Source organism: Thamnophis elegans, chromosome 4, assembly GCF_009769535.1.
Source record: "Thamnophis elegans isolate rThaEle1 chromosome 4, rThaEle1.pri, whole genome shotgun sequence".
Lineage (NCBI taxonomy): Eukaryota > Metazoa > Chordata > Lepidosauria > Squamata > Colubridae > Thamnophis > Thamnophis elegans.
Window position 1 is genome coordinate 118959730 of NC_045544.1, and position 144179 is coordinate 119103908.

The 144179-nt window shown below is 40.5% G+C and overlaps 7 protein-coding genes across 11 annotated transcripts in view; 3 read left to right on the forward strand and 4 right to left on the reverse strand.

Moving 5' to 3' along the window:
- Nucleotides 1-2832, reverse strand: part of CHCHD2 (coiled-coil-helix-coiled-coil-helix domain containing 2) — a 9326-nt gene extending 6494 nt beyond the window's left edge. The window contains exon 1 of the mRNA XM_032216675.1: nucleotides 2613-2832. Within this exon, the coding sequence (XP_032072566.1) occupies nucleotides 2613-2662 (50 nt within the window). The 5' untranslated portion in view covers nucleotides 2663-2832. The remainder of the gene's footprint in view (nucleotides 1-2612) is intronic.
- Nucleotides 2833-5285: 2453 nt separating this feature from the next.
- NUPR2 (nuclear protein 2, transcriptional regulator) lies at nucleotides 5286-7703 on the reverse strand. Its single transcript, XM_032215553.1, has 2 exons — nucleotides 7160-7703; nucleotides 5286-5461 (listed from the first exon to the last, which is right to left on the reverse strand). Exons 1-2 carry the CDS (start codon nucleotides 7490-7492, stop codon nucleotides 5438-5440), a joined length of 357 nt encoding a protein of 118 aa, XP_032071444.1. The 5' UTR covers nucleotides 7493-7703; the 3' UTR covers nucleotides 5286-5437.
- Nucleotides 7704-11856: 4153 nt separating this feature from the next.
- Nucleotides 11857-30766, forward strand: VKORC1L1 (vitamin K epoxide reductase complex subunit 1 like 1). Its single transcript, XM_032215552.1, has 3 exons — nucleotides 11857-12266; nucleotides 22994-23103; nucleotides 25656-30766. Exons 1-3 carry the CDS (start codon nucleotides 12073-12075, stop codon nucleotides 25880-25882), a joined length of 531 nt encoding a protein of 176 aa, XP_032071443.1. The 5' UTR covers nucleotides 11857-12072; the 3' UTR covers nucleotides 25883-30766.
- Nucleotides 30767-35876: 5110 nt separating this feature from the next.
- On the reverse strand, nucleotides 35877-63059 carry GUSB (glucuronidase beta). Of its 2 annotated transcripts, XM_032216666.1 has the most exons (13): nucleotides 62812-63059; nucleotides 56369-56557; nucleotides 54037-54218; nucleotides 52177-52319; nucleotides 51867-52054; nucleotides 50432-50584; nucleotides 47336-47514; nucleotides 46225-46371; nucleotides 45288-45372; nucleotides 42400-42576; nucleotides 40942-41077; nucleotides 38534-38727; nucleotides 35877-36871 (listed from the first exon to the last, which is right to left on the reverse strand). In XM_032216666.1, exons 1-12 carry the CDS (start codon nucleotides 63010-63012, stop codon nucleotides 38570-38572), a joined length of 1938 nt encoding a protein of 645 aa, XP_032072557.1. In that variant the 5' UTR covers nucleotides 63013-63059; the 3' UTR covers nucleotides 35877-36871; nucleotides 38534-38569. The 2 variants fall into 2 exon arrangements, with proteins under 2 accessions (XP_032072557.1, XP_032072556.1); XM_032216665.1 differs by lacking the exon at nucleotides 35877-36871 and having other exon boundaries at nucleotides 37987-38727.
- Nucleotides 63060-66859: 3800 nt separating this feature from the next.
- ASL (argininosuccinate lyase) lies at nucleotides 66860-94632 on the reverse strand. The gene is made up of 17 exons (XM_032216830.1): nucleotides 94543-94632; nucleotides 94275-94337; nucleotides 82415-82609; nucleotides 80537-80620; nucleotides 79535-79591; nucleotides 78434-78531; nucleotides 76897-76974; nucleotides 76351-76428; nucleotides 74671-74723; nucleotides 73950-74012; nucleotides 72835-72949; nucleotides 71978-72062; nucleotides 70892-70951; nucleotides 69560-69643; nucleotides 68969-69049; nucleotides 68416-68522; nucleotides 66860-67094 (listed from the first exon to the last, which is right to left on the reverse strand). Exons 2-17 carry the CDS (start codon nucleotides 94284-94286, stop codon nucleotides 66950-66952), a joined length of 1395 nt encoding a protein of 464 aa, XP_032072721.1. The 5' UTR covers nucleotides 94287-94337; nucleotides 94543-94632; the 3' UTR covers nucleotides 66860-66949.
- An 11469-nt stretch (nucleotides 94633-106101) lies between these two features.
- CRCP (CGRP receptor component) lies at nucleotides 106102-132027 on the forward strand. The gene is made up of 6 exons (XM_032216410.1): nucleotides 106102-106197; nucleotides 110297-110333; nucleotides 112503-112601; nucleotides 114209-114303; nucleotides 122130-122187; nucleotides 128720-132027. The coding sequence occupies exons 1-6, from the start codon at nucleotides 106190-106192 to the stop codon at nucleotides 128861-128863; spliced, it is 441 nt and encodes a 146-aa protein (XP_032072301.1). The 5' UTR covers nucleotides 106102-106189; the 3' UTR covers nucleotides 128864-132027.
- Nucleotides 132028-144068: 12041 nt separating this feature from the next.
- Nucleotides 144069-144179, forward strand: part of TPST1 (tyrosylprotein sulfotransferase 1) — a 30952-nt gene continuing 30841 nt past the window's right edge. For all 4 annotated transcript variants that reach the window (XR_004255283.1, XR_004255281.1, XR_004255282.1 and 1 more), the window contains exon 1: nucleotides 144069-144179. This exon is cut by the window's right edge. The gene's annotated coding sequence lies outside the window, so the exon portion shown is untranslated.

Genomic DNA, 144179 nt, shown 5'->3' on the forward strand with positions numbered 1-144179 from the left:
CCTACCCCTGGAGTGGGGAGGATTTGGGGGATTTCATAGTATCCTTCCCCTGGAGTGGGGAGGATTTGGGGGATTTCATAGTATCCTACCCCTGGAGTGGGGAGGATTTGGGGGATTTCATAGTATCCTTCCCCTGGAGTGGGGAGGATTTGGGGGATTTCATAGTATCCTTCCCCTGGAGTGGGGAGGATTTGGGGGATTTCATAGTATCCTTCCCCTGGAGTGGGGAGGATTTGGGGGATTTCATAGTATCCTTCCCCTGGAGTGGGGAGGATTTGGGGGATTTCATAGTATACTAAGTCAGAAATAACATTGCTGGGTAGCCAGGAGTGTGTCTCAGTCACTTAAACCTCATACATAAATCATTGTACGAGGCGCTCGACGGCGCCTCTTACCTGCCGCGGGTCCCACCAAGACCGGCCAGAGGCACAGCAAGCTCCGGAACCAGAGCGGGAGCCTCCGCCGCATGGCTCAGCTCCGCCAGGGACGCATCCGGCAAGGGGAAAGCGGGGTCCCCTCTCGCGCAGCGGGTGGAGGGCGCGGGGCGGCGGCAGGGCTGGGCTGCCTCCGGGTCCTGCCTCCCGGAGCCCTGGGGCGGCCGCGGGAGTCCGTGGGCGGCGGGGCTCGCTCGGCTTCCAGCAGGGAGGAGAAGGGGGGCTTCCCGGAGCCGCGCGCTCGGCAAGCTCGCCGCTCAACTCAGCGCCAGCGCGCCTTCATCTCCGAGCGCCCAGCGGAAGGGCCAAGCCGCTCGCCTCGGAGCCGCTGGAGCTGGGACGCCGCCTCCGCCGCGGAATTTGCTCCAACTCAGCCGCTCCGGCCCATTGTCAGCCGGCTGGTCCCTGCCTTCCCTCCCCTCCTCTCTCTAGCTTAAAGAGACACCGACTTGCCTCGGCTGGAGGCCGGGCACGGGGAGGAGTTGGCGCCAGCCCGGGGAGGGGGCTGCGAGCGGGCGGGCGGGGGGACGGGAGGTAAAAGGCTGGATGGGTTTGGTTGCCAAACCGAGGCGGCTCGCTCGGGGCTCTTCCCTCTCTCCCCACGGGTGGGCAGCGGCCGGAGTTCCCACAAATGCCGCTCCCCGCATTTTTCTGGACGGGGTCTCGCAGAAAGGAATCCCCTCCTCCTCCAACAGGCAACAGCACTGCCGGATCCAGTTGTAGACTCGAGTATAAGCCGAGTCGGCTTTTTTCAGCCCAAAAAGTGGGCTGAAAAACTCGGCTTATACTCGAGTATATACGGTACTTTGAATAAACTTTGATCCAGTTACTATGATTTAACCTTTTTAGATACTTTTGGCCTAGATGATTGAGTCTTTATTTCCATATTCCAATTCCATTCTATACACATCCATGGTATTATCTTGCAGCCCACCTCTTCCTTTTAACTGTGCCTCGCATTTTTGTTTTTTGTTCATTTCACTCCTCTTGACCAACTATTCCTATTGCATACCATGGTACCCAATGAAATAAATTGACTCCACTTTCAGTCCTCAAACCTCAACTCACTAAATGTGAGTCAACCAACACCCCCCCCAAAAAAAGTTTGTTATGTGAGAGCACTGAAGTTCATGAAGAAGAGGCATGTTTGTTGCCTTGAACTACATGAGAGAGCCAATTTGATGTAGTGATGGCCATGCTTGGGTAGAAACCAGAAAGCTGCGAGTTCTAGGCCTCCCATAGACTTAAAAGCCGCCTGGCTGACTTTGGGCCAGTCTCTTTCAGCCCAGTCTACCTCTCAGGGTTGGGGAAAATATGAGACATCAGCATATACATTTTAGAAAGGAATTTAATAATAAACTATGTTTGCCACCTTAAATTATATAACAACAACAGTGATACCTATTGTCATCGGGGCACTTGGTACTATGCCCAAGAATTTTATAAAAGACATCAAGAAATTGTAGCTTCCTGCAATAACACCAGTGGAACTGCAAAAAACTGTGCTACTTGTATATCTTAAGAAGATTGTACATCTTAAGAAGGCATTTGGTTGAAACCTAGGACGCTGGTAGCAACCCATATCAACCATTAGCACAGCCAATGGTATTTGTGATACGTTTTTGAATGTTCAGTTGACTGAGTTTCATGTTTAATGAATAAATAATAATAATGGTTGATACCTAGGATGCTGGCAGCAACCCATATCAACCATTAGCACCAAGCAATAGTATTTGTGATATGTTTTTGAATGTTCAGTTGACGGAGTTTCATGTTTAATGAATAAAGCATAATAACAATCTAAAAAACTCTCCCTCGTGCAATCGGCACTTTCCTTTTTTAAATTCTGCCTGCCACGTTCTTTCCTCAGCCTCTCTGAGGAGCTCAACCTCCAAGGATGCTCCTCCCAGCCCTCTCAAAGCAGCCGCCTCATCTGCTTTACCTGACGAGCCGCCGCCGCCGCTCCGGGTCACGTGGCCCCTCAGCCGTGATAAGGCAAATGACAGCCTGCGTCTGCCCCTCCCCCTCTCAACGACTTTACAACGCATTCCCATCCGAAATCCACCCCCTTCCCTCGGGGGGTGGGGTGTCACCCCATTCCCTCGGCTGCCCTCCAGTCGTGTCCGGATTTTTCAAGCCCGGATTCGGTCCCCCTCGACTGCATGCTACCTCCTTTACCTGGCGGGTGGCGCCATCCGGGACGTTCGGCTTCGGCTTCCCCTCGGCATGATTGATTCGCGGACGAAAGCTCAACTTTACTTCCCCCGCAGCGGCTTCTCCTCCTGGTCGACGGCAGCTCCCTCCCTTTTCTCCTCACCGAGACGTCCTCCGCGTTTTGCGATGTTTCTTTTTCCACTTCCGCCCCAAATTACCACTTCCTCCAGGCCCAAGGTCACCGAAGCCGCTTCGACTCACAGGGCATGCGCGATGACGTCACCGGCCTCGCGGCGGAAGGGGTTCGAATTTGCGGGAAAGCGGTGTTTGGATCACGTGATCTGATGGGGCGCGGCCCCCGAGAGTGACGTCAAGGAAATCTGAATAGGAGGTCCAGGGCGCCTCTCCGTTTCTTTTAGGCTTAGACCGCGCAGAAGCCCTTTTAACAGTGTAACAGAATAACGGAAGGAACCTTGGAGGGGCTCTAAAGCAGGTATCTCCAATCTTGGCAACTTTTAAAACTTGTGGACTTCAACTCCCAGAATTCCTCAGCCAGCTTTGCTGTTGAAGTCCACAAGTCGTAAAATTGTCAAGGTTGGAGACCCCTGCTCTAGACTTCTTGCCCCCCCCTCTTCCTAGGTGTTCTTCAGATGCACCAGACTTCAGTGATAGATGCAATTTAGTATTTAACTTTTAGCATATTTGGAGAGCCTCAACAGAGAGAAGGCTGCAGATGTCAGGATGCTGCTGCAGACTTCCCCCACCCTCCTTGCTCGCCCAGTATTGTAGACGTACACTGGAATGAATACCATACTATATGTACAGGTAGTCCTTGACTAAAAAACCATTTATTTAGTGGCCATTCAAAATTACAACAGCACTGAAAAAATGTGACTTATGGCCATTTTTCACAGTTACAACCTTTGCAGCATTCCCATGGTCATGTGATGCTTGACAACTGGTTTATATTTATGATCATTGCTGTGTCCCAAGTTCATGTGATCACCTTTTGCGACTAGGAAGTTATCACCCAGCCCTCTCCCAGAAAAATGAAATATCCTAGGAAATATTGAAAAGGCAGAATATTTCCCTGGATGTGAAAAGGAAGAAGCATGTTTTAAACTTAAAGACAGAATAGCTCCCTGCAGCTTCCTGCCCCCCCCCCCTTGTCAATGGGCTATTAAGATGCCCAAGGCAATCCCTTTACATAATAAAGAGTGCTCCCCTTCAACTCCAGGGTGAAGGGATTAAGGCATGATTAGCCTTCACTCACTCACCACATGGCATCTGAAAACTCAACCAAACCTGGATTCAAAACACAGCCTAGAGTTGCCCCTGCACGGCCCCATGGGAGTGTGACAACCAATCAGAATACAAGATCAAGATCAAAGGCCAGAGAGGGCATAAAACCAGGGACCTTCAGCATCTCAGCCCTTCCTTCTCTTCTTCTCCACCAACACTGAAGCATGTGATCACCTTTTCTGTTCAGGACTCAAGCCATGTGGTCCTGTCCACCATTAAACCATCTTTCCAAGCAGTGTCTTCTCCAGTGTCTTTTTCCCCACTTGGAGCTGAACCCAGAAGGACATTTCTTTCAACACGACCTTACAACAAGCAAAGTTAATGGGGAAGCCACTTTCTCTTAACAACTACATTACTAACTTAGTAACTGCAGTGATTCACTTAACTGTGGTCATAAAATGGAGCAAAACTCACTTAAAAATGTCTTAGCAACAGAAATTTTGGGCTCAATTATGGTCATAACTTGAGGACTACTTGTAGTTTTGATTGCCTCTTCTTTCCCTTGTTGCCTGCCTGAGCTACCTGGAATTTTAGCCTTTATTATTAGCTTTTTACTAATTCTAAAGGAGGCATGGATGCCATGCTGAAATACTGTAGTACCACCTTTTTAATAAAGGTAATGTTCATATTTTAGCATGTCATCCATACGTCCTTTAGAAATTCAGGAAACCATGTTCTGCTTTTAGCCAAGACCATTTCAGGTACAAAAACTGCCCTTTTCAGCAAGGTTGAAAACAATAGGGAGTGTACTCTGGAGGTCCTTGAATATATTGCAAGTTTTAAGCAAATGTGGCTGGGAAAGGAGTGCTGTAATGTAACTCATACATTTGCCATTTGCAGAATGTTATCTAGAATCAATGTTTTCTATTGTTCAATTCTCACATGTAATTAATGTCTGATCACTTTCTGTTATATCACATCTACTGAATATGTTTCTGTACTCTATATAAAGACTTGAAACCACCCCTCTTTTTAAGGTGCCTGATTTTTCTCACATCTAATCAATATTTTTTATTAATTTGCTGCTTTCTGATGCATCACATTTACTGTCAAATGTATCATTTGACAACACTGCCTTTATAAACTTTTCATTTTGCCTGAAGTACTTGGGGTTCTTACTGAGAGAGGGGGAAGTAACTTTACAAAATTAGTCTCTCTCTCCTAAATTAAGGGACCAGATTCTTTTCAGTTCTAAACCAACTTGGATACCTACATTTTAAAGGCAACAATTCATCCAAGGTCCTTTTCATTCAATTTTTCACTCAGGTGTATCAAGAATGGCTCTTTTTTCTAGACCAGTGATTTTCAAAGTGTGATCTGGAGACACCAGAGTAATCTGTTATCTCACAGATAAAAGTGGGAAAATATGTAATAATGCAAAATGTGGAGCAGAAGTGCCCAGATTTGATGTTATTGAGAAGAAATGGTTTCTAAGTAACACAACAGGGAACTGAAGCGGATGGCGACTCTGAAACACAGCAGCATACCCTGAAGAGAGGTTCTTCAACTACAAAGCAGCTGCCGTCAGAGATTGTGGGAAAAGGTGCTCAGCAGGTGACCATTTCTGGAGTCTGGAAAAAACAGAAACAAAAGATGCCTTGAATATGCAGCCCAACCTTGCCCAGTTTTGGCAGCAATAGATCTGTGGAAGCAAAGTCCACTGCCTTGGTGAAAGAGCAGAGGTGGGTTCCTACCAGTTCGCACCTATTCAGTAGAACTGGTTCGTCAAATCTACCAAACCGGTTAGAAGAGGTTCCACTAGTGGACCCGGAAAGCAGGCCACACCCACAGAAGAGGTTGCAAAATTTTTTGAAACCCACCACTGTGAAAGAGACTTAAAAAATGTTTGTTGGAGGCATTTTACTCCTATACGTGAAAATTAGATGTATTCATTAGCAATATGCCTATTTACTTGGGAAAACATTCTAGTCTTGAATAAACAAGGAAAGAAGCTGGTTTTCCTATTTCAAAAGATTTTACAATATGAAAGACTCCTGAAAGCCAATTGTACCAGCAGTGTAGTTCACAAGGGATGTTTTGGACTCTATCCATTTTTTACTGGATGGTATCATAATGAGATGACCAAGAAAATGAAAACATCTCCAAAACAGTAATACTGATAGGAAGAGCTAAACAGTAGTAATGTATTTTGTAAAATACTGAAGAGCACATGCATTCATCAAGGAACAGCTTCCTAACTTCACCAGGAAACCACCTGCTAGAGAGTTAGGTCTGGTTGGAACTCATATGGAGAAGGAAAAATAGTCCATATCGGTATTTCTCAACTTAGCATCTTTGAGATGTATGGACTTTGGGTCCAAGAATTCCCCAACCAGCTATGGGGAAGGCTATGGAATACTGCTCTAATGATGGTTCCTTTAAGACTGAAATGGAATGTATAGTCACTCAAAGGAAAGGGAAAGCTTAACTAGACACCCAAAGTATATTTTGAAGAGAGAGATTGGAAGTACTGGGGAAGATGAGAACAACAGATGAGAAAATGTGACTTCAGCAGCAGATTGGTCAATGCCTGGAATGCACTACCCGACTCTGTTGTTACATCCTCAAACCCCCATAACTTTAACATTAAACTGTCTAGCGTGGACCTTTCCTAAGAGGTCTGTAAGGGGGCGTGTGTAAGTACACCAATGTGCCTACCATCCCTGTTCTATTGTCCCCATTTATTTGTACCCATTACCTGTGTTCATGTCCATGTTTATACCTATACCTATTATCTCATACACGTTTGACATGTAAATAAATAAAACAGGACTTCCGGCAGCATAGCTATTATTATAAATACAGTCGAAGGTCCCTTATTATTCCCCTAATCATTGCTCCATCACTGGAGGTTTTCCAAAAATAGACTTGACAACTATTTGTTTGGGATAATACAAGGCTCTTGCCTTGAGTGATTCTACAATTCTATTGCCTTTGAAATGGGAGGGGAGGGCAAAGAATATAAAGGGGGCAGGTATGGGAGGGGGGCAGCCTTATTCCCCCTGACTATCAGCCGTGCAGCCTGGAGTGGGGAGGTACTGTAACTCAGCCTTCCACCTTGGCAAGTTTAAGACTTGTGGACTTCAACTCCCAGAATTCCTCAGCCAGCAGCTGCCTGAGAAATTCTGGGAGTTGAAGTCCACAAGTCTTAAACTTGCCAAGGTTGGGAGACGACCTGCTGTAGCTTATCCCATCTAAAAGGCACCCAGATCGTGGAAGGCCCTGAGAGCGGGACGATGCTTGTTTGATCCGCCGGCAAAGCCCCGCACCTTCGCGTTCTTAGCCTCTGCGCGTTTTCTGGGTTGCAGCGGGGCAGATCTGGGTCCTCTCCCCGGGCGCTGCTGGAGGCGACGTTTAGCTAAGCTGGCGCGAATCTTGGCGGTGATCTTCCGTTCGTGGCCGGCCGGGACGCGCCAATTGGTGCGCTGTTCCCGGGAGCGGCGGCTGCGGCCCTTCCCGCCGGATCCGGGGCCCCGCGGGCCATCGCGCCACGCCCGCTCCCTTAGCCGCGCCACGCGCTCCTCCTCCCACTCGGAGTCCTCTGACCCAGAGGAGAGCGCCGCTACTACGGACGCCCTTGTGCCGCTCCGTCCGCTTCGCATGGCGGCGCCTGGGCTTCGCCTCCCGCCCCGAAATGTTGCCTCTCCCGCTTCTTGACGAGTCCTTAAGACGCGGCCGTGGCGGGTCCTTCCCACCTGCGTCACAGAGCCGGATCTTAATGCTGCACCTTTCTCCTGCTCTCGGAGTTGCCGTGGTGACGCAGTTCTGAGGTTAGAAACGGGGAGACCTGCAAATCTATCATCTACGAATACAGGTAGTCCTCGACTTAGGACCACAATTGACCCCAGAATTTCTGTTGCTAAGCGTGACAGTTGCTAAGGGATTTTAGCCTCTTGTTTTGCGACCTTTCCGCCATAGTTATAAAGTGAATCATTGCCGTTGATAGTTAACATGGTTGTTAAGTGAATCTGGCATCCCTGTTGACTTGTCAGAAGGTATAACACAAGGTGATCACATGACCCCAGGGCACTGCAACCATCATAAATATGAGTCAGTTGCCAAGCGTCTGAATTTTCATCACGGGGACCAGGGTGATACTGCAGTGATCATAACTACAAAAAATGGTCATAAATCACTTTTTTCCAGTACTGTTGTAGCTTTGAACAGTCATTAAATCAACTGCTGTGAATTGAGGACCACCTGTAGTGTTTCTCAACTTTAGCAACTTCTAAATATGGAATTCTGGGAATTGAAGTCCACACATCTTAAACTTGCCAAAGTTCTGAAACTTTGTTCCACAGTATAAAGAAAAGGGAAATACTTATGATTTGTGCTATTAATTTCAGTCTATGTTTAAAGTATTGCAGTTCAAAATTTCATTCTATATGAGAGTCATTAATTACAAATGAGAAAAGTGAATTTTTAATTTTTTTTAAAATGAAAACTTTCAGGTAAATATTGAAAAAAGTCAAACAAAACAAAATAGCCCTTGTTTCCCCCCCCACTTTTTTTAGAATCGTGCACATTAAAAATGTATAGTATAAAGACAAGGGAAAACAATACAGAGAAGCCCTTGGTGGATATTTCTTACCAGGCGCTCTGGAAATTATCAGCAGAATCATCTTTGCTGGGCACAAATAAGGCTCTGTTCAAGTTCTAGTCACAAATTTTATCTCCATGTTTCCTCATTATTAGTTGACAAGCTACCTCCTGCTTAAAACATAAAGAACAATGGTACAGCTACAAAATAAGAATACTCAAAACTGCAGTGAAACCCACTAGAAACTCACACCGTGGGCTGGGAGGTTGACAGCCCTGCACTATAATCTCTTTGTTTCTTTGAACTGAAGTGAAGTGAGACTTCATTTGAAAGAAAACCATAACAGCAAATTTTCTGGAAGCCATCAAAGCTTTTTCTAGAGACCAGCACTTGGTTTCTCAAAGTAATTAAGCACGTGTCTCTGCAGATGAGACTGCCACTGCTTTCCAGCAGCTTGTATTTGAAGGTAGGCTAACTCTGACCCAGAGATAACAGAGTCTTAAGCCATTAAGAGACCTGTCCTCCATGGATTTACCTTTGAAACTAGTCACCACTGTGCATCACAAATAACTATGAATTCCACAGCATAATTATGTATTCTGTTAAATACGTTCTTTTGTTCTCTGTTTAGTCAGCTGTATTTGGCAATTCTTGGCTCTAGTGTTTGACGAGAGGGAGCAAAACTACTTTCCTCATAGCATGCCTGATTTTATACTGGCAGAGCACAGGAGAGAATTCAACAGAGGGCAATCAACTGGCTTATATGGCTTCATGCTGGAATGCAGTAAAGTTTTTTATCTAATTGTGCTATGTCATGTACCTAAAAGTCTTTAGGTGAGTTCAAATCTTGGTATTACCGTAACCGTACCATGTTCAGTGTCTGGGAATTTCTCTGGAGGTTTTGCTACAATGCCTGACAGATTCCACTTCCAAAATGTGTCAAAAGTTATTTATATAGCTCCATTACTGTTAGTAGAAAATACTACCTGTGCCATGGATCAGCCACATATCCAACCATTTTCCTTTATTGAATTATAGAATTTAAGGGTTGCATCTTCAAAGACTCAAGGGATCTAAATATCTAGCCCAATGTTGCTCTCACTGCAGGAATTGTCTACTACAATATCCTTAACAGATGGCCACCAGCCTCTGTTTCAACACTTCCAGTATCCCCAAGGCACTCTGTACCATTGTTGATTTTTTTTCTGATGACTCACCAAAATCTATTTTATTATTTAAACCCTTGTTTCTTGTCCTACCAGAACAAGTTGGCTCCGCTTCTCCGCTCTTTCATCTTTCATAGTTATCATAGATAGGACTCAATGATTTTTTTTCTCCAGGCTAAATATATTCAACAACTCCTGACTGTTTCTCCCCCCCCCCTTTCTAGTCCCCTTATTATCTTGGTTACCTCTCCTCTGGTAATGATCTAATTCTGTGATGGCGAACCTATGGCACATGTGCCAGAGGTGGTACGCAGAGCCCTTTCTGTGGGCATGTGTGCCATCACTGGCTGGTCTTCACGGGCACTGGAGCGCCAGAAAATGGCCTGAAAACGGCCCCCAAAATACCCCCAAAATCAGACCATTTGCCAGGCTGTTTTCAGGGTGTTTTTGGCCCCAAAGTGGCCAGAAAACAGCAACAGAAATGGCCAAAAAAACCCAGGCATGTGCGCAACCCAGTTGGTCTTTGGGTTTCTGGCACATGCACATGCTTGCACGTTCCTGTTTGGGTGCTCGGTGCCAAAAAGTTTCACCATCACTGATTAATTCATCCATTACTTCCTAAAACAATGCTCTGAATTGGATCCAATATTGTACGTGCCATTTGACTGATACATAATAGAAAGGTATGACTTCTCCTGAATATTTGTGGGTGCAGCCCAGTGGTGGGTTTCAAATTTATTTTCAAACCTCTTCTGTAGGTGTGGCCTGCTTTGTGGGAGTGGCTTGCTGGCCATGTGACTGGGTAGGAGTGGCTTGCCAGCCATGTGACTGGGTGGGAGTGGCTTGCCAGCCATGTGACTGGGTGGGCATGGCCAACTTGTAAAATGTGGTGAAACTCACTTAACAACGCTCTTGCTTAGCAACCAAAATGTTGCCTCAGAAACTCTGGCATTTGAAGCACACACGTCTTAAAGCTGCCAAGTTATAAGACCTAAGCTTACACCACTAACCCTTTAGAAAAAAAAAACCCAGGGGTGTTCAAACTTGACAGCTTTAAGACTTGTGGACTTCATCTCCCAGAATTCCTCCTCTCATTCTTCATCTTGATGATGTGCGGACAGGTGGCAGGAGGGAGCTGCAACCAGTTCTAAATAGCATTGCAGATTTGTGGAACCTCTTCTATAGAAGAGGTTAGAACTGGCAGGAACCCACCCCTGGCGCAACCTAGGACTGCATTCACATCTTGGTAGTTGCATTGCTGGCTCATATTTAGTTTAAGAACCACAAGACATTTTTTGTGTGTATTATTACCGAACACAGTCTTCTCCTACACCCATATCATACTCAAATAGTCTGGTATCATCCTCAAACTTGACCAGCTGTCTGCTTATCTGCTTACCCCTTGTAGTAAACAGAAAGGCAAGCTCTCACCCCATTCATTGATGCCCAGCCATGTCTGAGTTTCAATTCGCATTGACTCATCTCAGACATGGAATTCCCATGTGCATGAGGGAGTTGTATATCCAGGTTACAAACAAAAGTTACAGTATCCAAATCCCTTTCTGCAAGACAGGATAGGTTATTTTTGAAAACAGTGCAAGAGAATTCTGAGAGACAATGAGTATGCTGCTCTTTATTTAATGGTATTTTATTTACATCCCACCTTTTATTTTTATAAATAACTTTTATAAAAAAATATCCTTCCACCTTCTGTTCTCCCTACAACAGTCCTGTGTGGTCACTTGGGCTGAGAGAGAGACTCAGTTTCCCAGTAGATTTTTCATACCAAAGGCAGGACTAGAACTCATAAGTCTCCTAGTTTCTAACCTGGTGCTTTAACTACAGGCTCTACAAACTATAAAATCGCACCCAAGTTCGGAAGCAGGGCTAGAATTGTGCACTGCTAGAGCGCTTCTGGGAAAGGGTGTTTGAAATATTCAGTTTTTAGCTACTGCAATGCATTTAATGGATGAATTCCGCTAGTTAGTTTATTAAATAAGCCATAGATGAACAGCTGAGCTATTGTGTCTTGCAAGCTATTCTAGATGCACGGTCACAAAATCCTTGGAAAATGTTCACGCAATAAATCTCAGCTTGTGAGAGCCAGAAACAAAACCAGACCACGAATGCAACACTTTGCACTCTTTGCAAATCTCGCGATGTCGTTATATTCTTAAGAGACAGGTGGGCGGGGTTGCCTCCCGCGCTCGCGAATGATTGGTCAGCTGGTTTCGCTTCTGTTACGACGAAAAGCGCCACGTTCTGCTCAGAGCAGGGGGAAAAAGAGGAGGAGAAACACCCATGGCCCGGCAAGCGGTCGACGCCAGGAGAAAGTGGGCGTGGTTTTCCTTACGGCGGCGAGCCAATAAACGAGTGGTGCGCGCGCTCCGCATTTCGGCGTGGTGTGGCGTGCCCTGCGCGCGCACAAGGGCGAGGAGTCTCCTGCCGGGTCCGCCTAAGCGAGGGCTGGGCTAAGATGGCGGCGCCCGTCCTGCTGCGAGTCTCGGTGCCGCGCTGGGAGCGGGTGGCCCGCTACATCGTGTGTCTGGCCGGGATTATTCTTTCGCTCTACGCCTACCACCTGGAGCGTGAGAAGGGCCGCGACCTCCAATATCAGGCACTCTGTGACCTCAGCGAGCGTGTCCGGTGCTCCTCTGCCATCTCCTCCAGGTCAAGCAAGCGGGAGAATACGGGTGGGGGTTGAGGCGGAAGCCGCCAGGAACTGTTTGGGATTTGCTCCGTTGGCGAGCCGTGATTGTGCGAAAGTTAGGAGAGCTGCTGAGTGTTTGTAGAGTTGCTCATCCTTTCTCCAAAACGATTCTGATTCAAATTCACTTGTCCTTCAAGTTTTGGAGGGGGTGTTTCTTCAGCCCTGAGACTTTGCCTAAAACCCCTCCGTGATCGAAAACTTATTTACTAATTCAAGAATCGCAGAAATAATTCATTCCCAATATTAATTTCTTTCTCTAAAGTCTCCCTTGTTAATAATGTTGGCCTGTGTTACAGAGCTGTTAATCACAGCCAAAGAGATGCAAAGAGTATTGATTGTTTTTCTGGACCAGTTTTCTTCAGATCAGAATGATGAATGTTGTTTTTAATTAACAAGAAAGGAAATAAAAGGGAGAAGGGAGACAAAAAGTAAGGAGATGAAAAAGCTTAGTATTACGAATAGAATAGAATTCTTTATTGGTCAAGTGTCTTTGGTGCATATGCTCTGTGTACATAAAAAGACAAGATATGTTCATCAAGAATCATAAGATACAACACTTAATGGTAGTCATAAGGTACAAATAAGCAACCAGGAAACAATATCAATATAAATTGTAAGGATAAAAGCAACAAGTTACAGTCATGCAGTCATAAGTGGGAGGAGATGGGTGATAGGAATGATGAGAAGACTAAGTAATGCAGCCTTATTGAATAGTTTGACAATGTTGGGGGAATTATTTAACAAGAGTGACAGAGCAAAATACTGTAACATACCAACTAGGTTTAGTTAAGCAGTGTTAATATTACTAGCATTACTACTACTACTAGTAGTAGTAGTTACTAATTTACTAACAAAAATTGATTTTAATGAGAAACCCATTATCAAACTCATTTGATAATGGCAGATCTGTGAAACTTATTGTAATTGCCAATCATTTCCTGTTTATATCTTGTGAGTGAATTTTTAGGGAGCTTCAACACTTTACAACTGAATTAAATGGAAAAGCTCCATGAAAGCTCAGAACATTGAATTAGGATCTTTCCATTATTTGTCTAGCCTGTTAAATGTTGTCTCCAGGGTAGGTTGCTAATCAGTGTTGATAAATTGATTAGTGTATGCTTAGTACCTGAATGTGCTTGTGGCTGTTGAATGGACTGAAGCAGAGAATTGAAAGAATGGGGTGAGGCTGCATTCACTGATGTGGGTGTGAACCTGAACTATTTTCACTTTGGCTGTATACTGTGTAGGCTTCAATAATCAAGAGCTTGTGATAATTTTTTATCTGATGTCTGCCGACCCTCCTGAATGAACTGAGTGGGTAGTTTGTAGAAATTAAGGAAAGGAAATATTTAGAAAAGTTAGATATCTGGAGGAAGACTAAATTCAACCATGCCTGTAGGTGTCTCTAAAGCATGAGTATGTTATTGCTTACTAGCAGAATTTCAGTAGAGTTTTGGTGTGGTAACATTTGGGGCCAAATGCTGAGTAGAGGTTTCTTATGGAACTAGTCCTGTTGCAAATAGTAAAAAAGATTCCTTTCATATGAAGTGCATTTGTGCAGAACATATCAAAGCATGTATTTTATTATGGCTAAATAGATGTTCCTGCTCCAAAAATGTTTATCACTTAACAATAAGTACTTTGTGTCTTAAGTGTTGAAAGAAGTTGAAGTTGGACATTTGCTGACAATCTTCAACATTGTTAGATATTGCTTGGTGAAGCTTTTAGGTTTACACTCAGCAATAAAAGAGGTTCTCAATTTTTATGCAGGTAAATTTTCCAAAGTTTGGTATTAAAAATAGGGGTCAAAATATTCTTGCATATCATTGAATTAACTTGTTAGAGCGTATCATTGGTAATTTCCCCCCAGAAGATTGACTTGCTGCTGTTTAGGTTGGATAATATTTTGCAAATAGAGAGATTTAGTTCTACTGTTTTGTGTGTTCAATACTACTGTGTACTTGCAATCATTTAATTTTTGCAGTATTCACACAACTATTTATTAATCCGGTAATGTTCACTTTTTCAGTCTACTTTAGCTTAGTGAGAACAGTTTGTAGATTCCAGATTTATAAAACTTGCAAGATTTCAAACAACGTTACATAAAAGTTCATATTTTTAGTTTTTTCAATTCAAAGCAATTGCCTCAACGTTACATTGTTTACATTTGTTGACTTAAAATTGGGAAAAATATTTTTGCCACTGCTTTAAGTGCTGGATATTGAGGTTGTTGTTTTTTAAAGTTCAGAACCAAAATGTATATGTACTGTGCAAAACGTAGATTAAACCCATTTTGGTAACAGAATCCTTGCTGTTTGATTTATCATCCTCCCCCCCCCAATGCTCCTCTGACAATATGATATCTTTTCAGTTGATATTATCTTTTCAGTTGCAGTTGGGTTCAGAGGTAAATTGCCTAATAAGATACACTGAGAGTCTTTGACCCCTATTCCCGGTTGGCCAATAAAGATTTCCCAATGAAACTGACCTATCTTCACTTTTCTCTTAGAAAATCTGTGCCTTGTTCTGGTTTGAGGGATAAGCATTGTTTGGATCTCACCTAATACACATCAGTTTTAATGAACAGACAGCTAGTGAGTGCAATCATAGTTATCTTGGTTGGAGAGTAGGATGTCAAATCTAAAGGGTCAGTTCAAAATCAGAATAACCTAAGGCTAGGGGCTAAGCCAGAAAAACTAAGTAACATAAAGGAATGTCAATCATATAAGATGACTACAAAATGTATAAGAACAGCACTAGTGAACCACTTTAGCTGGAGAACTATATTTTTCTATAGACCATGGATTAGTAATAAATCTGGGGAATGTTTAAAGTGGGTAAAATCAAGAAGAGCTCTTTGCTGTGTTTCATCTCCTTTTCTGCCACTGGATTTGCTTTCTTTGCATTGAAAAAAGGGAGCAGGGCAAGAATTTGTTTGCTCAATGTCAGAGATTTGATTATTTTCTAGTCCTGCATCCCTGCATAAGTCCAGAAATCCTGAAACAAATCTGTGGACCACTTGCAAGAGTTTCTAAGTGATGTGTGTAATTAAGTTTCATGGGAGTAAGAATACTTGGTTCTGAGTTCCCTTGAAACTTGTTGGGTGGCATGCAAAGACACTGCATTTTTAATAGAACTGCAGATATCTCATATGCATATAGAATAGGTCCTCGACTTATGGCCACAATTGAGCCCAAAATTTCAGTGTTTAAGTAAGTGAAACATTTGTTAAATGAGTTTTAACCCAGTTTATGATTTTTCTTGCCAAAGTTGTTAAGTGAATCACTGCAGTTGATAAGTTAGTAACTTGGTTGTTGAGTGAATCTGTTTTCCCTATTGACTTTGCTTGTCAGAAGATCACAAACGGGGTAATATGACTCATGCTGCAATGGTCATAAATATGAACCAGAGGCCAAGCATCTGAATTTTGAGCATATGATCATAGGGGTGGTGCATAGGTCATAACTGTGAAAAATGGTCATAAAACACTTTTTTCAGTGCTGTTGTAATTTCAAACAGTCACTAAATGAACTGTTGTAAGTCGAGGATTATCTGTAATTACTTTTCATGTTTGCTATGCCTTGAAAGAAAGTAATAATGCCAGCCTTGCAATTCCAGAATAGTTAGTAAAGCTGGCTTCATTTGTATTTTAAGTTAGCCATTTGTAGCTAAAAAATGTGAAGTATTGTACACACCCTCTTTTTGATTGCCTAGCTTCCTATAGGTGACAAGCTGAATATTTTTAGCTTCTTACTAAATTTGAGGTTGACTGACTTCTGACAACAGCAGCACTTGTAGAGTATCTCTTCTGGGTTGAATCTCCTGCATGTTATAGTTCTTGCTAGAGAGGGCATCTTCTACTAGTATCATATTTTCAGAAATTGAGTAACATCTGAACATTTTACAGTTATAGGACACTTGTGTGCAGGGAAAAAACATTTTCCAGTGGTTTTCAGTTTAGAATTAGGAAATGTCTGTAAAATTGTGAGGTGGTTGAAATAATGATGCAGGAAAGGTGTGGCATTTAGAAAGTGACAAAGGGGAGCTTGCCGAGATTGTGTCCATGGATTTGTTTTGTTTGATTTCTTGCTATGGATATATGACAAACAGATCAAACTGGATTTGAATTTTGAAAAGGTTTAAACTGAAACTGGTAGAGCCAGTATCAAATAACTGTAGCTAATTCGACTTAGGCAAGAAAACAAATTGCATCTTTTTGTATACAGTAATCTAAGAATAATGTAACAGAACCTTATGCACTTTTATTTAGATCTGTATTCATCAGTTTGCACAGTTCAAATAATGCTAGTTTCTGTGAAAAGTAATTGGACATAGAGCTTTGGCTAGATTTAAGCAAAAAAGGATTTGTCTATCTCTGTCTCAGTAAACAAGTATATGTACCGTATATCTGAAAGAAAATCTTGTGGGCTACTGCAATATCTTTAGGTGAGTAAAGGTCGGACAAAGGAAAGAACAACCCTTTCCCACTTGTTTCATTTGTCCAGCCTTGTTGATTTTTAGTCCACTTGCATGTGGATATTTGTTGTACTGTTTAGATATTACTAATGGTCCCACAGTTCAATTAAAAAAAGCTTCCCAGTATTTCGTACCATGATCAGAAATCCAAAAGTTGTTGCCTGCAGCTTATGATAGAAAAGGAACAATACAGAAGGGGGAAAAAGTCAGAAGAAAAAAATAAGTGTATCTCTTGGTTACTAGTTCCACATGTAGTAATGAAAGCATTGGGTATAATTACGTGGAAAGGCTGCTGCTGCTGCTTCCTTTCATAATTTCATGGCTGCTGATGGGAGTTGGCAGGATCTCTCAGTTAAATGTGTATTTGGGCATGATGAAGAATGCTTGAGTGTAATATCTCCCCCCTCTGACAGTATGAATAATCGTAATTTTGTTGGTGGTTATGCCATCACTCTAGGAACTGGGAGAGTGTGAGTTTTAGTCCTGCCTTGGGCACAAAACCAGTTGGATGACCTTGGGCCAGTCCCTTTCTCTCAATCATAGGAAGAAAACAATGGCAAGCCACTTCCAAAATTTTGCCAAGAAAATTTGCAGAGATTTTCCAGACAGTCTTCAGGAGTCAACACTGATTCAAAGACAAGAATAAAAAGTGAAAGAATCAGTGGACGAACTAATTCGTTGCTACAGAAAAATTGCATAGACTGACAGTGTGACAAAGTAGCAAAAATTCTTCATTGGAATATTGCCTGCAGGCAAGAACCGGTGGGGCCACAAAATAATAGAAAGTAATAGAAAATGATGACGCTAAAGTTCTCTGGGAGTTTACAATTGAAACAAGCACCTGCCACATAACACTTGAGACTTAGCAATTATCGGTAAGAAAAACCAAAAAATATGAATTGTGGATATGGCAAAAGAAAACAAAGATAGTACCAATAGTAATGGATTCCTTGGATCCCAAAACATCTGGAACACTATTTGAACACCATCGGTATTAACAAAATAACCACCAGTCAATTGCAAAAAGGAGGTTTACTTGGAACAGCTTACATCTTATGACAGTGCCTTTAATATTGTTAAACAATAATAGCTGCCTATCTAGGTCATTGGGAAGGACTCAGTAGGTAGTGGAGGATAAAAATGCCAAGTTTAGTCTAAACATCTGGCTGACTGTGTGACCAAGCGTACTAGTAATAATAACAATAGATGCATATTCATGTTGTTGTTAGTTGCAAAGTCTTGTCCGACCCATTGCAACACATGTACAACATTCCTCCAGGCCTTCCTATCCTCTACCATCCTCTGGAGTCCATTTAAGCTCATGCCTACTTCTTCGGTGACTCCATCCAGCCACCTCATTCTCTGTCATCCCCTTCTTCTTTTGCCCTCAATCTTTCCCAGCATCTTATCCATTGAGTCCTTCCTTTTCCTTTGGTGGCCAAAGTACTTGAGTTTCATCTTCAGGATCTGGCCTTCTAAAGAGCAGTCAGTGTTGATCTTCTCTGGGACTGACCAGTTGGATCACCTTGCAGTCCAGGGGACTTGCAGGAGTCTCCTCCAGCACCATGGTTCAAAGGCCACAATGCTTTGCGCTCAGCCTTCTTTATGGTCCAACTTTCGCAGCCATAAATTGCAACTGGGAAAATCATATTCATATTCAGATGGTCCTCCTCTGTTATCTGTTTGTTAGGTTATGGTGAGGCTGATGTTTATGTTATCTTCGTAACATTGACAAAATATATATTATTTGCATACCTATTACAAAGTTTCAAATATACGTTTTCTAATGAGTTGGGCCACAGTTTAGTTTGTTCAGCTACTTTGTGAATGTTCTAGTGGAACAGTTAGGAAATGTTGAACAGTGCAGTCCAAACACATTTGGTGGTTGCAGCACTGAAGTAGACTGTTCAAAAAAAAAAAAATCTAGGAAGCTCATTTGCTTTTTTCATCAGATAGTATTTTTTCTAATTCTGTACTCTCCTTGTTTCACTGCATGTCTGCTGCCTTTCTCCAAATTTTGGATATGCTTTTGCTCTCCATAAATTTACTGAGGAATCTAGAAATTCTCTTGTAATTCAACTCAGTTAAAAATAATATAAACATTTATTAAAATACATTCAAATGGAGAAAAATAATATTTTAACAGTGATTGGGATACATTCATGAAATAATTAATATTCCTGAATTTAATTGAAGTTATCCAGGCAGAAGTCTGGAAAAGCATTATTAATTGGCAGTGGCATGGAAGTCTGCATAAAAGAATTGGACTCAGATGATAATGTGAGTTTTTTGGACCAGAAGTTGACATTTCACTACAATTCTTCACTTCAACTCCAATTTTTTTTTACCACAGACATTAAAAGCTGTTGAGATCATTGCATATAACTCCTTTCACAATTCAATCACAGAGGCCTACTCAGAAATCAAACCACTTTAATTTTAATGTGGCTAAACCATTGAGAAAATTTCACTTAGATGTTAAACTAATCTATTATCAATACCATAAAATGTATGCTTTGACCTGAACAGAAGGTTTTGTAAAAAGACCCTATACTTACATGGCCCAAAGGCAATTAATTTGCTCTCTTGAATAGTACCCATGGATTTTCTTTGAGTAGGACTGATGAACAATCTCAAGATAGTTGGATTATATAAATTCGGCCACATCTAATTCCTTCTCTTTGGAGTGAGGTTCTCCCAAACATCTAGGGGCCTCAAACTGCTTGTGTTTCAGAAGGCCTTTGGCTAGGAAGCCCTTTCAAGGAATGGGTATGCTTTGTTATTGCATTTTTTGTCATCATTTTCCTTATTTTTACTGCTGTATTTTTTTCCTTTGTGAACTATGTAGTGTTTTTGGGAGTCGAGCAATGTACAAATGTAGAAAAGATGTAATACTGTATTTTCGGAGTATAGGACGCACCAAGGTTTTGAAGAGGCAAATTGAAAAAAAAGGTTTTTGCACTCTGCAGACCTCCCAAAAATGGCCCGTTTTTTGCAAAAATGTGCCTGTGTTTTTTTTTTTTTTAAAGGTATGAATAGATTTTAGGAGGCTTGTAGAATGCTCCTGGTGGGGGGACAAAAACGAGCAAAAAATGGCCAGTTTTTTGCCAAAAAAAATGCATGCATAGCTTTTAGGAGGCTTATAGAGTGCTCCTGGGGGCTGGGGGGGGGGGCAAAATTGAGCGAAAAACAGCCTGTTTTTCATTTATTTCTGTCCTTCCCAGCCCCCAGGAGCTCTCTGAAAGCCTCCATAATGCTATGCACGGCCATTTTGGTGAAGTGGGCAGGGTTTGGGGAGGCAAAAAATGCTGTATTCAGTGTATAAGACACACCCAGATTTTCAGCCTCTTTTTTGAGGGAAAAAGGTGCATCTTATACTCCGAAAAATACGGTATATGTCAAATAAATACACTATATAAGTATAGAACTTGCCTTATCATATATTTAATTTTGTTGCACAAGGTACAATAAAGTAAACTAAAACTAAAACTATTTGGCAACTGGATCTCTCCACCCAGTATTCTCTGTCCAACCTTCTGTAAATCCGCTGCTGAAGTTTTGTATTAAACTCCCATAATCATGATTTATTGAATCAGCCCCAGATGGCTAAGTTAAGCCAGCACGCTAAAACCATTACTAATGAATTTGTTAGCCACATTACTGAAACCAATTCTGCACAGCTAAACAGTGTCCCTATTCAATGTACCATCTATTCCTCCCATCTGCAATTGTTCTCCTTGGAGTTGCCAGGATCAAAGCGTGCCTCTTATACATAAAACATGTGTTACTTCACTAGCATCTTTTTAATTCCTAGGATGGGGTAGAAGAGAGCAGAGAATAGATGGGTGGCACAGTTATTTTGCAGTTCACGTTTTTAGTCAGGTGAAAGCTGTTTACCAACGAGCAATCTGACTTACATTTTATGGTTGGCAGTTGCTTACTAATGGTTGTCCCCAACTGTTCTAAAAAGTTGCACTAATTTAAAAATCAATTTTAACATTCTGTTCTCAAGCCGAAGATAGTGTGGGCCTAGCAAGATGTGGCATTGTGCATTGTTGTCTTGAGCAGTCAAACTCTTATGCCAACAGTCAAGGAAAACACAAAGTGTGACGAAGTTCAGAACTATGGGCTCTATTTTACACAGGTGTATGTATATATTGTACACCCAGTGCATGATTAATGCCAAGTTGCCAGTATTTGTGCATTTCTCAAAAAGGTTAATTGAATTGGGTCGCAAGCCCCATGTTTTAGGGTTCAGGTGGCTTAGACTCATTCACACAGTGTAGGCTATGAATGCAATAACTGAATTAACCAGTAATGCAAACTTCTTGGAGTAATATTTTAAAATTGGTGTGTTTAAATCAATTTGCCTTTCTTGTTTCCCCTTTTCATTGATTGAAAACTGTTAGGTAAGCTCCCCGTTGGGAGAGCGAGTACGTTCAGCGAAGCGTTGTGAGAATTGTGTTGGAGAACACACAAGCCAGCATACAGAGACACTGCAGACTCCGCAGTAGGGCTTAGTTAAAAACTACCAGTCTAACTGGTCGTCCTCCCCCCCAAAAAAAAAATCAGATATGTACTGCTTCTTAATCTAGAGGTGTGATGGCACATAGTTTTGGAAATATTTAACTGGTTTTTCTGGTCTCTGAACAAATAGTTTTTGTATACTGATTCTGAATGTTCAGTATTCAATTTAGTCCCTTAATATCATTTTTACTAAGAATAGAATTGTGTCTCCATGCTTTCTAGGGAAAATGTCTCCTTGCCTTGAAGCCTGACCCCCCTTTCATATGTCAAAGATCAAATCTGTGAAAGAGCTGTAAGGCTAAAATGACACTTTGCTCTAAACCATAATATGGTCTCTAGAGCCTCTTTCTATGTAGTTCCCCAAATTATTGAAAAACTCTATAAACAAAATCTCCAACTGTCTTAAAAGTGGGCAAATCTCTTCACATAAGGATCCCCAGGCTCCTAAAACACAGCATTTCTTAAGCCCTATTTCAGTTGAAATACTAAGAGTTAAATCCAATTCCTTCTTATAAAAGAAGGGACACAATTCTTTGCATAATTTGATATAATGTTATTGTATGATTAATATATATATCCTATTTAGGTGATTTATATTAATTTAGTATATTAATGCTTAGGATTCTTTATCTGTCAGTCATTGGATTTACACTTTTCTTTTAATTTGTATATTTTTCTGTATTTCTCTTTTTAAAAAATTGTGATAACATTTTTAAAATACCTGATTCCTTCTGCATTAAAAACAAGCACACCTACTTTCAACCCATATCTTCTTCCCCATCCATTTGGCTCTTGGTTTCAGAAATGTAGAAAAGTGCTTAGCCTATCTGGAAGTTAGTCATACATTCAACAGGATTCAGGCTGATATAAGCAGATGATTCATTTACTTCTGTATTCAGTTCTGCAGATTATTGCTTTTCACCTGTATTCTGATTTAAGCTTCCTGAGCTGGGGGAGGGAGGGGAGTGCCTGCTGAGTCACATATGGAGCCCCATTATGAGTCTGCATGGGTATAGGAAATGTTATGATGAAAAGAGAGAAGTACTCTACAACCAGGCATTTTAAAATTAATTTTATGGACCATTGTTCATTACTGAAAGTAAGTTTAGTGTAGTGGTTAAGGCACTCCGGCTGGAAACTGGGAGACTGTGAGTTCTAGTCCCACCTTAAACCCAAAGCCAACTGGGTGACAGTGATAGTTGCTATTTGAAGTGAAATTTGCCTAGATTTTTCCTCTCCTTTGCATTGGTGGTGATGGATTCACATTATTTAAAATGGATCTGCACTGCTAAAGATAGGGCTTAGTTGGATAATGGGTAGCATTTTGTTTGTGACGTATTAGGGCTCACGCATCACACTAGCACGACTGTCTTGTTTTAGATTAGCGTGTTTTAGCAGCTTTAATAACCATTTATTACAGTAGCTTTAATAAGTATAGTTTATTGTTTACTTGTATTATATATTGTTTGGTAAGCCACAGTTTGTAATCAAGATTTAGCATAATCTGAATGTTCAATAAATTAGAAGGGAATACCATCCATCCATCCATCCTATAATGCTATATATTTATTACCTGACTTGTTCATAGTGAAGGGGGGTACATAAGTGCATTGTGTGTATAGATTTGTATTTTTATTAAAGCAAGTGCTTACCACTTAAGACTTAATGGGCTGTTTTCTTTCAGATGGGGTCGAGGATTTGGCCTGCTAGGCTCCATTTTTGGAAAAGACAGTGCAATAAATCAACCAAACAGCGTTTTCGGTCTTGTATTCTATATACTGCAAATGTTGCTTGGTAAGTAGCAGACTATCATCTCTCACTCCCACCTACCTCTTCCTTATGTTTTGCTCCTCTAGGCAAAAAGGCAGGATATACATTTTTTTGTGGGTGATTATTTCAGTCTAGTAATCAAAATCTTGTACAATATGTATTGAGTCCTAACAATTGTAGCATGTGCTTCACTAATCTCCCATTTAATTCATGCCTGCCTGACAAATGTGATCTCTAAGTCACATTCACAGTCCTCTCAACAGTGCCTGCAGATCCTAAAGCAAAGCTGGAACAAGTTGTTAATTCCCAGGGATTTCAAAGCAGAGGTTTTTGGGGGAGGGTGGTGGTGGGGGAATAAACATTGGAGAAGTGGGGCTGATAATCAGTTTCCTCTTTACTTCCTTCCCTTATATATGTTAGCTAGAATTCCCTTCCCAATCTTCTCCATGGTGTGTCTACTCTAGATCCAGGCCAGATTTTTGCAAATAGCCACTGTTTTAGTTGCTCCTAGATGACAGCAAAGAAAAATTCCCTCTGAACAACCAGATTGGAAAATTCTAATAAAAATAAGCCCATCTCTTTCTCCCCAAACCTTAATAATTAGATTTTAAATGATTATGCACAGGTAAATCATGATGCATTATATCCAGTGCTGTTTTTGTGAGTGTGTTTGCAGGTGTGTGTAACAGTGTCTGCCCCTGTTCACCCCTGTCTGCCCTTGCCTCTAACATCCTCCCACTCCCTCTCTTCTACTCTCCCTACTGTCAAGACTTCAGGTTGTGGGCCCAGGATCCATTCTCTGTTTGCATGACATTGTTGCTGTGTAAAACAATATAGGGATGACTTGTGCATCTTTTTCTTCACCTGAGACACGGCACCTGTACCCACAGTGAGTGTGTATGAATTTCCTGAAGGAGTCCTAGAATCCTCTGCTTCAGCCTCTTCACCGGTTTTCTAGTTCTGTTATGAAGTAAATTTTGGATTTTCAAAGAGGGGCAGACATGTTTCGTAACTGAGCAGACGCTATGAAAATGCATATTTAATATAATGAAGAGAGTATTTCATAACTTGTATGAAAACTAGATTTCGTACTTTATGCTAAGCCATTGTTTGTTGACTAATTATCGTGGATTGCTCACATATCAACTCACTGTAGTATTTATATATACCACAGTGACTGGGTTCCCATACTGTATTACAGTAAAAGAACAATTATTATTATTTAATTTTCTTCATTTAAAACATTTTTATGCTGCCCACCTGCCCTATATGGTGACTCTGGACTGCTTACATATTTTATTTTATTTTAATTTATGGCTTAATGGCTTAATTACATTTTCTGAGCCCAGTCATAATGTTACTTCATTTCCTGAAGAGAGTTAATAGAGTGTGGAACTGTTCAGAGTCTCATGCAGTTGTCTTCCTCTCCTGTTCCCAGTTTTGTGCTGCTTCTCCAGCCTGCAAATTCACCTCTTCTCTCTCTCTCTTCCCCCTCTCTCTCCCCCCTTTTTTTTCAAACATAAACTTGGGAAATTGCAGTTAATTGTGGGTCGTGCTTAATGCCCACACAGCATTGTATTAACCTTAGTTCCAGAAGAGATCGGCAAGCTGCTGTATGTTTCTTCAGTTCTTAAAATCAGTGGCCTCAGAATCCTGGCACTTTTTCTTGTAGACTGTGCTTAATGGGTCTGCTAACATATAAACTAATGAGAACCTTAAGTTATAGTACAGTCTTGAAACGCCTGAATAATTGGGAATGTATCTGTTGAAAGAAGGAACGTGTACCGTGTAATTAGGGTGGTAGGAGAGATGGATATCTGCTTGCTTGGCATTTCTGATACTAACCATCAGCCATAAGTGCTTCATCCAAAGCATGTGATCCTTCCAAGCGAGAGTAGATTGTTTTCTACAGTGGTCAGTTGGATGGGACTGGGAAAGTCCATGATGAGGGCATGAGGACTCCATTCTTTTCCATTTTAGCAACAGAAAAGTAGAGGCAGTCTGTCTCCAAATTCGGAATTGCCATTTCATCAGAATTATGAACAGCAATGGGTAAACCTCTTCTTATGCATGTATCTAAATTTCTCATAAATTCTGCTCAGCTAGTGAACTTTGCTGTATTTTAACAATTATCCATAAATTAGACGTTGTAGGTGTTTGCAGCATTTTGGAAATACTTTGCGAGTGGAATCAGCTACCCGGAGAACTGGTGGGCTCCTTTTCAATGGATGTGCTCATGTGGAGACCGGACAGTCATTGGTTTGGAATGCCACACATTGGATTCTGGCATGAAGCAAGGTCTCCGGCCCTTTCCAGTTTTATAGTTCTGTGGAAAAAGGCATTTGCTTGTTTCCTTCACATCAGCATGCAGTGAACAGCGTTTTACTAATTGGTTCTTAAGCCTTCCAGTTGAGGAGAAACCTCTTCCTTGAGTGAACTAACAAGACTTTGAAATGGTACCAGGCAGGTTTGGCCACATTGTGCACTTCTAGCCCCTTGCCCTGAGTTCTTGTTGATCGACAACTGCTTGTAACAAAAGGAAGCCCCCACAGTAACTGCTTGTCTTCTTCTTCCAGGTATGACCGCAAGTGCAGTAGCAGCGCTGGTCCTCATGATGTCCTCGATAGTGTCAGTAATAGGATCTTTGTACCTGTCTTACATTCTGTACTTTGTGCTGAAGGAATTCTGCGTTGTCTGTGTCATCACATACTTGCTGAACTTCGTTCTCTTGATCATCAACTACAAACGACTAGTATACTTGAACGAGGCCTGGAAACGGCAGCTCCCACCCAAACAGGATTAACTGCTTTGCAAAATTTTGACTGACAGTTTGAAGGCCCGGCTTCCGTTTATCTTTATTTAACAGTAAAAAGATTTTTTTAAATTATTATTCATATCACTTGCTTTCCCCAGGAATCATAGCTAATTCAGTTAGAGTGACTCAAAGGATAGGGGCCCTGGGTAACTTCTCAGTCAATAGCTATGCTGAGGAGCTGTTTGTGAAAGTCTTAACCTGATCAGAGACAAGCTTTAACTCTACTTTGAAGGAGTCCACAGAGGCATATTCTTTACTCCTTCTTTACCCTTCCCCAAATATTCCAGGTGGGCTATAGGAAGTCTCCCATCTCAGCGTGAATTGAGGTGGGCGAAGTCTTTAACTGGGAGATCATGATTATTCTAGACTTTATAGGTACCATAGGGAAACATTGCCCTTGTTTACATTATGTCTATTGGTAGCCAAGGGAATTTGACCACATAGATGCAACTAAAACACTTACCACAACTTGGTGCATAGTGGTAGAAAAAGTCCTGGCAAAGAAAGAAGGTCAGCACAGCTCAGCCAAGTGATGACTTGAAGCATAACTTTTGAAGAATGGTTCATTGTGTTATTGAGATGTTTTTTTTTAGTTTGTTTCCCTGGAGAAGATTTGCAACAAAAGATCTTTGCCAAGATGCCTTTTCCCCCAGGATATGTTTAAAGAAAAGGAATTCAATGGCATTAAAAAATGACCCTGAACTAAGTTGGGTTTCCTTGCAACATCCAAACTGTTTTCCATGGACGGAAACAATCTTTGTCTAGGGATGCTTACCAAGGGGAATGGGGCACCTTGAGTTGCCCAGACCTCATCAGTAGGAAGCCTGTACAAATGGGAGTTTGAGGGGCAGAATTGGCTGTGTACTTCAGAAGATGTGAGACAGCCCAATAGTGTTAACCAATTTGATTATAATATTTCTAGCTGCTGTATAGAATTACAACTTGACACTGGATCCCAGTAACCCACTGGGTAAATGAATGCACTGAAGAATTAGGATGCAGTCCCTCTGTGAGCTTTTTTTGTACATAGGTTCCACAGAAGTGAAGGGGGGGGAGTGTATAAAGAAATGTCAGTGGAGGGTGCTTTGATGTTCCTGAGAAATTCCCCTTCATTTAGTGAAGCTCGTATAGGAAACCCAGATTATGGACAGAAATAGATTTATATCTGTAGAGGCAGAGCAGTTTCAAATCCCTATGTAGAAATTTGGCTAAAGCTTAGGGAGATGTCCATTGACTCTTCCTCCCCCAGTTAGGGTAAAGGAAATAGATGGTAAAAAATTGGCCCAAGAGTCAGTCATGGTTCTACTTGAACGAGCAACTTGAAATAATTTCCCATTCATATATCATAAAATGCAGTGTTTTTTTATTTATTAAAAAAGTGCCTTCTGTCTTACAAACCAAATATTGGGGGTGTTTGAAATTGCCAGGCAGAAGGGTATTTTTTGATGAATCAGACCTTTGCAGTATGTAGAAGGTGATCCCTTGGGCTGCTCTTATACCAAGGCACTCTGGCATCACAAACGGTTCCTTGTAGGACATACCTGGAGGTTGGGGGTATTTTTTGAGAAGGCAGGCTGCTGTCTTGATTAGGACAGCTTTGAGCTCTGCAGTCCATGCTGACTTCTGCTTTTCCTGCTGGAGTTCTTTAAAAAGAGATGCTTTTTCTCAGAACATAAAATTTTGTCTGCTATACTTAGATTTAGGGCTTAGTTTACCCAGGGGTCTCTCAGTATGCCTCAATATGACAAGGAGGCCTTGGAGAACCGTTGCAGTTTCTTATATGACATCTGGGCCACAGCTGTTCCAAGCAAACCAGAAGAGCTGCTCCTTAGCAAGATTGCCGTGTTTCTTCCTGCAATGGCAGATCAAGGAACCTGTTGCAGCGGCCTGCTTATCATTGGAGTGCAAGAAGGTGACAGAAATTTCCAGAGACTGAATGAGTTACAGGATTGATAGGATCGAAAAGGAGTGCTCAGTGATTGAAGCAGCTTTTGGAAACAAAATGCAATCTGCCAGCAACTTCTTGTGATGCGTATTCACCAGTTGGGCTCCCTGAGATCATTAAGACTGTTCTCCTGCTCACATGATGGAAATTTGGAAGACTTATATTAAGGGTAGAAACCAAATTTTGGTGTCTGTTATAGCAGAGATTGCCGTGCACTTGGGTCGTAACGGGCTAACTAAAAAGTTCGGGTCAGGCCAGAATATATCCAGGATACAACAAAGAGCATTGTTGCCAAAAACTTGAATCCTGTTGTTTTCTAACCATCGATGCTTGCTCCTGCTTATGCCCAAGAAGAGTGATCTTCCTGAAAAAGCTCCCTTTTAAAATTCCAGTCTGCGTTTAAACCCTTTCCTCCTCCTGCGTCTAAAGGGGTCCTCTTTTTTTGTGTGTCATTTTCTTTAAAAAGAAAATCAGCATTAAGGTATAAATGCAATTCTTCTTAATGTTTTGTAAAAGTGCAGGATTTTATTTTCCAATGGGAGCAACATGTGCTGAATATGGGATGTCTGACAGTATTTAAATGCCTGCCAAATGAACAGTCCAGTTGGTTTATGTACAGAACTACGGTGGAATGCAAGTCTAATGGAAGAAGACAGGTGTTTACGGTATATATATATATATATGTATGTATATATGTATTTTAAAAAAACACTAAATTCTGCTTGTTGTCCTTGTCAAAAAGTTTCTCAGAAATGCATTTTGTATTAACCAGAGTACAGTTAAAGCTTGTCTTGAATTTTGAAATTAGAGCTGATGGGGGGGGGGGAGTATAATTTACAATTTTTGTTACATTGGTATGTGGAGAATATTTTCAAGTTTATACCCTCACTGATAAAATTTTATTTTAAGACATTAATGTAACATAGTGTGAGGCTTTATTTTTTTACATGTCTGCAGATGAGATGGGGCTTTTCTATCTTTCTAAGTAGAGATTTCCATTATCTATACCGGGGTGTGGCCAACTATGGTAACTTCACGACCTGTGGACTTCAACTCCCAGAATTCCTGAGTCAGGCTCTGAAATTCTAGGAGTTGAAGTCCACAGCTCATAAAGTTGCATAGTTGCCTATATACCAGTATCAATTATAGGGGATACAAGGAAGTTGTAGTTTTCTTCCTAGGACTTCCCCTCTCCCCCAATTTCTTGGGTGGGAGTGCAAGCAGACACCATTTTTCCCTCTGCTGAAAAGTTGCCTGTTCTGCTCATTTCTCGTTCTAAGTCAACACCTTTTAAATGTTGATTCTTATTTTTTTTTTCTTGTTCAAGAACAGAGGTGTGAAGGTATTGGTCACCTTGTGTACTTTGAAGCAAAATCCTGACTTCTGTACCCCTCTTCCCCCATCTCCCAATTTCATTAGTATTCCGTGGTGTTCAAATGGTCTATGCAGCCAGAGTTTGTGTTGGATGACTCGTTCTCAATCAGGTCCCCTTCAGACATGTTGGGAACCCCCCTCACAACTCCCAGAATTCCTAGGCAGCTGAAACACTTTGGGCTGAGGGCCAAATTAGACAAGCCAATATTTTTTTAACAGAGCGGAGCTTCCCCTGCTTGTGCGTTGTAATGTTTGCAAGCCCTCCAGCAAGCAGGTGGTGGGCAAATCTCCCTGCAGGTGTGCACTCTCTGCTGCCTTCCCTCTTCTTCCACAAAGGTCATTCGTTCTCTTTAAGGCGGCAATATTACTAGGTTGCTTGGCCGTACTCCCAAACCTATATGGATGATGGAAGATGCTGCATGTCCCTGTTTTTCGCAAGTGCAGCTTTCACTCTTACTTTGCTCCCAATTCCTTTCTTTTTATTTGGAAAGCCTAGGAGCCCCTGCTCTTTGGCTCTGTCTCATCACCCAAGTTGCTTCTAATTTTATGCCAGTGAGGAAGGAAGGAAATTTTTTCAGTGACAAAAAGTTTGGGGTTTTTTAATAACAGTGTCCCAGGAGGTAATTTTCTTGAAGATCAGTTTAATTCTCCCTACCACCACCACCCCAAATCTCTCCCACTTCTTGATGGTTCAGAAGGAAGAAAGGGCCCTGACACCTTTTCCCAAGAAATCAAGGTTTTCCATAGGTCAGATAAGCCCTTTTTCTAAGATTTCTTAGAAATCTTCATACCTGGGAGTCAGTATGGTTCTTAGTGCTTGTAATGCAGTTTTGAATGGATGACAGCTTTCTTGAGATACCAGAAAATGTATCCATGAAGCAGATGGCTCCATTGCATCTAGGCAATATACATTCCCAGAAAAGGTTTCTGTCACTTGATTTTCAGGAGGAATCAAGGAGAAGTAGCAAGAGAAATCCACACCCTTGGAAGAGGAATTTTTCAACCTAGGTGACTCTTCAAGGAAAATATCAGAGTGGGCTCTAGTCCAGAATGAGATGAAAGTTTAAGAAAATAATTACTTTGAATTTTCTGATTCAAAGCAAAGTCAAAAATGATTTTCTTTTTGCAAAATAATATCTCCTGATCTGTATGAACAAAAAAAATGGTCAAAACAAACTAAACATTTGCTTGGATTCTTTCAAGACCGATTAAACATGACCTAGTAAAACTAGTTAAAAAAAAAGATGAAGTATTCCGTTTCCATTTTTTTAAAAAATGTATTAAGCATGGCCTAAATATTCAATGTGTGTTCTGTCTCGTATGTTTGATCTGACAACTTTTTGATGTGCTTCGAACTCCAAAACATCTCCATTTCGATTGGAGTCATTCCATTCTTATTTTTTTATTTTTTGGTTCAACATAGGACTGTGATATTCTGAGATTGAAATTCAATTTTGCTAACAGGGGAATTAAAACCATGTAAATATTGTAAGAATGTTTATTTGTTGCACATAACTTTTTTGGTATAAAAATAAACGTAGAAATTATCTGTGGATGTGTTTGCAGAATGTTTTGTAATCTCCTGTACTAATTTGTTTCTAGACTTCACTGAAATCATAAATTCTTTGACCTTTAGTTACCAAACACCAGCCATTTCTTGCACTTTTTTAAATAGAGCATTCATATTGAAAGTGCCACTTTTAAACCAAAAATCCATAGGGTTGCAGTGGCTGAATTCAAGCATTGTGTTAAGCCACGCTTTCTTTAAGGACTGTTCCTTAAAGGAATTGGCTGAATTCATAAAAGTTAAGGCATAAACCACTGGTCATTAATCATAGTGACTAGGTTTATGCAACATGTGATTTGCTTATTTGTGACAGTATTTTGTGACAAACATACACAATTGTATATTCATTAAATAATGGAAAACTATCACAAGACCCCAATTTAATATTGGGTTCATAGTGGGCTGTAAGCCATAGTTATGAGTGTTTTTGTTTGGCTTTGTGTGTTATGGCAACCCAGACATTGTGCATTTACAGACTATGGGTAATATGTGTGTGGAGTGATGCTTTTTTGACCCTTCTAAGCATCTACAGTATAATGGTCTGTCAGATGGATAATATATTGTTGACAGGGACTTCCTTGTTGACTTTTCTCACACATACAAAAACAGAGAGAGAGAGGGAGGGGGAGAGAGAGCTCTACTGCCACTGAAAGAAGACATGGAGGTGACACATATCCCACAGAGCCTCCCAGGGAAGAAAGAATGACCTCTAGAACTGGGAGAGTTAAGAGATTAACCATGAGAAGGTGAGTGCTTTGTGATATACGTGTTTCTAAATTGAGACACAGGTTTTCATGAGAGTGAAAATTCATATTTGTGTTATATCGAACCTGGAATGTAAGACATACTCTTTTTCTTCTACAGTACACTAATCCAACTCACACTGGATCCATTAGCCAATCGGCCTTTCACAAATCTTTTTCTAGGTATTCTGTATTGATTGGCAAGCTGGTCAGTTCCTTGCAAATAGAGTCATACTTCTGAGGTTCTTGCATTTCTTAATAGGTCAGTCAATCAAACTGCCCTCTAGGAATCGTCCCCACCCTCTAGGAATGCTCTTCCAGTTATCCTACATTTACAGTGAGTCAACCCTTAATTGTGGGAATGCCCCTCACATTTTTTATTATTTTGCTTTGTTCAATAGAATCTTTCCCAGGGACCTGAGATAGGCAAATGTTGATGTTTGATGATATTGGAGATATTGTTGCTGGAGGTAAACTCCCTTTTGCAATTGACTGACGAATTTGTCAATGCCGATGGTGTTCAAGTGGTGCTCCATTTGTTTTGGAATTGCACCCAAGGCGCCTATTAGTATTACCCTTCCTTGCCTTTGCCATAGTTGTTCTATTACTATTTGTAGGTATTTGTATTTTATTATCTTTTCCAGTTCTTCTGCTCTCCCTCCAGGTACTGCTAAGTCCATATCCAGACTTTTTTGTCTTTTGGTTAAAAAAAAAAAAGATAGAAAAAAATTCAATTTTAACTGAACAGTGTGTTGTTCTGGGTACATCTAATTTTAGAAAATAATCAAAATGTTTACAGCAGTAGTCATTACATTGATATTAATCCTATAGTAATAATTGCTTATCCACTTAAACAAATATCCCTTATAACATTAGTCCTTTTCTTACATTTCCATGTTTCTAACTTCTGTTTTCATTAGCCAACCATTGATAAAACAGTTCCCATGTCAAAAAGTATTCAGTGTCCTTTTTTTCCTTAATTGTCAGTGTTAGTCTATCCATTTCTGCACATTCTAATACCTTTTTAATTACGTTTTCATCTGTTGGGATTTCTTTTTTGTCTTATCAATAATTGATATCTGGGTTGTTATGTGGCAGTTGCCTGTCAGTTTGAATTCCAAAGTTTCAGAGCACTTTAGCTTCTTCATTTCTTGTGACTTTATGGCTCCACCAGTTCTTGCGGGCAAATTATTGTTATCAAATTTATTTGCTGCCTATATCACAGTTCAAAGTAGTTTGAGTCCATCAATCAGTTCCACCGTCAGGAGTATCTTTGCCAAAATTTCCTGCGTTCATGGTATTTTTCATGCCCTTACACAATCCATGCTATCAGGCATGCCACATTATGTAAGCTACTCCTGTTTGTGTTATTTGAGTTTCATGTGTGCCTGAGGCTTAAATATCAGATCACTTTACTGTTTCTTTACCTAAACCATAGTAAATGATGTTGGGGGAAAAAAATAAGATATTGTTTCTTCTACTTAAAACTCGTCAAACTGTCATAGAATTCAGCATCTACAATTTAGTAAATGATTACCAAGTTTATCAAATGAGAGCTAAGTGAAATATCCTTGTGTTAAGAAGAGGAAAGAGAAAGAGCGGATTGGGGCAGGAGGAAAGCTTTTTCTTATATATTAGTTGTAAGATAATGCTATAATCCATGGCATAGTTTATTTATACTTTATTGATCTTTCAGAGACAGATTGAGATGGAGAAGGTGTTTTGGGGAAAGTGGGAATCAACAGGATGACCCAACCAGGAAATTGAAAAGCAGAATCTTCTTCCTCCCCATTCTGTAGCTATCTCCTCTTTTCAAATTTATCAACCAATGTCATTTCAACCTTTTTTTTTTAATCCCAATTCTCCATATAGGATGACCTTGTTCTATTTTTCAAATTCCTTTTCCTCTGGAAATGTAGCTTAGTTTTAACAACTTGTGGTTTGTGATTAGTGCAGTATCATCATCTGTGTGTGTAGGGCAGTGATGGGATTCAAATTTTTTTACTACTGGTTCTGTGGGTGTGGCTTGGTTGGCATGGTGTGGCTTGGTGGTCATGGCAGTGGAAGGATACTGCAAAATCCCCATTCCTTTCCCACCCCACTAACCTGCTTTCCAGTTCCGTTCTCCCTTTCAGGGCAACAAAAGATCAGCTGGGAGGCAGCAGGGCGGGGCCAGCCTATTTGCCGGTTCTCCCAACTAGTCAAAATTTCTGCTACCGGTTCTCCAGAACCTGTCGGAACTGGTTGAATATCACCTCTGGTGTAGGATCAAAACAGTCAAGATGGTGGAGACAGCAGCTCAATGGATGCCCTGACCCTTTCTATGTTTTTGCAGCATCAATGCATGAAATTAAGGGCTGGGTTTGGCCTATGCACTGCCAACCAGTGACGTGCGGTGAGGTTTATGGCTGGTGAGGCACTGACACGGGTTTCAAAAATTTTTAGACTTGTGGACTTCAACTCCCAGAATTCCACAGCCAAGCATGCTCAGTTCCTATTTAAAGCGACAGCATTTGTTTTTCTCCTTTGCGAAAAAGTTTTCCTTCATTCTTTTTCTTCTCAGACTAGATGAGGCACCTCGTTCTCCTGTAGAGGGCACTTTTTAAGAGGCTTTTTTAAACAGTTAAGCACTAAGCAGAGTCATCCACTGTGACTCTGGCAGCAACTAGCTCAGCCTTTTTCCTTTTACATTTTTTTTCTTTTCATGATGACAGTGGTGAGGCTCTGCCTCCCCTGAGTGCACGTCCCTGCTGCCAACATTACCATCTTGCCCAATTTTATTTCCTCCACGGAAGCCAACTGGTTCAGTGTCTTTGGGTCAGCTTAGCCGCAAAATCTGAAATCTAATGTTCTGAATTTAGGTTACAGGTGGTTTGTCCTTTGTCAAAGGAACTAGGAGTCCTTACACGTACTTAGAGCAAAGTCATTGAACATTGAATATGAGGCTATTGATTGATTTTAAAAGCTTTATTTTAGCAATATAAGCACCTCACTTTCACTCCCTCAATCACACAAAGCACCATGTTCCAAGAAGTATTTATTGCTGTTAGCCAAGTGACGAAAGGGACAGAGATGTTCAGGGAGAGTTCTTTGAGATGACGTTCAGTGGAGTGGAAGATGGGAATTCAGACTTCTTTCTTCAACTCTCTTTTTACAGCTTTCAAACTAGCTTGGAGATGACTCTTCATCAATTTGCAGAGTCATCTTTGTGAGGGTCATTAGGCTGTTCCTGTTTGGGCCCTTATCATGACCACTAAAGTAACCTCATGGACTGCAAGAAAACCTACTGGAATGATGGATTCCAGAATTCCTTATCCCTTCACATCCCAGGGCACCTTGGAATCTCCCTGAATGGCTTTTGTTTAGGCATGAAGAATCAGATGTCACTTTCAACAAGTGCAATAATTCTACTCTTTAATGTCGCTCCATTAACATATTTTATAATGAGGGATGGGTTTCTTATGCTTTCAGATAAAATGAGAGTTCATGCTTGTAACGTGGCTTCTTTGGAACAGCAGAACTTCTTGGAATAACCCAAGTCATAAGGAATAATGACAATTCTGATAGTTGATCCTCTCTGTGTCTGTAGAGATTCTCAGTCATCCAGGTCACGGTTGTCCCAAAGGTGTTTTTTTCTGGAGGCAACTGAACTTTCTTGTCTTTTTCTTATGAGGACATTTCGTTTCTCATCCAAGAAGCATCTTCAGATGTGACAGGATGGTGGGGAATGGAAGGATTTATATTCCTTGCAGACAGCTGGTCATTTGAATTCTTTAAGAGAGTCCTCGAGGCCACTTGGAGGTTTATCTGTGTCTTCAAGGTCACCTGAGCAGTGCTCCTGGTTCCTGTTGTGTGCAGTTCACCCCCCCCTCTTTCAACGGGGGTGTTCAACTCAAGGCCCAGGGACCGAATCTGGTCCATGGGGTGTTTAGATTTGGCCCACAGGTCCTCCCTGGAAACAGCAAAGGACTGGCCTGCGGTGCCTCTGCCAGTGAAAACAGCTCGGGAGGATGACCCAAGCTCCGTTTTCACTTGCAGAGGGCTGCAGGAGGCCATCGCGGCCGAAAACAGCCCAGATGGGCCACACACATCCTGAACTCCATTTTCAATGGCAGAGGGCTGCAGGAGGCCATCACAGCCAAAACGGAGCCCCGATGAGTGACATCGAGCTGGTCACACCCACCTTGGCCACAGTCTCCAAGGTCAAACAACCCTGATGCGGCCCTCAATGAAATCGAGTTTGACACCCCGAGTTTGACGCTCTAAAAGGATGCAAATGACCAGCTGTCTGCAAGGAGTACAAAGCCTTCCATTCCCCACTATCCTGTCAGAGCTGAAGAAGCTTCTTGGATGAGAAGCAAAATGTCCTCAAAAGAAAAAAACAATGTCCAGTTGCCTCCTGAAAAAGCACCTTTGGAACGATCCTCTCTGTGGTTGGTAATTGCTCTGGATGCCAGATGTGCAAAACTAGCACAACACAGAGCAGCGGGATGCGGTACTGATTGTAGTGTTTGGCGCAAAAGTAGGGTAATTGGAATGGTAAACTCCAGCCACTAAGATCAAAATCTTGGGATGAACAATGAGGTTTCTGTTTCTGCTAATCTCCCAAATCTTGTTTCCCTACGTAGGTGGAATTCTACATAAGTGTAATTCCTATGTAGGTTTGCAAATATTAATTTGTGTCTTGATTACATGCTTTCAAAATCATTTAAACATGTTATTTTGAAACTTCTGTTTCTTGTGGCTGAGTACTCATTGTGAGGAAGGAGGGAAATGCCCTTATGGGGGGAAAACACTTTGAAATGTTTGTGATCTGAAAGCAATCAACTCCCTTCAAATATGCAGTATGGTTACAACAGTATTGATCTATTTTGTAAAGCTGTAGAAATACTGAGATGTGTGAAACTACACACATCTTTTATTTGAGATTAAAATCAGAATATGCACATAAATATTTGGAGCCAAGTCCTTGAGTGCTTGTTTTTCTCCATCACACAATGGGCTCCCTGTGAGAAGAGACCATTATATTTTAAATTATAGAAAGCCAAACATTCCTTGAATAGGAATTCATTTAGAAGAGCATTCATGAGCACAGCAAAGTACAAAAGAAATCCTTCATATCATGGCTTAGTCCGTTTAGGCAGTCCTCAACTTATGACTGGTCACTTAATGGCTGTTCTAAATTATGATGACCCCTCCCCCAAAAAGATGACCTGGATTCTGACATCTGGGGCCCCCAGTCACATGATCACATTGGGTACTTGGCAACCAGCTGCTTGCAGTGTCCCATAGTCACATGACAGTTATTTACATTTCCCCCAAGGGAAGGCAGCATTTTCTTCCAGTTTCTGGCAAAAAAAAAAGTCCCATAGTGAACAGTGGGTTTACTTAATGACCATGACATTCACTTAGCAACAAAAGTCATAAAATCAGAAATGGTCACACGGTGTCCCACTTAAAGACTATCATGACTGAATAATCATAATTGTAGGCTAAATTGCAGTTGTAAGTTGAAGACCTAAGAAAACTTTTGCAAATGTTTTCCCCTCCAGATAATGACATAAAGCTATGGCCAGCAGTGGCATCTACTTGGTGATGACATCACTCTATTTGAAAATCACCTTCCTGTTCCTAGTTTCTAGACTTAGAGAGCAGAGATGTCCAACCTTGGCAACTTTAAGACTTGTGGAATGCTGGACAGGTGAAGTTCCCTTCTTAAGTCTTTGAACACCCATAATGGAAACATGCAGCTCTCACAGGGAAATGCTAGATTTCCAGACTCCAAACTCCTGTCAGCTCAGTCAGGGATTAAAAATCTGCCTACTCGTGTTTATATAGGTTCTTTATGCAAAGAAAATTTGAAGTGTTTTCCTCCACATTCCCTTTGCTACCCCAATGCTAGGACCTCGTGTACGTTTCTGAGCTTGGTCTCTCTTCCCAACTCGCAAATTAGTTTCCTTCATTCCTTCACGTGTGTTCATGTGCACACAACACAATACACACACACACACACACACGCACACACAGTCTGTCCTTTGGGGCAAAGTTAGTTAAATATAAGCTGAAGCCAGTAAACATGTCTATGATGAAGATTTCTTCATTCTGTTTCTTCCCAAAATTTCTACCTTTCTTTCTGTATTAGAAGTTCCTGCATTGGCCAATTAGCCTCTTCCTTTAGCCCTTTCCAGAATAACAGAATTGGAAGGGACTTTGGAGGTCTTCTAGTCGAACCCTCTGCTCAAGCCCTTGCTTTCCAGCTTTCCTACAAACCACTGGGATACCTCTGTTCATGTTTATGGGTGAATTGACAGTGAGCCTTGAAAGGCAACGTGGGAGTGTCACTATCTTGAGCAAAGTTTTTCTCAGACATTCTCCCTCCTCAAAAGTGCACTTAATAAACCTGCATACCCTAAATTTAGTTCCCGGTACAAAACAGAATTAATAAAATGTATTCAAGAAGGGATGAAAAGATTGTAAAACACTTTAATAAGGCTGAGAAATGTTTTGATCCTTAGAAATGTGCAAATGTTTTTCAAAATCAGAGAAAAGTGTCCACACAGTATCTTTTTCTCTGGCTCCTTGTAAGGGTAGAAGAAACCTATGATTGCCAAATTCTGTCACCAGTCCTGCTAGTGCAGTGTCTCTCAACCTTGGCAACTTGAAGATGTCCTGACTTCAACTCCCAGAATTCCCCAGGCAGCATTCATCTTCAAGTTGCCAAGGTTGAGAAACACTGTGCTAGTGGCTTCGTTGATTCGATTTCATGATCTCAGTACATTTTTTTCTTTGACATTTAATTGTAGAAAAGTTACCTGTATTTTAATGTTCTTGCCGTAGAACAGGGGTGTTAAACTCATGGCCCATGAGCTGGATGCATCACGTGCTGGCCACGCCCATCCCTGGTTTAGTGAAGGGGGGAATATTGCGATACGTCACGTGACAACAATGTGTCGTCGCGAGTTTGATGCCCCTGCCGTAGAACCTCTGTAAACACAAGCCTCTTGTAATACCTGAAATGAAAATTGAGCACACTTGGAGAAGTGTGCTTAGGGCAAGCAGGCACCACCGCACGGGGCTGGTGGCATCTGAGATCTGGATTCATTGGCAATCTTCCAGTATCTTTCTTTCAAAAGGAAGGCAGCGGTTTTCGGTTGCCGTTGGCGCGTGAAAATCCCTTTCTTGTTACCCATGACGCGGGTCACTCCTACAGACGGGAAAGGACACCACAAAGCAAATGGATATTATTGAAATAGTAGACAAATCATGCTTAGCTGCAAACAAACCTGAATCAACATAGCAGACTGGCCAGTCACCATAGTTTCTTAGCTTAGTCCCTGGTTTCGTTCCCTCACCATTTACTGCTCTTAAGGACTTGGTGAGGTACACAAATACATTAGGAATAAGCCAGAGAAACTGTGCATTCCCGTGTCCAACTTGACTCAAAAAACCAGGCTTATAATTAATCATGATTAAAGGATTCACCCCATAAACGTGCCTCAAGTGACTTAGCAAACAAACTGCTGCATTTTTATCCCCCCGTTTCTCTGAGAAACATCCGTTCATGGATGCTTTGTTGCCTGCTCATTTTTGAGCTGCTGTTTTCAATGCTTGATTTTTTAAAAATCTGAAATTTGGTGGTGTTGGGAGGCTTACGTTCTCCACAGACCTTTTTTGGAGAAGTGTAGGGGAGCAGAACCAAAAGAGAAATAGTAGAGGCCCAGCTTGTTTTCTGTTGCAGAAATGGGGCTTAATGATAAGCTAGTTTTGGGTTCAGATAAACTAGGCTTAAGGAAAGCTAACTTGCAAGTCTTGATTCGTTTGTCATTCAGGCATGTCTTCCATTTACTACTTAACTTGAATCCCAAGTTTGTGTGATATGGTAATCTGGCTTACCATGTTGTGCAAACACCTAATGGTTGAGCTTGCACAACATGGTGGATTAGAATAAAATGGGGTTCAGTAGTTTGCAGTTGACTACGATATACGCTAAGGCAAGTTTAACACATTGCCTAGGCCAGGGGTGTCAAATTCGATTTCATTGAGGGCCACATCATGGTTGTGTTTGACCCCGAAGGGCCAAGGTGAGCATGACCAGAGGGTGTGTGGTCAGCTTGATGTCACTTGTCTTGGAGGTAGCTGTGCTGGCCTGAGCTCTCTGCCAGCAAAAATGAGCTCATGAGCTCCATTTTCAACCAGGACGGCCTCCTGCAACCCTCTCCCAGCATAAACAGAGCTTGGGAGGGCTGTGTGTGGCCCTCCTGAACTTCATTTTCACGGGCAGAGGCACCATGTGCTTGTCCTTCGCTGTTTCCATGGCGGCCCCAGGGGCCAGCTCTAAGCACCCTGCGAGCCAGATCAGGCCCATGGATGTTGAGTTTGACACCCCTGTCTTAGGTCATAATATGCTTTTCAGTTAGTGTGATGATAGAACGGTAAAGCACAGTTTCAAATCATAGCTTGATATTGGCTTATTGCAGCTTTGGTTTAGAGGCTGGGCTAACAAAATATATTGTTATACTCACTTAAGATATTATGCCCGTGAAAAAAGCTAGTGAGTCATGCCAGTTTAAAAAATTCTGATTTGCTGCCATAAAATGAACCAATAGTTCTGAATCAGTGATGGCGAACCTTTTCGGCACCGAGTGCCCAAACTGGAATGTATGTGCATGCGCACCTGCGCCAGAGCTCTGGAAACCTGAAGATAGCTGGCCGGTGCGAATGCTTGTTTTTTTGGCTGTTTTTCGGGGTATTTTGAAGTAGTTTTTCAGCCATTTGGGCGTCAAAAACTGTCTGAATATGTTCCAAAAAAACAGCCTGGAAAACAGCCTGAAAAATGTCCCAAAGAATGTCCCAAAAACAGCCTTGAAAACACATCTGCATGCCGGAAACCAGAAGAGCAGCTGGCAACTGTGTGCATGCCCACAGAGAGGGGTCGTCGTGCCACCTCTGACATGCATGCCATAGGTTCGCCATCACGGATCTATATGGACCTCATCTGCACATCACACTAAGTAAAAAACAAATTACGAAATGGCCCAGTGTAATGCATGTACTGACCAGCACCAAACAATATTATAGTGTAGCAATGTAAGCTTCATTATAAACAACGATTGCACTTCACAGTCATATGTTTAGGAAGCGGCACAAAATATTTCATGACTGTTGAGGAGCAACTGGATTGGGGGCTTCTAAGGCTTACTGTATCTAACAGAATTGATAAAAGTCTTGCCAATGACACTATAAGGAAGTTATCATGGGAATATCTTTGCAAGTGGTTGAGATTTATTAGTTTTTTCCTGCCTCGTCACTGAAATGTTTATATAAGTATTTCTGTTCCAGCCCAAACATTCATTTTAATAAATCCAACCCTAAGCATTTGGCAGGACAATGTGGCAGCTTTTATCTAATAAGCCCTTACCTTGTTCTGTCATAAAATCGGCAAAATTCCAGATGAGCTCTCCAATCACGTACTCCTCCCTCTTTTGGTCTAAGACAGCATGATACTCCTTGAGCACAGCTGCCTGGTATTCCTCAGAGAACATGAGAGGGGGGTCCTGCAGACACCAGAAAAGCAGGGAGGGGTGAGCATGAGTCCAACAAAATAATGTGTATCCTCAAGATATACTCTTGAAGTAAATGGCAACAGAGCCCGATCCAGCTCCTAGAGTAATCTATGAGGATTCATAAAAACCACTTCATTAGTATAACACGCTTAACCTGATACCTGTATTTTCCCATCTTCTGCATTTGAACAATAGCAATAGCACTTAAGACTTATATACTGCTGCACGGTGCATAACAGCCCTCTGTAACCCGTTTACAGAGTCAGCATATTGCTGACTTGGAAAGATGGAAGGCTAAGTCAACCTGGAGCCTGGTGGGATTTGAACTGCCAAATTGCAGGCAATCGGCAGTCAGCAGAAGTAGTCTGCAGTACTACATTCTAACCATACAATGGACTCTAAACTAATTCAAGGATTGGATGTGTACAACACCTAAATCACAAAAAACAAGCTTAGAATGTTGTTGCAAATGTAGTTGCTGTGCCTCTAATTAGGGCCTGGTGAAAGTAGTGTGTGTGACTACTTAGCTCTGCCCCTTGCTTAGTGCAAGATCTGTGATGCAAAATACACATACAATATCCTTGACAATGATGCTCCAGTCTTTGTTAAAACACCCCCAGCAATGGAAAGTAACTCCATATAAATGTATTTCACATAAAACCTCTCCTATGATTAATCCAACTGTATATGTGTGTATTTTGTGTAAGAGTATGGTAGATGGAATATCACTAAGATTTATATACCGCTTCATAGTGCTTTTACAGGCCTCTCTAAGTGGTTTGCAGAATCAGCATATTGACCCCAAGAATCTGGGTCCTCATTTTATAGACCTCAGAAGGATGGAAGGCTGAGTCAACCTTGAGCCGGTGAGAATCAAATTGCCAATTGCTGGCAGCCGGAAATCAGCAGAATTAGCCTGCAATACTACATTCTAACTACTGTGCCACCATGGCTCTTAGAGCCGAGGTGGCGCAGTGGTTAAATGCAGCTGACTGCAGTTCTTCAGTTCGGCTGTTCAAATCTCACCAGCTCAAGGTTGACTCAGCCTTCCATCCTTCTGAGGTGGGTAAAATGAGGACCCGGATTGTTGGGGGCAATATGCTGACTCTGTAAACCGCTTCGAGAGGGCTGAAAGCCCTATGAAGCGGTATATAAGTCTAACTGCTATTGCTATTATAGACCCAATTCCATTTGGAAAAGCCTTGGAAGAAACAGGAATTGATGCCCTTCATGTAGAAAAAGTCCTGTCTATATCTTCTCCCTGCAAACCACTTTCTACTGCCGCAATTGCCCCTCAGAATCGCAAGACTCACAGCATGAAAGCCGCTGATGGTGTCTGCTCCATATTCGCTCTGAATGATGGGCTTTTGGTGAGTAGTGTACCAGTTCTCAAACTGTGTCTTCAGCTGCAGCCGGATCACTTCCAGGTGTCCTGCATCGTGGTACCAGGAGAAGTAGCTATTCACACAGATGACATCCACATAAGGTGCCTACAGGAATCTGAGGTTAGTTCAGAAGGAGATCCAGGAGAATATAAAACTCCTCCTTGTATGAAGTAGCTGGGCCTATTCTCTTGGACAAGGGATTGGCAATCTTAAACACTCAAAGAGCCACAAACGGAAGCCCCGCCCCTTCAATTCTGGAGCCGACCAGAAGTCCAGTTCCCCCACATAGAGTCTCCTCCTAGCGCAGCATCCTTTTTCCTCTACCTGTTCTAACCGAAAACCCTATCAATTGTGGTGCTGATCGGCAACAGGGAGCCACAGCACAGGGATGCAAGAGCCACATGTGGCTTCAGAGCTGCGGGTTGCTGACCCCTGTCTTGGACTGTTTACTTGGTTAAAATGAAAGTTGGTAACCCATGATGGCCGAGATGTTCAAATGTTCTGCTTCACACTGTACTCTGAATCGCAAAACTGTGGAAATGGAAGAGACCACAAGGATCATCTAGTCTACCTTCTGCAACATGGAGGATTTTAAGTCATCCTTGAGAGGTGGCTGTCTAGCCTCTTCTTAAACCCTCCAGAAATGGAAAACCCACAACCTCTCTAGACAGACAATTCCACAAACACCGAAATCATTGATACATGGAAGCATTATGTCTTTTCCTTTGTAAAAGTAAGCACTAAATCAGAAATGACTCGGGTAGGTTTCTGTACTTCTATTTTGCTTGAAAAATCCTCCAGTCTCCGCCATCCCCATAATGAGTCACATATTGGTTCACTATCTCAACCAGTGGCATCAATAGTCTTCCACCACGTTCCCTTCAGGCTTCAGAGGCTGAATTAAAAGCAAATCAGTGCAGCCTTTTTAGCTATGAATAACTGGCCAGCCCTGAGTTTGATAGAGAGAACTGGACTGTGCACAGCATGATCAAGCTGCTGTTACTCTAATCAGATCCAGGAAGTTCTGGGTGAAATAAATTTTGCACATATGCTTTAATTAATTGAATTGGAGTCTAGACCTGTTTTGGCACTGGGACCTGATGACAGGGCTCCCTCCCCTTCTGAAGCCCCAAACATTCAAAAGCCATCCTGTGCGGCCAAAGATAGGCAGTTATAAAAGGAGAAGCTCCCTTCCAACCAGGGAAAAAATGGCCAATCCCATCAAATGGATTGTCAACTGCTACAGGATGATGAATGAATCTTAGAATATGTTAGTCATGACGGCCACACTGTAGTATCTGATTCAAAAGCAGTTTACTTCACACCAGTTCATATGCAAACAATTGAGAAAGGACCTTGCTATTTTGTCCTGCTTATGGGCTTTCTCCAGATGTTTTTGGATGACTGCTAAATGAAGCAAGATGCTGGGTTTGATGGATTTTCGATCCAAAAGGACACCAGGAGTTTCTGCAGGGGGTTCAAAAAATTAAGACGGCAGCCACAATTATATGATCAAAGGCCCACATGTAAAAAAAATGGAAGGCTTTGATCATGGGGATGTAGCTGCCATCTTGATTTCTGGACACACACACCCCCGCCCTCTCCTGCTGAACACACTTTAAAATTGCTTGGAGGAAATGTTTCAGACTTTGCATGAGCACATTTCCTTGCTTTCCATTGAAATACAATAGAACAGTGTTTCTCAACCTTGACAACTTGAAGTCCTATGGACTTCAACTCCCAGAATCCCCCAGCCAGCATAGCCCAGCCAGCATAGCATAGCTGGCTGGGGAATTCTGGGAGTTGAAGTCCACAGGACTTCAAGTTGTCAAGGTTGAGAAACACTGTAATAGAATAACAGAATTGGAAGGGACCTTGGAGGTCTTCTAGTCCAACCCCCTGATTAGGCAGGAAACCCTATACAAGTGGATGGCGAACCTTTTCGGCACAAGAGTGCCCAAACTGGAATGTGTGTGTATGTGCACGCATGCACACGTTGGAGTGCCAGAAACCCGAAGACCAGCTGGCCAGTGCGCATGGCCGTCAACTGGTCTTTGGGTTTCCGGCACACACATGCATGCCAACCAGCTGATCTTCGAGTGCACCAGAGCACTGGAAACCTGAAGATCAGCTGGCCGATGCACACATGCCTGCTTTTTGGCTGTTCTGGGGGCTGTTTTCATGACAGTTTTGGGCCAAAAACGACCTAAAAACAGCCTGGAAAATGCTCCCAAAATGGCCCTTTTTGACATTTTCATGCTGTTTTCCAGCGGTCTGGCACCTGCAAAAACCAGAAGAGCAGCTGACAATGGCACGAGTGCCAACCGAGAGGGCTTTGTGTGCCACCTCTGGCATGCATGCCACAGGCTTGCCATGATGGCCCTATACCATTTCAGACAAATGGTCATCCAATCTCTTGTTTAAAGACTTCCACTGTTGGAGCATTCATAACTTCTGGAGGCAAGCTGTTCCACTGATCAATTGTTCCAACTTCTAAAGCAGCCCAACCCTCCTCAATACTTCACACGAGTCTGAAAAACAGGATCCGCTACTTCAGGAACCACTTTAAAGTAGATTCCTTAAAGCAGCCACATCAACGCCTGACTTTTTACTCCTCCGTTTGTAAGGGATAAAGAACGCTTCTATGCCCTACAGCACCTCATCTGGAATTCTTTTTCAGTTATTCGACTGATCTTTCAACAACACGGGATCCAAGCTTCTGCTATTCCTCTTTGCCATGAGTGCCGAACAAGCTTTCAGGAAGGGCAGTCAGGAATCCTCCCTCTTAAACTCCATCTAAGCCATGCAATACTTACCCCCTGATCTCGGAGGTAATTAGCATTTGAGACAAATGTCACAGGCCGAGTGGGGTCCAAAGCTTTGGTGTGGGCTATCACTGTCCTGCAGGGTAACGATGAAATTCAAAAGATCAGGATAATGTTTTTTTCTGCTATACATCAAGCGCAGTTCATTGCAGCATTCTTTCCTCTAATACAGTGTTTCTCAACCTTGGCAACTTGAAGATGTCTGGACTTGAACTCCCAGAATTCCCCAGCCAGCGAATGCTGGCTGGGGAATTCTGGGAGTTGAAGTCCGGACATCTTCAAGTTGCCAAGGTTGAGAAACACTGCTCTAATAACAAGAGAGGATCTTTCCAAGGATAGCAATAGGACTTAGACTTCTATTTTTACAGCCCTCTCTAAGCGGTTTCAAGAATCAGCATATTGCCTTCAACAATCTGGATTCTCCTTTTACCCACCTCAGAAGAATGGAAGGCTGAGTCAACCTTGAGCCGGTGAGAATCGAACTGCTGGCAGTTGCAGAATTAACCTGCAATATTGCATTCTAAGCACTGCCCCACCACGGTTCTTGAGATACATTGTCAGGCAACACGTTGAAAACTTTCATCAGCTTTATATTTAGGATGACCATAAAGGGAAACATAGATTGTCCTCTTGTAATGGAGCCAGCCCATTATGGGTGTAAGTTATGATGGCCATAAAGTGGGGTCACCCATGTGACCTGTCTGATTTTATGACTTTGTTTGCAACAGTCATTAAGGAAACTAATTGTTCATGAGTAAATGTCAGTTTTCAGCAAAAACGTCGGAAAACGCAGTTATGTGGGGGCACTCGGTGTCTAAAAGGTTCACTATCACTGCCCTATTCCTATGATTGCAAATTCCACTTTTTGTGTAGGCTCATGTCCAGTCCACAGACCTCACAGTGCATTCTCAGCTGGGCAGGTACTCACTTGAAGTAGTAAGCAGCCACAGGCAACTCTGATGCTGGCTCATTGGCCACTGACCACATCACAACGGAGGGTCGGTTTTTGTCCCGCCGGATCAACTCTTCCATCACAAGAAGGTGGTGTTGCAGGGACTGGTTTCCAAAGTTCAGACTAAACAATGAAGCAAAGAGAGACCAAAGGAAAATAAACCCATTCAGGAGAGGGAAATGAGGCTACCTGGGTAAGGCTTGGCTATCACGAGGAACGCTCCCTTTGAAAGCAAACCTGGATATAACAGCACTTCCAAGTTTCGAACAGGAATTGTAATAAGGGGATGGACAAGCCAAGGAATTGTAAATCTGGTTTTCTGAATATTTCCTAAATTTCCCATTCTTTAATTAAGAATTTCTAAAATCCTTATCGAGTCAGGCTTATCAGGACTAAGAGAAAGTTTGCAATATTTCAGCTTTTATAGAAACCCTTTGCATTCCAAATATCTCTCTACTTTCTCCAGTGGTCCCCATTCACTTTTTCATTCTTTCTTGAAACAAATACAAGAGGCAAGCCATCTTAAGATAGATCACAGTCATGAGAGAAGAGAATAATCATAACTCAGGGTTGAACTGTAGAATTCTTGGCGCTCTCTGAGCTTGGTGATTTTCTTGCCGAGGTTTCATTACCAAACTAGCTATGTGTAGCACTGATGATGTTACCTAGTTTGGTAATGAAACGTCGGCAAGAAAACCACCAAGCTCAAGAGTACCAAGGACCTCAAAGACCACAGTCCCACCAGCTGAAACCCAATGCCTAAAACCCACAGTGAGACATCTGCAGTCCTCCAGTTCTCATCATTCTTGATCTCTAGCCATACTGGGCCACAAATTCCCCACCCTTGGCAACCTCTGTAGACTATTCACTTCTTAGGTTTCTGCCTCATATTCATGAAAACTCTGGCATATGCTGGTCCCTGGCCCTGCACCCATAGGTATTTTCCTATTAGACTATCCAACCTGCTGTGGGGCATTCATTTAAAAAAAGGTTATGCTCAGCCAGCTACAACAAGAACTGCCCATTTCTGCCTTAGTATATTATGTGATAGAAGGCATAAGACATGGGCAGAGCAACTGTACCTCACCTGTCATGCATGCCCACTCCTGGGCTCTCATCAATCACGACGATGCCATAAGCATCACAGAGCTCCATGATCTCCTCAGCATACGGATAATGGCTGGTGCGAAAGGAATTGGCTCCTAGCCAGCGCAGAAGGTTGAAATCCTTCATGATCAGAGGCCAGTCTAGGCCCTTGCCACGGATCTGCAACAGAACACAACATTGTTAGCAATGGCTTTGCAGTCCTCATGGTTACAGCTTAGCATGGGAGACATGAAATATGCACCCGGTATCTAAAAATGCGAAGAAGAGCAATATATTTCCATATAGTCTAGATTTACCATATTTTTTGGAGTATAATAGCAATAGCAATAGCAGTTAGACTTATATATCGCTTCATAGGGCTTTCAGCCCTCTCTAAGCGGTTTACAGAGTCAGCATGTTGCCCCCAACAACAATCCGGATTCTCATTTTACCCACCTTGGAAGGATGGAAAGCTGAGTCAACCCTGAGCCGGTGAGATCTGAACAGCCGAACTGCAGAACTGCAGTCAGCTGAAGTAGCCTGCAGTGCTGCATTTAACCACTGCGCCACCTTGCACAGGAGTATAAAACACACCAAGATTTTGAAGAAGCAAATTTTTTAAAAAAGTTTCTGCACTCTGCAGACCTCCCAAAGATATTTTTTGTCAAAAGAAAAAGGGTATGAATAACCTTTAGGAGGCTTGTAGAGTGCTCCTGGGGGCTGGAGGCCCCCCAAAATGAGCAAAAGACCGGACCCGTTTTTTGTTAAAAAAAAAAAAAATGGCATGCATATAGAGTGCACCTGGGGGATGCGGGGGGGGGGGGAAACGAGCAAAAAACCATCTGGTTTTTGCTCATTTTTGCCCTCCCCAGCCCCCAGGAGCACTCTGGAAGCCTCCTAAAGACTACGCACGGCCATTTTTGGAAAGGGGGGGGGGTTTCAGGAGGCCAAAAATGTTGTATTCAGTGTATAAGATGCACCCAGATTTTCACCCTCTTTTTTGCGGGAAAAAGGTGTGTTTTATATTCTGAAAAATATGGTAATAAGTAGTTTAATGACTGAATTCATACTACTTCGTTATTTTTTCTTTTGCCTAATTTATTTTTTCTCTCCTTCAGTTTAATTTAATTTTTATAATGTGTGATTGCATTTTACTATACAATCACTAGTCTTTATTATTCCACTAATGTATATTTTAAAATGAAATACACACAAATAGACCCACACTGTTTCAAAGGCGTGTTGGCATTTTAGCATGAACCACAGTTAGGTCCCAGATAATAAACTGAGCCAAGACTTTAACATGGTTTATTAACTCCTCTTCTTTGGGGATAGCAAACGTTATACAAGCTGACATTTTGTTTTCCAATTAACATTTTAATTTTATTCTTTTTAGAGATCAGTGACAACGAAACAGCTCTTAAGGCTTTGGTTGAGGTCAGAGCCCCCAGGGGGTGCAGAGCGCAGGGGCCTCTGCAGAATAAGTGTGGGAGAAAGACAGATGGCAAAAAGCCAAGATGGCAATTGCAATCATGGAATCAAAGTTCCAATCCTGTTTATGTGCATCATATGCCAATGAATTTAAAAGACAACCGTGGCTTTAATTACACTGTCACAGCTGCTGTTATTTTCCCCCCTGCGCATACCCTTGGGCTCCAACGCTTGTTTTCAAAACAAGGCCCTATAAGGCACAAAATTACTAGATGAGCAAAGAGCTCACTGCAGGTATGGGTCCATTTTACAGACCCTTCGGTATCCATGTTGTTGTTCTGGAGAAGTCATTGGACTTCTTAACTATCAGAAGCCATTGTTCCAGATTCAGGCAACACGCTGTGTTTTTTGTCTCCTGTAAATCATGGTTGACAATCGGGGATCAAGTGTTCTCTCTTAACTATAATTAGAAATTTGGATTTAAACAATGCAAGCAGGCCTTGACTTATGAGCACAATTGAGACCGGAATTTCCACTGCTAAGCAAAGCAGGTAAGTGAGTCATGCTCAATTTCATGACTTTTTTTTTTGCCACAGTTGCTAAGCAAATCACTACAGTTGCTAAGTGAACACCCACCCACCCTCCCAGTCATTAAGCTAATCTGACTTCCTCCGTTGATTTTGCTTGGCAGAAACTGGCTGGGAAGATCGCAAATGGTGACCACATGACTTCAGGATGCTGCAGTCTTTGAAAATATATGCCGGTTGTCAAGCTCCTGAATCATGTGACTGTGGGGACGCTACAACACTGGTTGTAAGTGTGAGTACCAGTGGTAACTGACTTTTTTCAGTGCCATTGTAATTTTGAACAGTCACTAAAGAATACTTGTAAGTTGTAAACTACCTGTACATTAAAACTAATAACAGCATCACTGTGTGTCCATTTCTTAGAGAATTCTGGATAAATTAAGATAGTGGCTCAATCTAGTCACTGTGTCTTCTCTCTATTTTGACCAGCTTTTGAGAAACAAACTCCGTATGGATCTAGCAAAATTATGACTAGAGAAAGACTGGATTGTGCATTTGCAATTTAGCATATCTAGAGGGAACCATGTGTGATTACCCTGTTTCCGTGAAAATAAGACCTCCCCGGATAATAAGCCCAATCAGGCTTCTGAGCACATGCGCTAAAATAAGCCCTCCCCTGAAAATAAGCCCTCCCTGAAAATATTGCAACACAGCAGCAGCCATGAGGTGACCACGCTCGCTGCCTCCTGCACCTCAAAAATAATAAGACCTCCGCGGAAATAAGGCCAAGTGTTTATTTCGGAGGTCAAAAGAAAATAGGACCCTGTCTCATTTTGGGGGGAAACACAGTATAACAGTGTATGAGTCTTTCTGACATAGATTGAGAACCTCTTTGTACACTGAGTGCTCTCCCAACTTTTTTTAATCACTTGAAATCTTGCAAGATCTCATGTGAGAATACCAAAATGTTGTGAGGCTTGGCAATCTTGTTCAACAGAGTGTTAAGAAGATGTAACTGTGTGGATCATAGATGGTGGTGAGCCATGCACTCAGCTCCCTGCTTTCATTTAATCGGTAGATGGACCATGATTAACATTTATTTTCTTATCTGCTTTGCCATTCTATCCAGGTTTACTCACATCAGCATCTTCATGTTTGTTGACCCCGTGAAAATAGAATGGTTTCCCATTGATAAGAAACTGGTTGCGAGCAACAAAGATGGTTCGGATACCAACTGGCTGCACATAGGTGTCTTCAGAGATGGAGCCATCCACAACAGCAGAGAGCATGATCTGTGTTTTGAAAAAGTCATTCTGGGTCAGTTTCCTGAACTACAAGTCAATATGACACCTTCCATATAAATCACTAAAGGTAAAGGTAAAGGTTCCCCTCACACATATGTGTTAGTCCTTCCCACCTCTAGGGGGCAGTGGTCATCTCCGTTTCAAAGCTGAAGAGCCAGCGCTGTCTGAAGATGTCTCCGGGGTCGTGTGGCTGGCATGACTAAACACCGAAGGTGCACAGAACACTGTTACCTTCCCACCAATAGGTGATCCCTATTTTTTCTACTTGCATTTTTACATGCTTTCGAGCTGCTAGTTTGGCAGAAGCTGGGACAAGTAATGGGAACTCACTCTGTTACGCGGCGCTAGGGATTCGAACTGCCGACCTTTCTGATCAATAAGCTCAATGTCTTAGCCACTAAGCCACCGCTTCCCTTATAAATCACTAGTCCTGGTTAAATGAATCCAAGATCGTCCATTACCGTGCACTCTGTTTGAATGAGATGAATGAATGTAAAATACTTTTGAGACTGGACAAGGGGAAGGAAATTACTCTTATTTTTCACTTTTCAAAGTCTCATTCAGCTACACCAGGGGTGTCCAACTTTAAGACCTGTGTATTTCAACACCCAGAATTTTTCCTGTAAGTATGAAAAGTTCAAATAGACCTTTATAGGGTATGTTGTTTATACACAGGGCAGTGGTGGCTTCCGGTTGGAACGGCCCCAGTGCACGCATGCGTTGTAGTGTCAAATGACGCTTCCGCAAGCCTCTGCGACGCTCCAGCTTCTCGGCGGAGTGTTGCACAGGTGCCATACGCGCCGTGCACGGAAGTGGCAAAACCTTAAAGCAAGTAAGGAGCACCAGCGGCCGGGTGGGCCCTCCGGAGCACCGTACTGGAACGGTACCCGGTGCTCCGGGCAGGATCCGGTATGCCCGTACTGGGGCGTACCGCCTGCAGCCCATGACTGACACAGGGGTATCTGCAGCATATGGTCAAAAAATCAAAATGGTGGCCACAATGATGTGATCAAAGCTCTATCTGTTTTTTTATTGTGTTGCACATGAAAAGTGCATGGAGATTTGATTGCATAGTTGCCATCTTAATGTTTTGATACAGTTTACAGACATCCTTGTCATAAGCCTTTTCTGGAGTCTGTGTAGTGAACCATAACTCTGTCAGCCAATCTATTTGGATTCTTTTATTTTATTTATTTACAGGAGCTGGTGTTCAAATCTTGCCCAGAAAGCAGGCAGATTTGAGAATCCTGAGGGGAGACATGCAAGATACCTTCAAGGAGTAGAGGTATCCAGGATGTTCGTTCATCAAGTAGGGCCACCACAGAAGAGGATTCATCACTTTCAGTTCACCAGCTGACCCGTTTCCTGTTGCTACGGCAACGTGGTCACTGTCATACAAAGTCAGGGATAAAAAGTAGTCTGAGCTTCCTCGTACAGACACCAAATAATGAACCAGGCCTGTGTCACAGAAGGAGAGATAAAAGCTTGCATTTGAAAGAAAAAGTGGGGAATGGATGTAGCTCCCTAAAGTGGAGATCTCCCTCAAGGGGGAGTCCTGCTTTGCTCCCTCAGCTCCTTACCAACATTTCCCTTCAAGGCCGTGGTTACTGTGATATCATCAATGTAGGCCAAAGGTGTGGTGTAGAGCAAGACCGGGCGGTGAATTCCAGCGTAATTGAAGAAATCAAATCGTGTGTTTTGAACAAAGTAGCCCTTTGGATACCTGGTTGAGGGAGAGAGAAAGGGAGATAACGGGAGGTTGGGTAAGAGATGGAAAGGTGCTTTAGGAATGAAGAATTGCCAGAGAAAATGCCTGAGAATCCATTCAGAGGTCTTTCCTATATGGAGGCATCTACAATGAGGAGCAGTCAAAAGCTTCAAGATAGCAGCCCCAGCCACATGACCAAGGCCCACTCTTTTTTGGCCTTTGTGTCATGCGCCAGGCTTAAAAGAGGCACGGTGTCAGCGTTCCAAATATCATCCCAGAATTAAATCAGAGTCCAAGGCAGAGCTTTCTTCAAAGTTCCAATTTAATAAGAGAGACATGTTGGCACATCTGTGCAAAACCCGAATCTGAAAGCTTCCTGGGTTTTCCACCCAGTTGAAAGTTCAAGACCTTGCCCCCACACCCCAGAAGTTCATCACAGGGTCCAATCTTCCACTGTCACGCTGGCAATTCCACCCATCCACTTCCGGTCAGGTGCAGAGGTGCAAAGACAAAGGATGACCTTGGGCTTCTAGATAGGAATGTTTTATTTTGACAACAACACATTCTGTTCCTTACTATTCCCCCTCCCAATTCCCCATTAATGAAACAGCATAGTAACGAAAGAGAGAGTGCGTGTGTGGCAGGCCAAAGATCCTGAAAGGAATATGACTGCAGGCCTGACAGATGGTTTGAGTCATTTGGTTGGGCTGCTATCTTGATTTTTTTCCTGACACTTCCTTGCCTGTTCCCACAACCATCAAGCTATTCCATGGGGAAAATATACTGTGGCAAGCCCCCTATTTCCCCCACCTAAAAACAATCCTATGAACTTGGAACTCTTGGTAGAATCAACTTGTAATTATCTGCCTTTCAAGTCAGAACAGCACAACTTTTGGCTCGGGGATCATCTGCAACCCTTTCCTTCCAAAGTTGTTTGCAAAGTATTTTTTTCCAGTTGGAAACAACGGACAATATTTGAATCTAAGGATCAAGCAAAAATGGGATGAGTTAATTGGGGATTTGAAGTATTTGGGAATCCAGCTATTAGCATTTTGTAAGAACTAAAACATCACACCATAATCACAGCCTTTGTTTCAGCATTGTAGATTTTATTTCCTTGGATTTAGCATGGTGTGGAAACCCAGCTGGGACGCCATCAAATTTGCTTTCAATTAAATGAAGTTTTATAGTGGTGCCAGCCACCTTTTTTCAGCACGTATCTATCCTTGCTTAATGACTACTCATTCAGCAACCGCTATAACTTGCAACGGCACTAAATGAGTGGTACTTACAACCAGACCTCAGAGTTCTAGCTGTGATAGCATCCCCAAGGTCACGTGATTGAGATCCAGGTGGCTTGATTTCCACATCACAGGGCCCCACTGTCATGCAGTCACCTTTGGCCATCTATTTTGCTGCCTTCCAACAAGCAAAGTTCATGGGAAGTCGCAAGTGGTGAACACACAAGGTCCTGACCTAATGACCTGCGGTGATTCACTTAAGGACAGCAACCAGGATAAGGTGTCAGTCTTGGCAACTTTAAGTGGTGTGGCATTCACTTCCCAGATGTGTGAACTTTCACCAAAACAAGGTATCAGCCTTGACAATTTTAAGACATCAATTCCCAGAATTCCTCAGCCAGACATGCTAGGTGGGAGTTAAAGTCCACACATCTTAAAATTGCTCAAGCTGAGAAACACCACAGTGAATCGCAGGGAGCTGTTGAACTTACCTGGACTCATCATCCATATACTGAATTGTTCCTGGAGGCAATGTGTGCGGTGTCAGAGTGTTATTGATTGCAATGGTGATGCGGCAGGGCTCTTTGGGGCTCCTATGCAAGATCTCACTGATCTCCACTTCAAAAGGGAGGTGTCCTCCTTCGTGCTCAGTGACCTCCACTCCGTTCACCCACTGCAAAAGAGAGAGAATATAGAGCTCTGGGAAGGACTAAGAAGAAGAAACCGAAAGGCCCAGCACCATGGGGTGCTTAGATCTGGCCCATGGGGTGCTTAGATCTGGCCTACCGGGCCGCCCTGGAAACAGTGAAGAACCAGCCCATGGTGCCTCGGGCAATGAAAAGGAGCTTGGGAGGGCTGCACGCAACCCTCCTGAGCTCCATTTTTGCTAGCAGATGGTTGCAGGAGGCTGTTGCAGCCGAAAACGGAGATTGGGAGCCCATTTTTGCAGGCAGACCGTTCGAGCCACCATAGGCGTCCCCTGACATGAGTGATGTCAAGATGGCCACACCCCCTGGCCATGCCTCCCCTCCCTTGAGGTCAAACACAACCTTCAATGAAATCCGAGTTTGACACCCCTGCTGTAAATAATCTTCGGAGGCCAAACGTATTTTTAATGAGACCCATATGTCATAGGTTTCCCAAAATCTTAAACAGATTTAACACTTCCCATATGGACCTTTCAAAGTTTTCAGAGGAAATATGAGATATCAAGCATGCTAACATTTCGTGAGATTTGACAATGTTACAGGATTTTAACCATTTCAGGCTTTGTTCGTGTCACCATTCCATGTTGCTCAGCAGGTGATGCAAATGCCTGGTCTTCTCTATTAAGACTGGCTCTGTTTTCCAGTAGCAATGTATTCTCTGCACCCAGGATAGACAACTAGGTCCTCTCCAGATGTTTTTCTGGATGACTATCAGCCTTATTACCAAGGCTAATGGAAGTTGTTGCCTAACACATCTGGAGTGTATCCAGTTGTTTTATCCATTCAGTGTGCAAATGGGTAGATAACTGTGCAAAATACTCTTTGTTAAATGTTCTCAGACCGACAGATGCACTACCCCAGTTCACTGCCAGAAAACATTGCAACCCAACAGGTATTTAAAAGAAGTTGACATGAAGAACATAAGAGCATTACTAAATCAGTCTAGAAGAGCAGAACTTCTAAGGGCTTCAGAACGGTTAATTAAGTGGTTATATTCACACAACAGGCTTAACCAGGTTTGCACAGGAGACACAGCATTTAGCCATGAGTTCTATGCTTTAGCATACTGCATAACCTCAGCTTGCTTGGTTACCTTGCAATTTAATAAGAGCCGAGGTGGCGCAGTGGTTAGAGTGCTGTACTGCAGCCACTTCAGCTGACTGTTATCTGCAGTTTGGCGGTTCAAATCTCACCGGCTCAGGGTTGACTCAGCCTTCCATCCTTCTGAGATGGGTAAAATGAGGACCCAGACTGTGGGGGCGATATGCTGACTCTGTAAACCGCTTAGAGAGGGCTGTAAAAATAGAAGTCTAAGTGCTATTGCTATCCTTGGAAAGATCCTCTCTTCTTATTAGAGCAGTGTTTCTCAACCTTGGCAACTTGAAGATGTCCGGACTTCAACTCCCAGAATTGGGAGTAATATAAGCGGTATATAAGTCTAACTGCTATTGCTATTGCTATTGCTAATGCTGCATGTGAAACAAGAAAATGGAACTTTGGGCTTGCTTTGAAGTTTTATTTCCTGCCATGCACGAAGGATATTTTAGCTGGATTTATAATATTCCTATCCTGTACAGATACTGTGCTCCTCCAGCAAACTGGACCAAGAAAAAGAACAAAAAGTAATTTTCTTTTGTAGCCCCTAGGTGGCGGTAGAGACTCAGCTCCCAGGCAATTTAGATATTGTCAAGCAATATAGTACAGTATTAGGAAAATCTCCATAGCTGGTAAGATAGAAGAGATGAAGATGTAAAATACGGCTTTGCTATTATTGCTCAGTTGTTCAATCACTTCTTTTTGTTATTTTATTACATATTTCTATCTGTGCTGAAAAAAGTTGGAAGTCATTTTCCCGTCATTTCTTTTCTTTATTTGTATCCCACCTTTACAAAAAATTTATCCCCTTTTTTGGTTTTGTTACTTTATCTTTTATCTTTTTTTGAAACTTAACAAAGTTAGTCATTGATTCTTTGGGACAGGCCTCATTTCACCAGGATCTTTCATCAGAAATTGGTTTGTTTTTTAGTTCTTTTCCTACCTTGATCCCTAGTGGTGGCATATCACAGAATTTTGACCACCAAATTGGTAACAACAAGAAGATGTCCTCAATACTCACCACAATAGAGTAATAGTGTGCGCTGCCAATTCGGAGCACAATACGAGTCCCAGTATCTCTCAGGAGCCAGCGAGCTGGTGGAAGCACCTCCTTCTCGTACCACACCCAGCCAATAAATCTCCGCAACTTTGGATCTTGAGTTATGTCATTGAAGCTGGCAGGGACTGGCATGTCCATCACTGGCCCTGTCTGAAAAGATTGAGACCCATTTATGGTGGGACTGTTTTCCAGTTTTGGTGAGCTCAGCCAATTTTATTTTCTCACTCCAGTGCAGTGATTCTCAACTTTGGCAACTTTGAGAATTGCAATCTTTTTTTTTTCTCCTGGCATAAAAATATTAAATATCAGGATAGATATACTCAAAGGTGTGACTATTGTGACGAGTAATAATGTGACAATTGATCTGTCTTTAAAAGGTAGAGTGCAAGGTCTTTTTTCAGATATTTCAATCAATGAATATTTTTTTAGAGAGTGTCAAGATTTTCCAGCTGGGGTATCATTTCCGTGAGAACATACAAAAACTTGTGCTTGACCAAGAAATTAATCCATTCTGATGAATATTCTGTATTACAGAGCAGTCAGCGAGATTCTTTGGAAATTCCAAGAAGTGTTTTTTAGGATTCTCATACATGTCTCAAAGGTCCTTTTTCCTTGAGGAAGATGTTTTGCTTTTCAGCCAAGAACTTTAATAAGAACTAATACACACACACACACACACACTCCAATCAGAACTGATGAAGTTTCTTGAATGAGAAGCAAAACGTCCTCTTCCTCAAGGAAAAAAAGATACTCCATTTGCCTTTTGAAAATGGAACTTTTGAGGCAACCATGACCTGGATGACTGAGAATCTCCATAGACACTCTCATACATAGTTGTCAATAGTTGTTTCTCATCAGTATACTCAAGACTGAGTTTGTTCCAGGGGTGGGTCCCTTCCAGTTCTAACCTCTTCTATAGAAGAGGTTCCACAAATCTACAGGGCCGTTTAGAACCGGTTCCAGCTCCCTCCCCCCGCCCGTCCGCGCATCATCAAGACGAAGAGCGAGAGGAGGAATTCTGGGAGTTGAAATCCACAAGTCTTAAAGCTGTCAAGTTTGAACACCCCTGGGTTTTTTTTTCTAAAGGGTTAGGGGTGCAAGGGTCTTGTAACTTGACAGCTTTAAGACTTGCGTGCTTCAAATGCCAGTTTCTGAGCCAACATTTTGGTTGCTAAGCAAGAGCATTGTTAAGTGAGTTTCACCACATTTTACAAGTTGGCCATGCCCACCCAGTCACATGGCTGGCAAGCCACTTCCACCCGGTCACAAGCCACTCCCACAAAGCAGGCCACACCTACAGAAGAGTTTCTAAAAAATTTGAAACCCATCACTGGTTTGTTCATAGTACTGAGCCATAATATAGTCAGTCTGGTTTTAGCTTAATAAGACAACAGAACTCTGCCTATATCTAAACTAAAGCAAGAAAATGGTTTGCAGGTCATCCTAATATAAATTTGGTTCAGACAACACAATAAACCATGGTGTCATTTTGTTTTTAACCTATTGTGTGAATCCAGTCATGGTATTCTCACAGTGTGGCTTACCTCTTAGTGTGAACTATGGCCCTACAGTAGCTTATTCGCTAAATCCCCTTTAAACAACTGAAAAACTGCTGTTTACGGTAATTTACATGGTTTAATTTTATATGGCTTGTTATTTTGTCCTTCCTTGGGGTTTACAGATAAGATGGTTTGATATATGACTCCAGTCATTGATTCACATTTTACTTTCACTTATCCTATTAAATCTTATTTTATAACTGTTTCTTAGCAAGCTTCAGACATGGTCTGAGTAGATTTCCAAAGCTCCTTCAATTCCAGATCTCATGATCTTTTTCTTTCTTAACATAGCTCTCCAAGGCTGATTCCTGCTTACAAGAAAAGCAAAATCATCTTTCATATGTCAATATCTATTTTTTCCTTCCCATGATATGTAGAAACCCCAGCTATTTTGGGATGATCTGAACTTTCCTTTCCATCACAAATGAGGATGTTGATAGTCAGAGCTTACTTTATACAGGTACTCCTAGCTTTACAGCCGAAATTGAGCCTGCATAAGTCATGTGGTCCTTAAAGGATCATCATGTGACTGGGTCCAATTTTATAATCTGTTTTATGGTGATAGTTAAGAAAACGATCGTTCACTATGGAGTGTTTTTTTGTCTGAAACCAGACATAAGTGCTGGTTTCCAGTAAAACCAATGTAAATCACGATCACGGGATGCTGTAAATGGCCATAAATTTGTTAACACTCAAAATGTGATCATGTGATTCAGTGGTGGGTTTCTAACCAGTTTACTACCAGTTCTGTGAGAGGGCGTTTTGCATGCGCGCGGCTCACTTCGCTCATCTGCCACATGTTGATGCACATGCGCATTTCACTGAAAACTGTTTTGCGCATGCGCAGAAACATGCCGGCGATGGCAGAAGAGACTGGGGAACTGGTTCGAAGTCATGGCAGGGCAGGGTTGCTGCTGGTTCCAGCAACCCAGGCCGCCATACCACTATCGGTTTGGCTGAACTAGGCCGAACTGGTAGGAACCCACCACTGATGTGACTGTGGGGGGAAGGGGGAGCCCAGCTATTGGAACTTCGAAACTGGGCTCATAAGTACCTTTTTAAAGGGTCCTTCATAACTAAGCAACCAGTCATGTCAAGGACTACATTTGGCTTCTCCAAAGATTGCAACATACATTTTTACAAATCCACTGAGGACAACTCTACTAACTACTACAACGTCAGACAAAACTGAAATAGAATCCGCATGTTGAGAAGCTGAGTTATACCATTTGGCAGGGCAAGAAACAAGGGAGGACCATTCCAGTTTTCATTTTTTATTTATGAGTTTCCCATTCCTTGAAACAACCTCTAGGCTGCATAAATAGAGGGATAGAATCAAGATCACGTGAAGTGTTAATACCACTTCATAATGCCTTGGTACGGCTACACTTGGAATACTGCATTCAGTTCTGGTCACCACGATGTAGAAAAGATGTGGAGACTCTGGAAAGAGGGCAGAGAAGAGCAACAAAGAGAATTAGGGGACTGGAGACTAAAACATAGGAAGAATGGTTGCAGGAACTGTGTATGTCTAGTTTAATAGAAAGAAGGACTAGGGGAGACATGATAGCAGTGTTCCAATATCACAGGGGTTGCCACAAAGAAGAGGGAATCAAACTATTCTCCAAGGCACCTGAGAGTAGAACAAGAAGCAATGGGTGGAAACTAATCAAGGAGAGAAGCAACTTAGAACTGAGGAGAAATTTCCTGACAGTTAGAATAATTAATCAGTGGAACAGCTTGCCTCCAGAAGTTGTGAATGCCCCAAAACTGGAAGTCTTTAAGAAGATGTTGGATACCATTTGTCTGAAACGGTATAGGGTTTCCTGCCTAGGCAGGGGGTTGGACTAGAAGACCTTCAAGGTCCCTTCCAACTCTGCTATTGTATTGTATTGTATTGTATTGTATTTTATTGTAACAATAATAATATTAAAAAGTAGAAGAAAGAAACAAAGTTGTGGATAGAAATTCTGTCTGCACAATACCAAATCTCAAAACTAAATGCTACAAGGCCAGAATTGAGACGACAACGACAGCAAATGTGCCTCTGTAAATAAGCTGAGGAAACAGTGGTTAATTGATTTCAAGAGGATCACATAGACTGACTAAAAGCAACGGCATGACAAATGAGCAAAAATGGTGTATTGTAAGATCTGCAAGAAACAGCATTTGCCTGATGGGATCATAAAATGAAGAAAGTACAGGTAGTTCTCAACTTACGACCACAATTGAGCCCAAAATTTAGGTTGCTAAGTGAAACATTTGTTAAGTGAGTTTTGCCCCATTTTACCACCTTTCTTGCCACTGTTGTTAAGTGAATCATTGTAGCTGTTACATTAATAATGTTAAGTGAATCTGGCTTCCCTGTTGACTTTGCTTGTCAGAAGGTCACAAGAGCTGACCCCATGGCCATGGAACACTGCAACCGCCATAAATATGAACCGGTTGCCAAGTGGCTGAATTTTGATCACATGACCAAGGGGATGCTGCAAATATAATTGTGAAAAACAGTCATAAGTTACTTTTTCAGTGCCGTTGTAACTTTGAACAGACACTAAATGAACTGTTGTAAATCGAGGACTACCTGTAATAGAAAATGAAGAAGCTGAAGTGCTCTAGGGCTTTAGAATTCAAACAGATAGGCATCTGCCACATAACGCCCCAGACTTAACAACTGTGGATAAGTCTGGATAGTGGGTATGGAAGTACCTAAAGGAAGCAGAACAGAAGTGAAAGAACTGGAGAAGATTGCAAAATACAAAGACCTACAAAGAGAAACAGAATGACTGGGGAAAAGAAAGCAAAGATAGTATCAATAGTAATAGGTGCAATTCCAAAATTGCAGCACCACTTGAATACCATTGGCATTGACAAAATCACCATTAGTCAATTGCAAAAAGCAGCTTTACCTGCAACAGCTTATATCCTGCGAGGATACCTTTAACACCATCTGACAATAATATCTCCCTATCCCAGATTTTGGGGAAGGACTCAATAGGTCAGGGGTGTCAAACTCATATCGTCACATCGTCGTCGCATGATGTATCACAACTTTTCCCCCCTTCCCTAAACCAGGGGTGGGTGTGGCCAGCATGTGACGCATCGAGCCTGTGGGCCATGAGTTTGATACCCCTGCAATAGGTGAATAAAAATAACAAAATTGAGTGTAAACAACTGGCTGACTGTGTTGAGAGAGCAGGCTGAACCAGAGTAGGCCTCAAGCCTGAACCAAACTAGGGTCTCATGATATTAAGCTTTAGCTGTTCATATATAGAAATTGCAAACGTTCGCTTTTAGGAAGTCTGCACATAAAAGCTGCTGTAGCAAAAGTCTCTATTTTAATATATCTGCTGGCTTGACTGTAAAAACTGTCTGAAAGGACACAATTTACTTCCTCAAATGTATGCTATGTTGGCTGTTAGCTGACTATGTATTATTACTTCCCGTAGACATGATTTTACTGTAATTCAAGGGCACATCTTGGGGGTGTATCCAAAATCTAGCAGGTGGCTTAGCTAAAAGCTAAGGACTATAAAAAGGAATTTCCTGATGTCATTCGGGGTTCAGGCCTTTGTCTCTGGACCTGCGCAATAAACTATTCCTTCCCTGAAGAGCTGGCTTGCGTGTCCTGTTTTTTTCTACAACAGTGTGACAAATCATAATAACCATTTGTTAAGTTCGTAATGCTATCAAATCAGAAAAATTCAAGGAGGATGGAATGCTGGGCTAGATAGCCACTATGCTGATCCAACTGGAAAGTTCTGGTGGGCTTATTAGACAAGAATAAAATATAAAAGAAAATATAAACCAATTAAATTTAAGTAAGAAAAAGCTCAAATTGCCCTATTATTGAAAAGAGCTTTACTTTTATTTCACTTTAAATTATGATTCTCTCCCCTTTCTTTCCCTCTAGCTATTCTTTCTATTCATTATTGTTTTAACTAATTATTTCATCTACAAAGATGGTTAACCAGTATGTAGCTTTCCTTATAAACTCTGATTTTATTTTAATTTTGTCCAGACACCGCATACGTTCCTCTCTCACTCCTCTTGTCCACACTTCCTGTTAAAAGAGGGATATTCATAAAATGTCATAATCAGCAATTTAGTGCCACGTTGAAAGCTAAGAAAATGTATTACAGCACATGCTTCCTCAAAATAGCACTTCTTTCATCACGCGCAGGAAGGGTTATACACACACCCATTCCACACAAATGCATCCACCGAGATGTCAGATCAGAGAGAGCTTAAATGCAAAAAAAAAAAAAGTTTCTCTTAATGACCAATGTGCAAAAGCATGATTGGCAACGTACTGTTGCAAGCATTAAATTCAGTTTATATAAGTTTACGCCTTTAGACTATTACATTAGAGTACACTGAGAGCATATGCACCCAAGACAAATTCCTTGTGTGTCCAATCACACTTGGCCAATAACAGAATTCTAGAATTCTATTCTATTAGCTTTAAGCTGCTCTGCACATTTATTGTTAATTTTTTTCTTTTTTTTTCTTTTCTTACATACCATTTTAAGTATACATCCACATAATTGTTATTTTTCTTTACATTTATCATTCTTATACATTTATTATTTCATTTAATGAGTTATAATGCACATTTTGGGTTGCTTTATTTACCATCCCTTCCTTCTTTTGTAACACCTCCGTGTTTTCACTTTCTTTTCTCCCTCCCTTCTCTACTTCCTTCCTTCCTCCTCTCCTTCCCCTTCCTTCTTCCCTTACCTTTCTCCTACTCCTAGTTTTCCTCAGTAGTTCTAGACTGCTAGCTCCATCCTAGCACTGTCCAGGCAAGCGGTCAACCCACCCTATGCTTTTGCTGTCACACACCTGCCGAAGCGGCCGCCTGTACCACTGCTCCACGAACCCTGCATCCCTTCGCTCTGACCAGTCGGCTCTGAAGCTCCAGAGGCCGCTGAGATCCTTCAGCTCCCTGGAGGACGACTCCCGCGGGTAGAGCATCCCACTGTCCAGGGCGCCAGCCGGACACCATCCTGCCAGGACACAGCAAGCACAAAGCAGTAACTTCATGCCGCTCCCGCACTCCTCCCGCGCTGTGCAGAGACGGGAGTGATGGTCAGCTGATGCTCAGGATCAGCTGATGATCGGTTGCCTGTCCTTAGTCAGGCAAGAACGCGATACGTCACTCCGTTGAGAGAACAAGCCTCCGCCATCTTTGTTGAGGGCAGGCCCGGCTTTCCTGCTCCCGAAGTTGCAGCGTTCAGAAACTGGAATCAAGTCTGGGTGCCGTTACAAGTAACGCAGGCAGAAGTCTTTCAGCGTGTGTTGCCTTCAGACACTTACATATCAGAGGTCTTCAAACTTGGCAACTTTAAGACTTGTGGACTTCAACTCCCAGGATTCTCCAGGCAGCTATGCTATCCTGGGAGTCGAAGTCCATAAGTCTTAAAGTTGCCAAGTTTGGGGACCCCTGATAATTTTATTTTATTGATATGTTTTTATTTAGCTAGTTTGTCAAACATGCACGAGATAACAGGTATAAGTATAAACGTGGACATGAACACAGGAAATGGGTATGAATAAATGGGGACAATAGGACAGGGAGGGTAGGCAGGCACGCTTGCAGACCTCTTAGGAAAGGGGTGAGGTCCACGCTAGACAGCTTAAGGTTAAAGTTAGCGGGGCTGGGGGGGTTGAGGATGTAACAACAGATAGAGCATTCCAGGCATTGACCACTCTGTTGCTGAAGTCATATTTTCTGCAATTGAGTTTGGAGCGGTTTACCTTGAGTTTGTATCTTTTGTTTGCCCGTGTATTATTGCAGTTGAAGCTGAAGTAGTCATCGACAGGTAGGACATTGTAGCAGACAATTTTGTGTACTACGCTTAAATCAGACCTTAATCGGCGTAGCTCCAGGTTTTCCAAGCCCAAAATTTTAAGCCTGGTGGCTTAAGGGATTCTACTGTGAGCAGAGGACTGGAGGTCTCTTCTGGTGAAATACCACTGGACTAGCTCGATTGTATTAATGTTTGATAGAGTGTGGATTCCATTTTTTTTCCAAACTTGTCTGTTATTCACCAATCTAATATAAATCACAGCTGACTTTAGTACAGAAAGGGACACTTTTTTTTTTCAGGGTGCGCATTTGACATCCGAGGTCATTTGAACGTGTATAGATAAATGTTGCAGCTATATTAAAAGGTAACTTCAAATCTCATTAGCAGAGAATGGAGTATCAGGGCTAGCATAGCAGGCCAGGGCTGGACAAAGAAATAGGTAGAGCTAAGATCAACATTAAATTGATCTGAAGAAAGGTAAAATCCCTGTAGTTCAAGCTTGTCTTCTGGTGAAGGTGTAATTAATTGGCCTAGCAGTAATATGGCAGTCCTTTGCTACTGTCTTCTGGAGGAGGTTTTCTTTTCCACAGCGCCTGGTGGTTTCTCATTTCAGATACTTTTGAGGTTTAATTCTGCTTAGCTTTTTTGCTAAGTAGCCAAAATTGTCTGGATGCTGCCTATTGTTGTGAACAGTTTGATTTAAATTTCATCTAATTAGGATTAATGCATTGTATTTAATGTCATGTTAATATTATAAATTGACATCAACTTTTAGAGAGGCCCCAGGCTGCTTGCATAAGCCATAGTGCATGATGTGAACCAATTCTGCAATATTTGGGACTCCTTCGGTTGTAGCTTATGCAAGCTATGGTGAAACAACCAAGTGTAAATGTACAGTCTTTCAAGTCTTCAAAAACAGTAATCTATTTTCTCTTTTATGAGTTCTCTTCTTATAAACATCTCAGCCTATTTAGCACTATGAGAAGAGTCCAGTATGAGAAATGTTTAAAGTGTCTGCAGCGCTACATAGAGTAATGCATTGCTGTTCAGTTGGCTGTTGAGTGTTTGATTCCCCTTCCCATCAGGGAAACTGTCCAGGTTATAATGATTACTCTCCTTCTATTGTGCCCTGAGGTGTGCAATCAATTTCATACAAGGAGTAGGAACAGTACAAGTAGTTCAGGCACAGAGAGGTGGGAAATAGAGATGAAACCACTCAATTTTTGGACTGGACCCATGTCAAGATCACCAATTATACTTTTGGCTTGGTGGATTCACTTCTGAAAAGTCACAGAATTACTCCTGAAATGGCTGTCTGGAGGAGAGCAGATTGGCAGTCTGGGGGAGGAATGGAAGTTTTTGGACACATCTGCCAAACAAAAGGCAAAATCAGGAACTCTCCATCACTGATTCTATATCCAAAACTACCAACCGTGAACCAGAGTTCTGACTAGCAACATATGGAATGCTGGTTGACATTTCAAGGAAGAAAGATGGAGAAATGGGAGTTGTGTCGGGAAACACCTGGCATGAGACTCTCTTGGTTTTTTGGAATCATAGCTGACTTGCTTTGAACTGTGAAAGCTTTCTTGGAAACGACCCTGAAGACGCCAACTGCTTTGCCCCTTGAACTTTGACCACTGTAATAAACATTTTCTCTCCTATGAATAGGGTAATGTTGGAAGAAATGTCCTTCTGGGTTCGGCTCCAAGTGGGGAAAAAGACCCTGGAAACATGGAGGCTGCTTGGGAAGATGGTTTTAATGGTGGACAGGATCACATGGCTTGAGGTCCTAGGCAAAAAGGGGATCACATGCTTCGAAGATGTTGAGTGAAGAAAAAGAAGTGAAGGGGCTTGCTGGGAGTTCCTGAATTTTTTTATATTCTTTGTTCAGCCCCACCTCTCTGTTTCCTGTTTCTGGGTAAGAAATGTATTCTGATTGGTTGTCAGACTCCAGGGATTGGGGTGGGTGGGTGTCTTAGCTAACTTTGTAGGTTGTGTTTCTTTTGAGTCCCAAGCTTGGTTGTGTTCCCAGGACCTGCGATGAGATGGGTAAAGGGCTAATACTCATGCCTTAATCCCATCACACTGGGGCTGAATGGGGAGATCTTTGTTATGTAGAATAGACTGGCTCAGGCATTTTAATGGACCATTGACAAAGATGGAAGCTATTAAGACTGAGTCTGTTTCCTGCCTAAAACATGTTTCTCCATTTCTTATCCAGGGAAATATAATATTCTGCCTTCTTAATATTTCCCAGGATATTTCATTTTTTTAGCAGAGTGGTGGGTTTTAACTTCCTACAATAGCTTTGCCCAATAGGATATTGCTACTGGTGGTTCTCAGCATTGAGCTCCATGTATGTTTTTTTGTATTTTGATGAGCCAAGATTGGACTCCTATTGTATCTTTTCCATTTATTTTAACATATTTTGCCAACCCAGCTCATTATAGTCATGATCTCCCTCCCCACTATTGTTGTTGTTGCTGTTGTTGTTGTTATTATTATTATTAGCCTTAGCCAGATGTTCAGACTGGATTTGGCATTTTTGTCTGCCTATAAAGTTCTTCTCAAGGACGTGGGATAGGCAGATGTGGATGTTTGATGGTATTGCAGATATTGTCGCAGGATGTCAGCGGTTCCAAGTAAAGCTGCCTTTTGCAATTGACTGATGGTGAATTTGTCAATGCTGTTTAAGTGGTGTTCCAATGATTTGGGGATTGCACCTAAGGAGCTATTATTATTGGTACTATTTGCCACCTATCTCATCATGGGGCTACTTTTTTATTGTAAATAAAAACAATAAAATGATAAAAAATATTGTTCTTGTTTACCACTCTATGTACTGTATATTTGTTATTGATTTGTTTTCTATTGAGTTTTAATTTTATGTTAGGTACCCAGAGTCACGGTTGAGATGGGCAGCTATATAAGTTGATTAAAATAAGTGACTACATAAATCTTTCCCAGTGGAAACACTTTTGAAATAACAACTAAGTAATTTTTTCCTGGTTGAAACATACTGTATGACAGGAAAAAAAAAAACAGAAAAGAAGAAGCATACACAGTTTTTCCTGAAATCCAATATGCCACTGTATTTATTATCTTGTGATTAAACATGCTAAGCAGAAACCTGCAGCAACGGGACAGTATTTCCCCACACTCAAAACTTATTCCTTCTGTCTCTTCAGCATCTCCTTCAGATATTCAATCTGGGCACTCACGCAGCTCCTGGCGGTGCCCCCAGGGGAGGTATACTGCTCCACGCTATGCTGATGGTTGAAGATTTGTGAGATATCACTTCCCATCATGGGGCTGGAAGGAGCAACAAGAAATAGCTTCAGTCAGATATTACGGAAAGACAAGTCTTTGAAACCTAAAGCTTCTCTTTTCACACATTTTATCTGGCCGAGAAACAGAACGCAGAAGCTCTGCAAATAGGAACAGCTGTCACCTTCAATGGCTCCTCCTAGAGCAGGGGTGGGGAACGATGGCCTCTTTATGACCTGTGGACTTCAACTCCCAGAATTCTTGAGCCAGCCATGGGATTCTGGGAGTCAAAAGTCCACAGATCATAAAGGGGTCATTGTTCCCTACTCCTGCCTTAGAGAATGAACAAATCATAGTTAGCAAGGCAAGTGGACTACCCAGCCTAGCTTACCTAGGCTAGAGATATGCAACTTCACATTCTAGAACAGAGTTTTCACCATGCTGGATGGGGAATACTGGGAGTTGAGGTCTACACATCTGAAAGTTGCCAAATTAAAAACAAACAAACCACTGTCTTAGAATTTGGTGGTGCCTCTCAAGGTTTGGGGTATAGTCTCCTCAGCTCATACCAATGTGATCACTAAGAGTAAATAAAGAGCAAATAAAATGAAACCAAAGTCAGATTTCTGGCCTGGTTCTGCTATTGTTTTAGACTGCAACCCTCAGCATGCAACTAAAAAGCTAAATGTGGCCCTCAGCCTGGAACACAATTTGTGACTCCTCAATACAACCCTGTGAGGTAGATTATGCTGATAGACAATGGGCCTTTCTGTGAATTTTCTGTTTAGGCAGGGATTTGAACATGAATCTGGTACTTAATCTTAACCCTCTATTCCTTTAGCATTGACTACAAAAGATTGCTTACTTTATCCCCTTTATGATTGTACTTATAAAATAGTTTTTATCATTACATTATTATGTTGTACTATTCAAGGGATAATTTCCATCCCTGGAAAAAAAGATATGGAATTGTGGGGTCCCAGAATAGATGACTAATAGCATAAGTCTTTAGCATTCCATAAATGTGACTTATCTCCATATCCAACTGCTACTAGAGGTAGTAATATTCTTCCTTGTTTTCAAGAGTTAGCAATAGCAATAACAGACTTATCAACCTCTTCATAGATTTTACAGCCCTCTCCAAGCGGTTTATAGAGCCAGCCTATTGCCCCCAACAATCTGGGTCCTCATTTTACCCAACTCGGAAGGATGGAAGGCTGAGTCAACCTTGAGGCGGTCAGGATCGAACTGGTGGTGGGCAGAATTAGCCTGTAATACTGCCTTCCAACCACTGAGCCACCATGGCTCTTAAAAGCAGTATCTACTATAGGAAAGCCTTTAAAAGCTCCCACAACCCAATACATACTGAATTCCCTTCAGGTCATCCATGGATAAATGATTAAGAGTCACTCCTTTGCTCTCGGCTAAACGGACTGCCTTCCCCACAACAGTGTGGGCTTGTCTGAACGGCACCTGGAACACAAGGGGAACAAAATTAGGAGGCTTAAATATTTTTCAGTCTAATTTTTATCCTCAAAAGATCTCCAATGTTCTGAAGCTGACATTTCAGTGCTGACTTTTCCAACTATTTCTGGACTATAGAATGTGACACAGACATGAAATGCAAAACCCAATGGCAGCATAATTTATGAAGGCTCTTGGATCGCTGCTGGGATATTCTTTGAGTTGGGCAGCCCTATAAATCCATTAAATTTAGTAACAGATACTGGAAGAAGGTACAGACTTGTCAGTATAGACAGCAATTCCTCAGGCTCAAAAGTTTTCTCCAATATTTATTCGGGGTCGTAAGAAAGGATATCCAGCCCATTTCTTGCCCAGCTACATCCTGTGCCATTGGAGTTATGGTCTTGGCACATGGATATAAGTGATTCTATTCCCCTAAAAGCTTGGATACTCACTCCTTTGCGCACCAAATAGTAAGCAAGATCTGTAGACAACATTTCAGGGGTCAGGGCTCTTTCCATGTTATCCCTGTTGATCTAAACAAATGAATGAAAGAATGGTGAGAAGGAATAATTATCACATGTTAGCTAGTCAAAGTGAATGGATGCATTTTTAACCATTATTTTAAAAAAAACATGGCAGTTACATTCAACTTGGCAAAAACATACTGGGATTTCTGCTCCTTGAGTGTCAAAAGTAGTTGTAGGCTGGAATAAAGGAGCAAAAAAATATTTAAGCTGATAGGATAAAGGGGATGCGGTGGCTCAGTGGCTAAGATGCTGAGCTTGTCGATCAGAAAGGTCAGCAGTTCAGTGGTTCAAATCCCTAGCACCACATAACAGAGTGAACTCCTGTTATTTGTCCCAACTCCTGCCAACCTAGCAGTTCGAAAGCATGTAAAAATGCAAGTAGAAAAATAGGGACCACCTTTGGTGGGAAGGTAACAGCATTCCATGCCTAGAGTCGGAAATGATTAGCATATACTGTAAGTGCGAGTGGAATCTTTACCTTTACCTGTAGCTGATAGGATAACCCATCCTGCTCACCTGGAGAGTGGAGATAACTCCGGTGGTAACTTTAAGCACAGTGCTCAGGGTATCCATCACATCAATCACAGCTTCCTTATCTTCCTATTTGTAAAAAAAAATGTTGAAAGAGGGTTACCTAAGAAGATAATGGCTGGTAGGGGAAGAACATCCTCTGTCCCCCAACATCTGGTATTTCAGTGCATATGGAAGCTAATATACTATGGGGAAAAACTTCCACCTTTTACAAGGGCTGTCTCCAAGGGTAAGACTCAAGGTCACCTCAGCCTAGTAGCCAGTTTCCAGTAATGACAAGGTCCTTAGTAAGCTCCAGTACTAAAAGATAAACCACTTCCAAACATGGCGATTCTGATAATAATCACATACAGATCCTCCCCAATAATGATCACAAGGGCCATGTGTCAGAAATGTAATTCTATATTTGCTAACCTTCAAGCAACATTCAGTGGCTGCATTCACTTCATAAGTTGAATATGGATATTGAATTAAGCTATTTTCTAGATTTGCACTTTAGATTGCATGACACACTAACCTGTTAGCCATAACACAGGTACACAAAACATTAGTCAACCTTGGCATCTTATGCACGTATGTCTCCTAGGGGAGGGGTGTCAAGCCGGTGGCCAACAGCCCGGATGTGTCACGCACAGGCCATGGCCACCCCAGCTCCACGAACGGAAAAAACACTGTGAAACATCATATAACAGCAATGTGACGTCACAAGTTTGACACTGGTGCCCTAGGATGTTTAAACCGATTAAGTATGTTGTGTGATCACAACCTAATTAAGTCAGCTTAGAGTAGCCTGAAAAGGATCTGACTGGAGCAGAAGGCAGCCTATCTAAGTCAAGATTCTCTGAAAGTGGTAAATTCCCAAAAAAGAAAATTATTTCACAACAAAGAGAAATGGACGTAAGGATGAATTATGCAAAACAAAACAATTTTGGATTTGCAAGTAAGCCAAGGAAATGGTTAGCAGGAATGTTATCAAATTAGTAAGATTGATTTATACCTCACAAAAAGCACAAGATAATTGTGAATGGCTGAAGAATTATGGGAACTGAAATCCACACATGTTAAATTTGCAGAGGTTAAGAAGCATAAGCCTAAACTAGCCTAGGTGCTCACCAGCTGCTTTCTGGATCTTATCAGCCCAAAGTCTACCTTTAGCTAAAGAATTAGCCCCAAACCACTTGAATTCAAACATTGTTCTCCTCTTGCAGCAGGAAGTTACAGAATCACAACTACATAGTCTAAAACCAGCTGAATAGGCAGAGAAACAGCAGCTAGAGCAAGCCTTGATGATCAGATGGAAAGAATCCCATCATTTACCTGCAGATCCTTGTTATAGGTACTGGGAAGTCCTTTCAGAATCACAAGGAGTCCAGTAGCCTGCAAGAGGTCCAAAAAGCTCTGTTAATATTCCCAGTTCTTGGCCATGACATCATCAAGGGCAGTAAATCCCCTCACCTCACTTTAAAGGCTACAGTCTTTTGTGCGTGCATCAATATTCTAGCCCACACCCCACCCCACAGCTTCATGAATCCTTGTTTTCTTAGAAAGCCTGCATTAGCTTTCTTTCCAGGTTCCTCTTAACTCCATCCTCAGTTTACATTGAATATTTAACTTTTAAAAATAGGAGCTATAATTGTGTAACATCCTAATCTTCCTTCCTTCTGTGGGTCGTCCCAAAGGTGTTTTTTTTCTCTCCAAAAGGCAACTGTTTAGATGTTTAGATGTTTATTAACATTTGTAGGCCGCCCTTTTCCCTGAGGGGACTCAGGGCGGCTCACATAAAATCAGGGAGGGGGAATACAAACAATGACGTAGACACATATAATAAAATAATAAGCAACATACATTCATCATTCGGGAGGGGCGGCTATCCTTGTCCCCAGGCCTGACGGGCTAGCCAGTTCTTAAGGGCTGTGCGGAAGGCCTGGACGGTGGAGAGGGTACGAATCTCCACGGGGAGTTCGTTCCAAAGGGTCGGGGCTACTACTGAGAAGGCCCTCCTCCTTGTAGTTGCCAGCCGGCACTGGCTGGCCGATGGAATACGGAGGAGGCCTAATCTATGAGATCTAATTGGTCGCAGGGAGGTAATTGGCAGAAGGCGGTCTCTCAAGTATCCAGATCCACTACCATGCAGGGCTTTATGGGTGACTAATAGCACCTTGACAACTGGACTTTGTTTTTCCTTGAAGATGTTTTGCTTCTCATCCAAGAAGCTTCTTTAGTTCTGACTGAAGTTCTGTGGAGTTTATATGTCAGGACTAACAACGTCCCTTGCAAACATATTCCTGGCTTACTAAAGCATTTCCACCAACTCAGTGTTTTTAATTGTGATGCTTGTGACACGAAGAAACAAGCAAACAAACAAACAAACAAATTCTGTATTAATGAAACCTGAGCACTTACTCTTCCAATCACTCGGCCAGCCTTGCTGCGGATCAATTCAAGGCTATCGGGATTTCTTTTCTGGGGCATCAGGCTGCTCCCAGTGCTTTAACCAAAAAAAAAAAATATATCATGATGCATCTGCAAATATCTCAAGCTTCTAAAGCAACATATAATTCTGCACTATTAGCATGAATTCACAAATTTTCTGTTCAGAGGGGAGGTGGGGTTATTTACTTATTTGCTTTCCAACTGAAGAGGGTGATAGAGGAAATGCCCTGGTGCAGGGGTCTCCAACCTTGGCAAGTTTAAGCCGGGAGTTGAAGCCCTCCAGGCTTAAACTTGCCAAGGTTGGAGACCCCTGCCCTGGTGCCCAGATCTCTGGTTCACTGTTGGAAACTCCATCGCTAGGTACTGTAGTCAGTAATTGAAACGTCACGTGATTGCGTCAGAATTATGAATTCGTTTCTGTTTCCATCATTAAGTGAATCAGTGCAGTCATTAAACAAGACATCACGCGACCACAACTTAAAATTTCATTTCTGCATTGGTTGCTAAATGAGGCACTTGATAAGCAAATATATTGTCAGTATTGTCTTTTCAACTTGACTTTTCAAATTGCTTCTGCTTCCTGGATGGTTTTATTACTGAAGTTTTACGATCGCAGTGCTCATTTGATTCGCTGTATTCAATGTTGCACGGCAACCTGCTTTCTCAGTGAAAAGACAGTAGAACAATATTTTGGGGAGGGAAAAAAGGTTATAATTGTAGGAGCTCCAGATAAGAGTCTCCATCCATGCAATAATCAAAGTTACTGGACTCTAGAACGAGACTGCTAGAACAATGATTTTAAAGTATGAGAGATGCCCCCAAATTACCAATATGCATCTGAGAGAGTGATGAATCCAAACTCCTTTGTGGCATAGAGAATCAGATCTTCAGATAACCTGCTCAGGTGGACCATGATCATGGAAGCAATGTAAAGAAACTCCACTGATAAAAGAAAGAAGGGGGAGCAAGAGGGGGGAGAAAAGTCTAAATTTTGTTTCTGAATGAAAAGCAAAGTATGCTGCTCTCCCTGGCTAGAAAACAATCATTGCATAATCTAGGGACGTAAAATTAAGAAGTATCCCTAAAACCATTCCTTGTTGAGACCTGGAATCTCCCTTCCATTGAGGACCTGTATACTGCATGAGTTAAAAAGAGGGCTGTGAAAATACTTACAGACCTCTCGCCTCCTGGACATAAATTGTTTCAACTCCTACCCTCAAAATGACGCTATAGAGCACTGCACACCAAGACAACTAGACACAAGGACAGCTTCCCCCCCGCCCCAACACCATCACTCTGCTAAACAATTTCCCTCAACACTGTCAAACCATTCACTAAGGCTGCATTACTATTAATCTTCTCATCGTTCCTATCACCCATCTCCTCCCACTTATGACTGTATGACTGTAACTTTGTGCTTGTATCATTACGATTGATATTGATATTGTTTCCTAATATCATTTGCTTATCTGTACCCTATGACTATCATTAAGTGTTGTAGCTTATGATTCGTGACAAATGTATCATTTCTTTTATGTATACTGAGAGCATATGCACCAAAGACAAATTCCTTGTGTGTCCAATCACACTTGGCCAATAAAGAATTATATTCTACTGTGGGTGATTTGGCTTAATCTTTTTTGGGGGGAGATTGGACGGGTTTTAAGAGATGACATGAAAACTGTCAATCCCTATAAGACTTAACACATTCATTTCACCCTTCAACCCACCCATCAAAATCAGAACCACATTCTGGCATTCTGGCTAATGTATTTGGGGTTTGCAGCTTTTGACCTACTATGCATGGGCCAACATAGCTCTTGAGAGAATCACACAAGCATGCCCCTGTTCAGCTCCTCCCTTTTTTTGTGTGTAATCATATTCTTTTGCGACTTTCCCCACAATGGACTGCCAAAAAGAAACACAAAAGCAGTGTATCTACCCGCAAAGTCTCGATCGCTCACTGCATCCATGCTGTTGATGCTGATGGTGGCAAAGTCCAGTTCTGTGATTAAAAGAAAAAAAACAACAACAAGGGTACAGTTAATTCTGGAGATTCTGGGAATAGGATTCCAACATTTCTGGAGGGTCCCAATTTAGAGAAGGAAATCCATGGGTTCCCCCCCCCCCCAAAAGGTTCTACAAGCTGGCATGTAAGACTCAACAGTCATGAAATTCAACATAAGTATCAGTGGTGAAATCCATTTTTTTTTACTACCAGTTCTGTGGGTGTGGCTTGGTGGGCATGGCATGGCATAGTGGGCATGGCAGGGTAGGTGTGGCAGAGGTATTAGTCCCCAGGACTAATACCTCTGTATGCCTCCATGCTTGAGTGTCAGAAATTCTCTTGTTAGGAATGTTAATCTCACTCCCATCAAACTGTTTTAAGAACAAAATCCCAAATGGCTTTGGAAGTATTTAAAGCAAGGTTAAAAAGAATGAGTGGCCCTGAGATGATAGCCATCTAATCTACCTGGCCGATGATCGTGGGTGGACCAAGGACTCGGTTTGAAAACCACTGCTGTGAAACATCAAGAATTATGTTTATCACTCTGTGTGGGGACTTCAACATACTTGTGCCTAACCCTTGATCTCATTCTAATCCCTTTGCCTTCTGGACACATTTCAACTGCTTATTCAAGCAGAGACATGATAAAGCTCACCTCGGCGGAGCAGTTCACGGTCCAGGCCAAATGGGTTGCCAGCCAAAGCCCCACTGCAACAGAGAGAAAGATCAGAAGGAATCCTTAAAACATCTACAAAGGGAAAAGGCACCTCACAGAGGAAAGTGGGCCCGAATTGCATGCCCTAGATCCCCTGCAGTGCTCCACAGTGATCGCGTGTTGGAAGTTCCCTCAGTAGCATCCTATGGAACAAAGTCAGAGGGTCTTGGCTTTGCTGGCCCCAATAATGTCAATGATGCCAGTCTAGCTTTGGAAACCCAAGTCAGGAATCTTAAATTGCATTCCTCATTTTGCACACACTTTCATTCCATTTCCTCCGTATGAATGACCAAGTGGTGAAGCACTTGAATGGTATTTCATTATTAATTATAATGCACCTAGGCCATGGGTGTCAAACTCGCTACCATGTTGATGTCACATTATGTAGAGTAACTTCACGGAGCTGGGGTGGGCGTGGCCTGTCTGTGTGAATGCATCCAGCCCATGGGTTGCCAGTTTGACACTCCTGATCTAGGCCTTCTCTAGTGATTCACCTTATTTTTTTTTAGTCAATCTCCCTATTACAGGTAGTTCTCAACTTACAACGGTTCCATTACTGACCACTCAAAGTTACAACAGCACTGAAAAAAAGTAATCTATGACCATTTCCACACTTATGACCATTGAAGCATCCCCATGAGTATGTGATCAAAATTTGGCCACTTGGTAACTGACTCATATTTATGAGGGTTGCAATGTCCCAGGATCATGTCATCACCTTTTGCGACCTTCTGACAAGCCAGGTCAATGGGGAAGCCAGATTCACTTAACAAGTGCAGTGATTCACTTAGCAACTGTGACAAAAAGGTCATAAAATGGGGCAAAACAAACTTTAAAAATGTCTAATTTAGCAACAGAAATGTTGGGCTCCATTGTGGTCATAAGTCGAGGTTTACTACCAGTATTAAACCAATGTCATCCATGATCCTTGCCACCATGATTATCTCAAGGCTAACAGATCAAGGAAACAATGTTTTGTGTTATATTTTCTTGGTCTGAGCTGATGCCCCAACCTATAAAATAATACAATTCAAAGGAGACTTGTGAAGAAAGAGCTCTTTGCAACTAAAGTCCCTACTATTAAGGAAAATAATGATGCAGAAGGCAGATTATGTCATTAAAATGCTATCAAGTGTAACAGCTATTTATCCCTATTATATCATAGTTTGCAAGTAGTTTGTATAATTACTGCCCACATAGGAAATGTAATATTTCGTATCTAATAATATTTTAAAGATTAGAAGTGACTTTTTTCAATTAAATTTAGCCAAGGATTGTACAAGCCAGAGAAATGTCAAAAATGATGTCTGTATTCATGCCTCCTCCTCCTCCATTCTTCTTTGTCCTTCTGCTTTCGGGCAAAGCATCCAAATTATGATTCTCTTGTCAATCTGTGATATGTACGTTTTTATGTGATTGCATAGACCTATTTCTGGAAACAGAGTTGAATACAATAACAGACTGGCTAAACTGAGTGTTTGCAAATACATTTGGGAGGGAGGAATTATTCTATTTTCCTCATCCATATCAAAATGTCTTGATTTAGATATGTTCACAGCAAGTTAATTTGACCTCTACTGGCCCACAAACATTTTCTGGGGTGGGTGGGGTTGCTTTTACCTTCCCAAAGGCAGAACGTTGATCCTTTTTTTGGCCTCAAACAGGCGCTCATGGTCTCTGGCCAGAGCGACAGCAAAACTGTGAGAAAAAGGAAGGGGAAAGAAGGAAGGAAGAAAGGGAGGGAGAGAGGGTAGTTCTTTGTTAGAGAATTTTAATAGGTGCAGATAATAGGAAATCTTTACAGCAGCAAAATTGTTCTTGGTATGGACTGCAGAATTTTATGTAAAAGTATTAACTTAAATAGTGTACATAGCCATGTAAGCCCTTCTCAAACAAAGGAAGAAATAGCATGCTAAGCATTCATTATAAGCAAGAAAAATAAATACATAACATTTAAAAACTCAAAATTTTAAAAGCAACATTTGATGGGATCTGTGTTTTGAATCTGGAAGTTCAATTCCAAACTAAAAGCAGGTCTATTGTCAGATGCAACCTTTTATTTTCCATTTTCATGGGACACCAGCGGTTGTTATAGATGGTGGCTGTAATTTGTTTGACAAAGCACTGACAAAAGTTAACTCCAGAAAGTGCTAAGGGATTGGTTACCTGAGTAAAAAGTGGCTCCATCTGATTGGTTGAGCTTTTTGCAAGTGGGTGTAACCAGGAAATATCACCTCCATTTCACTACAACAGAACAAGCAGATCACATTACAGATTTACCCTTCATTTTAACAACGAGGAGACAATTGAAGAGGGGGGAGAACCCAACAATTATTTATGAAGCTAATCATCCTGTCACATTAACAAGGAAAAACATGGTTTTGTAATGGATGAAGGAATTCACAGATGAAAAATATATCCATGTATACCAGTTGTCACATTCTATTACTATGAACCAAAACAATCTCCCAATTACTGGGAGAAAGCAACTAGGCTTATGTGCCTATTAATTGTTTGTTGTGATCAATGGCAGGTCAGACTCAAAAACCAATGAGGTTTACTAGGTAGTGATTAGATCTTAGTGATCCAGGTCAGAAAGTAGCTACCAACCCTATGCAGTTGGCCAGCGTCCTTTTACAGTCCCCGACGGTCTGCTTTGGAGGGAAGCTATAGGGCAAACCCCCTGTCCCTTACTTGTACCCTACACAAAGCTCAGCCCTTGACAACTACACAAAGCTCAGTGTGGTTTCTTCAGCTGAAAAAGCTTTGCATGTATCTCAGATATGATGAAACTAATTCATGGAGAATATGTATGCTTGGAATTTTTTTGTCATTAGCTGATAACCCGGCTTTGCTCGGGTATTTATTTATCCTAATTCTTTATTAGGTTGGAGGCCCCTTGTAGAGTACTGTGAAGCCTTTACCAGGGCATCTCTGCTGTGCTGTACAGTAGATGCCATGTTAAGGCACAACAGGCTGTATCCTAACACTATCACACTAATGCACACTATCACTGTCAGAAGTACTGTGATATAATAGATATAATTCATTCCTTTTCATTTCAGCAGCCCAGGCATTCCAGAGTTATGCTGGAACACACAGTCACACACTGTGGGAGGGGTGTTAGGGGTGCCCACAGTATTTGTTTCCAGAGAGTAAATCATCTGTGTACCAAGTTTGGTTAAAATTGCACGCACAGAGAGAGAGAGAGAGACAGACAGACAGACAGACAGATTTTGGTTCATCAAATGGAACCTCCATGTCATGCCATATTTCTCCACCTTGACAACTTTAAAATGTGTGGACTGCCATTCTCACAATTCCCCAACTCCAGAACAACTTTTAGGACTTTCTTAGTCTGGGTGATTCCATGACAAGAAAGCTAACAGTATTGGTGGTCCTCGTAACTAAATGAAGCATTCATTGTATATCTGAGCACCTACATAGTTTCAAGGACTTGGTGCTTTGCTTACAGTTTAAGCATCTGGTCAGTCAGTGGGGGAATAAGATGGCTGGATGGGACTTCTCACATGTTTCCTGATGCTTTTAAGCAGGGATAATAAGAGTGAATTTTGGGTTATTTCAATAGGAATTTTATTAATGGAGGGACGATGGAATGGTGGGAGAGACAGCTGGGCTCAGGCAGATGCTCTCAACCACAGCCTGTAAATCCACTAGACTTAAAAGAAAGAGCCAGGCTTACGTAGAAGCACGTTCCATCAGGGTCCGAATGAGCTGTTGAAGGTGAACAGACAGCATTGTCATGGAGCTCTTCATGAACAACCTCAGATCAGTCACTATCTGTAAGAAAGGCACACATTTGGATTTTCAAAAAGGAGACCGAAACCATCCAATGGATCACCAATCATGGCAACTTTGCCACTTGTGGACTTCAACTATTTTAACAACTGCAGTGATTCACTTAACAAATGGGGTAAAATGCGGCAAAACTTACTTAACAAATTTCTCAGCAACATACATTTTGGGTTCAGTTTGGTTGTAAGTACTACATGTTTTTTGGAGAGTAGAGTTCAGATAGTAGGTAATGTTTGAAGGCACCATTTAAACATCCCTTTAGAATAGCTAGAGACAGTGCTAAACTTAATTATTCTAGCAGGTATCCATTCTCAGTATAATGGAGCCTCATTTGAATGGATTCCTGCGTTCTTTATTCTAGAATGTCTGATAATGAAGAGATTAAGACATCTTGGGCATTTATATCATTTGTGTGAAGATATTATCATACAAATGACACCACCGCCACCAAAAGGTTATCTGTTGCTTGTCAAATCCAATACAGTGAAGCTTCTATCATTACAAATACAAAGAGGCTGTCATAAATTATGGAGGAGGACAAGGACTAAAATAATTCTGAATTCTGCATCCTGCAAGCCATCATTAATTAATTGCAAGAAGTAAAATATGAAGGGAGAATTTATTTGAAACTCCTCTTATAAGCCAGTTAAACTCATCATATTTGATCACATTTTTCTGTCAGATGAATATTTGACCAAAATAGGAGTACAAATAGCTGTAACTATATCATATGCAATTTTAGTTCATTTCCAACATACGTTTTTAAAATAATGGAGTTCAAAAAACTTTAGGGGCTATTTTGGTATTGTTTCAAATCAAAGAAAACTAATTTGATGTTCTTTAACACTTCGTAATAATTTAGATTTTCAAGATCTTCCAAAGATCTCCTATTTCTTTGCCCAGAAAGATAAAACAGAAAGGGGGGAGGAGAAACATTGGAATATCAATATAGCTAAAATTATTTTGGAACCATTCAGATTATTCTTACTTGATCATTCCGGCTTCGTCCAGTATGAAGCTTTCCAGCCACATCACCAATCAGTTCCTGAAAATAAAAAGAAAGGTTTCATTCTCCAATATTTCGAAGACATTGGTTCCTATAAGTAGTTGCAAAATTTGATTATTTCCAAGATTAGCCTCCTGACACCATGTATATGTCTCAGAATTTTCAATTTATTCATTTATTTATAATAAATAAATGAATAAATTTATTTATAACTTTACAATTTATTCACTTATTTATAAATAAATAAATTTATTATTTTTTTATTGGCCGCCTATCTTACCATAAGGTAATTCTGGTTGGCTTACAGTTACATAAGCAATTAGAATATAAAAATCAGACATTAAAACTAAGAACGCATGGGGAGGGCTGGGGCAGAGTGGGGGAAAGTGGGATTTGTTATTACTTGAAAAATCACCTCCATTGCACCGTTCCCTCACTGGGGAGAGGGGGGGGGAAGCCAATTGGTAGAGCCATATCTTTAGACCCTTATGAAAAGATAGGAGGGTTGGAGCCAATCTCACATCGCAGGGCAGAATGTTGCTCTTTTTCTAGATTCAGTGCGATCATTGATTCATTTATAGATGTATACCCTGCCTTTGCTTTGGACAACACAACAATCCTTCTTCCTACTTCTGATCCCACAACAACAACCCAGTGAAGTGGATTGGATGAGAGAAAGTGACTGGCCTACAGTCACCCAGCTGACTTTCATGCATAAGGGGGAACTAGAATTCAGGTAGCCCTAATTTCTTGTCCGCACCTTCATTTAACTGGTTCAGCAAATTTATCTCACACACCCCTCATACTCTTTTTCCTGGTTGGAAGAGCTCCACTCCTTGTTATCCTTTTTGTCCTACTCTACCAACCAATTGCTCTACCTGGAATAGCTTGAACATTTATGAATATTCCAAATCAACACAGCCACTGTAGAAACATTATCCTTCAAATCAGAAAATTTCAGTCAAACAGATAAACCAAACGAACCTTGAGTCTACGTTCAACGGTAGTGTGGATGTCCTCATCGGTTCGGCTGATTATCAAGCTGCCCTTGGAACACTCATCAGAAATCTACAATAGCACCAGTCAAAGAAAAAGTTGTTTAGTAATTCACAAAATGTCCTTGTTTTTCCAGGGGGGGGGAAAGGAGGCTTAATGGATCATTCATGAGCTAAATAAGCAAGGCCTGTCCTTAGAAGTCCTAGCTGAAATCTTCTTGGCAGAGATCTGGAAGGAGTGACTATGTCCATGATATCATCAGCACAGTAGCAGCACTTAGCAACTTTCCAGATGTGTTGGGACTACAATTCCCATAATTCTCAGTCTAAACTGAAACTCTTTGCTCTGTATTCACAGATTCTGGACCAGATTAAAGTTTTTTCCCATTCTAATTAATGAAAGATGGAAAGCACATTTCCATGCAGAGTTAATTAAGCCAAGCAGTGTTGGATTTGTGCCTGGTGACCCAGTATCAGAGGGATTCAATTCAATATACATTTTTTGTTTCTTCCCATCCGTTTAAACTCTTTAAATAAAAATTATAAAGCTACTGGGGTTCATAATGTGTGGCCTTGGGTCCAGTTCTTTGGTTTTCAAGATTCTCTAGATTTCTCCAAAGCCTCAACTTTTTTTTACTTGACCGTGTCATGTTAGTTCCTTCACAGGAATCTGATAAATTTATTTTCTCAGTCTCTCTATTGCCTCCTCTTTGTTGTGCATTAAGATTGCCTAAACAAAATTAGTTTTTTCTTGTGAAACGTTTTGGGCTTTCTTTATTTTTAGCACAGCAATAATAGAAAGACAACAGGTTATTGTGGAAGTCAGTGAATGAATATAAACAGACCTGCGGCTCTCTTCTCTGTTTTGTGTTGCATAGAATTTAATAAATTACTTTACATTTTGACCTAACTTCTCTACAGTTCAGAGAGTAACCAAGATGACAGCATGCCTATTCTAAAATGCAATTCTAACTAATTCTTACTTCTTCAAGGATTTCAGCTGAAGCTAGCTGGCAGCCTTCCACAGTTAGCAAAACATAGGGCCTTCTTTCTGGTGTTTCTGTATTGTTTTCTTCCTTTGAATATCTCCCAAGGGAAAAAAGATCTCATGCTATGCCTTACTTATTGCATAATTAGCACATCCTTGTGCTCTTCGGTGGTCTTGAGTCATCCTGGAGCCTTACAATCTATGGTGGCACAGTAGTTAGAATTTACTATTGCTGGGTAACTCCACCTACTGCTAAGAGTTTGATCCTGACCGGCTCAGTCTTTTATCCTTCTGAGGTCAGTAAAAGAAGGACCCAGATTGTTAGGGACAATATGCTGACTCTGTAAACTGCTTAGAGAGGGCTGTAAAGCATTATGAAGCGATATACAAGTCTAAGTGGTATTGCTATTGCTCTTCATTTTTTTTTTTGCAGTCCATCACTGCTTCTAAGTCATTTTTCCTTTTTTCTATCTCCTTCTCATTTCAACTTGGTTTCTCCTTAACCGCTCATTTCAACCTCTCTCCTCCTATAACAGACTCTCTTTGTGAAACCTGTTAGCTCTTCTTTTCTTACCTATTTTTCAGGCTCACGTTATGTCAGCCCTAAGTCCTGTTGGTGTATCTGCGTAGACTGACAACAGGCTTGGAGGTGACATTTACCTTGTTACACAGTGCTTGGTTAAAATCGAAGACTATTTTTTGGATGCGTGCTTTTAAAAGTGTGGGGGAAATGCTTCGATTATCAGTTGTTATTTTATTAAGTTTATAAAATACTGATGGAAATCCGTTTTGCAAAATCCTTTTACTTACAGATGAGATGCCCATGTACTTAAGGCTACCTTTACTTGGGAGTTCTTTCTACCTCTACCACAGCTTTACCTTCTCTAATCCACTGATGATCTTCTCCATCTCAACTTTCGACAGAATTCCAGCCTTTTCCAAAGCTTTCGCATAAGCCATGCTTCCGCAGATATCAAATTCCGACAAGCGCTTGTCAATCTCGATCGAAGCGTTAAACTGTTCCATGATGGGGTCAATACTTCCCACTATCCTTCCTCCATAAAGTTTGTCACTCTAGGATGGGGAAAAAGATGTATCATAAAAGTTAATAATAACTTCTTCCAATGCCTACCCAAATTTTTCTGCTGCTGAAGGTAGGCGCCCTCAACCCATGCCATGGATAAATATTGACTATTTGCCTTTTTTGGGGGTGGGGGGGGGGAGCTGGCATTCTCCATCAGAACTGAAGGCAATATCTATCATCTAAACCTGTTGGAATGTTCTTGATAGATTCACCTGGATGATCATCTTACTATTTGTCACATCCTAAGAGGTCAGCATGCTAATTATATTATCTTTGAGATAGAAGTCATGCCCCTATCACCATTCGTAGTCAGTTCAGCTTGCTGGGAATGTTTTATTACAAGGGCATTTTAGGAAGCTCACAGTTATATGGTATTTATACATCCATATTGCATACTGCCAAATATCAGGACTGGCCTTATGTGGACTGGCATCTTGAGGAAGCAGAAAGTTTCAGTGTGATGATTCAATAACAGTACAATAGAGTCAGGAGGGACCTTGATGTCTTTTAGTCCAACCCTTTGCTCCAGCAAGAAACCCTATACAATTCTGGACAAATAGCTGTCCAATCTCTTCTTAACCTTCAGGGATGGAGCACCCACAACTTCTGAAGGCAAGCCATTGCACTGATTAATTGTTTTCACTGTCAAGAAATTACTGGCTTTAGTTCTAGGTTGGATTTCTCTTTGATAACTTTATGATGGTTTCTCAGAAACTGAGAAAAGAAATAATGACTTGGAAAACATTGAGCTTAGAAGATCTGATCATTCCTCCATTACCATAAAAGTAGTTACTGTCCCATTAGTTAATCATTTTCACCCTGAAAATTAACAAATCCTCCCCTTACTACATTTAGACATTAATGTCAAGATCTTGGGAACAAAAAAAAAAAAAAGATTGTCACAAATTCTACTATTTAAAAAAGATGAATGAATCATATGGCTGGTCAAATTATTAAAAAGAACAATCCTTCCTCCCATTAACCAGACAGTACAATCCTATCATTTCTAACACATGATACTGTTTTAGAAGATTTGTTTCTTATTTTCACTCATGTAGGCAGAATCCCTCTTTTGTCATATTTTACCATGTAAATAGCACCTAAAAATAAGTATAAGTAAATGTTTATTTTCAATTGATTCAATCTGTAAAGCCACCCACTTGCCAAATAGCTCCGATAATACTGCTTGCATAATCATTATTATTTTATCCTTTGTGTGGATATACATAAACTCATTGATTGTGGCCCTTGTGGTTGCACTACACAATGTAAGTCTGTTTAATTTAACCTTGGTTAGATTTTCTGCAGTTTAACGAGCTTATATGGTTAATTTATCGCTGCACGTATAATGCAATTCAGAAAATTAGTTCAATTAGTAACTAGATTCATTCAGCCAGTCAGCTAGGATTTTCCTGCTAATAGGACAAGCTTCCTATTAGATTCAGAATTTTGAACACCAGGTTTTCTACCACAGCACAACTTTTTTCACTCAAATATATTTATTCAACTCTATCACTAGAGTCCAACTATTTGACACATACACACCAAACATCTTTCAAGATTTTCTTTCTATGTAGGACTCTGGCAAGATATTTATCGATTATGCGCCATATAGCTTGTTCATTTGGCTACCTGACAGCATACAGTTTGTTCATTTTGAATGATATGCTCAGTACACTGCAGCACTTCCAAAAAGCCTTCTGTCAGCATGATTCAGGTGCATCTGTTGCCCTGTTTTCTCAAAGTAAACATGAAGACAGCATGTGATGTTTAAGGGCCAGTCAAAGTTCACTGGTCAGAGGAGACAGTTTCTGGGCCAAAGGAAGGCTAAATCTTCGCCCAGCAGTTTTAAGAGGTGGGGTGAGGGTATTTCTTCAAGTAAGGCCATTTCAATGTGATATTTGTCACTTCTAAATGCTCTCTGCTCAGGACAGGAAGTGGACCAAAGACAATTTAATACCGGTCGCTAATTTTAGCTAAGTAAAGAGATATTGTGAAATTGCAGGCTTGGCAAATCCACCAAAAGAATCATTTGTTCCTTATTCTGTTATACTTTGCCAGGGAATAAGGGCTTTAATTTTTGTAGTAGGGCCTTATTAGCCATACATATTTTCTTTGGGAAGTAAGGAGATAACAATAATCCAAAGTACCTCAAAAGTCTTCAACCCCCTATCTTGGGCAAGAATTCTCATGCCATCCCAAGCAAATGATTGTCCAACATTTGCTTGAAAGCCTCCAGTTATCTAACAGCCAAAACTATACAGATAGTCCTTGACTTACAACCACAATTGAAACTGGAAAACTTGGCATTAAATGGTGCAGCCATTAAGTGAAACATCACATGATTGCAATTTGTGAACTTCCCTAATGGCTTTCCCATTGACTTTGCTTGTCAGAATCCAGCTGGGAAGTTTGCAAATTACAATCATGTGACCCCAGGAAATTGTAATCACCATAAATGTGAGCCAGTTGCCAAGCAGCTAAACTGATCACATGACTGCAGTGACACTACAATGGTAATAAGTGCAAGAATCGGTCATAAGTCACTTTTTTCAGTGCCATTGTAACTTTGAACAATCTCTAAACAAATGATTGTAAGTCAAGGACTTCCTGTAGGAGGCAAATTGTCCCATTGCTTAAGAGTTATCAAAGTCAGGAAATCCCTCCTTATTTTAAGTTTGTGTCTCCCTCTGTAAACCTTCCATCCACCAGTTCTTGTCCTATATTCAAGATACTAGGGATAATAAATCCACATCCCTTCTCTATGATAGCCCTTCAAGAATTGGAAGGCTGCTATCAGATCTTCCCTTTAAGCCTCTGTTATTTAGGCTGAACTTCAAACATTCTTCATAATATTTAGCTTCCAAGCTTCTCACTATCTTTGCTGCTTTTACTTGTACTCCTTTCCAGCTCATCAGCACCCTTCTTACGTTGAGGTTGACTAGAAGCAAATGCAATACTATATTCCAAGTGAAATCTAACCAGTGCAACATAATGTAAAAACTATCATTCCCCACAATCTTATCATACCTCTGTTGCGTTAGCTCTTTTGCCAGGTGTAGCACATGTTGGCTTATGAGCAATCTATGATCTAACATGACACCCAGATCCTTCTTACAAATGAGGTGTCCTTGGTGCTCTCAGTGCTAGTAGGGAGCTAGCACTAGGAGCTAGTACTTGTACTAATAATGTTACCTAGGTTGGGTAATGAAAAGTTTGCGAGAAAACAACCAAGCTCTGAGAGTACAAAACTTCAGTCAAGACAATTCCTTTTTTTTGTACGTGTATCCATTTTCCCCATCTAAACCTATTTATCTACATTTTTTTAAACACTGAATTCATTTTGTTAGATATGTTCAAATCTAAAATATCCTTCTGAACCTTTGACCTCTGGTCTATATTGACTGAATCCCGCAGTATTGTACTGAGTGCAAATTCCTCCTACCTCCTTATCTTAATCTTTTATGAAAATGTTTGAAGAGCATTGTGCTCAGGATAGCACCCTGAGATCCCACTTAATGGATTGGTGTAATATAAGGTAGGTATATTATTAAGGACCAAGCATTGGGTTCAATCATCTGAGTATAGGAACTATCGACACTAAGAAAAATGCTATGCGGACTTCCTGGGAGGAGCCTGCTGGTGGTGGCAGCAAAAAATCAGCTGCCTCCGAATTCCTGGCTACGTACCTGTTTAGAGGATCTTCCATCTGACGTCTTATCAGGTTTTCTTATCCTTCAGGCAAGAAGGAAAGAAGAAACTGTTTTGCTGGCAAATGCTCTTCGATTTTTGCAGCTTTGTGCTTGCAAGGAAAGGGGGGCTAGCCCAAGGCAGAACGGCTGTCCGTGCTGGGAACTTCAAACTGCCTTGTGCAGGACAAAGTAGGTCTCCCCCACTCTGCTCAAAGTTTTGTTTGATTTAATCTTATCACGAGCTGAATCCGTTTACTGCGTGGACAATAATTGTTTATCAACATTTTAGCTTCTTTTCTTTTTCTCATCCGAAAAATTATTTACTTAGAGGCTTTTAAAATGGCGCCGAGCAGGCTGGTTTCTCCGGTAATAACGAACACTTTTTGCTAATCCTCACAAGAATTCAAAACAAAAGAGATTGCTTATCATATGTTTTGGTTTCACAATAGAAGAATTTTACTCCTTCATTAACCTTGCTTATCTGGAAGTTAAATGGTGATGAATCTGCTGAACGGTCTTGTTACAATGTTTACTCACTGAAAGTTTTGCCAAGCCTTAAACTTCAAAATAAAAGCCTCTTTACTTAAAGCTGCATATTCAGGCAATAGAGTTTTATTAACTGCAGGCAGATAAATTTTGAAATGGCCTCAAAACCAAATATTAACTTGAAGTCGTCACCCTCTACTTCCAGGGGCACATCCTCAGGGCCTGGCACAAAGCTGCAGCCTCCGCTTCCTACGCCCCCTGCTGGGGATGTGTTAACGAAAGAATTTTTTCTGAGTAATCTAAGCGAGGCTCTTAATGCACAGACAATTAAAATGGAAGATAAATTTAGAGATAATAGAGAGGAGAGAAAAGAGGAAATAAAAGAAATGAAAGAAGAAATTAAAAGTGAAATAAAAGGACTTAAACAGGAGCTGTATGAGAAATTTGAGGCTAAGGTTGATAAAATTAGAGACGACATGCTGAGTCTTGTAACTGTATTAACAGAACATATTTCTGGAGTGGAAGATACTCTAGAGGTTCTTAATGATGCCAATGCTAACTTGACATTGAAAACAGAGGTGGTGGAACAAAAAGTGGAAAATGCTGAAAAAGAAATTATTATGATACAGTACCGACAAATGGAGTTCGCTTTAAGAGTAAGGGGGCTGCGTGAGGAGAAACAGGAGAACCTGAAACAGATCCTATCGGAAGCTTTTGACCACCTGATGGGAAGACCAGGGACCAACCAAGACTGGCAAATTGACAAAGCTTACCGCGTTAACTCCTGGCTGGCAAAGCAGAAGCAGCTTCCTCGAGACATCGTTATATATTTTACTACAAGAGAGCTTAGAAATATGGTACTGCAAGCGTCTTATAACACTAAGCTTCAAATTGGCGGTCAAGACCTGGCTGTTTTGAAAGAGATACCACCTCAAATGTTAAGAGCCAGGAGAGACTACGCTTTTTTGGTTGAAGAACTCAGAAATCGTCAGATACAGTATAGATGGGATGCACCATTTGGCATCATATTTACATTTGATAAGCAAAGGTACCGCCTCAACTCTGTATGGAAAGCCCGAGATTTTTATTATAATATATTGAAGGCCGGACACCCTGCACCATCTGGACCTAGAGAAAGACCACAAGAAGGACAGGATAGACAGCAAACTACACAACCACCAGACAAGATGGAGCATCTCTCTTCTCTAGAAGTGCAAGGTGCTATGGAACCAAGACCTAGCCGCATGACTACTAGACGTATGGAGAAACAAGCTAAAAAGCAACAGCATCAACAATCATCGGCCATCGATCAAGGAACTACAATAACAAATCTGGAAGCAGTGGGAGGAGCTAGACCTAAGGTTAAACAGGCCGTGCAGGAAGCTCTAAAAATGCTTCAACCAACCAAAGATGACAACTAAGATTTTAACATGGAATGTCAACGGACTGAACTCTCCACAGAAGAGGAAGAAAATATTTCATTATCTCAAACAGTTTAAGAACGATGTAATTTGTTTGCAAGAAACTCATATCAAGTCAACTGATCAAAATATTTGATCAACTCAAAACTTGGTCAACATTTTGCAGCTTCTGCTATGGAAAAGAAGAATGGTATAGTTGTATACTTAAGAAAAGATATGAAAGCTGAATTAATAGAAGCAGATCCCTTCGGAAGATATATTGCTTTAGACTTAATCTTAGAAGGGAAAAAGACATTACTTTTGGGAATTTATGCTCCCAATCAACAGCAAGATAGATTCTATAGAAATCTTCATGCTAAATTAGTACAGTGGGACTATAGTTCCTGTATACTATTGGGTGACTGGAATGGAGTGATAGACACTAAGAGAGATAAGAAGATTTCCCGCCTAAATACCAAGATGCGAGCAAAGTTACCCAAATCTTTCTTTGACATTATGGATGATTTTGAATTGAGAGATATTTGGCGAGAAAGAAATGCAGAGGAATATGACTTCACTTTCTTCTCGGACAGGCATCAATCCCTCTCAAGGATTGATTTTATTCTAACCACTAATGATTTGCTTTCTAGGGTCAAGAAAACAAAGATTGCAGCTAGGGTCCTTTCGGACCATAACCCAGTTTGGATGGAGTTGGGAAGGGTAGTGCAGGCAAGAAGGTCTTGGAGATTGAATGAAAACTTATTTAGATATGAAAAGTATATTAATGATTGTAAAAAATTACTATCTGAATATTTTGTTTTGAATATGAATAAGGGTACATCTATGGAATTTGTATGGGACGCAAGCAAAGCGTATATGAGAGGAGTTTTGATGAATATAAATAAAACACATAGAAATAAGCAAGGGTTAAAACGAACAGAACTGGAAGAGGAAATTAAGAGAAAAGAGCTGGAGTTAACAATGAACCCAGACGATACAAAGGTTAAGGAAGCTATTAACATATTAAAATCTCAATTTGACATGTTGATCTCTGACCAGGTAGCTACTAATTTATTATATGCAAAACACAATACTTTTTGTAATGCAAACAAACCTGGCAGATGGTTAGCTTATCAGATTAGGAAAAAAAGGAAAACTCGAAATATATCTAAACTGATTTACAGAGGGAAGGAGGTGTTTCAACAGGAAGAGATTCAAAAGGCTTTCTGGGAATTTTTTACAGAACTGTATAAAGGGGATAAAATTAATGGTTTAGACATAGACAAATATTTAGACAAAGAGAAAATACCTTCAGTTAGAGAAGAACACAGGCAAAAATTGAATCAACCAATAACCTCGGGGGAAATCCTGCAGGTAATTAAGCAATTAAAGTCAGGGAAAGCACCAGGTACAGATGGCTTGACAGCGGTTTACTATAAAAACTTACAGTTAGAAATGGTAGAACCTCTTAGAGAATTATTTAATATGATTCAAACGGAAGGTAAAGTCCCTCCATCTTGGAAGACAGCATTTATATCTTTGATACCCAAAGAAGATCAAGATACTACTCAACCCAAAAATTATAGACCTATTTCATTACTGAATGTAGATTATAAAATTTTTACTAAAATATTAGCAAACAGGTTAATGTTGGTCATTCAACAATTGATACATACGGACCAAACAGGTTTTATACAAGGGAGACAGATGAAAGTAATGTTAGATTAATTATTAATGCATTAGAATATTTGGGAAAGAACAACCAGATCCCTGCTGCGTTTATATTTTTGGATGCTGAGAAGGCCTTTGATCGAGTTAACTGGCAATTTCTGCTGAAGATACTGCAAAAAATGCAGATAGGAGATAATTTTTTACAGTCAATTAAAGCAATATACCAACAGCAAACAGCACAAATCATAGTCAATGGAAGTTTAACAGACTCTTTTCAAATTGGAAAAGGTACAAGACAGGGCTGTCCTTTGTCCCCATTATTGTTTATTATAACTTTGGAAGTATTGTTGAATAAAATACGGGGCTTGGATGGTTTAAAAGGGATCAAGATTAGGCAGCAAGAATATAGAGTCCGCGCTTTTGCGGATGATTTGGTCATAATATTGGAACAACCGCAGGAATCCAGTATGGTTTTAATGAATACGATTAATCAATATGGTCAAGTGTCGGGCTTTAAAATAAACTTAGGAAAAACCAAAATATTAGCTATAAATATGAATATTAAACAAAAGGAAGAATTAGGAGTGATGCTAGGATGTGAGGTAGTTAAAAAAGTCAAATATCTTGGAGTTAACATTTTAACTTCAAATGGGAAATTATATAAGCATAATTATGAACCACTTTGGCATAGCATACAGACAGAGATGAAAAAATGGGAGAAATTGCACTTATCTTTGCTGGGTAGGATAGCGGCAGTGAAAATGAACATTTTACCAAAATTTTTATTTCTTTTCCAAATGTTACCTATACTTAAAAAAGATGCGAACCTTTTAGAATGGCAGAAGGGTATCAACAAATTTGTGTGGGCAGGAAAGAAGCCGAGGGTAAAGATGAAAATAATGCAAGATGTACGTGAGAGAGGAGGATTGAAACTACCTAATTTAAAACTATATTATGATGCAGTGGCATTATCTGTAATTAGTGATTGGACTCATTTAACCAATGATAGAATATTGAATATTGAGGGACACGATCTGGTATTTGGTTGGCATGCTTACCTGTTATTCAACAAAAAATTGGATAAGAATTTTAAAAGTCATATTTTAAGAAATGCTTTATTGCGGGTTTGGAAGAAATACCAATATAAATTAAATGACAAGATACCCATGTGGGCAATTCCTAGACACGCAATTGAAAATATGAATACAGCACAAAAACAGGACAGAATTACTTACAGACAGCTTCTTACCTCGGAAAGGGGGGTATTACAATTAAAATCTTTAGAGGTATTAAAAGAGGAGAAGGTAGTTCAAACATGGTTCCAGTATGGGCAATTACAGGCTAGGTGGAAAATAGACCAAAAAATTGGTTTTATCCAAGTTGAGGATAATCTGTTTAAACAAATAAGAGATCAAAGCTTAATGCATATAAAGAGGATATATAATGTATTAATAGAGATGGATTCGGAAACAGAATTAGTTAAAGATTGTATGATAAAATGGGCTCAAAATATTGAGGAACCAATAATGTTGGATACATGGGAAAGAATCTGGGTAAGAAATGTGAAATTTACACAAGCTCAAAATCTGAGAGAAAATTTTTACAAGATGTTCTATAGATGGCATTTAGATCCTAAAAAGTTGGCTTCTATGTATCCGAATGTACAGCCTAAATGTTGGAGGTGTGGTTCTCTCGACGCTACATATTATCATATATGGTGGACCTGCCAAAAGGTTAAGGCATTTTGGATAAAAATATGGTGGGTCATGCAAAATGTTTTTAAAAGAAGGATAAAGTTTATTCCTCAGTTATTTTTACTAGGTATATGTACTGACTTTACAGTGGTAGAGACCAATTTGATTCTGCACCTGATAACTGCAGCAAGACTGTTGGTGGCGCAATATTGGAAGAAGGAAGACTTGCCTACAATCCAAGAATGGACATTGAAAGTAACAAACTTAGCCGAAATGGCTAAAATATCGGCATATCTCAAAGATCATTCAAATGAGATATATAAACGAGACTGGAAAAAATGGATTGACTATATACAAAATAAATACGGGACTAAGAAATTCCAGTTAGCCTATGCTTAAGATCAGAAATGATTTAAACTGTTAAAAGTCAGTTCAGTAAGAAGAAGCTAAGGTCAATCTAGAATGTCATTAATTTCTTTATTTCTTTTTTCTCAATAGATTTTAGACTGTGTTAGTTAAAAATCCATACCGCGTACGGGTTCTGGGAAGTCGGGGGGGGGAGGAGGAGGGGGGGTGGGGGGTGGAGGGAGGGAGGGGTACACACAACAAAAAAAAAATGTACTTCAATGTCTTAATGATTGACAAATGATGACATATTTGTGTTTTTTTTTTAAAGAAAAATAAAAAAGTTCTGTTTTAAAAGAAAAATGCTATGCATCATCTTCTGAAATCTAAGTACATTACATCCGGAGTATTACTTTGCTCTATTAATCTAATCACTTTCTCAAACACCCACTTTCCTTACCTATTTTGGCCTACGCTTCTCTTCTCCCTCATTGTATGGCTTTTGATAGATTGGACCATTTGTTCTTTTATGAAAATAGGATGGAATTTAGGAATGAAGCAGTTCAGATTTCTCCACCTGGATTTCATGATCTTGCTGTCTTTTCCATTCAGATTAACTGTTCCCTTAATTTACAGTGATGCATTTCGAGATGATCTTGGCCATCTGATTTGCAATCTTCAGTTCCCAAATTATTGGGTGCTAGAATCCAAAGCCCTAGTTCATATCCCTCGTCTTCTACAACTCTGGGAATACATTATATGGAACCGCTGAATGGATGTGCATGACACAGGAAGCTTAAAGGTTCAGCGTAGCTATATTTGCACCATATGCAACTTGGCTAATATTTCCGCAGTTGGCTTTTGGTGCCATGTTTGATATGCAAGCCAACTTTTTTGATTAGTATATGCTTGAATGTATGTGTGAATGCAGAATAAGAATGTATGGAGTAAGTTAAATTGTATAACTACAGCCCCACAGAATAAGACTGCTGGTACACTCCAGCCCAGCAATTCTCTAACTAGTTGTGCTAACTAATCTTTTAAAATTGAGGGAAGAATATTGGAAACTTTCTGGTGGCAGAGCTTATTCTTGATCTCTGAGCTATTGCCCCTCCAATATAATGTATGAACTGATGCTTTATGCCAACTTTTACAGTATCAACTTAGCAACTCTCTAGATGTGCTGGACTACAACTCCCAGAATTCCTAACAAAGCCATGCTTCCATGGCTGTGAAAAATGTGTTTTAACTAATCATCAGACAACTGGTGCCCTAACTGCCATATATTCCTGTTTGACCATCATTCTTCTTTGACAGTCATTCATTCTACCATCCTCTCTTAAACTGCGTTCTGCTCTTTTCTTTTACTACTTTTTATGCCTCAAATACAAGTTGTGCAAATCATCTGGAAAGCATCTGTTTCCTTCAACAATGTTCTCAAAACTCTAAATTTTTCAACATGAATTAGTGCAATTACCTCCCCAGGTATTTCTTCATTACTTACAATAAACTCCCAAATATACAGTCTTCATTTATATCTAATTTTGAATGAGTTTTAATCATTCTAATCTTTAGAATGAAAGCTCCTTAGGGCCAGAGATTTCAAGGTATTTCTTATCCTCTCTGCTGTATAATAAAGCACCTTTCTTCACTGCTGAAGAATGGGGTTGCAAAATATTTATGATTCAGCCTTGGACTTTTGTTTAAAGTGCATTTCACATACTAGTTAGTTAGCCTGCCTACCTAATTAGGTTTTTCCCTCCATCAGATGCCCTTCAGTTGTTAATAACTCAGTTAGTAGGGGAGATGGTGTAACTCAAGCCCCATATAGCAAGTTAGAGAAAAATGTTCTAGATATAATCTCAAAAAACAGGATCTTCCCTACTCTACAAATAAGAGCAACTAAAAAAAAAAACTCTAGTTGGACTGGATCAAATCTATCTAGTTCTCGCCTCTGAAAGAGAACAGCAGATCTCCCTAGGAGCATATGGATACCGCAAGTAAGAACGGCTGCATCCTATTTGCTTTTTGAGGGTAGAAATGCAATGTTTTATACCATGGCACTTTTCCTCAGCTAATGTAACTGTATGAAATAGCTCCAAAGTGGGAGAGGGGCATAATCAGATATGTGCTCTGCTGCCCTTAACAAACCTTGCAAGGGTTCACAATCAATCAACTCCACCACTTAACTTCATGCAGCCCCATCGGAACCTGCCCAATCTCTGAAACAGTTCTCTACCCTCGTTTTCCCCCCCACCCCATCCCACCCCACGCAGATCTCTTGGGGGCCAGGAAAGGAGATAAGCAGAGGTCGTTTCCTCGCTCAGAGAGACATGAGGGGAGAAAGTTTCCAGATGCCCCACTCACCTCAGCTGCCATGACGGACGATTGTGGATTTTCTTTCTGGTTTTCGCGAAGAACGTGGAGAACCTGTCAGATAGAAGGAAGCGATCATTGCATACAAGCGGACAGTTAGTCTGACCCACGGAGAGAGACAGGCAGGCAGACACACATAGACAGCCGCTCGCTCGCTCACTCCAAAGAGGTCCCTGCCAGTGACTCGTGCAAGATCCGTAGAGACGACCGACTCACCACACTGCGACCCGATCAGCCGTTGCAGGCTTAATCAACTCACCTCCCGGGTGTGCAACCACCAGCTATCCGAACTCCTGTAAATCAGCCTGTGAAGGGTCTCCTTTTCAAGGGATCGCTGCCAATAGGCCACGCCCCCCAAGGCGGGGTTTGCTTCCAGCTGGGATGTCCTGCCCACCTGCCCTTCTTTTGTCCCCACCCCCCACCCTTACCCCTTAAGCGGGACTCTATCCCCTAACAATGACCCACAGAGGACACCCAATTGCTTATTTTTCATATTCTCCCCATCCTAAGAAATTACTTAAGTTCCAGATTCAGAGGATGCTGAGTTTTCGTAGAATAATAGCAAAAAAGTGCTGTGTATGTGGGTATTTTGCACACATTAGAAATCGGAAAAAGTAACATATTTTGGATAGTTTTGTCCGGCCAGATTTCTACAATGCAGGACACAAGAGGGCAACAGACGGTAACATTCCAGCTTATCGTTTTCATTTGGCTGCTAGTTATTTTTTTTTAAAGAAACTGAAGATTTGCTTGTTGAGTTTATAGTGCCCACAGAGTGCCTTTTAAATACAATTCATGATCAATTAAGTATTTGGACTGTTTTGCTTATTTCATGAGATATAATTTTAAAGATGCTAATGCATACTTTTTCTTGCAGGATCCAATCTTTTGCATTCATATTTTTGCATACCACTCTGGGTTCCATTTTTAACATCCTCACAACAATTAAGGTTGTTGACAGGTGTTGCAATGAAACATTAGAGGGGGGGACCCTGGATATTTCACACCTGTCCTAGAATTACAATTCGGGCACCGAAAATGGGCACTTCTGCATCTATTTGGAAACCTTGGCTAACTTTTTGCTTTATGGTCCCAGTGAAACAATGAAGGGAAGAGGTTGCACACAGTTCCCGAAAGCAAAAGAATATACAGGCAAAAATTTTGGAGGCAGCATTTAGGTAACCACTTTTAAAGTAATGGATTCCGTGCATTGATTGAAGATTGTTTGAAAGCTGCAATTGGTACAGAATGCTGCAGCTTGCCTGTTGAAGAATGAAATCACTTACAGCCAATGACACCAATCTTGTGGGGGGCTACAGTGGCTTCCAAGAAGCTTGTGAGTACAAAAGCAGACACTGTGTGTTGATATCTCTGGTTTTTTGAGTGCTACTAGGGTTGTTGTATTGATTTTATTTGGTTATATTTTACGGATGAGTCTTTAAATGTCTGGCACTACATAAATACCATGAATAAATAAATCATGATAGAAAAATTGACCACATTCGTACTTGCAAGATTGATACCTGTCCTCTCTGGTAGACCAAACTTGGGACTAGCAAAATCTTACAGATTTGAACGTGCCTCTTCTTCCCTCCCTATATCCTAATGAGAACTAGGGAGGGTCATGTTTAAGGCACTTTGTCAAATTATATTTATACCCCATTCATATCTTTTTATCTGACTGTCTTCCTCCTGTTTGTCAATGTTATTCCTAGGTCCCATTACAGTTTCTCAAGTCTTCCATGGTGCAGTCACTGCTGTTATAACTAAAACCATCCATTTTGCTGCTGGTCATTCTCATCTTTTTCCTTCCCCAATATGATGATGAGGATGATGTTATCCATTCAGTCCAACTCTGACATTTCTATGGGTCTTTCCACACCCTTCAATCTTGTACTAATTCTTTGGATTTTTCTATGCCCTGATAGTGTCCAGCCTCCGTGTTCATTGATGGTCTGGTCTCATTTTACCACTAATTCTTCCAAATTGCTTCCTCTGGTGAATTCCCCCACATGACATGGCCATAGTAAAGACTTCTCCAAAGAGCTAGGTCTTCATATTATGTGTCCAAAGTATGATACCTTGAGCCTTATTGAGCCTCACTCAACAAGAGTGAGTTGTCAAGTCGATTTGTTTGATGATCCATTTTCTTGGCTATCCCTAATACAGGCAGTCCTCAACTTACAACCATCTGCTTAGTGACTGTTCAAAGTCACAGTGGCTCCAATTGTGAACATAAGTCAAGGACTATCTGTATTTCTAACAGTTGCCTCTGACACCAAAGTTTAAAAGTGCAAATACTTATCCTGTCTTATCTCCAAAGTACAACTTTTGCTTCCATAGAGTCGCAGGGAAAAACATTCCCTGCATGATTCTGATCTTTATGGAAATAGACACATCCCAGCATCTAAAATATCCCTCCCCATTTTTTCAGTGCCACCCTACCAACAGCTAGAAAATGGCATATTTCTTGCTTGCTCCTTTATTGTTCATAAAAGGAAGAAGTTATTCACCCTTTCAGTGTTTTCATGGTCAATTCTAAGGCTGGTTGTTCTACCATTTTGATTAGTTGGTCTTCTTTGTATTTAATTTTAGTGTCATTTTTTCACTGTGTTCCTTGACTTTTATTAGCAAAGCTTATAGATGATTTACTTTGTCAGAGTATTGTCATCACCGTAGTGCCTAGTATAAAAAACCATCTTTGTTCTCTTTCAAACCAGCTTCCCTCAATACATAGTGCACATAGATTGAATAAATAAGGAAAAGTATAAAATAACATTAAAAGCTTAAAAAACATTAAAAAGGAAAGAAGTGGAAAAGCTTATCTGCTTACTTCCTGAAACTTCTACACTGCTAGCTATAGTATTGAGGCAGTATTATAGAGATATTGTATTTTTAAAAGGTATGAAAACTATTTCACAAATATGTTAGTTTTTAAGGATTTATTTTGTTTATTATGTTTCCAAATAACTCAAGGAGGAGAACATACCCAACACATCTTCCTCCTCTTATTTTCCCCACAACAACAACCCTGTGAGGTGGGTCGGGCTGACAGAAAGTGACTAGCCCAAAATCACCCAGCTGACTTTCATGGCTAACGCAGGACTTGAACTCATGGGTCTCCCACTTTCTAGCCTTAGCCACTAGACCAAACTGACTCTCTCTAATAACTGGATAAATAAAAGAAGTTTTCTAGGACATGTTTTCTCTCTATTGTATTGAATTCAGATAGAAAAACCTGGGAACCTGCTTTTTCTTTAATTCAAAGAAAATAACCCTCCTTTTAAAAGGTGCAGAGACAATAATATAAACCAAAGAAGAAATAGTTTATTTTCTCCGTCAGTGATGTCTATTGATACAACTTGATTCTCAGACTATTTTTTTTTAATTCAAGCAGAGGGCAAAAAAACCCCACAATCCTTTGTTAATTCTTGCCAGCATAAAAACATATCAGCAGGCTGCATCTAATCTGCTCTTAGCCATTACATGGCAAAAAACGAGCCCTCTAGGGCATCCAGCCTGTTTTTTGTTGGCATGCAAGAATCAAGATATGTTTTTGTGCCATTTGAGCATATGCAAGGATGTCAACTTACTCAAGCTCCATGTTGTAAACCTTATATCACAGGCAAATGATGATAAAAAAGGCTTGTGAGGTGACATTTCTGCAGATAAAGTTTGTCACAACTTTCCTTTGCTGCAGATACCCATCTTTTACCAGGGAGGGAGGAAGAAAGGAAGGAAAGAAGGAAAAAAGAAAAGAAAAGAAGAAAAGGAAGCAAGAATTATGCATATGACCTGAATCTGTTAAAGAAGTTTGAATTGATTTGGAAAATTGTAGAAATGTTTATGTATTTTAAAACATCCTTGTTAATGAATGGGGAATGTCTATGAGTTTTTCTTTTTTTTAAAAAAAAGACACTTTGAAGTAATCAGCAAAACGTTAAGCATAGTAAATACCTTCCCTGACAAAGAATCCAAGCACACAGCAATTCTCTTCACAATGGCACTGCCTAGGCCCCTCTGCTTTCAATAGTCAATACCAACATGCACACAGCAACCCTGGCCCCTTTGCATTTTCAGTCAAAATGTTACTATGCTGAGCATACTGTTTTTTTTGCTGGAGGGGGGAAGAATGAACAGTGGGTTTTTGTTCTTGTGGCTGTATTGAGAACTGGCAAGAAAATGCATTTTCTACCAATCAGGATTTCTCAAATGCAGCTTTAAGCCAACATTCTCTATTGCTATGGTGCAAATACAGAAGCTACACTTCCAACATTGGCAAAATTGCAGGGTATGGCCAAGATGGCACAGGCTCCAATGTTGCATAGTAAAATGCCCCTGTTCTCCTGCCAAGGATCACTGGCCCGGCTCCACCTTTTTTTGTCATGAATGCAGGGCAGAAATTGCTTCCTCATTTGATGTAGTTCAGAGTGGACAGCCTTCAACTTCGGCAAACTTGTTTGTTTTATTACGAGATGCAAAACAATTGCTGGAGCGTGAAAGAAAAATACAGAATTAAAAATAGGGAACAGCATTCCTTATTTTTCAGGGATTCAGCATTCTCATAGCCTAGTTCCATAAACCAAGATTTTCATCTCTTCCTACACAAATCACCTCTGATTCCCCCCAAGCCTCTTAATTTCAGCATGCAGAAGGTTATCTGCAAGTGAATGTTTGGGTTTGCCTCAGAAATGTATTTTTCTTATTGCTATCAGTAAAGAGCAAGATTTTGAGATGCCATTTGGCAGAAGCAAGATGAATGCCCAGCTTGCCTGAACGTAACATTTTTAATTTACCACATTCTGACATAAGCAAAGTAATAGGTATTTCTGTCACTAAAAGGGAACATCATCCCATAACCCATGTCTTGCAAACAAGAGTCCAAAGTCTTAAATTATTTAACTGTATCATTAACTACAATTGTCTGAACTTCAAGTGTCTACTAAAAACGGGTTACGATTTGGCAGTAGTATTAGGGGACTGGATTAAGTCTACCTTTGGCTCTAACTGTTTACTAAATGATTTCAAATCAGTCATTACTAATTTTCTCAAGGGTGTTGTTTAGAAGAAAATGTGAAACGATTATTTTATACATCTTCTTGTGCTCTGAGAGAAAAAGTAATATATAAAGCTAACCAATAAATAAATCAAGACTGCAAAACTTCAGAAAGTTGCCAAATCTTCTGATCGACTGCAAATCAAGAAGAGTAGCTCCAGATTGATTCTGCCAATAAAAAGAACATTGTATAGTATTGATTCCATCTTCCTATTTCTGTTAAGCAAAAGACAAGAAAAAGATAAAAAATGAGAAAGCACAGAAGAGAAAATGTTATTTGGATCTCTTGTTAAATTCAATGAACAAGGCAGAATGATTATATAACAAAAACCTAGTTTCCACTAATCTATCACTTGATCCAGATCCATCTTCTCCCTAACGCTTCCTATCTTGCCATCTAACAATCCATCTTTTATTGCTTTAAAAGTCAGTAAGCGATGGATCCGATTCCTTGAAGACATTATCGGAATACAATATATCTTCATAATTAAGAACATACTGTGGAAGCTACTGTGCACAAGATGTTTTTATATGGATGCACACATATTGCTACTGTCCATTTATAACAGTAGCAACTTTGAGAAGATAACCAAATACCAAGGAATTAAACACTAACATGATACAATAGGCAAGGAGCAAAAGACTGGTTTAAACTAACTCTGAATTCAGATAGAAAAAAAATATATTGTTTGTCTGCCTGGCAATAGGGATCTTTTTTAGAGTGGGGTGATCTCCAATTTTTATCTGAATTAGGGAGCAGATTTGTTTCGCACTTTTTGAAAACTGGATTCTGCACTTTCGTCAATAATATCCCTTGCAGGGAAAAACGCAGTCCAATCACATTACAAATTTGCAGCCATCAAAATAGATACCACATTAGTTAGACTTTACGGCTATATAGTACCTTATGATTCAAAATTTGATAAAATTCTGATTTGGCCTTCTGCATATTTACATTTTGAATTCTACCCATGATTGCTTTTGCTGAAAGCTATAGAACAGAGTTGTCAAACTCGATTTCATTGAGGGCCGCATCAGGGTTGTGTTTTACCTCAGAGGGCAGGGGTGGCATGGCCAGCTTGACATCACTCTTGTCAGAGGGTGGACCAAGCACTCTGCCAGTAAAAACGGGCCCCCAAGCTCCATTTTCAGCTGTGATAGCCTCCTGCCACCGTCCTGAGCCCTCATGAGCTCAGAGGTACTGCAGGCCAGTCCTTCACTGTTTCCAGATTGGCCCCATCTGCCAGATTTAAGCACCCTGCAGGCCGGATCCGGCCTGCAGGCCTTGAGTTTGACACCCTTGCTATAGAATATACCCTTGAATGCTAATTTTCTATTGTCAAATTATCTAAACATGTCCATGGTTGATTTATCATGCTCTTTCTCCTCTACTTCTGCTTCCTCATTACTGGAGGGGTTGAATCTCTTTTACTCTTCCATCTATGCCTTGACTCTTTGTGAAGTTCCTTTCTTGGATATTTCTGGTAATTATTTTTACCAGTCAGCAAACTTTTTGGGACAAATTGTAATAGCTAAAATTTTAATATAGTGGTCCGGGAGATGAACAATAACTTAGTATGCTATGTTTCTGGTCAGTACCCACTCCACCTATATTGTCTTTTTTGTAATCTGCGGAACAATCACTAAGGTCTCTGAATGGTTTATATACATACATACCTACATACCTACATACATACATACGTGTTCTGACCCCCCTCTTCGCTCGTTCACAAACGACAGCCAGACAGAACTTCAAAGGAAATATCTTTATCAGTCCCGGCTCAAGCTGGCTGCGAGCCCAAAATAAACATAGATAAAGATAAAGTTAGATTTGCTTATTGACTGCATGATTAACTTAACAACTTCAGTGATTCGCTAAACCACCATGGCAAAAACATCATAAAACCAGACATAACTCACTTAACTGCCTTGCTTAAAATTCTGATGCCCAATGTGATCATAAGTCAAAGGCTACCTGTATTAGTTTGTGTCAAGGGTGAAGTGAGCTGACTTCTCTGCTTTTATTACATCTGGAACAGTGGTGGGTTCTGCGGTATGGCCCGGTATGGCCGTAGCAGGAGTAGCGGGGAGCCATAGACTCCGTACCGATAGGGTGGCTTGTTTGGCCCACCCGCCTGCCCACATTCTATGGGCGTTTAATACTGCGACCGGCCCATTGCGCACGTGTGCACAGCATGCAGCACCTGCATGACCTCCGCCAGGCAGCTGGGTGTCGCAGGGCGGTGGCGTGCGCATGCACGCAGAGTGCGCATGCCCGTCTAGGACGCCTGGCCCCACGCGCAGCGTATTGGCTGCACTGGGGTCAGCAGCCCTGCTTTGGGTGAATAGGCCTCTCTTGAGTAAGATGTTGGGGAGCTTTTGTAGACTGCTGTGAAGAATAACTTCAGTATCTGTCAAATAATGTAGTTCAGTTTCATTTGGAGTTAAATTCCTATGGAAGGGCCCAGGGCTCATCCAAATTAATTTATCAGGAAAGAGTTTGAACTGCAACTAGTCCTCAACTTACAACAGTTCATTTAGTGATCATTCAAAGTTACAACAGCACTGAAAAAAAAGTGACTTTTAACCATTTTTCACACTTACGATCTTTGTAGCATCATGTAATCAAAATTCAGATGCTTGACAACTGGTTCATACTTACGACCGCTGTTGTGTCCCACGGTCATGTGATCGCTTTTTGTGACCTTCTGATAAGCAAAGTCAATGGGGAAGCCAGATTCACTTAACAACTGTTACTAACTTTTCACCTACAGTGATTCACTTGACAACTGTGGCAACAAATGTCGTAAAATGGAGCAAAACTGACTTAACAAATGTCTACACTTAAAAGCAGAAACTTTAGGTTCAGTTGTGGTTGTACGTTGAGGACTACTTGTAGTTGATATGGAAGAAGTGGACAGAATCCTCCTGATTTGTTAGGGACTGTGCAGTTAATGTCTCATTGTGTGGGGATAATGCTACTTAACTTGAAGGAGGAAATGCTGTACCCTCTTCTCAAGAGGCCCTTGAACCCAGAAATGTTAGACAACTTTCATCCAGTCACCAGCCTTCCCTTTCTAGGAAGGTTGTAGGCTGTGGTGGGCACTACGGTGTAGAAGGCCCAAGATGAAGATTATCTGGAGTCTGGTTTCATGCTGGATTACAGTAGCAAAATGACATTGGTTGCATTTGTGGATGATCTGTGGAACGGCTCCGGACTGGGATAGTGTAATTATCCTGGCCTTTCTGGATATGCTAGTGGCTTCTGATATATCATCCACCATGTTATCCTTCAGGATCAATGTGGGTGTTTGGGTATTGGGGGCATCGTTTTGCAGTGGTTCTCCTCCTTCCTCTGTGATCAGTTACAGTTGGTGTTAGTAGCAGGGGAGAGGTTGAACACTAGGCCCCCCTTGTGTGGGGTGCCTCAGGGTTTGGATCACTCACTGCTCCTCTTAACATCTCCATGAAATTGCTAGGCAAGATCATTCAGTAGCATGGGGATGGTTGCAATTGTTGATATGACCTAACTGTATGTCCTAGAATGCATTAGATGCTTAAATTTACGTGAAAGGGGGGGGGGAGATTGATATTCTAGTTGTCTTTCATTAATTTCTCCATAGTGACCAGTTACAATTGTCAAATAAATTATCTTGTGTTTTCAAAGCCTGGATGAGTATTATCTTAATGTAGAGATGAGAAACTGAGATAAACAAACACAGAATGCAAGAGTTGAAAAGGACATGATTTATGGAGCAGGATGCAACAATATCACTCCTTCTCTAACACATCCAGCAGCAGAAAGATGGCCAACATTGTCCAACAATGGTTACTGATGTTCTGCTAAAGTTTGCTTCTTTGTAAATTTCATTTCTTACCCTCTGCTGCATCTTCTGTGTGACAATCCTTGAGATATTGAAAAAACGGACAGCACATCTCCCTTTAATCATCAGTCTTGAATCAGATTTAGTATTGCTCAAATTAAAGTGGTATTGGACCACCTATTATGTAGTTCTTGACTTATAATAGTTCATTTAGTGACCATTTGAAGTTACGGCACTGAAAAAAGTGACTTATGACCATTTAACACACTTACAACCATTGCAGCATCTCCATGGTCACATGATCAAAATCCAGACACTTGGCAACTGACTCATATTTATGACGGTTGCAGTGTCTTGTTAGAAACAAAGTCAATAGGGAAGCCGGATTCACTTAACAACTGTGTTACTAACTTAAAAATTGCAGTGATTTGCTTAAGAACTGTGGCAAGAGAGGTCATAAAATGCGACAAAATTCACTTAACAGATGTCTCGCTTTTGGGCTCAATTGTGGTGATCAGTGGAGGTCTATCTGCAATTACTCTTTTCATCCCTGTAGTTTTTTTTATTTTAGTTTTTAATGTTCTAATTTTAAATAACAATTGTTTAATATTTTTTATGATTGTACTTATATAATTATTGTGATTGTCATAAGAAGGGTACACAGACCCTTTTTATGAGATGGGCAGCTATACCAATTTGATGAATAATGTAACATAAGGTAAAGGTGAAGGTTCCCCTCACACATATGTGCTAGTCATTCCCGACTCTAGGGGGACGGTGCTCAGCTTGGTTTCAAAGCCAAAGAGCCAGCACTGTCCGAAGACGTCTCCGTGGTCATGTGGCTGTCATGACTAAACGCCTAAGGTGCACAGAATGCCTTCCCACTAAAGGAGGTTCCTAGTTTTCTACTTGCATTTTTACATGCTTTCAAACTGCTAGGTTGGCAGAAGCTGGGACAAGTAGCAGAAACTCACTCCATTATGCGGTGCTAGGGATTCGAACCGCTGAACTGCCGACTTTTGTGATCGACAAGCTCAGCGTCTTAGCCACTGAGCCACCGCGTCCCTCACAATGTAATGTAGTGTAACATTATTATATTAAATTACCTTACATCATAATTTATTATAAGTGAAATAATTATATAAAATAGTAAACTATTACATTATTACTGTACGTTATGTTACTTCATATTATATACACCCCTCTAAGCCATTATTTTAAAAAAGATAAAATTGACTAAACTAAGGCAAGGAAAAGGATCTATGAGGCACCACTTCTTTGGGAGCAGCACTTTCCATTTCCAATATTCAGATGCGAAACATACGCTCACATCTACATATTTTTAAAGCTTCAATTTTTGCTAGAAAGATTATTTAAAAAAAAGATAACATTGCGTAAACTACTAAGCCAAGGAAAAGGATCTATGAGGCACCACTTTTGGGGAGCAGCACTTTCCATTTCAAATACTAAGATGCGACATATATAACATACATTTACAATTTATATATATATATATATGTATACACATATACATATACACACACACACATACTGTATACATAATGTGTATACATAATGTGTATATATACTGTGTATATATATATGTGTGTGTGTGTGTGTGTGTGTGTTGCATTTGTGCTGATAAATAATAATTTATCAGCACAAATGCAACACAAATGTATCAAAGGCAACAGTAAAAATAATGGCTTTCTGTCTGGATGGTCTCTTGTGACCAGCCGATAGACAGAGAAAGGAAGCAGCTAGCTTCCTCCCATATTTGGGCATACCAGGGGTTGTGACACAATACATGTCTGTATGTATGCATGTATGTGTGTGTGTGCGTGCGTGCGTGTGTATATATATATATATATATATATATATATATATATATATATATATATATATATATATGCACGCACGCACATACATACATACATACATACATACATACATACATATATATATATATATATATATATATATATATAAAGTCACAACCCCTGGTATGCCCCAATTATGGGAGGAAGCTAACTGCTTCCTTTCTCTGTCCATCGGCTCGTCACAAGAGACCATCCAGACAGAAAGCCCAATATTTTACTGTTGCCTTTGTTACATTTGTGTAGTATTTGTGCTGATAAATAAATAAAGGGAGACTAGTATAGATCTATTTCAAGCTATTTAGCTCTCATCAGCTAGCCATCCCTTACTGGGATTCGAACCTGGGCTGTATTGCCTATTAGGCAGATATATTAACCACTAAGCCACAGGCTGTGATCGTTATCAGCTGAGCCAGGGGGAAAGGTATATATTTAAAGTCACAACCCCTGGTATGCCCCAATTATGGGAGGAAGCTAACTGCTTCCATTCTCTGTCCATCGGCTTGTCACAAGAGACCATCCAGACAGAAAGCCCAATATTTTACTGTTGCCTTTTTACATTTGTGTTGTATTTGTGCTGATAAATAAATAAAGGGAGACTAGTATAGATCTATTTCAAGCTATTTAGCTCTCATCAGGTTCGAATCCCAGTAAGGGTATGGCTAGCTGATGAGAGCTAAATAGCTTGAAATAGATCTATACTAGTCTCCCTTTATTTATTTATCAGCACAAATACAACATATATTTGTAACAAAGGCAACAGACTTTGTATATATATACACACACACACACACTGTGTATATACTGTGTGTATACTCTCTCTCTGTGTGTATGTATGTGTATATGTGTGTGTTTTGTGTATGTATATATATGTGTGTGTGTGTGTGTGTGTGTGTGTGTGTGTAGTATATAGTTGTATATAGCTTCCATTCTTGCTAGAAAGAGGGTTCTCTCCCCACTCCCTCAAGTGAGTTGACATGAACATCTGGAAGGCGCCAGTCCCCAAACGGAGCCTTCCCACGGAGGAGGAGCTGCTGCGCCTGAGAAGGAAGGGGCGGACCCGGGCGGCCTCTTGGTGCGCAAGGAGGGCGCCGTGGAGGCGGAGGTGCTGACGGCGGTGCGGACTTGCCCGTGGACTGCAAGGGCAACATGGAAGTGTAAGATGGCGAGCGAACTGGGCTTATTTAGGCCACCAAGACTTGCATCCCCCCTCCCCGCCACTGAAGGGTTAAAAACAAGAGAAAGGCGGGATTTCACTCAAAAGCAGGGAGGAAAGAGAAGCACCGGGCGCGGGTCTGAACCGTCGTTGCTTTCCGGTCATGCACACACACGCGTTTCCCCGGCTCGTTTAAAGCCCTCGCGGTTGCTTCGGCCTTCTGCAGACGTGGCTCCTCCTCTTGGCTTGGTTTTTATTTAAAAAAAAAACAAACAAGCGGTTCAGCGGGTTGTGCGAATGTAGCCCGCTAGTTAGTTCAGGATTCAGCTTCCTTGTGCAAGTCCTGGAAATGATACGGTTAGGGAACCAGATTAATGTATATTAATGACTAGCAAGTCCTTCAATATTACGAGAAGGTGGAGTAAATTAAAGGCTTGAGTCGAGCCTCAGTGCTGATGACTTCATGGAGACACCTGCAGAAAGGGTTTGGCAAACAGGCTTTCTAACCTTTTTATCATTACTTTTTCTTTTCCAAATAGTTTTTATTAAACATTTTTCTTCATTTTATATCACAATTTCAATCTTTGCAAGGCTCCGATATCAGTAGATCTCATAGGTACATACAAGTTATTTACATTTTTCTTCCTTTCCTTCCATGTACCTATCTATTTTATACAATATGCCATTATTATTGTTACGTCACTATATATTTAACCTTTTTTGTCTCCTCTTAATTTACTTTTACATTCTTAATCTTTACTTCTATTCTCTAACCAATTATACCATGTGTTCCCAAATCAAATGGTATTCAGTTTCTCCTCTTTCTTTTATTTCCATTGTTAGTCTATCCATCTCCGGGCATTCTAGCACTCTGGAGACAGCTCCAGAGAGGATTTGGCAACAGCAGGGTAGATAGATTGTCATGGCTTTCTAACCTTTTTATTATTACTTCTTGGTGTTGCCTACAACCCTAACATTTCCTAGGGTCTCCAATCCAAATCCAGGTTTGGCTCTACTTACATTTTTTGGCATTGGCCAAATTCAGTTGCTTACTTCCACCTGCTGTGGTGGAGATTCTCTTGCTGGGAATACACGTAACAACTATATTTATTTCTGCATGGCTTTTTTTGGCACCATCTCTGAATCCAGACTTGTGATCTATTTTGCCACTTTTTGAGAAGTTTGAGAAGCTGTATAGGAGGAAAACAGTTTTCTGTACGTACAATCATATTTGTATATTTAAATAGGTACACATTGCTCTTCTGTACATTAATGAAAATACACATACATATGACAAAATTAAAAAAAAACTTGCAATAGTATGCAGTTAACACATTAAAAAGTAATTACTATATATCCAAAAGTAAATCCCAGTTAATTTAGTGGTGGTTGCTTGCTTCCTTGCAGCATCGTATTGATAGGCCAAGCTTCTGGGAGAACAAGATCTAATAAAAAAATAAATATTCATAGGATTTCAGTGCAGTTTTGAGAAGAATGTTCTGATTGATAGTTACCCATAAGCAATTTATAGACATTATTGTGATCAAGCAAGCAGGAAGTTAAATATGTTACTGTTGTTTTATTTGATTATTTCTAATTAATTAGCAGGAGTAAAAAATAAATAAAATATGGATTTGGTTTGGGCAGTTGTTCCTAGAATAGGGCATCCATCTAAGGCACATTACCCAGACTAGGTAGCATCAATATGTTGGGGGTTATATTGTGGCATTAAGAATGGCAAAACTTTATTTCTCTGTTCTTATGTCTGTATAGCCCTCCTGGCAACCCTGTTTAAAGGATTATTTCCTGCTGGGGGAAAGACAAGCTGCTGGACCAAGGCCGTTGTGACAAATAATCTAGCTATCTGATATATAAAGTCACTTGTTTTGCTTGGAGTTGGATTCTGACTTTTGAGGTGCCTGAGGCATTGTCTTGTGGATTTAGATGAAACAAGCTTGTGACTCCAAGGAAGTGGACATGGTCTTTGAGAAGACCTTCCTGGCTTGTGAAGGCTACTTAGGAAGTGACCTGTTCTTAGGTCTATGTGATCATGTCATCCTCCTTGAGGGAAAGGGGCCATCTGCCAGTTTTCAAAGACATTGCTGGACATAGTGATTTTAAACAAGTTAGGCACACTTTAATCATCCTTTTTTGGGAAGATTGCTGAAAAATGGAATTGCAGCTCCAAGGGGCCCACGATTATGTGAAGCCTTTTCAATTAGAGTTTAGACAACAGTGTTCACTCTACTTCTAGAGACAAGGTATATATCATCCTGGTTGATCTCTCAGCTGCCTTTTGATGTCATAATATTTGATTCATAGTATCCTTCTGGTCCACCAATGAAGGCACCATTCTTTCCCTGGGGCCATTCCAGTCAGTGCTGATTTGGGGAAAGAGATTGTGGCTGAGGCCGCTAATGTGTGTGTGCCTCAGGGCTCAATGCTCCCATCCCCGTTTAGATGAGGAGGGCCTTCATCCTGTGTGCTAATTGACTGTGTTCCTGGCCCTAGTGATGGTGCTGGATTCCACATAGCCACTGATGCCCTAGACCAGTGTTTCTCAACCTTGGCGACTTTAAGTCCACAGGACTTAAAGTCGCCAAGGTTGAGAAACACTGCCCTAGACACCTCTCTTGGAATGAGCCCTTGATGTTGCAGCTGGTCTTAGAGTTGATGTCAGTGTTATAAATTTCCATAGCCTTCTCTCTAAATATAATGCTTAAAAATAAATAAATTATATCTATTTAATTTGAAAGATGTATTGGGCATGTTTGGGAATATTAATTTTAATTATCCTAAAGCTAAAACTCCCCATCATATCGCTGTAGTGAAAAGAATGGGATCTAAGGTACAAATGGAGAGGAACTACTATTTCTTACAGACCGAAGTATCCTTATTTCTTTAGAAATCCCACAATTCTTTGTTCATTTCCCTAGTATTTTGCATTGTGGCCAAAGAGAGGAAAATATCAGCTAGCATCATGCTGAGTGTCGATGCAGTGATAAAGATGGCAAAACATTTTTAAAAATTCATGTGGGCAGTGGTTCTACCCAGCAGACAAGGACATGGGCCAAATTACCCCCTCAAATCCTCTGAAACCATGCAACATTTGTTCTAAAGTGAGCCAATTCACTCATCTCCTATGTTTTGGGTCAATTGAGAATAATTTTCTGTGGATCTATTACTCTTTTTGATTATTTTTTCTTACAATAGCAGTTGGGCACGGGGACTCTGATTTCTCCAGATGCATATGGAATGCAAAGACCTTCAAAAGAATTAAATAACGCCACCAACAAAAGAGAATATACGTCCGTCAACAACAACAAAAACACTTTCCATGAAATGATTGTGTCCGTGATTATGTATGAACATAATTGCTGTAGCTTTTCTTGTATCCACACAATGCAATGAGAACTCGAACTCAGCATATTTTCAGAAGGGGCTCCCTTTTCTTGTCCACTCAACCAGTACATTGTAAAGACAACATTAGAGCCTATGGAAGTTTGTGGAAAAGTTGTTGAACTTGTTTGAAAGTGATGAGTGTGGTGGTTCTATTCAAACAGTCGGCTGTGCTTGACATAATGCATTGTATTTTTTAAGTATGTTGCAACGGGGGACCTGAAAACAGTGTCATTCCCTTCCGTTGTAAATGCTAGTGATATTTTCTGCTGCCTATCTAACCAGCTGTACTCATTGTCCCGAGGCTGTGTAGCTAATTTGTGATTAGTGAATGTGATTTTTTTTTAAAAAAGGAATCTTGATTTTTTTTACTCATTTTCTGAAAATAAAATGAGTTTATTGGCTGTTAATTGGAATGCAGTTCAATAAAAAACAAGAGCAGGCAGGTCTCCGGCAAGTCCGTAAACAGATTTGGTTTCAATAGTCTTTGCAAGTTATGGTACACTTATTCTTAGTTTCAGATTAAATGCAATTTTAAAACTGATTTATAAGTAAAATCCTTCCTCTAATTAAGCTTAGCTCTGTGCCCATCTTCCTTTCAACTTTTAGAAGAAAGTTATGGATTTTTAAGGTGGCTTCTCCATACTTGTCCTGTTAAAGTATCACTGTACTTACAATCTCTTTGGATTTTTTTTCCATAGGAAAGATGGAAATGCAGCCCTTCTCAGCAATTATGAGGTAATGTGATTTGTAGTGTTCTGAAAAGTTACTCATAGGGTGAATTTTGTTTTCATGACAGTATTGTAATTCAGTAGATCTGAACTTGATCTATGTCCCTCAGCCACCATTATCTGAGGCTGCAATATAATGGGCAGGAATACACCACCTCCTTCATGATGGAGCCTAGGGTAGTAATGTAAGTGTTCTGGACTGGCCAATCATTTTATGTTTGTGTTTTTATATTTGTTTTATCACACCTTAATTGGTGTCTCCTCATTTATTTCCTTCTTAAAAGACTGGCATCTCTCTCTGTATTTAATAATTGCAAAAACAGAAATCATAGAGTTACTGTTACACAATGGGAATTATAACACGCCTTGGGAAACCTACTCTTGAATGAAAATAGATCCTGTCAATAAAATGTTAAACTTTCGTAATGTTAAAATAGGACATTCAAAATGTATCCATCTCCAGTAATAAATAATTGATTTAAAGGGTAGCCATAAAAGAGGGTGGCCATAATTTAAAATGTAGCCATAATGGAGGGTTGTTAGATTGTGCCAGATGAATTACAGATCAGCAAAGAGTTGCTAATTTCCTTTGTTTAATAGCGGTAACAAAAAAGCTCCTTCAAATTAGCTGAAATCACGAACGCTTAAGAATATTTGTAGCAAATGCAAGCTCCAATTATACTACTGAAAGAAAATCTTGAGCGGAATACATTGTTGGAGGCTTCTTTTTCCTTAGTTTTTCTGCCCATTTTCTTGAGGAGCTATTCAGGATGCATTTAACTGATTTATAGTGAATGTACCTAAAATAGATTTCACTAGTCTAAAGCCTGGGGTAATTTGAGTTTAAATGTTTGGAAACTAATTGGCTTATTGGAAAGGATTTTCCAATGTCTCGTAATATTTATTTATAGGTATTTAATATATATGAAAAAACATACCATATTTTTGGACTATAAGAATGTAAGACGCACCAAGATTTTGAAGAGGAAAACAAGAAAAAAAATAGTTTTTGCCCTCCACAGGGCAGGCCTCCCAAACCTTATGTGCACCCTGTTTCTGCAAAAAACGGGCCCATTTTTGGCAAAAATGAGACTTGGCAAGCCAAAAATGTTCATATTCGATGTATAAGACAGACAGACATTTTCACCCTCTTTTAGGGAAGGAAAAGTATGTCTTATAATCCAAAAAGTACTGTATATGCCCATCTTATATACAATGATACTATGTAATAGTATTTAGGAATGATCTTGAGAGACAGGAGGAAGAGCCCCAGACTTGACAACTGTCAGATAAGAGGCAGCAGGAGGAATGAGGGTATGCCATACATTTCAGACCCTTCTAGGTTTCTTGGATTTTAAAGATGAGGGAGAAGAGATATTCTTTCAGGCTTGCAAGATTTTGTTAATATAATTTTACCATAAAGTTAGAACTTCTGGACTTCCTTCTTGCCTTGACTACCTGGCAAGGCTAATAATACCCTGGGTGATTCACAGGGACATAATAAAACACAAAATAACCACAAAACCAACATAAAAATAACTCCAGGCCCCAGAAAACAAAAGTCACCCACAATCTGTGCATCCACATATATTGGGCTCCAGATTCACTTTAGCCCAACATTTGGGTAAAGAGACATTTATTTAAGGCCTTTCAGAAGGCTCTATGCAAAGGTGGGATTCTATTGGTTTGGCCCAGTTCGGGCGAACCGGTAGCTCCGAAGATCAGCTGAGAGTGAGCCAGTTCGCTCCACCCTTCAGGTGGGCCCCCCTTGGGCTATACTCACCTATATTTCCTTGTTTTTTTAGCCCAGCTGATAGGCACGGCAGAGTGGATTGCCACGCCTCAGTTGTTTTCCCGTGAACTGTGCACATGCACGCAGTGCGCATCAGGCACGTTAGGTGTGCTTGGCGAACCGGTTTATAAACCGGTAGTATCGCACCCCTGGCTAGATGGGTAGGAATATGTGATATTGAGCATTTTTAATGGAAGTCACCCAGAGCCACTCAGGTGAGATAGGTAGTATACATATTTAATATATAAATAAAAAATATTTCATGGAGGAGGGTACTTTAGTCCTCGAGATGGCCTTTTACCATATTGCTACTTTAAAGTGGTTTTCTGCCACATATTTACTGCAAAGTTCTGGAGATGTTTAAAGCTATTCCCTCCTTCCCAGGTCTACAAATTGTTGACCGATCTGAAGCAGCAGTGCAAAGAGCCTGGGAAGAGCAAGCAGAGTGTTGCCCAGCAGAATCTGAACACAATCACGTATGAAGTAAGTTAAGACAAGACATGAGGAAAAATCTCGTGCTTTGTTGCATTTTCTTTCTCCATCCCACTTGCCTACTTTCATGAAGAGGAATCTTTTGTAATTCTGCTATCTACCAGAGTGGGTAAAAATCAATAATATATTTTTTTTAAAGTAAAAAAATCAGATTTTTTAAAATTTAAATTGGATTTTTTTTTCTTTTTATCAAATTTATTTTAATAAAATGTTTTTGGAGAAAAATTCCAAAGAGTTTTCTATTTAAGATACATTAATAATTTAGTTTATTCAGCATGAAATGGAGCTTAGTTATGTAGTACGACACTGTATATTCTGCAATAGTGGGACTTTGAGTCAACAGCAGGTCGGAGGAAAGCTGCTGCGGGACAGCTATGACAGTTGCTCTTTGAAAATTATGATTTAAATCGAGATGATTTAAATCAAGCCTTTTTACTAGTGATTTTAAATCTTGATTTAAATTGACTTGATTTAAATCAAATCCACCCTGCTATTTACTAAAAGAAAAATTCAAAGAAGTAGCCCAATTCATGTTCTTATACAGCATGAAAGCCAACTGGATGATTTTGGGCCAGTAACTCTCTCTCAGCCCAGCTCACTTCACATGGTTTTTATTCTGAGGAAAATAGGAGGAGGAAGACATGGTGGATGTGTTCACTGCCTTGCTTTAGTTTTTTAAATTAAATAAAGGTGGGATACATAAATAAAATATATCCTTGAAAACAGGATATATAAGTGAAATATTTTTCATATTTTTAAAACCAAAATATCTCTATAATACTACTGGAATACTATAGCTAGCAAAATAATAATAATACAGGTAATCCTCGACTTATTTCTACAATTCAGCCCAACATTTCTGTTGTTAACAGAGATTTGTTAAGTGAGTTTGACCTTTCCTGCTACAATTGTTTAGTGAATCACTGCAGTTGTTAAGTTAGTAACACAGTCGTTAAATGAATCTAGCTTCCACACTGACTTTGCTTGTCAGAAGGTTGCAAATGGTGATGACATGACCTCGGGACATGCAACTTTCATAAATACAATTGCCAAGCATCCAAATTTTAATTATATACTGCAACAGTCATGTGAAAAATGGTCATAAGTCACTTTTTTCAGTGCCTTTGTAAGTTTGAATGGTCATTAAATGAATGGTTATAAGACAAGGACTACCTGTAATGACTTAATAAATGGATAAAAAAATCAAATCCAGTCTGAATATTGAGTGACTCTACGATGAGCCATAATAATCTCCTATAGTTCTATTACATCCGTCTATCACAACATTTCATTTCTTAAGCCTTAGTATCATATTCTCTCATATTTTTTCTTGTCTTACTCCAGTGTATTATCAGATGTGGATTATTTTGCCATCCTAAAACTGTTCATGACCACTAAAATGAAATAAATAACAGTTTTCACAAGCTCATTGCTCTCGCTGAAAAAAAAACTCAAAGCAAAACATTTTGACTTTAGACATCCACAGTAATAATATTATTTGCAGCATTTGAAACCAGGAAAAAAATAACTCCCAACTGAAGATGGCCTGCTCCATTGCAGCGGGAATAATATGGAAAATTCTTTTTCTGCCCTTTTAGACACTGAAATACATATCAAAGACACCATGCAAGTTCCAGAGTCCTGAGATTGTAAGAGATTTCCTCATAGCACTGAAAAATCACAAGCTAACAAAGTAAGTTAAAATTTACACCATGCAACAATGGATTAGAAATGTTTGCATTGGATTAAATATATCCCAACTGTTCATAATAATGTTGAATTATTGGTGTTCATAAAAATGCTTTCAACTCACACCAGGAGATCCCCTGGTGGTAGGGAGCAAGAAAGTCAGCTGTAATATGTGTGATATTCTCCCATTTGTGATTTTGTTTTTATTCATGTTTTCTGTTTTTATTGCCTTTGTAGTATGTTTTAATAGTAGATGTTATTATATGCTGCCCAGGGCCCACATAAAGTCACTTTTTGTGAAATAGGCGGCCATATAAATGTGATAAATTACTTATTTATGGGAAATCCCAAGTAACAGTTTACTGTAATAATATTTGAGGTAAAACTGTATTTAATGATACAAAAATGTATTATATCTAAGTTGAAGATTAAATTCAAAGAGCCTAAGTAAATACTCAGTACTTTCAAATATGAGACAGTATAAGTTCTTATTAGTTAGTTAACTGTGGCAAAAGTAATAATTGCTGTATCTGAAAAGACTTGTATGAAGGAACCTAAAATCAATTTGTCAAGATTGTGGATTCAGTTAATGACAGGATTGCCATCGCTAAGTGAAGCAGTCACACTTTATGACTTCATCACTTAGCAATGGAAATATTTATTAAATTACAGGTAGTCCTTGACTTATCGCAATTGAGCCCAAGATTTCTGTTGTTATATGAGACATTTGTTAAGTGAGTTTTGGTCCATTTTACAACTTTTCTTGCCACAGTTGTTAAATGAATCATTACAGTTGATAAGTTAGTAACCTGTTTGTTAAGTGAATCTGTCTTTCCCACTGATTTTGCTTGTCAGACGGTCAGAAAATCTGATCACATGATCTTAGGACATAGCAAAGATCCTAAATATGAACCACTTGCCAAGCTTCTGAATTTTGATCACATGATAATGGGGATGCTGCAAAGGTCATAACTATGAAAAATGATCACTTTTTCAGTGCTGTTGTAACTTTGAACCGTCACTGAACAAACTGTTGTAAATCAAGGACTAAGTGTACTTAATAAGGGAACTGGGGATTTAAGTCTACTATATAATGTTTATTAAATATTTTGCTTGTTAAACTTTTATCCAACATCAAGTTTAATTAATGCTTGTAATTTGATTTTGGGCCTTCTGGTTATAAACAAAATTGATTGGTTTAAATTAATATTACAGATTAGCAATAGAAAGAGGGACTGGGGTTATCTATCTTTGCATATATAATAAAGAACATTTCTCCTTTAAGAGAATGTGCATTGGGAATGTTGGCAGTCTGCACATTATCAGGAATATCTATCTTCTTCTGACTAGCAGGGGCACTACATGCCCAACAGCCTTTTTTTAATTAAACAAATAAACATTCAGAAATTTACATTTTAAAAGCTGAGGAAAATGTTATCTCATTACTTGGGCAAGTAGCGGAAATACCAGACAAGCATTTAAACCAGGGGTATCAAACTCAATTTCGTGGAGGGCAGCATAGCAATAGCAGTAGACTTATATACCGCTTCATAGGGCTTTCAGCCCTCTCTAAGCGGTTTACAGAGAGTCAGCATATTGCCCCCAACAATCTGGGTCCTCATTTTACCCACCTCGGAAGGATGGAAGGCTGAGTCAACCCTGAGCCGGTGAGATTTGAACCGCTGAACTGCTGATCTAGCAGTAGCCTGCAGTGCTGCATTTAACCACTGCGCCACCTTGGCTGGGGCATCAGGGGTGTGTTTGATCTGGGGGTGGGGCTGGGAGGCATGGCCAGCTTCATGTCACTCAATGGCTTGCTCCCGCCCTCTGCCAGCAAAAACGGAGTTTGGGATGGCTGTGCGTGGCCCTCCAAGCTCCATTTTCAGCTGCGATAGCCTGCTCCAGCCCTCTGCCAGAGCAAAAATGGAGTTCATGAGGGACCTGCGGGCCAGATCTAAGTACCCTGCTGGCCAGATGTGGCCCTCAGTCCTTGAATTTGACACCCCTGATTTAGACTGTTTGTATGGATCTGGAAACTTCTCATTGGCACTTCTCTCTGCAAAACTCCCTTCAATATGTAATAATTCTCTCTCAGATTTGTTTTCTATTCCCAAATCCTTTAAAATAGTCAATTTCTGTCATAAATCCTTCAGAAAATAGCTAGTCCTTGATTTATGACCATAATTGAGCCTGTATTAACATCGTAAGTTGTGCTGGTCATTAATAAGTCATCATGTGATCAGTCAGATTTTACCACATTTTTATGTGATCATTAAGTGGTTGGGCCTTCCGACTGTGATTAAGCCGCAATCGTTAAACAAACTCATTGTTTGAAGTGGGCGTTTTCTGCTAGAAAACGGATATAAAGTTTCTGGCAAAAAAAAGTTATAAAATGCAGTCACATGACCCCAGGACACTGCAAACAGCCATCACTGCAGGAGGGTTGCTGACGTTATCACGGACATTGGAACTTCAATCTGGGTTGTTAGGTACCTTTCAGGGAGTTCATCGTAACTTTTGAACAGTTGCCAAGTGACTGGTTAATTAGGCAAGGACTATTTGTGGTCAATTTAGTTTGATTGTAATTGTTTTGGCCTAAAAATATTATAACAAAATAAACAGCTGTGAAGAGAATTGTAAGAATTGTCACAGTAGTTTTCCAATGGTGAACAATATTGTCTTTCTGAGCATTCACTTGATCTGTGTAATTGTTTTTGATAAACCTTATTACCATTTTCCACAATGATGTCTGCAGCAAATTGTGACGACACCAAAATGACAACAGTAATAAAAAATAATATATCTTATATATATATAAAAGCAAAATACCACTCATGCATCATCACGAAATCTCCAGAAATATAGAGCCTACAAATTTGAAATTCAATACTTATGTTCCTCTTGGCTTCTAGGTGCTCATTAAGAAAGGAGTTTTTCGAAATGACCATCAGATTATCACTATTCCTTATACAGTATTATATTAACATGCATCGATGCTAAGGAGTTAGACTTCTACTTCCCCTCCCCACCTGAAAGGAAGTCTGTTCCAACTGCCAGTTGGCCTATATCAGCATGGCCAGCGCATGAATCATCCAGCCTGCAGGCTAGCCCAATCACATGGTTTCGTAGTGAAGCATGGGTATTCAGCTAGTAGTTTGATATAATCACATTAATGCTGTGATTCAGTACCTGCCCCAGAGATCTTGATTTTTATAAGTAATCATGATATTTGCATGATTATATCATCACACTCATTGCCATTTGTTATAATAGCAATAGCAATAACAGTAGACTTATATACCGCTTCATAGGGATTTCAGCCCTCTCTAAGCGGTTTACAGAGTCAGCATATTGCCCCCAACAACAATCCGGGTCCTCATTTTACCCACCTCGGAAGGATGGAAGGCTGAGTCAACCCTGAGCCGGTGAGATTTGAACCGCTGAACTGCTGATCTAGCAGTCAGCCTGCAGTGCTGTATTTAACCACTGCGCCACCTTGGCTCCTTCTAATTTTTTTTTTTTAAACAGAATTCAAGTTTAGAAAAATGAATAAATTAGCTACAGCCTTGTAAACAATATGTTTTTATGACATGTATGTATGTACAAACATACACACTCGCTTTTAAAAATCCTCTGAAGAATAAATCAGATATTACAAGGTTATCCTTCTGACCTCTCCAGCAAATAGAGGAGTCTGCATAAAGGCATCCAGAAAACGTATGGCTGAAGTTGGGGGCTCTCGATTTGCATTCTGTGCTATGGAAGAACATTTCATGTTATATCTTAATGTTTACCAAGTTAGATATCCATGGTTCTACTTGTGTTGCTAAAACAAAAATTCTCAGAAGCCCCAGCTTGCTTTGCTAATGCTGAGTGATAGTAAGAGCTACAGAGAATCACATCTGGAGACTGAAAATTCTCCATCTGTGTTTACAATGCTCAGTTATACATGTAGGTCTGTCATCCAGGTTCTGTATAGAGCATACATTAGTAGTTGGTACCTCTAGATGGCGCCCATTGACAATATAATTGTTATAGGAAGGCCAGCTCTAAAAAAATATGGTTTTCCTTTTTAAAAAAAACAAAAACAATCTTTTAATATAATTTTTATTTCCTGGCTGGCAATGTGAGGCATTGCAATTTCTATACGTCTGGAGGAGATCAGATTGGGGAAGGTTGATGTATATAGTGCTTTATATTATTTAGCAACTCTTCATGGTAGGTGAGTAATTTTTGGTGCTTCCTGAGCTTGGCTATTTTTTTGCAGATGTGTCATTAGCAGACTAGGTAACATATGATGATACTATCCCACAGAGCAACCTGAGCTACAAAAATTCTCTTCTATCAATAATTTCCCCACAGTTAGCTGATATAGCGAAAAAAGAAAAAAAGACCATTGTGCCTTTAATTGTCATGTCATATTTACAGGTACTTCCAGCATTTCAGAGGTAATCCAGGTGTCCAGGTTCATATAGAGTAAAACAGGTTTGGCACTTTCATCTAATAATATCTTAGAAATCAGAAAACAGATATAAGGAGGAGTAGCCCCTTGCACAGACTCAAGTTTTGTTATATAGTGATGGCCAAAATGGAGCAGCTAAAAATGAAGCCGATTCACAATATTAGTGAGAAGAAAATAGCAAAGTGAGGCAACTGCTAAAAAAGCAAAAGCTATTTTTGATAACCATAATAGGAGCATAGGGTCCAGAAGAGAAGATATAACTCTTCCATTCTGTGTTGCCTTGGTCAGATCCCATGCGATTGGCACCGTCTTGGCATTGTATAGAGTAGACGCAGATTGCAATGAGTTCAGAAGATGCCTAGATAGGTTTGGAAACAAAACACAGTCAAAAAGTCTGTGTGGGTGTGGCCTATGGAAAAGACAAGTGAGAAGAAATATAGAATACTTCATTGTTCAGTAACAGTCTTAAAATATATGAAGGAAAAAAAGGAATGAATTTACTCTGTATTGCCCCAGAGAGCATGACCAGAACCATCAGAATAAAATTACAAAAATGTAATTTTCAGACTAAATTTCAGCTGCCATGTGAGAAGATTACTTCTCCTTTGCTAGAAGTCTTCAAACAGAGGTTGGATGCTCATCTATTAAAGATGTTAGAAGAGATCCTGAACTGAGCAGGGGGGTGGTTTTATTATTTATAAATTATATATATATGGCCACCGACTTGCCACGCGATTTAGGCTGGCTAACAAAAAATTAAAAACAGCAAATAATAAGCTAAAAAATTAAAACATATTGCACTGAGAAGAGTTGATAATCTCCTAATCCTGTGTGGAGGGAAGAGGTATTTTCAGAGACAAGCAGGGTTAGATTCATATTGGGGAGGGGGGGAGAACGGTGGGGGAATGTTGTTCCAGAGACAGGCATAGTGATAGAAAGAACACATTTCCTGGGTCCCACAAAATAACACTGCTTGAATGATGAGACTCTGAACATGACAATCCTATCAAACGTTATTGATGAAAAAAGGTCATTGAAGACCAGCCCAGGCCCTATGTCATGGATTTCAAACTCAAGGCCCATGGGCCAGATCTGGCCCGTGGGGTGTTTAGATCTGGCCTGGGGGCTGCCCTGGAAACAGTGAAGGACTGGCCCGCGGTGCTTCTGCCAATGAAAATGGAGCTCAGGAGGGTTTTCACTGACAGAGTGTTGCAGGAGGCCGTTACAGCCAAAAGTGGAGCTCAGGAGCTCATTTTTGCTGGTAGAGTGCTCAGGCCACCACAGGTGCACCACAAGCCCAACACGAGTGATGTTGAGCTGGCCATGCCCATTCTGGCTCCCTGAGATCAAACATAACCTTGATGTGACTCTCAATGAAATCAGGTTTGATACCCCTGCCCTATGCAGTGAAGGATTTTATAGGTGATGGCCAGCACTTTGAACTGCATCCAAAAGTCAACTGTACAATTAATATAGCAGCAGTGTTTTATGAATCAAAGTTTCAAATGTCCTCCCTAGAAAAGGAAAGTTGGAAATTTATCAGAAATTACCCAGCATTGTTTGGTTCAACAATGGGTACTTGAGAAGAAAATGTACCATTGTATCCCTAACCCCAAGCCTAACTATCGCTTCACTCAAGAATTAATGTACCACCTCTTAGATTCAACCACTCATTGTCTCCCTGCAGACTTTAATCAATTTAGAAGAATGTGAATCTAATATACATGTGACTTCCTTCACAACCCTGAGGACCCTTTCTGCTTCCTTAGGACCAAGAAAGTAAAAATTCTCTCAGATCAAGCCAGACAATACTTAACTCAATAGGACCTCCATAGTTGCAGTAAGGTTCTACATTTAGGCAAGAAGAACGAAATACACAGGTACAGTATAGGTGGTACCTTGCTCAATAATAGTAACTGTGAGAGGGATCTTGGAGTCCTAGTGGACAACCATTTAAATATGAGCCAGCAGTGTGTAGCAGCTGCCAAAAAAGCCAACACGGTTCTAGGCCGCATAAACAGAGGGATAGAATCAAGATCACGTGAAGTGTTAATACCACTTTAATAATGCCTTGGTAAGGCCACACTTGGAATACTGCATTCAGTTTTGGTCGCCACAATGTAGAAAAGATGTGGAGACTCTAGAAAGAGTGCAGAGAAGAGCAACAAAGATGATTAGAGGACTGGAGAAGATGTTGGATAACTATTTGTCTGAAGTGGTGTAGGGTTTCCTGCCTAAGCAGAGGGTTGGACTAGAAAAACTCCAAGGTCCCTTCCAACTCTGTTATTCTAGTATTGATTCTAGTTGGAACTCATCTCAGGTGGATTTTAATGATTTCCCTTAACAGATTACTTGAATAATCTTCAGAGCAGCCTATCAGAAGATTTTCTGACCAATCTCTCCCTAAGAGGGACTGAATCACTTTGTACAGGGCTCCTAGAAAGCAATCCATGGACACAATAAAATGGGGAAAATAATTATATTTTGTCCCTTTTTATTATATATACCTTAATAAAGATTCTTCTCCATGTTTGATTAGGTTCTTCATCTTTTTCCAGCAGTGCTGCAAGCATCTCTTTCTGCTATTTCATTTCTATTGTGGGTTGTTACACCATAATTTAAATTCCTAAACTCTCTTTCTGTCCTTTAAAAAAGCCCAGACATATACAAGTAATAGTAATTATAAATGTATCCTGGGTTATGTTTTCATTTAGTTTAAATGTTGTTTACAAAAACTTAATTTTATAAGGAATCCATGGTTGAAAAAAAACAAACTGGTTTAAATAATTGTTTTACATAAAAGTGATAAAAATTCACCCAGCTGTTGATACCAAATAAATTGGGCATCTCTGTCTTCTGACTATCTTGGTAACCAAGGATGTGAAACTGACCCTTAATGCTTTTATTGTGCTGCACAGGATTTTGAAATACACTTTCAGCCTTTTGGGGCCATCTAAGGCAGGGGTCTCCAACCTTGGCAAGTTTAAGACTTGTGGACTTCAACTCCCAGAATTCCTCAGCCAGCTGGCCCAAGTCTTACACTTGCCAGGGTTGGAGACCCCTGATCTATGGAAACAAGCTTTTGAAATCTGGGTTCAGAAAGAGCAGTGGATTGTGAATGTTCCTGAACAAAGGGTCATTGAGGGCTTTAGAACCTATAAACCAGTAAATTCCAATGGATTACAGATGTGGGAATGGCAATTTTCAAGCTCTCGCATTATTGCATTTCTGACTGCTAAGGCCAGGCTGTAAGTAAGACCCTGAAGTAAATTGGATGTTCTGTGGACAAGGTTTTGTTATGATGTGGACTCACTCCTGTGACCAGAATCCCTAAATTATATATATTTATGTCCTTTGCTTGGGTACAGGGCAGAAAAACTGCAACTACTCAACCACAGGCCTGCAACTGCTGTTGAAATCCAGCTGGTAAGTTACAAAGCCACCTTCTAAAACATTGCTTTGAACATAGAAAATCAGCCAAGGAGATTTATCAATTTTCCAATAGTGGGATTGATATAATTCTAGTCTGGGTATCCTTTTTCTTGCCTTTGTTCTTCTCTTCAGCCTATTTTATTGTTTACTCTGGTTGTGAAGGGGTTGCAGCTGTGATGCAGCACCTGAACAGATGCAGTGGAAGGACTGGCAAAGGTGGGGAAAGGAGCTGCCAGGAGGAGTTACTATTAGATTTTGGAATTTTATTATATCATTTTATTATAAAAAGTTTGTTATTATTTGATTATGTATTGTAAATTGTCCTGAAATCAGTGGTGAGTTGTGGGTGGTACGCCCTGCTACGGGCGTACCGGTGCCTGCTGGAAGCAACAGACTCAGTTCCAGTATGGTGCTTCAGAGGGCCCACCCACCCACCTGCGTTCCTGAGCTGTATTTGACCCAACCGGGCCATTTGCGCATGCGCAGTCAGCGTAGGGCGTCTGCGCACTACTCCACTGAGCAGCTGGAGGATCACAGGTGGTGGGTGCGCAAGCATAAGCAGCACGCGCGCATGTGGTAGATGCCCGGCCCAGTCGTAGTGTACCGGTTGTGACGGGATCCGGAACTCACCACTGCTGGAAATATATTAGAAGACTGTAATGTAAGTTATTATATTTAAAATATATTATGTAAGCTACCCAAGTCACTGAGAATGACTTGGGCAGCCATATAAATTAAATAAATAAATATCAAGAAATAAACAAGAAGCCATAGAAGAATGCTGAAGCAAAGTAATTATATCCAGGTTAATTGTAAAAATAAAATGGTCAGGAGCAGACTGTGGTTTTTGGACCTTTGTGCCAACACACATAAAATAGCTACAGTTTTGTAAGGAGAGATTTCTATTTTATGCACAACAGAAGTCCAAATATGACAGAAAGAAATATGTACAATAAAATCAGATCGTCATGGAGAGCAATGTATCTAGAAGCCAGTTTGGTTCTGGCAACCAGTTTTTAAACCCACTACATGCTCAATTAATTAACATGTCATCAAGTCCACACTTTCCTAACTTAATCCAAATTTTGTCAGGTGCTTTATCACATTTTTTGTTGAAATCAAGGTATACTATATGTAGAGTAATCTCTACCATCTCTGAAAATTGTCTGATTAAAATGAGATGCTGCTGTTTTATCTTCTGATAGCCAGCACATTTAAAAATTTCTACTGAATGATCTATTCATTGTTGACTCTAGAACCTGTCTAGTTTTGATGCTCTGCTACCTGGTCTGTAATTTCTTAGATCCTCCATTGTTCTTTTATTTGAAGATGGGAATTTTATCCTCTTGGTATTTCACTGGTTCTTCTGGTTTTCTCAAGGTAATTCATAAACATTTGACCAGGCCAGGGATCGACAACCTTAAACACTCAAAAGAGCCACAAAGATCCTAACCGGAAGCCCCCCTCCCCCCCCCCAATTCAATTCTGGAGCCGACCAGAAGTCTGTTTCCCCATCACAGTCTCCTCCTAGCGGGCATCCTTTTTCCTCTACCTGTCCTAAACGAAAGGCCTATCAGTTGTGGAGCTGACCAGCAGAGGGATGAAAGAGCCTCCAGAGCTGCAGTTTGCCGACCCTTGGATCAGGCCATCAGAAAGTTCTTTCATGCTCTGCATTTTGTCTGATCCCTGAAGCTTTAAACCCATGCAAAGTAAATATAAATACGGTCTCACTCTAACCTTGGCCTTTTAGATTGTCATAAAACAGTTGTCTAGTTCTTTGGTCATTGAAAAAGTGTTGAGGAAAAAAAAATGACTTTAGCTCTGCTGTTTCTGTGTTACCTGTCGTTCCATCTTCACTTAGGCTGAACATGACAAATTCCTTTATCTATTCTTCCTAAACTTTAGCCTCCAAGCCTCTCATCATTTTTATTGCTCTTCTCTACACTGAACTTGCATATACCAGCTCTGAAGAGGAAAATAGACACTTCATGCTTTTCTGGCAATCCCCATTTTTAAATATTTTCTTTTTTAGGAACTTCATACATTTCTTTTTCCCATTAGTTTCTCTGATCACGGATTCATACTTACCATTATTCTGAATTATTAAAATGTGCAAAGTTCAAAATACCCAGTCAATTAGATAAATTTCCTTTCCCTTAATCAAGATCTCCAACACTATGTGGTCCCTTTCTCTCAATATTCTCTGTTTATTTTCAATCTCTCCCACCCCCTTCAACTTCCTCTCCAGGCTGCATCATTCCCTTCTAACAAACCTCTGAGAACTGCATAATAAATGGATATTGACTGATACATCCTTTGCTCCGATTCCCTGAGCAAATAAAATGTTCATTTCAGAAGAAAATGAATAGCTGAAGCAAATGTTCTGAGGTGGCGCCTGCTCTCGTAGAAGACGTGGGAGTTCTTAGGTCATTGATTTAGCAAAAAGGCAAGCTCTCCATCTGCTTTATTCCACATTTAAGGAAGTGTATTAGTTTATAGGAGATGGAAAATAAAACAAGAGATCACTCTTGGTTTAATCCTCTTCATAAAAATATTTTGATTCCAAAATAGCTCCTAGGTACACAGTCAAGGCTGTTGACTTTAACTGAAGTAGATGAAAATAATTCAATGTTGCAATGTGCTTCACCTGCATAAGTTTTTTTTTAACGTATTGTATCTATTTTGCTCTCTTTCAAGTATTTAAAAGTTAAGTAGGGAAAAACAATCATTTCTATCAGCTTAGCTCAAATCTTTACCATACTGAAGAGTTTGTTATTATTGCTGTTATGATTTGCTGTACAGTCACCCAGATGTTTAGATTGAAATTGGGACTTTTATCCACCTGTTGAGTTCTTCCCAAGGCCAGAAATTGTTGTTCAACAATAGAGGAAGTCCTCAGCATACAACCACAATTGTGCCCAAAATTTCTGTTGCTGAGTGTGAGACCATTGTTAAATGAATTTGGCCCCAGTTTACCAACTTTCTTGCCACAGTTGTTAAGTGAATCACTGCAGTTACGTTAGTAACACATTTGTTAAGGGAATCTGCCTTCTCCATTGACTTTGCTTGCCAGGAGGTTGATCAGGTGACCATGGGGATGCTGCTGCAACGGTTGTAAGTATGAAAAACAGTCATAAGACACTTTTTTTTAGTGCCATTGTAACTTCCAGTGGTCACTGAATGAATTTTTGTAAGTCGAGGACTACCTGTATTCGCAGCAACATAAAGGTACAACATCATTGAAAAAAGTGTGACATGATCATTTTTCACACGTGCAACATCCCCGTGGTCATATGATCAAAATCCAGACAGTTTGCATCCCAGAGTCATGTGATCTCCTTTTGAGTCCTTCTGACAAGCAAAGTCAATGGAGAGACCAGATTCACTTGTCGACCGTTTTACTAACTAAACAACTGCAGTGATTCACCTAACACAGTGTTTCTCAACCTTGGCGACTTTAAGTCCTGTGGACCTCAACTCCCAGAATTCTGGGAGTTGAGTTGATTCTGGGAGTTGAAGTCCACAGGACTCAAAGTCGCCAAGGTTGAGAAACACTGACCTAACAACTGTGGTGAGAAAGGTTGCAAAATGGGGCAAAACTCACTTAGCAAATGTCTCGCCTAGCAACATAAATTTTGGGCTCAATTGTGATCGTCATTCAAGGACTATCCGTATTGTACAAGGGCCCTCCTGGCCACAGCTGTCACCTCCTAATTGAGCAGGAGCTTTGAATCCAAGAAGACTTCAGAGTAGGAAAGGACAACTCTACTGAAGCCAATGGTGTAAAATGTCCTCCTCTAGGATCCAATATCTGAGTCATTTCGATAGCTTAGATGCAAAAAGCTAAAGATCACAAAAGCTTGGCCTGCCTTTGAGGAAGTTTGTTTTTCTCTGCGATAAGAGGAGTAGATCCATAAAGAGCATTAGCTGTGACCAAAGCTGTTTGTTTAAAGAGGAAGGGATTTCATGTGCTTTTGTGGTGTGACTAAGAATTTCCATTTGCTATTCTTAGGCAGATCTAATAGGCAGATCTGAGTATTTGCATCAGAAATTTCTTATCGTTTTCAGTGAAACGATATGCATGGTGAGGAAAAAATAAAACTGTGATACATTGCTCAGTCATTCAGTTGCTTTTTACTCTTTGTGGTGGACATCATTTTACTAGGATTGTCTGTCAAATACATTTAATTCTCTGCGTTTTGTAAATATCTCTTGTCTTTCCTATTTAATTATTCTCAGATATTTTGTAGTGTTTAATTTTGCCTTCGGTTATTTTCATTGCATAACAGACAACTGTTTTTGCATTTCTGGGGTTGGTTTGGTGTGGTTTTTTTTTTTTTGCTTCAGCATTAATAATGCCATGGATTTTTTTCCAGGCACTCTAGTTACCAAACCTTAATCCATTAAATTTAGACTTTACCTTCATCACGGTATCAAAATGAATAGACTGACATACCAGTCAGATCTTTTATTTGTCTTCTTTGGTTTAAGATGCAACTGCGCAACAAGAAGTGTGTGATCTGAGCCATAGTGAGCACCACAACGTCTTCTTGCTGACAGTATAGAATTTCTTCATTTTTGCCTTTAGAATATATTGTCAGTTTGATTTCAGACTTGTCCGTCTGATGATGGCCATCTGTGGAGTTATGTTTTAGCTTCTCGGAATAAGGCGTGTGCTGCAAACATTTAATTTTCTTAGCAGAACTATCTGTCTCATTCATTCATATGTGACCTATTTTTCCTGTCAGCCCAGATTCTATTTGCAGCTTTAGTATCTCAGATTTCTACACTGTAATTAGAATTATGCTCTTTTTTTTGATATGGTGTTGCAAATTGTCATAGAACTGTTATACTGGATTTGTCATTTGATAACTGGCTTACCTTCAATTCAGATTAATATCATCTCATTTGTGGGAGGGTTGTATCCAAGCACTGACTTACACAATAACAACAACAACAACAGCTAGCCTCATTTTTTCAATGAGATTTTAACCCACAATTGAAGATCTATTGCTTTTCTGATGTGAAGGGACTCATTTCAGTCCACTTCAATTTGCTGATTTCCGGAATGTGAATATTCACTCTTGACATTTCTGTTCTGACATCAACTTTGCCTTAATTCATAGTCTGACATTCCATGGACCAATGGGAGATATATCTTCGCTGCTTCAACCTTTCCTTTTGCTTCTGGGCAGTCAGGAGCTGGGCTTTCCTTTGGCTTCAATTCAACACATTATAAGCACCAGTGCCCTTGCTCTTCGCTCTTGCCCAGTAGATTGTTTCATGCCTTCCAAGCTTCAAAATTGTGTTGATGCTGTCTTGGTTGTGCACATCCACTTGATTTTCTTGACAGAACACTGGAGTAGATTGCTCTTTCTTTCTCCAGTGGACTGTATTTAGTTAGAGCCCTCGTCTTTAACATGCCTGTCATGGATGACGTTTCTGGGAATATACTATAGTTTATAACATCATTAGGAAATGTCAGCTGTTTCATCACTACAAGGCCAGGCTCCATGAAAGAAATAATGCTTCCCTGTACATTCAAGCTGCATCCCAAGTGGAGCAAGGCTGAACTGGAATAGTCCAATGGCCAAAGAGGTTCCTGAGTTCTCTAAAACTTTCCATTGAGCAGGATATTAAAAAGCAGGAGATGGGGAAAAGCAAAGGAGTTCCAAAAATTAGGATCAAATCAAATACCTTTATTAAATGATCCTTGATCTGCTTTTACAATAAAAAAGAGAAATCGTTTGATATAACAATTCGTTAATGGGTGGGAAACAATAGGGACAATCAAATGCTATCTTTAATCAAAGGCTTTGCACAGTTGCAAGACTTGATGAGGGTATGTGATATGTGAGTGTGGGACAAGCATCCCTTAAAAAATAATAAACATAAATTTTGTCAGTGTTACCTTCAAATTTGGAGATGACTGGGGAGATCATAGCACATCTTGGGGCATCATAAAAAGACACTGTATGAGGACATGAGTGAGAGTTTCTACCTCCCTGGAGCCACAAGGGCAAATTGTTTGCAAATGAGTTCAGTGCAGCCTTCCTGCCAATAGAGCTCAGGCCCAGAAATTAGGATAAATGGTTCAATTATAAGATTTGAGTCCAGGGTGTATCCAGATATTGACAGTACCTAACTTTGACTAATGCATTCATTCAGTGCCTAGGTGGGGAAAGCTCTTATCAGTGCCAACAGTCTTATCTGTAGAAATGCCCTTCCTTACCAGGGAAGGAGAGGCCTCTCTGTGCCTGTTCCTTAGAATACCTGATTAGTTGACTGTTTTCTGATTCGTAGTAATTGGTTTAATTTTATCCGAGTTTTTCTGAGCCTTGCTAAATGTTAAAGTTGTTTGGTTTTTGTTCATCTACTGCATAATGTCAGCTTTATTGTCTTAGGACAATCTCTTGCTGTACCAGCTGCAAATTCTGTGAATTAGGTCCATCCTAAACTTGGAAGTTAGCATGTAAAAGGGTGATCAGGACATACTGGTAAGATACTAAATCATTGTCCTTTGCAGATTGTGGAAGAAAGTGAAGAGAGGCTTACAGAAGAGCAAATTGAATCCCTTCTCCAGACAGTCACCAGCATGCTTCCTGGAGACCCGGAACAAGAGCAGGAGGAGCAACCCATGGTTGTGGAAGAGGAGGGGAGCCTAACATAGGAGAAGTATAAACAAACTGCAGGAGACCTCCTTCCCCATTTTAGAATCTGGAAGGATTGGCCAAATTCTTCATTTGCTATGAGAATCTGCAGATTTCCCACTGTCTCCATGATGACTTCGCAGTGTTGTTACTATATGTTTTCCAATTGTTTGTACATCATAGGGGAATTATTATTTACATTATAAACTTTTAAAGGAAAAAACAAGCCCACTCTTTTTTTTATGTTTTGTGTATTGTAAGTGCAACATGAATCGGAAGTTCATCCCAGGGCAAATGCTACTGTTGACTTCACAATTTTCATGCTTCTCTATTGTGATATGAATCCTGAATTCATCACAAGGCAGATGCTACAGTTGGCTTCACAATTTTCATGCTTATCTACCTGGAAAGTTTTACACATCAATAGGACAAACGTTGGCGTTATGGACTTGTTCATTTATTAGGAAAGTGCATTCCAATTTTCCTGTTATTACTAAAGGGTATCACATATAAAGTAGCAGATCATTAATAGGTTAACAATAGCCTATCCATTACCGTTGTATGTCAGTCATATGACTGACCCGATTTTGCAACCTTTTTGCAGTTAAGCAAAGCACTGTATTCGTTAAACAAATCTATGGTAATTAAGTGAATCCATGGTTGTTAAACAAACCAATGGTTTACTATGGGCGTGGTTTTGCCAAAAACTAGAAGAGCCAATTTTGGCCAAAACTCTGTAAAACTGGTTTTCATGTGACCACAGGATGCTGCAAATGGCTATGAATACAGTCATATTGCCAAAGTTTGTCATGCAATCACAGAGAGGACTCAACCATTGGAACTTTGAATTTGGGTTGTTAAGTCCCCTTTTCAGGTTGGTCATAATTTTGAATGGTTGCTAAGCAACCTGTCGTAAGTCAAGGACTGCCTGTATGTTTTTCTTTCCTTTGTTTCTCAGCTGAGGCTTTCACTCTTCATTGGGTCGACTCACACTTAGTTCTTAGCCATAACATGTCCACTATCCTTTTGGCAGATGTAAACCATGGTCTGGGATCAGTTTTCTGGGCAAACACAGCCAATTCCTAAGGAAACCTAAAGGCATATTGTTTAGTCAGTGCCCCTCTGTCTTCCTCCCTCACTTTCATTGTTCTACCGCCAAACATCTGTCTAGTAGTCTGTATCTTCCCAATATTTGGGAGATTGAAAGAATCCAGTAATCAATGGCGAGAAGGAATTGTAGTCCAAAACATCTGGAGAACATCAAGTATCTTTGCCGTGTTCAGTTTTTGAGTGTCCTGGGCACCTTCCTCCTTAGATTTACTTGCTTGGACATATCAACAAATCTAAAAAACAAGAAACCTGCTTTATACTACATTACTTTATGCACATATAAATAAAATGGGAGTGTCTGGCCAACCTTTCCAATGCAGTGCTGAACATCTACTTAACTCCTGGTAGAATACCATCAATTTTTTTGAAACGTGTGTTTTAGGTTTGTGAAAAGTATATAAAGAAAGAAACACATAGGAAAAATAAGTGTGTTTCAGTTTGAGATATGTATTCTTTTTTTTAGGCAAAAGATACTTTCAGGTGCTGAAACTCCTTAAAAGGAAACTGGGTGGTGAATGATTATAGCTGCAGGCAAGCAAATCCCTAAAATAACTCAATCTTTGTTCAAAGCTCCTATTTGCTCTTCTGCAGATGTGCCAGAAGATGATGAGATTTGTACATAAGCAGTTCTATCCTTGCTTCCTGTTCTGTTCTCTTCCTGTTCTGTTAGCTTGGAAACGTGGAAACGACAAGTGTCCTTCACCAGTTCGGGGCTTCAAATCCACAGGGACTGCATGGCTTGTAAATAAATTTAAATTGGGCAGATTCAAACAACATGTGCACAATGACTTGATTGATAGATCTTGATAAGTGGTAGTGAGAGAATACATGAAACCCTTAAGTCCACCTCTAAACACAGTAGCCAGAAATAAGTGGTGTGGTTGACCATTTAAGTCAAGACAAAGGAAAATATTGTAAATCCTGATTTAAGCATATCTGTTTGGGGGTGGGGGGAGTTGTTTAAAAAGTCAAAAGAGGAGAGCCAAGACTGTATGTTTGAAGCTCTGTCTCTTGCATAATTGTAAGTCTATGGTGGCCCCCCAAAAATCAGAAGTCTGATAAGAACTTTTCTGTCAATTTTTATTAAGTGAGACAAGTAGTTCTTGGCTTATGACCACAACTGGGATCAGAATTTCCATTGCCAAGCAAGTGAGTTAAGTCCAATTTTGCCATGATCAAAAAGTGTATCACTGCAATTGTTAGGCAAATCATGCAGTTGTTAAGTGAATCCTTTTTCCCCATTGGCTTTGTTGTAAACCAACTGGGAAGATTACAAATGGTGATCCTGGCTATAATTCAACCATCATAAGTGCATATGGGTCATCAAGTGCCCAAATTTTGATCACATGACCTGGGGGATGCTGCAAAGGATGCAAGTACGAAGACTGGTTATAAGTCACTTTTTTCAGTGCCACTATAACTTTAAACAATTGCTAAAAGAATGATTGTAAATCAAAGACCATCTATATACTTAAGCTGTAGTTCACAAAAGGTTATACCTTTTAATGCAAATCAGCTAGTTAGAAAAGTTGCTATGAGGCTCCTGGTTATTATTATTGTTGTTGTTGTTGTTATTTGCCATTGGGGCTTCTAAGATACTTTACCAACTCAACCAGTTAAGATTAAGTCAGTAACATATGCATTGATAAATTAGATTGATATCCTCACTGAATTATTACTTCCCCTAGTTCACAAGCTTGTTGGGGAAAAATTGAAGAAGGAAGTATAAAGAAAGATGGGATATAAGCAAGCAAATTATTGTACAAAAATCCTACTGATATAATTAGTATTTGTGAGATAGGCTGGCCTTGAAATAATGATTGGTCTAAAATCATTCTGAGTTTCCATAGCTAAAGATGGATTTTTCCAGTATAATGACCACTATACTATATTGGCTCTCTTTTAAAGCTATACTCATTTAACATTGGTGAACCAACTCACTTGTTTTTAAGATTCTTGACTGAAAGCCTTATATTTCAAACAGATTTTTCCCAACACATAAATCCCACCTCTATCAAATGGACATCCATTCTCATGACTAATGGCTTTAACACTGGTATAACTCTTGAGTTCAGATTGACAAAATTCTTTACAGCTTTAGGGATGGCATTTATGTTCCCTCCCTACAAACATCTGAAAAACCATTTGACTCTTTTAACAATAATCTATGTTAGATGATTAATCTCCTTTTTGGTTTCTTTTCTTTCTTTTTGTTCATACTTTATTTTTTATAAACAAATAATAAGCTTTTTGGATATACTTGAATGATTTTAAATGTTAATATACTGTTTAATTGTGGCAAGTTCTTGTCAATTAAACCTAATCATATTTTGTATACATTTAGGATACCAAATGTTAAGCTTAAGAACTTGGAAGTGATTAACTGCTAAGCCTCATGGATATTTATTTAGACATTTGTCATCGTATTCATTGAAACTTCTGCCAAGTATATATTTTATTGCACCATTTGATATTTATTTGGGGCAAAAAAAATTATTCAAAGCTTTCAGCGCAAAGCGCAGTACATGATAGAGTAATCTAAACAGTATGGGGGAAAATAGCACACCATGTATACTCATGGATAAACCCATCCACAGATAAGCCAATCCTCAATTTTTTAATGAAAAGGCCATGAAAAAAATGTGCCACGTACAGATAAACCAGTTATGAAGATTAAAATGTATAAAAAAATTGAGGGTCAGCTTATTTACGGATAGGCTTATCCGGGAGAATATACAGATACTTTAAAAAAATATGATTACAGTCACAGAAACCTCACAATTGATCTACATAGAAAACACTTTTGGAATTTTTACTCAATAAAGATGAAAATGAAATTTTGATATTGGGATTTCATATCTTTTGATTATGGGGATATATATATGTCTAATCTGAAAGCAAGGAATGTTCATTTATAGATTTTTTTATTATAGAAGTATGCATTTATGGGTTATATGTTTTATTAAATTAAGAAATGATATATACATTATTGTTATTTGATCATTTGATATGTGTATCTTTATATATTTAGTTTTGTATCTTTTTCTTTTGTTAAAATAAAACAAGTATATTTTATGTTATAACTGGATCTATGTTGAAAAAGTTGGAAGTATAACATTTTTCTTATTATTCTTTGCTTTTTTATATCACTTTTTAAACATTCCTTCTTGTTCCTCTCTCCCACATTTCGTCTTATTCTAATTTTCTATTTTAGCTTTTTATTTTTTGAAATTTAATAAACCTCTAAAGCAAAAAAGAAATATCATAGCTGAAATTAAAACACAAATTATTAGTAGCAAAATCAATTATTAAAAGCTTGCAAAAATTCTTAAAATGACTCCTAGGAAATTCCTAGAAATTCCTAGAAATTCCAAAGATAAGATGTCCATTGTTAAAAAATAACATTTAAAAACTACTTTTAAATTTTTGCCTTATATTATGATAACTACACAGTGATTCTCTGAAGAGTGGAATCAACTAAATGTGAGGGGGAAAAATCGAATTGAGCTCAGTTGTGACTATGGCCATGTAAAAGGTATTTTCTTGGGAATATTTATTTATGTATTAAATTTATTGTCCTCTCCCATCTTACCACAAGGTAACATCTTATTTCTCATTATTTTTTCCTGGACATTTCCCCCACACACACACACCATTTTTGAGTGGGTTATATAGCCTTCGGATTTCAGAATGACTTCTCACACAAATGTGGAAGGTACCTCACAAATCAATGCACAACAACAAAAACAATCTATAGGCGATGTATATAAATATTGAACATGTTGAAAATTCAGCAACAATCATTCTGTTTATTTTTATCATTGGTTTAATATTAACTTTGCTTAATAAGGTTGAAATGTTATTGTTAGGTAAGTTCCCCGTTGGGAGAGCGAGTGCGTTCAGAGAAGCGTTGTGAGAGTGGTGTTGGAGAACACACAAACCAGAATACAGAGATACTGCAGTTTAAATAGGCTTTTACTTTCGTGGAAATAGAGGTATCAGTGTCCATCAAACAGTCCAAGTCATACATGGTTAAGACAGTCAGTCATCAACGTCTTTCAGTTAAGGGATAATCCAAATAACATAGTCCATAATCATACAAACAGTCCGGTACACAAAGTTTGCTTGCAGTTGCAAAACTTACAATAGCTCACGCTGATTACTATACGGCACTTTAACAGCCAGCTTCCAAACACTCAGATGAGATCAGCATCTAACAGTGATTCTGACTCAATCTTATGGCCGATTGAGGAAAAAGCGACCCATCACATTTACAGCATGATTTAAAGTACAGCAGTATATATTGCCAACCCAACTGTTAGATTATATTCCTAACAGTTATGATCATTCAGACTAAGCCTGAAGTCATTTAGCCTAGAAGTGAACTAGAATGAGCTAAAGAACAATCAGATATAATTATTTTGCATAAGAAGGAAACTGAATTCAACGATTCCTAGAAATGAATCACAGGACTACAAAAAGTTCTATAGCTAGTCCTTGACTTACAACCATTTGTTTAATGACCATTTGACAGCATTGAAAAAAAGTGACTTATGACCCAGTTTTCACATGACACTTGCAGGATCCCCATGGTCACATGATCAAAATCCAGCCTCTTAGCAACTGGCATGTATTTATGACAGTTGCAGTGTCCCACATTCATGTGTGTTGGCTTCTAACAAGCAAAGTCAATGGGACAAGCCAGATTGGCTTAACAACCCCATGATTCACTTAACAACTGCAGTGATTCACTTAACAACTATGGCAAAAAACTTATAAAATGGAGTACAGCTCACTTAACTCTGTTGCTTAGCAACAGAAATGTTGGGCTCAGTTGTGGTTATAAGTCAAGGATTACTTATATCTATATATCTCTTTTTTGTCTTTTAATGATCCCTTATGGAGTCGGAGCAACTGAATGGAGCTGAGTGTTTACTGGCCGGATGCTCTTCCTGTCACCAATGCATAGTTCACAGCTGATATTTACTCATTGTGCCCAGAGAGAAAATGATACCTAGGATCAAACTCACAGCCTCTTGGTTGTGAGGTGATAGCTCCACCTCTAGGCCACTGTTCCACTGCTATATCTATCTATCTATCTATCTATCTATCTATCTATCTATCTATCTATCTATCTATCTATCTATCTATCACCATCCATCCATCCATCCACAGTATGTCTGTCTGTCTGTCTGTCTGTCTGTCTGTCTGTCTGTCTGTCTGTCTGTCTTGTCTATCTATCTATCTATCTATCTATCTATCTATCTATCTATCTATCTATCTATCTATCTATCTATCTATCTATCTGCAAATGGGAAAGATTTGTAGAAATCATTCTATACTTATACTTTTGTCAAATCCTTTTTTAAACAAAATTGTGGGTGTTGAGGAAACCAGATATCCCAATCTTTTGAAGTAACTGAGATGAACCCACTGAGATGAAGTGAAAATGGGTTGCTTGTGTATTAGGCAGCTCTTTTTCAAAGAATATTTGGCTCTCCCCTTGCCTTTCTTTGCTTGGAGGATGTGAACTACTTGTTCTGGGGATTAAGAGAAATCTCAGCAAATACGTTCAGCAGCCTCTGACTCATTGCCCAGATTCAAACTGCACTGCCAATTTTGACATCCTTAAGCCATGTAAAACCCTTATAATCAGCATTATTTTCAGGGAAACAAGGCACACTGTGTTGTATTTTCCTTATAGTTGTCATCTGGGCCTCTTGAGAATTCTTCCTCATTTAATGGGTGGGCTGATTACTGATGAGCTTAGAATAGAATAGAGATGAAAGGACTTTGAAGGTCTTCTAGTCCAGCCCCCTGCTCAAGCAGGAGACCTTATACCAATTCAGACAAGTGGCTGTCCATGCTTTTTATTTCTGTCCATGTTTTTTATTTCTAATTTATTCCCTGCCACCTCGTCAGTAATTTAAGAGGTGAAAAAAAATGCATAGAAACAAACATGAAATGTATCTAAAAACTATCAAAGTGGTTTACAGACATAGAAGTAGTATCCATATTAATATACCATAGTTGTGACTTTTTGATTAATGTGACTTTATTAACATGGCTGAGTTTTATTTTAGTATTTATATATATATGTCACATCTTGACCATGATTTTTATTTGCTATCTCAGATTTTGTTTTTGTTTGTTTCTGAGTTTCTGAGTCTATGATTGTAATAAAATATGCATCTATCTGCAATTTAATATAATGGTCTGGTTCAGACAACTTGCTAAGACAATACTGGTAGTCCTCGACATGCAACATTTCGCTTAGTGACTGTTCAAAGTTATAGCAGGAAAAAAAGTGACTTATGACGGTTTTCTCACTTATGATCACTGCAGCATCCCCATGGTCACATGATCAAAATCCGGATGCATGGCAACTGGTTCATATTTATGGCAGTTGCAGTGTCCCAGGGTTATGTGATCACCTTTTGCTACCTTCTGACAAGCCAAGTCAATGGGGTAGATTCACTTAACAACTGTGCTACTGACTTATCAACTGCAATGATTCACTTAACTGTGGCAAGAAATGTCATAAAAGGAGGCAAAACACACCTAACAAATGTTTCACTTAACATACATTTTGGTTAAATTATGGTCATAAGTCAAGGACTATGTGTAGAATTCCTACAATCGTGAATCACAAACATGCCTCTCCCCTCCACAAATCTAGTTTTAGCTTAGCATGCAAAACCAGCAGACAGATCAGAAGGGGTGCGTATTTAAGAGCATCTGTGCATGCTGGCTCTGTTATTTTTGATATGCTGATTAGCCATGCACAGAATTACATTTTATGTTCTGGATCAGGGAATAAAATACAGGTACTGTAGTCCTTATTTAGCTATTCTCATACAGTCACCATTTGCAATTATGACAGTGATGTAAAAGTAATTTTGCTTCCAGTCCGTGCATTTACACTCTTCACAGGTTTGGAAAGCCAAGGTACGCTGAAATAAAATCATAAACACAGTTGCTGTTTCACTTAAGGACCACTTTGCTTAACAACCAAGTTCCTGATCCTAATTGTGGTGATTAAACAAGGAATATCACCACTAAATACCATTTGGTTTGGAATATTTCTGAGACTCAAATAGAGTACAAATGCGTATACAGTAATCTTCTGTGCAATTTATTGCATGAACAAATACTTTAAAGTCCCAACGGTTAATCAATAGCAACATTCAAAAGGCTTTTTTTCACTTCAGTAAGGATGATTTTTAAAAAACAACAACCCTGTTGGGGTGCCCAGAGTAGAATTTTGTGTGAAAAAGGCTATGAACTCAGTTGAGTTCTCATCTGAAAACTAATTCCTCAGTAAGTACGTCAATTTTAAGCACATTTTTTGCACATGTCTTTGATGGCTAGAGCTTCAGGTTTTAGCAGAGATCAGCCTAACCCTAATCTACATTTCACGTAGGCTCCTTAAGAAGTTGAGAACACCTGGGCTTGTTTTCTTCAAAGTGCACATGATGATCTACTGTATAATAATAAGATTTCATGTAAAAAGTAGATGGAATGTGGAAGCAAGAAACAGATAATCATATATAAAATTACATTCTAATTATAGTGCCTTAAGGGTGTCATCATAGTATATATTTTCATAGAGATGTTTCCTTTCACTAGAGAATCTGGAAAACAGGGAGAGCTATAGGTATAGAGACTTAAAATATTATCAGTACAAAGTGCTTACAATGAATTTATACTACAAGACTGCTTAGGCCCATGATGGTGAACCTATGGCACATGTGCTAGAGCTGGCACGCAGAGCCCTCTATGTGGGCACGCATGATGTCATGAGCTGCTCTTCTGGTTTCTTGTACTGGTCTTTGTGGGCACCGGAGCACCAGAAAACAACCTGAAAACACCCCGAAAAACAACTTGAAAATGGCCTGAAAATGGCCCCCAAACCCGCCAAAAACAGGCATGCACACAGCAGCAGCTGGTCTTTGGGTTTCCGGTGCTCCAGCACATGTGAAGACTAGCTGGCCAGCGCTCCTGCATGTGTGGGAAGCCTGAAGACCAGCTGGCCAGCGCGCATGCACACCAGTCAGTTGGTCTTTGTGTTTCCGGCGCTCCTGTGCACGCACATCCACATGCATGCACACGCCTTCCAGTTTGGACAATGGGTGCTGAAAAGGTTCGCCATCACTGACTTGGGCTGTAAACATGTTCAGCCATGACTTGAGACAGACAAAAAAAATTGGTGCTACTTTTTTCCCTTTGCCTCTTTATTTGGATTTGGATTTGGATTTATTTCATTTATATGCCGCCCTTTTCCCCAAAGGGGACTCAGGGCGGCTCACAATTCAATCAGGGAAGGGGGTACAGACAGGGGGATAAAAAGACGAGACATAACAATACAAAATTTAAAAACACAACAACCATACCATTCGAGAAGGGGGGCAAAAACTCTTTAGCCCCAGGCCTGTCGGAACAGCCAAGTTTTAAGGGCTTTGCAGAAGGCCTGGAGGGTGGTGAGGGTTCAAATCTCCACAGGGAGCTCGTTCCAGAGGGTCGGAGCAGCCACAGAGAAGGCTCTCCTCCGGGTAGTCGCCAGTCGGCATTGGCCGGCGGATGGAATTCGGAGGAGGCCTAATCTGTGGGATCTGATCGGTCTATTGGAGGTAATTTATGACAATGCCATACCTACTTAAAATGTTAATGGTGATCCAGTTCAATTTTACATTAGGAATGCCAGGAAGGACTTCAAAAGAGAATCTATGTTCATGCATTGGACCAATTTGCTTTTCTATCTTGGCTGAGTAAATATAATGGCCGCAAAGACAAGGGGAAAGAAGGGAGCAAACACCAGGGATCAGGGGTTTACAGTATGGGAGACAATCACCCCCTGAAATGCACCTGGAAGCCTACTGTTGCATGACCAAGAAAAGGGGTGCAAACGGATGGATAGAAATTTCCTCAGCCTGTTCTTTTAAGGAAGTAGGTGAGGCACAGTAGTCACAGAAGCAGCTGGACCAAAGTGGTTTCTGATAGACACAGGTATTTTTTTGATATCCATCTTAGTAGACAGCAGTGGTGGCTTGCAGGCGGTACGCCCCGGTACGGGCGTAACCAAGCCTGCCTGGCACTGGGTACCATTCCGGTACAGTGCTCCGGAGAGCCCACCAGTCTGCCCGAGCTCCTTACCTGTCCTTTAAAGCCTTTGGTGTTTCCACGCATGTGCATGACACGCACAGCACTTGAGCAAGGCTCCGCCGAGCAGCTGGAGTGTCGCGGAGGCATCACTGGTAGGTATGACACATGTGCACGCCACGCACATCCATGTGGACGACGCCAGGCCCGTTCTAACCTACTGGTTGGAACAGGATCTGGAACCCACCACTGGTAGACAGTTTTTCTTGCTTTTCCCAAATGGACTCCCAATTCTGGTCTGTTCATTGCTATGCATTCTTGTCCACTTAATGTCTTCTTAAACAAATAGACTCTTCCCAAATGCCCGTCCGTCTCAGTCTGTACCAACATTTAACCCAGTTATTGAATTGTTTGAGTTTGTGCAGTAGCTTATACCATAAGCTAACCAAATAAACTACTGTGTTTCCCCCAAAATAAGACAGGGTCTTATTTCTTTTGACCCCCGAAATAAGCAGTTAGCTTTATTTTCGGGGAGGTCTTATAATTTTTGAGGTGTAGGAGGTGGCGAGCGTGGTCACCTCATGGCTGCTGCTGTGTTGCAATATTTTCAGGGAGGCCTTATTTTAGTGCATGCGCTCAAAAACCCGATCGGGCTTATTATCCAGGGAGGTCTTATTTTCAAGGAAACAGGGTAACACTCCATAATATAATAAGTAATGCATTAAAAAGTAACTCAGTTAATTGCAACTGAACTGAGCTGTGTGAGATTGTATCCTCGATTGGTGAATTGAATTGAATTGAATTGAATGAATTTATAGGCTGCCCAATCCCGAAGGACTCCGGGCGGTTACAACAATACAATTCTAAGAAGTAAAAAAGTTAAAAAACGAGAAACACAGATTAAAAAACAAAACCACATCATATACCCAGTCTAATCGGGGCTGGATCTCAGTCATGAGGTCAACAGCCCGAGGCCTGCCGGAATAGCCAGGTTTTAATAGCCTTTCGGAAGGCCATGAGAGTGGGTAGGGTCCGGATCTCTGGGGGTAGTTCATTCCATAGGGTCGGAGCGGCTACAGAGAAGGCCCTCCCTCGGGTAGTTGCCAGCCGACATTATCCGGCTGACGGCACCCGGAGAAGGCCGACCCTGTGCGATCTTATCGGTCGTTGGGAGGTGTGTGGCGAGGCTTGTTGTGACCTGACCACCTTGTCTTTCAAAGCAGTCTTTCTCAGCCTCAATGTGAAACTGTGTGGATTTCAACTCCCAGATCTCCAGCTTTAGAAACTTCTGGCAGTCTCTGCTTGCCTCGGTATTTAAATTCTTCTTTAACTCATCCTTTTTTAATTCATTTGTTCCTGTTCCCCCCCTTTTTTTCCTCCTTTCCAACCTCCTTCCTATTCATGCTTTTAAAATGGCCTTCCTACTCACATTTTGCAACCAAGTATTTATCATCTGATGTTTCTTAATACAGTAACCTTTGTTTTCTCAGATCCATTCTTGGTTTAGGTCTCAACTCTTTTTTCTTCCTGGCACTATTAGAATGATGCTAAATCATCCTGACAGAGGATCTTGCTGTTGTGTACAACCAGCTCTACCAGACAGGTAGCATTTGTCTTATGACAAGAAAAAAAAATGGAAGGATAGCAGCAAGTATCATATCCTTATAAAAGGTATGGCTGCAATATTATCCGTGACCCGTCAAAACCGCGGTCCACAAAAGCGCGTTTGACGAAAGCGCGCATTTGACGTCATCACAGTGCGCCGAAAAAAATTAAAAATTGAAATAAAAATAAAATTAAAGCAAGCTGATTCACATAAAGGTAAGCCTACCCAATCTTACAATCATTTTTTGTCAGAATTGCTAAATGAATCATTGTAGTTATTAAATGGGACACATGGTCGTTAAATAAATCTGGTATTCCCCATTGACTTTACTTATCGACAGATGACTGGGAAGGTGGAGATGGTGATCATGTGACTCTCAGATGCTGCAAACTTCTTAAATACATGAACAATTGCCAAACACTCCAATTTTGATCATGTGACCATGGGAATGCTGCAAATCATAGGTGCGAGGAACAGATACACCATTTTTTTCACTGCTGTTGTAACTTTGAATTGTCACTAAATGAATGGTTATAAGTCGAAGACTATCTGTAGTCAAAATTTGGAGAACTTGCTTTTCCTTGCCTTCTAAAACACATTTTTTTCTGCATTTTCTAGAAAAGTCCATTTATTTTATCTCTTTGTTCCCTTGCTTGCTTTTCTTAACCTTTCATATTATCTATCAAATCTGTTTGTTTTGGAAACACCCTGGTGCTCTTTGGTTTACCTGGCCTATTAGATGACAAGCAACTTCCTTGAAAGTTCTCTCTCTCTCTCTGATTTATGTATACATTTTATCTCCCCTTTATGTTCCTGCTAGTTGGGTACAAGGGCTACGACATTGTGTCAGATCAGAACAGAGCACAATGTTAACAAATGCTTGGGTCAGAAACTCAGGCAGAGAATTGCATTTCCGTGGCAGAAAGTAAAACAAAATCTCCGTTGTAGTTGTCTCTTCTGGCCAGCTGCTTCTAGAAGCATAACAACTTTGCTGGAATCATTTGAGAATTTAAAAAGAATTGCTGTGCATGTGGGTGTGAGTAGATATACTGTGTTTTCCCGAAAATAAGACAGGGTCTTATTTTCTTTTTACACACAAAATATGGCTTGGGCTTCATTATGAGGGGAGGGTTTATTGTTTTGGGGTTGCCGGGCAGCTGCTCTCTTGCAAGCGGGCTCCCAAAGAGCCGGGCACAGCCTCATGGCTGTGTTGCGCTGTCGCAGCAGCGCAACACAACAGCCATGAAGCGACCACGCTCATGATCAGCCACCTGGCAAACCCCCTTTCCAGCAGTGCAGAGCACCATTCACTGACCTAGGGGTATCGCCAAGCTGCGTGAATGCCTGTTTGCCGCCGCCTAACTCCCGCGGCTTGGTGCCGTCAAAATGCAGGAGACAGCCATGGGTACTAGGGCAGCCCCTTCTCCCTTTTCTACTGATCGCCCCCAGCATGATTGCCTTTTCAAGTGTATCAGCTTGCATAACACAGCCGAAGTGTGATACCCTTTGTTTGGCAATCTTGGCTTCTAGATCTGAATTTGGTCTAGGATTTCTTTGTTTGTGATTTTTGCAGTCCATGGGATGTGTAGTAGACTCTAAGACAGCAGCTGATAAAAAGTGAGCCATTCTCTGCAAGGGTTACTTTTGATCCTGCAAAAGAAGAGATTCAGCATTTGGCTCAACGTGGAATGGATTTTATTGATAAGGAGTGTTAAAAGGTAGCATATATGCTGCAATATAGCCTTTATTGTCATCATACATCATTTATACAATGAAATTGGTTGTAAATGTCATAAATGAGGACCCGGATTGTTGTTGGGGGCAATATGCTGACTCTATAAACCGCTTAGAGAGGGCTGAAAGCCCTATGAAGCGGTATATAAGTCTAACTGCTATTGCTATTGCTAAATGGGACAAAGGAAGAAAATTAGGGCAATGGTTTCAGGCTCACTCAAATTACAAGGAGAGTTTGTTCCTACAAAAGAGAGGTTTTTCCAGTGTCTATTCTGCAATATCACAGTGGGGAAGAAGTTGAGATGGGCCAGCCCAAAAATCTGGTGGGTAGCAGAATGAGACTAAATAGGCTTTTAGCAGGAATAAGCAGGTTCCGATGAAGAATCTGCCAGCAAGAATCACCAACAGCCTCCAGATCCAACTGCCGCATAGAATCCCTCAGCCTTCAATCTGTCCCCAGGGAAGTGTAAAGTGGGTCTCAAAAAAGTAAAAAATGATGGTTGTGCCTGTGCAATGGAAGCCTCATCTCTAACATGTGTCTCATGTAGAACACATGAAAAAAGGGCAGAGCATTGGTTGGCAAGATTGCAGCCTCTAATTTCTTTTATGCCCCTGGACACCAGTGGTGGGTTCCAGATTCCGTCGCAACTGGTACACTACACATGGGGCCAGATGTCCTAGTCGGGCATGTGCGCTGTGCACACATGTGCATGCCACCGCCCTGTGACACCCAGTTGCTCGGCAGAGGTCATGTAAGTGCCGCACGCATGTGTGCAATTGGCCAGTTGCATTATAAACGCTATGGAAAGCGGGCGGGTGGACCAAACAAGCCACCGTACCGGTACAGTGGCCGCTGCTCCCGGCTACTACCAGTATGGCCATACCACCCGGAACCCACCATTGCTGGACACCCCATCCACATCTCACAGCACTTCAAGATTGTGACGCTGACTTCCACTAGCATTTTGATGATGTGCCTTTAAGTCAGTGTTGACTTTTAGCAACTACTTAGATTTTCTTCAGGGTGTTATGTCCTCATCCTGTCCTTCAGGTCTTCCAGAACTGCCCCAATTGCAAGTGTAACTAAATCCATCCACCTTGTTGTTGGTCAACACTTCTCTTTTCTTCTAATTGTCCAGCATTAGAGACCTTTTCAAAAGGCAGTTCTGCTCATAATATGATAAGTTGAGCCTCCAGTATGAGCTGATTTCTGCAACCGATCCATTGCTTTGTGTTTTTGGCTCTCTACCAAGAGTCCTTGGCTCAGGTTTTCTCCAGCCTCGAAGTTCAGATACGTCAATCCTTTTTCTCACCTACTTCCTTAAAGTCCAACTTTCGCTTCTCGCATTACTCCTTGGGCGCTGGTTGTTTTGTTGCTCAAGCACAAGTTGGGGAGAAACCAGGCGCTGATTGACCCATATGGACCAAACCTAACCGGTACTTCCTTTCTCCCATCGTAGGAAACGCTGCATCTCGCATAGGCAATACCAAGCCAGGGAACTCAGCCCATCCTTCCTCCCTGGGGGGTTTCACGTGGGGGACACAAACACCTCCCCGCCGCTCCCCCTTGAAAGGAACTGGGGGAAAGACCTAGGCGGGAGGACCCCGCCTCCTTCTGCTGTCCGTCTCTCGGAGGCGGCCAATAGGGCGCGACGACACATCGGCCTATCCGGGAATGCTTGTGATTTCCATGGCAGCGCCTCTGCGGACGGAGCGGACTAGCTTCTTGGCGAGGCTTGGAGGAAGAGGCGAGAGGAAGCAAAGCGGAGCGAGCGACGGCCGGGCGG

Bases quoted from the DNA above. Each gene is read 5' to 3' on its own strand.
- VKORC1L1 (XM_032215552.1), top strand. From the start codon at position 12,073: ATGGCGGCGCCCGTCCTGCTGCGAGTCTCGGTGCCGCGCTGGGAGCGG. The intron at 12,267-22,993 runs GTCAAGCAAGCG...GTTTTCTTTCAG, and splicing joins TCCTCTGCCATCTCCTCCAG to ATGGGGTCGAGGATTTGGCC. The intron at 23,104-25,655 runs GTAAGTAGCAGA...TTCTTCTTCCAG, and splicing joins TATACTGCAAATGTTGCTTG to GTATGACCGCAAGTGCAGTA.
- CRCP (XM_032216410.1), top strand. The intron at 110,334-112,502 runs GTAATGTGATTT...CCTCCTTCCCAG, and splicing joins CCCTTCTCAGCAATTATGAG to GTCTACAAATTGTTGACCGA. The intron at 112,602-114,208 runs GTAAGTTAAGAC...CTGCCCTTTTAG, and splicing joins TGAACACAATCACGTATGAA to ACACTGAAATACATATCAAA.
- GUSB (XM_032216666.1), bottom strand. From the start codon at position 63,012: ATGAAGTTACTGCTTTGTGCTTGCTGTGTCCTGGCAGGATGGTGTCCG. The intron at 54,219-56,368 runs GTGAGTATTGAG...TCTCTTTTGCAG, and splicing joins CACACTATTACTCTATTGTG to TGGGTGAACGGAGTGGAGGT. The intron at 47,515-50,431 runs GTGAGTAAACCT...GTTCTGTTGCAG, and splicing joins ACAAACATGAAGATGCTGAT to ATCCGTGGCAAGGGCCTAGA.
- NUPR2 (XM_032215553.1), bottom strand. From the start codon at position 7,492: ATGCGAAGCGGACGGAGCGGCACAAGGGCGTCCGTAGTAGCGGCGCTC. The intron at 5,462-7,159 runs GTGCGGGGCTTT...TGTTTTTTCCAG, and splicing joins CAGAGGCTAAGAACGCGAAG to ACTCCAGAAATGGTCACCTG.
- ASL (XM_032216830.1), bottom strand. The intron at 70,952-71,977 runs GTAAGTGCTCAG...GACCTCTTGCAG, and splicing joins CTGGCCGAGTGATTGGAAGA to GCTACTGGACTCCTTGTGAT. The intron at 69,644-70,891 runs GTAAATGATGGG...TTTTACAAATAG, and splicing joins CCTATAACAAGGATCTGCAG to GAAGATAAGGAAGCTGTGAT.